Source organism: Squalius cephalus (assembly GCF_949319135.1).
Source record: "Squalius cephalus genome assembly, chromosome: 24".
Lineage (NCBI taxonomy): Eukaryota > Metazoa > Chordata > Actinopteri > Cypriniformes > Leuciscidae > Squalius > Squalius cephalus.
In genome coordinates this window covers 23,142,549-23,285,461 of record NC_137145.1, presented here as the reverse complement: position 1 = coordinate 23,285,461, position 142,913 = coordinate 23,142,549, and the positions used below count along the sequence as shown (strand labels likewise).

The following is a 142,913-nucleotide window of genomic DNA, read 5'->3' as shown; positions in this document are numbered from 1 at the left end:
GGAGGGTGGGGTCAAAACAGAGACAGGAACACAAACACCACATGTGCTACACAAGACAGGACAGGCATGTGACAGTTTCTCACACAGTATAAATAGGTTTTTAGGCTACATGAAAATAATGATGATTTTGTATTTTGCATCCCTCTCAAGAAGATCATTTAAAAAAAAAAAAGTAAAGTAGGAGAGAGGCCGCACTATGCATATATACTTTTATTTGCAAAAAAAAAAAAAAAGTCATGATGTCATGACAACATAATAATATACCATTAAAAAAACATTTTAAAAAATATATAATTTCAGTTTAAATGACTTGTACAGTCAATTTGATTTAACTGAAATAGGTAGATGTTTTTAAGAGTATATTATATATTGTAATTACTAATTAGGCTTTAAATTGTAATAAATGTCCTGAACTTCGTCGACGGAGACTTCCGGCCAAGATGGCGTACTAGATAGCAGCATAGTTTAATCACCAGCAAAGTCTCAAAGTTTTATTTCTTATTTTTAGATTTTTCCCAAACGGTTTAATAGAGGTTTATGTTTTCATCATCTAAAGATGACAAGTAGAGCACGTAACGCTGAAGTGAAGTCCGTGAGCAGTAACAGAAATGGTCATGATTATGTTGACGCTATGGAGGTTTCTGCTGAAACTAACAAGCGTATTTTGGAGGAATGTGCTGCTGAGAATCTACCTGTTACTCCCAGCAAAGTTCATATAATGAAGAAAGTGCGGCCTGATCAGGCGGAAGATATCTCTAATGCTGATATACTTGAGGCAATTCACTCCCTCGGTAGAAGATTTGACAAGCAGGAAAAAAGCTGGAGGAGCTGTCAAAAAAAATGGAAGAGAACTGTAACGCCATTTCTGAGGTTAAGGAAGAGATGAAAGCTCACAAGGAGAAGGAAGCTATATTGGAGCTGGAACTTTCTGATCTTAAAGGTCCCGTTCTTCGTGATCCCATGTTTCAAACTTTAGTTAGTGTGTAATGTTGCTGTTAGAGCATAAATAATATCTGTAAAATTATAAAGCTCAAAGTTCAATGCCAAGCGAGATATTTTATTTAACAGAAGTCGACTACAGTGAACGGCTCGTTTGGACTACATCCCTCTACTTCCTTCTTTAATGATGTCACTAGAACCGTTTTTTGACTAACCTCCGCCCACAGGAATGCTCCCTCAACTCTACTGGCTACTTGCGCACTTCTTATAACTTAGCCTACTGTGATTTTCTGAAGTAAAACTGACGCTTCATCTTTTGTGTGATGTACAATAAACTTTATTAAACTCATCAGTACATGTTTGATCATCATTCGGACCTGGTCCGAAACAGCAGACTTGTAGGCTATTAATAAATAATGGATACATACAAGCAGATGACAAATACGTTATAATAACCGTAATTAAACTACTAAACTATACCTGTTTCATCTCTATACAGCACTCTGACTCTGTAGGCATTATGTCCGACTCGAAATGAACACCGTTACTGAGAGTTTCTGATATTATCATCATTCCGTGAGATGAATTTGTCCTGAGAGACTGAGCGCGAGCTCGTGAAGCTCCGCCCCCTGGGTCGTCCAGCAGCAGCTCATTTGCATTTAAAGGGCACACACTAAAACAGCTCGTTTTTCTGAGCCCCAAAAAATGTCAATTTAAACATGCTGTAAAAAATGATCTGTTGGGTATTTTGAGCTGAAACTTCACATACACACTCTGGGGACATCAGAGATTTATTTTACATCTTGTGAAAAGGGGCATAATACGGGACCTTTAAAAAAGAAAATAAAGAGCTGAGGTCAAGGGTAGGAGAATTGGATCGCTATTAAAGACGTTGGAATTTACGCATCAAAGGCTCGTCAGAGAAACAGAACGAGAACACCCAACAGGAGGTGATAACCCTGCTGGCCAAGATTGCTCCTGGTGTGCCCTGGGAAATGGAAGAGACGGTTCATCGTAGAAGAGAAGGAAATCGCACGCGCCAGATCATCATACAGTTTTCAAAGCGAATCTATAGAGATCAAATATGGACACTATCAAAGGGATCAATCGTGTGCAAGGAGGCAGGCATTCATTTCGCTGAGGACTTAAAGAAGACCGAGAGGCTAGGGGAGTACTTTGGCCACGCATTAAACAAGCGCGAGCTGAAGGGAAAGTGGCATACTTTCATGGTCCCTTCGCTTTCATTGAAGGGAAGCAAATTTTTGCCTGATGATGAAGTCTCGGAAATTGGGAAATGTAGTTTTTTTGAGAGGCTTTTTTTTGTAAGTGTTGCACTTTATTTTTCTAATCTCATTGTCGATAGCTTGACACTCTCGATCCGTTCACTGTGAGTTCCAGTGGGTGTATGTTCTCGTTGAAATGTCGTATATCTTTTTGTTCGTTAACTGCAAGGGGACTAAATGACAATGTAAAACGCAAAGGTATATTTTTGTTTTGCAAGGGTCAGAAGTCACATTTTGTTTTTCTACAAGAGACCCACTCTACTGAAGAAGATGCTGCTTTTTGGAAGATGCAGTGGGGAGAGACAATTTTGTTTAGTCATGGCTCTAATCGTTCAGCAGGTGTCGCCATATGCCTTAACAATTGCCCTGGGAAGGTTGTGACTTTTCAGTCTGATGCTCTTGGTCATTGGCTGGCTGCTGTGGTTAAAGTGAAGGTACTTTTATTATTTTAGTTAATGTTTATGGTTATAATAGTAGTGGGCAAAACAAAATTTTATTTTCTAAAATTACAGACATTGTCACACAGCTTAAATCGAAATTTCAAACAAATTTTGTACTAATTGGAGGTGACTTTAATCTAGCACCAGATGATTGGCTGGACAGATCTCCTTCTAGTTATACAAGCACCATTTTAATAACATTATTCAGGAGTTTTGCCAGTCAAATTCCCTTAATGACATCTGGCGGTTAAAGCATCCTAATGAGTCTCAGTTTTCCTGGGTCAAACCGAATGGATCCTCTAAGTCACGGATAGATTTTTGGCTTATTACTGAGGAACATTCTGAGTTTGCCACTAACGTTTCCATTTCTGCCGCACCATTGACAGATCATTGCCTTATTTCATTCATTTTGACACCAACAACAAAACATACCTTTAGAAAAGACTACTGGAAGTATAATGCAGAACTTTTAAAGGATAAAGATTATTGTACTCAAATAAGAAATTTGATTATTGAGATTCAAGATGACCTCACCTTAACTTCTAATGGGATAAATGGGAGTATTTTAAATTCAAAACAAGGGAAGTTTCAATTAGATTTGGCAAACAAAAAAACAAAGAACAGATTTAATTCAAGAAATTAACACCTGTTGTAATACACAGGAAATTACTCTCTCTTCAAGCTAAATTAGATAATTTGTATTTAATGAAAGCACAAGGAGCTTTTGTACGGTCTCGTGCAAAATGGTTGGAGGAAGGAGAGAAGAATACAGCATATTTTTGTCAGTTAGAAAAGAGGAGACAGAAAAGCAATGCTGTGAATAGTTTGATTGTTAATGAGAAGGTAATCACAGACCCCAAATTAATATCTGAGGAAGTTTACTCATTTTATAGTGATATTTATTCTTCCTCATATTCTGTCAAAAATGGTCAAGAATTTCTAGAAAATATAAAAGATTTTATTCCGCAGATTGATAATGAATTTAAAGCTGTGATGTAGACCTGAGATTTAAGGAAATTGATTTTGCTATTAAAAAAATGCCTTTAGGTAAATCTCCTGGTCAGGATGGTCTGACTACAAATTTTTACAAATTTTTTTGGGAAGATTTAAAAGATTTGTTGTTTAAAGCTTTAAAGGAATGTTTTGATTCTAACTCCTTACTTCCAACTATGAAGCAGGGGTAGATCATTCTCATCCCAAAGTCAGGCAAAGACAAAAGAGTTATTGATAATCTGAGACCGATTACCCTACTACATGTTGATTATAAAATTCTTACATCTGCTATTGCAAACAGACTAAAATTGAGGTTGAGTCAAGTTATAAGTGAAACACAATCTGGCTTTATTAAAGGAAGGTTAATACACAACAATATTAGACTTATTTTGGATTTAATTGATTATGCACATTTGATTAAGGATGATGGGTTTATTTTGTTTCTTGATTTCTATAAGGCATTCGATACTGTAGAACATACATTCATTTCACATGCACTGAAGTTTTTTGGATTTGGTTACAAATTTGTTAAATTGATAGAGATGTTGTATAGACATTAATAGTTCAGTATCGCTTCCAGGTGGGACTTCTAAGCGTTTTAACATAAACAGAGGTATTAGACAAGGAGACCCGACAAGTCCGTATTTGTTTATTTTAATAGCTGAACTTTTGGCAATTTATGTGAAAAGTAGTAAAGATATTAAGCCGTTGAATGTTTTGGGGAGTCAGCTATTAATAAGTCAACTAGCAGACGATACTACTCTGTTTCTTAGGGATGCAGAGCAGATCCCTGCCATCAATTTAGTGTCACATTTTTCCAAAGCTTCTGGTTTGAAATTAAATTTGAAAAAGTGTGAGTTGATGGCAGTGCATAATCGGACTGAATCTCAATTATTTAATATTCCATTAAAAAATGAGGTAAAATATTTAGGTATTGTTATTACTAAAGACGCTAAAACTAGAGAAAAAATTAATTTGGCTGACAATATAACAAAAAGTCAAAATATGTTAAATGTGTGGTTACAAAGGGATATTTCCATTTTTGGCAGAATTTTATTACAGAAAACTGAGGTACTTTCTAGGCTGATTTATCCTGCATATTCTTAATCTCTGACAGGTGGATTAAGGATATTAATCAAATTCAGTATAAATTTCTTTGGAAAAACAAACACCATTACATAAGAAAATCAGATGTAGTGAAGCCAATCAGTGAAGGAGGCTGGAATATTATTGATTTCGATGTTATGAATGGCACTCTTAAATTGAGATGGCTCCAAGCCTTCCTTAGGAATAAACATTCTGTTTGGTCTAGTTTTTCTTCTAAAATCTTTGATTCTTTTGGGGGCATTGATTTTCTTTTGAGGTGTGATTTTTGAGCCATCAAGACTAAAGTGTAAATTGTCGTCTTTTCATAGTCAGGTATTATTGTATTGGAAACTGATATACAAACACAATTTTTCTCCACATTGTGGAATAATAAGTGTATCCTTATTAATAGGAAATCAGTGTTCTTTCAGGACTGGATGGATAAAGGTATCTGGTCCATTGTATGCATTATGGATGAAGGAAATTTCCTTAGTTATGACAATTTTTGTGAAAAATATAACATTATTTGCACTCAGAAATTATATGTGGCTTTATTAAAAGCTGTTCCTGGTGGTTTGGTTCAGATGGTTAAAGGTGCATTGTGTTATTCACCTGTGATTCCAAGATTGAAAAGTCTAAGCATTTCTGGCCTTAATTTTACAGAGGAGGGCTGTAAGATTAGAGTTTTAAGAACATTGGTAAATATGGAGACTTTCCCTTGTAAAGTTAAAAAGAGAACTCTTATATTTGATTTTCTGAAAGACAAAGTGGGGAAAATTAGAACAAGATTTCTCACTTTTCCACTTTTTCCAAAGGTAAAAGAGGTTCAGTTTAAAATTATTAATGATATTTATCCTTGTAATGATTTCCTCCGACACAGATTTAATATGGATTATAATGAGTGCACTTTTTGTGAAGCAGACATAGAGTCGTTGGAACATTTATTTTATTTATGCAAATTTTCAAAGAAATTCTGGGATGACCTTTATACTTGGTTAAGCTTGAAATATGTAATGCCTGACTTTAACTTTAAAACTATAAAATATTTGTCTTTTTCTTTGAATTGCGATCATGAATTTTTGGTGAACAATATTGTGCTGTTGGCCAATTACTTCAAACACAAATGCTGATTCTTTTAAGAACCCTCCCACTTTCTCACTTTTCCATAAAGATTTAATGATCTTCTTCAAGTCGTTAAGACTTGTATATAACAAAAAAGCCCTTAAATTATATAATCTTCTTAAGGTATTTTTTTATGATAACCCCCTTGTGTAATATGTTCTTTTTGTTCTTTACGTTTCTTTAGGTTTATGGTTTATTTATATTTTGTGCTGCTATTTGGAATTCTTTGTAATCTAATAATATTTGTATCTTGAGCTTTGTTTGGTATTTTGTATGTTTTTTTTTTTTTTGAGCAATTAAAAAAAAAAAAAAAACTTCGTCGACGGAAACAGCTGACGGACTGATCCATTGTCATAAAGGGGTGCCTTTGTGACAAGAATGATATTTGGTTTCAAACATACAAAAAACCTGATACATTTTTCATTATAATAGGAATAAGTGAACAAATTAGTTTTCCTATACATTTTTTATATAGTAACTTGAACTTGTTCAAAGGCAGTATGTCATGATCACATCGACGTGTCATCAGATGGTTCAGTCCGAGGATGGCCGCTGCTGTCGGTGTAAATAAACAGGCGTCGATGGAGCCGTGTGCACGACACGGCCGCGGAAACACTTCAAATGCGGTGAAGGTACGACATACATGACATAAATAACTACTACACTAGATGTTTAGCTTATAAAAATAATGAGAGGGATTTTTTTTTTTGGTCCCGGTGGAGTTCACTGAGATTCTGCAGGGCGTTAGCACGCTAATGATAGCATCATTCAATACTGTCACTGCGGTTTTTATATTAAACACACTGTTGCACACTCATGTTAAAGCTCGATTAAAAACAAGTAGTTATGAAATAGGGTGTTATATTGATAAATATACTGTTATGACAGCAGTAGTAGCTGGCTAGATAAATGACCAACCGGTCAGAACACTAGAAAGGGCATTGTTCCTCAAAATACTCAGATTATAGGGTATTTGATAAATGATGGAGATATAGTTATGGATGTTTACATGGATTGTACTCAATGTTTATTCTTATAAATACATACAATGTCTATGCATGGTAATATTTGACTTAATTGACATAATATAGTAATTACTGCTTCTAAAAATTAAATTAAACATTAAATTATACACACATATATTCAGTGTGTGTATATATATATATGTATATATGAATGTGTGTGTGTCTGTGTATAAATGCTAACATTTGTCAATCACAAATTTAAATCATGTGTATGCATGTGATTGTGAAGGTGTTGGAGTGTGGTGTGTGCGAGGATGTGTTTTCTCTACAGGGGGACAAGGTCCCGCGGCTGCTGCTGTGCGGACACACGGTGTGTCACGACTGCCTGACCCGTCTGCCTCTCCACGGCAGGGCAGTCCGCTGCCCCTTCGACAGACAGGTCACCGAGCTGGGTGAGCTTAACATTGCCGTTCTGTTCTTTATAATAACAGTATAATTATATATTTAGACTTTATGTAGTAGAAAGAAACATTTTCTCTCTGTGCTCTGCAGGAGACTCGGGTGTGTGGGGCCTGAAGAAGAACTTTGCCCTGCTAGAATTGCTTGAACGGCTACAGAATGGGGCATCCAATCAGTCAGGCATGTCAGAGGATTCACTTCGGGAGATGGGCGAGGTTCGAAATATGCGATTTCAGTTTTAAATCGTGTATTTATATTTATATTAAAAATAAATAATAATTTCTATAATAATCATTATGATTATTCTTTATTTTTATGATTATTACAGCTAAAATATATAATATTTTTGTCTTAAGAATATTTGTGTCATTTTATTGAACACTTTTACATTGTTGCTGACTCATTTTTATCAAAGCAATAAATTAGGCTGTGTGATACAGTGATTTTATCGTGAATTTTTGCCATGTCTCCATTAGTGCGTAATCCGCTGTGATGAGGATGAGACTCACACTGCTTCCATGTACTGCACGGTGTGTGCCACGCACCTGTGTGCCGAGTGCTCCCAGCTCACACACTCCACCCGGACGCTGGCCAAGCACCGGCGTGTGCCCCTGGCAGACAAGCCCCATGAGAAGATGCTCTGCCCGCAGCACCAGGTGCACGCCATCGAGTTCGTGTGCCTGGAAGACGGCTGCCAGCCTGGGCCGCTCATGTGCTGCGTGTGCAAGGAGTACGGAAAGCACCAAGGGCATAAGGTGCAGAAATACAATGCAACTCAGTTCAAAACCACTTGTTAATCTTTAGGCATAGAATTTGGCTTGGATTGATTCTCTTTCGATCCCATATCGATTCTTGTACATTTGTATGTTACAACAATGCTTGTTTTTTTTAGATGCAACTGAATTGAAATATTCAAGAAATATCTTAATATTTCACTTTAAAATAATTAATAATTTGTTTTGCTGTTGGTTCTGGTGCAATAAAAAGTCTGAAGCAGGGTTATTATCAATAACTAAAATAAACTAAAACCGTTAAAAACATGTTACTTAAAATAAAATAAACATGTACTAAAATTAAAATAAAATGTACAGAAAGTTATTTAATATACTTACCAAGGCAACATTTGAAGTACTAAAATAACTCAAATTGAAATAAAATAAAAAAAAACTGATAAAAATGGTATAGACAATTTTTTGTCTAACTCCCCAAAAAAATCACTAAATTTTACCTAAAATTAAAATGAAAGCTGAACATTTTTATATTTAAATTTGTATGTAGTTTTTTTTTTTTTTTACTTGCCTAAGATTCATTACGAGTTATGTAATCGATTTGCTGATCACTGTATTGAATCAAATTTAATTGTTCTCAGTTTACTTATCAAATACAAATATAATCAAATCAATTTGCTGTCAACCAAACAGTTCTTACCCTGTGGGAGTTTCTGTCATGAGGAAGTTCATTAGAAACTGCAGAATGGGAGATCTGCAACAAATAATGTATAGCAAAAATGTTAAATGCATCAATCAAACAAAGCATGTATTAAAAAGGTTATTGTGTATTGTAAGAATTGTTATTGGATTATTTAAATATTTCTGGGTAATTTAAATCTGATGTTTTGTTCCTGTTTTCAGTCACTTGTTCCCTGATCTCTTTTCATGAAAATGTTTTACCAGCATGCTGTACTAGAGGGTGAAGCCAACCAGATTCGAGGCTCCATCTTGGATATGGCACACTGCATCCGTACGTTCACAGAGGAAGTGTCGGAGTACTCCAGGAAACTAGTGGGCATTGTGCAGCAGATTGAAGGAGGAGAGCAGATCGTGGAGGACAGCATGGGCATGGCCCACACTGAACATGTATGAGCGTGTTTTTGGGTGATTGTAATCGCCTGAAGCCTTTGCATCTGTGTAAGATTATTGGTTTCTGCTCAGGTTCCAGGAACAGCGGAGAGCGCCCGGTCTTGTGTACGTGCCTACTTTGCCGACCTACACGAGACCCTGTGTCGTCAAGAGGAGATGGCCCTGAGCGTGGTGGACGCACACGTGCGAGAGAGGCTGATCTGGCTTCGACAGCAGCAGGAGGACATGACCATCCTGCTGTCACAGGTGTCCACTGCCTGTCTGCACTGCGAGAAGACACTGCAGCAGGTACACACTCCGTCACGTCACACACTCAGCTGGATCAGAAGCAGGTCAGGAATTATAGATGGTTTGTTGTCTTTTTAGGATGATTGCAGGGTGGTTTTGTCGAAACAGGAGATCAACCGACTACTGGAGACACTGCAGAAACAGCAGCAGCAGTTTACAGAGCTGGCCGACCACATTCAGCTGGATGCAGGCATCCCTGTGACTTTCACGAAGGTACTTTACATCGCCTTGTTTGCACAGTATGGACACAGCGACGGATGAGAGATGACTTTTATAAAAACATCAAATTAAAGGGTTAGTTCACCCCAAAATGAAATATATGTTATTAATTGCTCAACCTCATGTCGTTCCAAACCCGTAAGACCTTCGTTCATCTTCGGAAACACAAATTAAGATATTTTTGATGAAATCCGAGAGCTTTCTGACCCCTCCATAGGCCGCAATGCAACAACCATTTTCAAGGCCCTGAAAGGTAAAAAAGACATTGTTAAAATAGTCCATGTGACTATAGTCGTTCAACTATAATGTTATGAAGCGACAAGAATACTTTTGTGCACAAAACCCCCTAAAAATAGCGACTTTATTCAACAATCTCTTCTCTTCCACATCATTCTTCTACGCTGTTGACGTAGTGTAAACAGTGCAGCGCTTCTGGATCCACGTCACTATTGGCCAATGCTGTTCACGTGAGCACCACGACACGTGTGTGATGTTGACGCAGGAGCTAGCCAATAGTGAGGTGGTGTTCTGATGTAGAACCAGGACGCGCGACACGGTTTACACTACGTCAACAGCGTAGGAGAATGACGTGGAAGGTGAATGTCGACATGATGAATGTCGGTGAGTAATTAATGACAAAGTTTTTGGGTGAACTAACTCTTTAACATTTAACGAATAAACGCAAAGTTTGTGATCTTTGAGTTCATTTAAGTGGTTACACCGTGATGTATCGATCTTCTATTGGTCATGCATCTCCACTCCATATGGGAGTAAACATTCATTCTCAAATCAGAGTTCACCAAACTTGAACTTTGGTGCCCGGCAAACTTTCCATGAGTTTGCATATCCAGTCTCCTGCATTTGCATGCGTATGAATGGAAGTCAGTGTAGTGTAGTGTGACCGTCCCTTTCGTCAAACAAACAGATGCCTTCAGCTGTGTACTGCACATAGATCAAACATTGTAATGCAATGTTAGATGTTTATCTTTGGCTTATGGGGGCTTAAACGGCCGCTAATGCCCATTGTCTGCGTGCAAAATGATATGGCTAGAGTTTAAACTTCATAATTCCTTACGAATGTCAAGGATTTGTTGGAAGAATTCTGTGCCAAGGTCAGATCTCTTGTTGGGCCTAATGCATAATACCATGGTGTTTTACATGCACAAATAGTAACAACACGTCATCAGTATGCAAATAAACAGTTTCCATCATCTTAGAGGAATAGTTCACTTCAAAATGAAGCTTCTGTCATCATTTACTCACCCTCAAGTTGTTGCAAACCTGTATGAATTGCTTTCTTCTGCTGAACACAAAAGAAGATATTTGGAAGAATGTCAATAACAAAACAGTTGATGGACCCCATTGATTTTCATAGTATTTTCTTTCTTAGTATAGAAAATCAATGGGGTCCATCAACTGTTTGGTTATTGACATTCTTCCAAATATCTTCTTTTGTGTTCCAGAACTTTCATTCTGAAGTGAACTATTCAACAAACACAGAACTCAAGATAATCTGAATATAGTGCATTACATTTCTGTGTTAATTGATTGAGAATTTATATGCATTAACTTTATTTTCAAAATGTGCATCAAAAATAGTTGGATGGAAAACCCTGACTGATATATGATTTTATGACATTTTACAGCATGAGCTAACTTTGTCTTGTCTGGTTGTGTTATTAGCGTGCTAAGAAAGGAACTGCTGTACTTGAGCTGAGTTTTGTGTAGTGATGATGTGTTGATATCCGGATTAAACAGATGTGTCCATCTTTTTTTCCAGGACAACCGTGTGCACATTGGTCCAAAGATGGAGATCCGGGTTGTGACTTTGGGCTTAGATGGAGCTGGCAAAACTACTATTCTCTTCAAACTGAAGCAAGATGAGTTTATGCAACCCATACCGACCATAGGTATCCTTGAGCAACGGAAATACATGTACAGAAATGCAAACATGCAACGGTGTTTAGATAATAAAGGATTCTATTTCTGTTTTAGGTTTTAATGTCGAAACTGTTGAATACAAAAACCTGAAATTCACCATTTGGGATGTGGGTGGCAAGCATAAACTCCGCCCACTCTGGAAACACTACTATCTGAACACACAAGGTAACGCGCAGAGTTGCTGCTTCTGGAGTTAATAATTCACTTCACTGTGGCTTTGTTCATAATGAAATTCACACAATCACATTTCTTGCTCATTAATGAGTGTGTATGACTGAAGCTGGTCATTTGTTCTGTCTCCCAGCGGTGGTGTTTGTGATTGACAGCTGTCACCGAGACCGGCTGATGGAGTCTCACAGTGAACTGGCCAAACTGCTGACCGAGAAAGAGCTCAGAGATGCTCTGCTGCTCATCTTCGCCAACAAACAGGTGAGAGATGTGAACAAATGTTTGTTCTGGTTATTTTGTTTTGAACATGACATTATTTTAAAAAAATATTAAATTATTTTTGTAGTTACAAATAATAAATGCACTTTTGTATTGAGGGTTACACTTTATAGGCTTTAACCCTGCTAGAGTTTAAACCAATGCCAGTGTTTTTGATAATTTTCACAAAAATGTCACCGCCCCGGGAATATTTTATTGTATGAATCTGAACATTTAAAAACATTTTGAAGAAAAAGCTGAGAAAATCGCTTGTTTTTTCAATGACAACGTGCATAATCAATGCTTTTATCGCTTGTTTTATTGGAGATTCTCTAACTCTTGACCAAGACTCTTTGACATGTCTCTGCAGGACGTCCCCGGCGCGGTGTCCGTGGAGGAGATGACGGAGCTCCTGAGCTTACACAAACTGTGCTGCGGGCGCAGCTGGCACATCCAGGGCTGTGACGCCCGCAGTGGCATGGGGCTTCACGAGGGCCTGGACTGGCTCTCACGCCAGCTGGTGGCCGCAGGAGTTCTGGATGTGGCCTGAGGGACGCTTACCCACTCTCAATAGACTTGTGACTTACAACTCAAGCCTGTCCGTGTCATTTGCACAGTCACCCTGCTCATGTTTTACCCATGTCATACCATCATACATTAGTAGACTTGCTGCTGTGTGCGCTTGTGGTTCAATGGTGTTCATAAATGGAGCTCATATAGGACTCCAGGTTAAATACAAGGCAACATCCTGCTGGTTATCATCTAACATAATTTCAAGTGAGTTGAAATTGTGTTGTAAACAAAAATATATTTGCAGATGCTGTCCATAAAGTTGATTAACATGAACTATTCCTTTGAAAAGAATTTAACGAACATGACTAACTAAACTTACTGTCCCTTCTGTTAAAACAGAGAAATTAACATCTGGTTTATGATGCTTGTCTTTTCAAGGTCAGTTTGATCATTCGCCTAACAGTAACTAATGCCTGGAGATATTTCTAGATGTGCTTGAGCCAAATATACTGGTCATTTTTGTACAGACACCCTTATAAAATCCCTGTAGGATCATGTGTGCAAACAGCACAAGGTTTATATAGATCTATTAAATGTTTTAATCGTAGGTAAAGCCCCTTAGATAAGGATGAAACGAGGCTCCGTCACCAGATTCATGGTTACTGCAATGTGAAGTGCCTGTTGTGTCAGATTAACCATAGTTACTGAAATCATTGGACAGGTCATGTGATCAAATCCATTGCCATTGATCAAACGTTACATGAAAGTAATTGGGTGAATTTCACAAAACATGTCAACAACATGTATAGGTCATGCTTCCATTAATATATAACATTTATTTCACATTAATTTCTAAAATTAAACTTGTTCTAGGAACATTGAGTTTGCATTATAGCATTATTATTACAATCAAGCACATTCTACCCTTATATTCTCATTACTGTAATATAATGTAAAAATTGTTTTAGACAATTAAGTATTTAGACATGGTAGTATTGCCTTTATGGATATTTATTAAAATAAATATTAAAATCATCACTGGGATTTAAACATCTGTAAGGAGTATAATGTGCTTAATTGTTTTGAAAATGTCAATGTTAAAAATTCTGAATGGTAGAAATATGTTTTTTTCGTTATGCAAAATTAACATTTTGATTTTGGGGGTAAAATGTGACCCACACATGCTTTATTGTTGTTGTGAGATTCACCTAAAGGCATACCATTATTCTTAGCATCTCCAGCTTTTTTTAAATGGCTGTTGTGAGTTTTTTGGGGCTTTAAAAGAGCCTGTAAATATTTATTGAAATGTCCTTTGTGGTCTTATGACTGATGCATGGGTGTAGGTGTATTTTCACCATGTATGAAGAGATGGATGTGTTTGTGGCAAAAAAACAATGTTACTGATTATTTATATTTTAAAGGAGAATTGTAGTTGTCATGAAAAAAAAATTGACAAAAAAGTATAAACCTGCTTCCAGTTCCTCAGTCCACTGCTTATTAATATCTGGCATATCTTGATTTGATGGAGCAAGTATTTCTTAGCATCTTAAAAGCAAAAACATTACATTTCCATTCATTGATAGACTTCATGCATAACGCAACTGTGGCCGTATGTAAACGCTCCATTACTTGACATTATCTGCATTAGTTTGGTTTAGGAACCATCCTTTGTTTTGAAACATTGATCCTCATTGCCATGTAACGTTAAATAACTGTACTTAGATAAAAAGCATGTATGAAGACATTCCCTGTCCCCTATTGCAGGAGGATCTGAAGTTATTGTTAATGTGAGTTTTGAAGCCTCTCAAGAAGCACACTGCTCACCCACATTTGTTGTTGATTTGACCACAGCTTTTTGTATAACCATTCATAATGTTACGCTATTAAAAACAAAGCTGAATGACGCATCACTGATGGAAATTAGTATTATTAAAAAAAGGGTACTTTATTTTACAAAATCAGAGGAGTAGAGCTGAGAACGCACATCTATTTGACAGTGATGTTTATGATGCTGATGTCTTCATATGGCTTGTCGGTTTTAGGGTTGACTTTTAAGTTGGAGATCCGCTGGACCACCTCCATACCTTTAGTGGTCCTCCCAAAGACTGTGTGCTTGTTATCCAGCCACGGCTAATTGAAGAGAGATTGAGAAAACAATTCATTGAATTAATAACTAGCCAAACTGGCAGCTCAAAATGAATGACTTGAGATGATTTTCCCCTCATTGTAACTGACATGTCATTCAAGAAGTGACAGCAGTGTGACGTTTATGACTACATCAAATAATTAGGGTTGGGTAAATGCATTCAGAAATCTTAAGGTTTCATTTAAAAAAAGATAACCCAAAGAACCCAAAAATGGGTTATAATCAGAGCCGGACAGTAACGGAGTACATTTACTTGAGTACAGTACTTAAGTACAATTTTGAGGGATCTGTACTTTACTCGAGTATCATTTTTGGGGAGTACTCATGACTTTACTCAAGTACATTTGAGAGGCAAATATTGTACTCTTTACTCCACTACATTTCTATCCATAACCGTGAGTACCCGTTACTTCTTCTAAAAAAAAAAAAAAAGGAAAAAAGAAAATTCTCGGAAACCCTCAATTTGTTGTTTCCCTCTCAAACGTGATTGGATTGTGCAGGCGCCACTGATTGGGACAGCCTATCAGCAATCACCTTCAGCTTTCCGCCAAAGTCAACTCCATGGTCAGATTTAGATAAGAGACGAAACCATGGATGAAACAATGGATGAAGACGCAGCAGGTCCATCCCGGGTAGTGATATTTTTTTTCCCAGGATGGTAGGGGAAGACTCATGAATATTCATTAGGAACTCATCCCTGATTGGTCTTAATCCTAGTGACGGGTAGGTTTAGGGGCGGGGTTAGGGAGGTCATAAGACCCCCAGTGATGGGTGGGGTTAGGTCATCAGACCAATCAGGGATGACTTCCCTAATGAATATTCATGAGTCTTCCCCTACCATCCTGGGAAAAAAAAATATCGCTCCCGGGAATGTGCCAACCTGTGGCCCCACCTCTCCAGACTATTTCAATTTTCTGAACAATTTAATGATAGTTTTCGCTTCAAGTGTTTGCTGTGTTTACCAATGTAAGCACTGTGGCAGTAGTAATGCAATATTTAGAAAATGTACTCTTGTACTCTTGATACTCAAGTACTTTTACTTAAGTAGACATCTGACTGTAGTACTTTTACTTGTACTTGAGTAAAATTTAGCAAAGGGGTATCTGTACTTTTACTCACGTAATGAAGCTGTGTACTCTGTCCGCCTCTGGTTATAATGTATAATATATAAAAAAAACAAATCTGATGGTCTTACAGTTGGGACGACAGTGATGAAAAACTGCGACCCGTTGGTCCCCGGGCCTGCGTTGGCCATGCTGAGGGTGTAGGGTCTGTCGTGCCTCAGTGTGGCATGAAACTCGTCCTCAAACTCTCCACCCCAGATGCTTTCTCCACCCATCCCTGTGCCCGTCGGATCTCCGGTCTGGATCATGAAGCCCTGCACACACACGAGAAGCCACTTGTTCAACTCGCATCCACAAATCCTTAGGCACACATCTAAACACTCGACAGGTGCTCATACCTTGATGACACGATGGAATATGTGGCCGTTGTAATAACTGTTCCTGCTGTGGACGCAGAAGTTCTCCACTGTTTTGGGGCACCTAAGAAGCAAAAATAAATAATTAGCATACTGCCGTCTCAGACCAAACTGTTGTCAAATGACACAAACACGTACTCCACAGGAAAGAGTTTGATGTGAATGTCGCCCATTGTGGTGTGAATGATGGCGCTGTCTGACACTCTTTTCGGCCCTTCTGCCTGTGTGGCTGCCATCACTTCCTCTTTAGACGGCTTCTCGTTAAAGACATCACGGTCAGAATCGGCACTCTTGGTGTCCTCCGGCTCTCTCTTTGTAAACTGTTCAAAAACAAAATACAGTATTAAGAGACTAGTGTCAGATTCTTCTGGACTACAATGGAAAGTAACATAAGGGCTTTTCACACTGCGCTTAACCCCGGGTTATCATCGTTCTAAACCCCTAAATGTCAAATGGTGATGGAAAACACATCAATTGGAGTGAAGAATAGGCCGTTTAATTCTTAAAGGTGCAATATGTAGTTTTTCTACTAAAATTAATCCTTTTTTAATTGCCTGTGTGTGAAGGGGTTGTAATCTCACATTAAAATGATCCACTTTGCGGGTTTTGCTATTACCTCTGAAAGCAAGTCTTCCTATTTCTATGTGAAGGCTCCGGGTCGGATTCACCGCAAAATCCAGTGACGTGACTGAGACCTGCATGCGCGCTCCCGAGCCTCTCGCCTCGTCTACTGACTTTGCACTCAACAGCGATGACACTGCAACTTATGATATGGAGTCTGATAACACTAAGAAATGACCTGCTCCCAGCACAACACAGACTCCAACACAAACTCCACATAATGATAAAAAACAAAAAAAGGTTTTATCTCCTGAAGCTCGTCAGGCCAAACGTGAATCGGATCAACTTCGGACGAAAACACGGATCAACATCGGCAGGGTTTTGAATGATCTTTGTATTGGTTGCAATCTGAAACATCACCGCTAGAGGCCGCTGAAAACTACATACAGCTCCTTTAACCTTATAGTCTGAAAAGTCCATCCAGGATAAACTTGATAGTACAGTCATAATATATAATCCGAGGATGCCTTTACGTAAATACGCAAGTAGGTGCTGCGTTTGTCCAATCAATGACACCGACACAAATATGCAAATGAGGATGTTAACCCAGGGTTTAGTAACTAAAGAGGGCGGGTCTTTGCGAATGGTCAATTACAACATGGCGTGAACACAGCACAAGATAACCCAGGATTCGGTTTACCTGGGGTTTAGAAAGAACCAGAGTTAACTTAACAGAGGTAACTTAAGTGTGGAAAGCCCTATACAGAAATCACTACAGTAACCTAAAAATTAAATGATTATAGTAACATATACAGAAAGCAAAGCTTCAGGATAGCGCTGTAAATGCTATGGGTTTTTGCAATGGCACCATGTAGAAGCGGTTCTTCTTGAAGGCGGTGCAGAAGATGGTGGGGTCTGGGTTGGAGCTCTGCAGCGCTGGATTGTCGGAGGCCTTCATCTCAATGGTTGGTGCTGCATGCATGGCCTTGGCCACTCCCTGAAACAGACTCAACTGCGCCACACGAATGTTCTCCAGTTTGCCCAGGATCCGCACACACCTTGACAGAGAAAACGGTTCATAGACACAGGATAAAAAGACTTTCAGAATGGCTCATGTATTGATGTGATTTAGGCCAATGCTGTAATCTTAGCTTAAGTTTTCAAAAAAATAATTTCACATGAAATCTTAACCCATTATGCTTCTGTAATGTGACAAATTTCAGAATGAAGCAAGATATTTTGGTCAATGATAAATAGGACCATCCAAGACTATAATTTTTTTTATGTAGTTGAAAATAAGCAAGCCAAATTATTAATAACATTCTAAAAACTCAACAAAAAAAAAAAATAGTGTGTGATACTGAATCGAGTACTCTTTTGCTTCTTGCGCTCGTAAACACAGTTGGTTTATGTCTAAAATGAACGTAAACTGTTAAAATGTATGTGTAACAGTATATTGGATCTGTGCATTAGCTCTTAAAGTGACAGCAGCCTAATACTCCTGCTGCACTCTGTAATTAGCGGTGATCAAAGAACAAATGAAAGAGAATATCACTCATTGATCTTGACTGAAATTCTTTTTTTTGTAACTTTAAAAAGGATTAATCTACATTTTATTTATAAAAGAAAACTATGCAGTGTTATTTTAGATTTGATTTTAATTTCTGAGCTTTGTTCAGTTGTATTTGTGCTATTGCTAATTTGCTTACTTGTGCTTATTGTATTACTGACTGTATACTGGTCTTTAATAATGTTTGATATTTACATTAGTTAGGATGCTAATTACTCTTCACAGTATTCAGCTGCGACAGAATGATTTGCAAAAAGACTAAATACATATTTGATATCTAAATATTTGACTTCATTTTTTATTTATTTTTTACCATATTTGAATTGAAACATTGCCCAACCCTACTTATCCATGGAACCTTTCCATTGCTCATAAGGTTCTTTATATTATTTTAAATGTTCTTCACACTAAGAAAAAAAAGAAAGGTTCTTCTATTGCATTGCTGCAAAAAATGTGTTGAACAATCCTGATTTAATATTATATTTTTTTTAAAAAAGCTTTAAAATGTTTTTCAACATAAAAACACTTTACAAATATTAAATTATTTATTCATAAATATCATTCAGGTTTTGATGAGTTGCACAACATGACAATTCACAATTGCCATAAAATATCAGCTTGACTTATTTATAAGAGATAAAATAAATCCTCGCTACAATATCATTTCTATATGCTAAAATATTTTAAAACAGATGATAATCATACTAATGCCAAACTACTTAAGCTTTTCTTTTGAAGGACTTCTTCGTGATATCTGAAAAGTTGTGCCATTAAATTAATTTTGATTCAGAACTTGGCAAATATGCTCATCATAGAAGAAATGCATTTGATAGTGTGCGGTGTATTCTCTACCTGTTAGTCTCCACGTTTATGACTTTAATGCCCAGCATGGTGCCGTAGAGCACAAAGTGTCCGGTCTCATCGAAGATGACATTGGTCAGTCGGATGCCGTCCACCTTCTCCAGCTCTCGCTCCACTGCCATTCTGCGGCCAAACTCCATATCGGGCAACTGCTGCCTCATCTGCTGGAGCTCCGTGAACATCTGCCACCGCACAGACACCACACACTCTTACTCAGACTCTTCCAGTGTGCATCTGTTAACCCTTGAAATCTGTGATTATATAATTATTATAATTATTAAACAGTAACTTACAGTTAATGATTCGTCAAAGACTCTCATCAGCTTCCCAGTGAGGAAACGGAAAATCCTCACTTTGCGGTCGACGGCAATGGTGGCCATTTTCTTGCCGTCTTGAGAGAACATCAGGCTGGTGGGATACGTTCTGCATTTGGCAAACTCGTACAAGTCCGTGTCAGTCTTGAACTCCCACTCCACCTGCCGTGGGAATTTGAAATCGCTCGGAAGGCCCGTCCAGTATTCCAACATTCCCGCTTTATCAGCCGAAACTATGACGCGATATTTTGGATTGAGGCGGATCTGAGACAGTGGAGCGCTGTGCATCTTTTCAAACTTGTGCAGGGGTTGGTTACTTCCACGCCCGTCGTATACAAAAATCTTCCCGGTGGATTTCTCAGAGCAGGCTACGGTGGAGATGGCATCGCCCGGATTATAGATCCACTCACACTGGCCTGGATGGAAGCTGAAAAATAAATAAAACAAATCTCTTAACTCTCTGGTGGTCTTTGGTCAATTTAAACTGAAATACAAAAATTACATTTTGAATTTTTTACTTCATTGGAATGATATGATTTTTTTGTAGAACTTGCTATAAATACACAAAAAAATTGTGGTCATGATTCTAAAAGATTAATAGTCTTAAAAAATAGTCACTTGTGAGATTTGGAAATGAATGAGAACTACAAATAATACAGAGCAATTTTTAGGACACAATTTACAAATCAGTAACAAAGTATGTGTGTGTGTGTGTGTGTGTGTGTGTGTATATATATATATATGAAGAGTTCAGATGCAAAAGCCTCTAAGTGCCATCTGAAATTTTCTTCTAGAATGATCATTTTTATAAAGCTTGTATTTTTAAGTTCAGTAATTTCACTTAAATGGCAATTAATAGGTAATTTGCATTGCCATTTAAGTGAAATTACTAAACTTAAATAAACGAGCTTGATAAAAATGATCATTCTAGAAGAAAATTTCAGACGGCACTTAGAGGCTTTTGCATCTGATTGATTTACTTTATTTCTTCCACCAAATGACACCAATCCTCCTTTGATACATTGGATTTAAATACCTTAGCTATATTTTTTAAACTGTATTATTTGAAAATAATAAGGTTAATATGAAATATTTCTTCTAATAACTATATAAACATGGTACATCTGAGATTATGGTACATGGTACATCTGTAAATTATAATTTACATCTAAATTATGCGTCATTTATTTCTATATAAAATAATGCATAATTTAGATGAATAGTGAATATTGTCTAGTACTATGAAACTCCCTCAAAATACAACAAAGAATAAACATAAAATACATAAAAAAACTAAATATAGTAAATTAATTATTTATTTATTTTTAATCACCAATCTTCAGGGTTTTCCATCCCATCACATGATGTAGTTTGGGTTCCTTGCCACTGTCGCCACTAGCTTGCTTAGTTGAGGACTCTTAATATTCATCAATATCACTGATCTGACTGTACTGACGCGGTTGTATGAGATCTGAACTGAGCCGGATGATGACATCACGGTTTTCTACAGAGCTGCTTTATAGATGAAATGAACTAATTTAATAATTGATGATATTTACAACGTAACTGAATCAACACTGAAATATCTTCAGCTGAACAGTGACGCTATTTTCTTTTAGAGCTGCTGTTCAGCCGAAATGGACTGTTTGCATCATTGAATCGTTTTCCTGTTATCACTGTAAAGCTGCTTTGAAACAATCTGTATTGTATAAATTGCTATATAAATAAAGGTGACTTGACTAATGAGGAATACCAGAGTGTTAAACACACTCTCACACACACACACACACACACACACACACACACACACACACGAGTTTACCCGAGTTTGAGCATGTTGATCATGTCGAAGTTGACGACATCAAAAACTTTCATGGCCTGATCATCACCCACAGAGCAGAAAAGCGCACCCTCCGCACTGACGGAGATGCTCTCGATCACACCTACGCACAGAGACAAACACAGACAGATTATTTACAGTTTCTGAAGCAGAAACCCACTACCACAATGCCAGACGATAGGTGTGTGGTGACAGACACCTACCCAAGTGGCTGCGGAAGTGCTTGACAAACTCCACTCCCTCATCCTCCTTCTTCTTCCAGAATTTCACATGCCCATCTTGACTTGCTGTTATGATAAAATCTGTTCTAGAATGGTATAAAAATGATAATCAGTATATCTGGAGTCAAATACATGCACTTGAGTGTTGATCTACATGTAAGCTCCAGGACTCAGCAATAAAGATGCCAGCTTGACCAGTGCCAGTGTTTCTGAATGTATTATTGATGTACTAGAGGTGGCAAGTGGGAGAAAACTTACTTGGAGCAAACAATGTGTGTTATAACATCTCTATGCATGTAACTTCTTTCATACATGGCGGCGGAGGGTAAATTGTCCAGGTACAATCTTTCAAACTCAAGAACTGCAGAAGAAGACAAATGCTCCATTAATAAAACATCTCAAAACTGTCAAATGAAACCATTTGGCTGCTATGAAACCACAAGACATACAAGCTGTTATAGAAACGGCTGTCTAGCATAGTTTGTATCTCAAAACTTAATCTAGACATAATACAGGAGACTTTAATGGGCAGAAATGCTGTCTAGGACTCTGTGTGGGCAGTTCACTAGGGTTAGGGACGGTGATAGACGCTTCCGTGTTCTGTAAAAGAAGTTCATTTAACGTACCTTTTTTCTTTTTTGTCTGTGTTGCCTCGATGGGCAGAGGACCGACCCATTCGCCTTCATCTTCCTCTAGTTTGCGTTTATTTTCAGAACCATCACGGCTCACGTCCGACGCCATTTTCAAATTAAAGTTTATATTTCTTCCTCGATGGTGGTTTTAACGTAACAAACGTCTCTCCTCTCACACACTGCCGTCTACAGGAGCGGAGAGTCTCCAGCATCACGGCTGCCCTCAAAGGAGAGGGGGTTCAGCGAAAAATCGGCAGCTGGCAGCAGGAAGTAGCTGCCACTGGCAGCAGGAAGTAGCTGCCGTTGACAGCCGGAAGCCCTGCCATATTAGGAGGGACCTGCCATTTCGTGGCAGCCAATCAGTATCGTCCAACGTAGTAGCAACCAATCACATTTACCTGGAAGTCAAGCGACAGCAGCCAATGGTGGCGCCGGTGAATCTTCAGTAATGGCGGTGGTATTTGGCTCGGTAAGTTCGTATATTATCAGATTAATAAATAATTGTTGCTCTGTACGTTGGAGTTTAACTTTTATGTTAGAGACAGTGTATCTGTGACTACTTAAGTTGAATTGGTTAATTTAATCATTTGTAGAAACGCAGCTTGTGCACCGTGTGCTCCTGGTTTGTGAGGGGCTATCATTAATTTTAAATACTAACTTACGTTACCAATATCATTAAATATTAGCGTTTGTTAACATGTTAACTTAATCTATTGATTAGAATAAAGCTCATGCTGATTTATTGGAATTGACAAGCTCAGCCTTTATGATACACGTGCAACGCTAACAAAACATATCCCAAATGATCTAACTTATGTTTTAATACAAAACACCATTTTAATCAACATTACTTCACCATATTCTAAACTTCTGTTTTTTAGTTTCACCAAGTTCACCACAGCCTGTCACAGATTGCTGGGGATGGACAAACATATGTGCCATGAAGGAAACCCCAGATTTCCAGTTGCAAAACCAACCAAACGCACTGGTATGTTTTCACACATTTCACGTATTATATCCTGTCTTGATCAAAGCAGGCAAAAGGCATTCTGTTTTTTATCTTTTTATTTTTTTTATACAAATTCTAGATTGTATCGAAAATTTGACATTTCAGTGTCTGTTTATTTTCTTAGTTTGATCATGTTTTGGATGGGACCCAATCACCAGATGAGACCAGTGTATATATATATATATATATATATATATATATATATATATATATATATATATATATAAATATAAAATATAATAATTATTTTATATATATCTATTCAAAATATACTGGAACTGTTCACTTTTTCCATATAACTTTCACCCCCAGTTTCACAGACAAGGCTCAAACTAGTCCCAGACTAAAATGCATGTTTAACTGAAAGCAAATTACACTTGTGTATCTTAAAATATCAGTGCCATTGTTTCTTTTAAGATTCACAACAGTAATGTTTTTTCTAAGGCATATTTATAAAAGTCCTAATTGCACTAAGGCCTAATCCTGGCATAATCTAAACCCTATCTGTGAAACCGGGCTTCAAAGTTTTACATATTAGTCCAGTGGTTCAGTTCAACACTTTGTTCTCTGGCTTTAGATAGGCATAGACAGTGGCATTTAAAAAATAAATTACACCTGCTCCCTAGTTCAGGTATGCTACTGTCTACTGCTGCAACATGGCTAAGTGGTTCAACACGGAGTTCATCTCTCTCTTTCTCTCGTGTGTGTAAAATAACTAACTTTTTCCCCCTTCTTTTTAAGCTCAGTTGCAATAAAGATGGATCCGGAAGCTTGTTAAAAATAAGGTATTGATTTCATGTTACAACAATTTTGATTTCTTTGCTATCTTTAGTGTATAAATAAAATGTTAGTTTTTCCATTTCGATTTTTTTTTTCCAGGATGTTCCAGCTCAGTTGGGATCTGTGGACTGCAGTGAATTCATGCTAATGGTAAGTTATTACGGTGATTTTGTTTCCCCATAACACATCTATCTTATCTACTTATACCTAACTTATCTATCTTTTTCTAACATCTGTCTTTCTTACTAATCTTAAGGTTACAGGGGTTAAACACTATGTGATCTGATTCACAGAATTGTACTTTTATGTGTATTTCTTTAAAGTGAACATTATCTGTACTACTTTTGGAGGAACTGCGATTCCATTGTGTGTGTGTGTGTGTGTGTGTGTGTGTGTGTGTGTGTGTGTGTGTGTGTGTGTTGAATGTTCTGTGCAGGTCTTGTGATATGCAGCAGCTGACCCCAAGACGCCTTTCTACGACCTCCGAGGTCATCACCGGACCATCTTGGACTCGGATGACAATGTCGACTTACCCTCCTATCTATCCATAAGTGTAGAATTGTTTTAACTTTGTTCTTTTGCCAATGAGAAGTAGCCAACCTGTATTTACTGATGTCAATCATGCCCTTGGAAATGGTATAACTGGTGTGAGATTTTGTGTACAGTAGAGTCTCTGGCTTGCGACCCCGTGAGACTTTAACGCCTGGCTCTACCGATGAAACTATTCTTCATTAAATTTTTACTTATTTGATTGAACCTCACGACTCCTGGTCTTCTTTCATCATATCTGGTCCTGGGTCTTTAAGCTGTTATTCCCTAACACTAGAAACATTGTAAATCATGTTAAACCATGCTAGAACATTGTAAAACGTTTTCAAACTTTCTTTTTCAAGCCAACTTAGTTTATGAACTTTAACATCTAGTTCAGAATTGTTGTTCATTCCGATTTCAGAACAACAAATATCAAGCCTGTTTTCAAAGTTACAGCTGTTTTATAAAACAAAGACAAGAATGTATTGAAATACTACAAATGTAAAACTGAACTTAAATGATAGCAAAATATGATTTTTAAATAAAGGTCATTGAGAAAATGTTTTTTTTTTCTTCTTTTAGACATGACATTCATTATTTGTTTAATGAATGTTTATGTACGTTTAATAAATATACAATATTATTATATAGGCATTAATTTATGTATATATTTCATTTTTTGACAAACATGTACACAAATTATATTTATACACGTACAAATTCATAATTTCAAGTGTAGTTTAATGTTTGTTTTTTGTACTATGTCTATGATCTTCGTTACTTAATTTATATTTGATAAACCTTTTTAAACCAATTACAAAATAATTACAAATTTAAGTAATTTATTTAAATAAGTACTAAAATTATATATATACATTGATATAATAATTTATTTGCCTTGCTAAAAGCGGCATCCACCTCCGACTTCCGGTTATTAGCGGCAGCTGACGTCAGCTGCCAGTGGCAGCTACTTCCTGCTGCCAGCTGCCGATTTTTCGCTGAACCCCTACTGGCTCAAAGGCAGGTTTTACTGACTGTAAAATGTTACTACTTCTCCTAAACATATTGTTAAATAACTGTCTCTTTATTTGATTTTTACTAGTTTAATTTTGTGTATACATTTGCAAGGGCGTTTCTGGTTTAAAAACATCATTTTATTTTTTGACCTATTATCAAAATATAGTCCTACAAAGCTATTTTTATCAGAGCATGTGAGCAGATAGCAGGGAGAGGACCAGTGAACGAGAGGATAGCGCTATTTTACCAGCGTTACACACCATGTTACAGCACAGTAGTGCTATTGCAAACAGAAACAAGTCCAGATACATTTCTTGTCGGCACGTTTTGTTTAGCGGACTTTGCCTTTCCAGTGAGCCTGAGCTACTTTGTCACAATTGTTCCTTGCAAAATGTCACATTCACCGTAGTAAATGAACTCATCAGAATCCCTTATTGGTTGTTTTTAGAAGAGAGGTCCAACAGTACATCCAAAGCATTTCATCATCTGAGAATCTTAAAGCTCTTGAGACAATAAACTTGTTTCAACTTTTTAATTTATTTCATTAACGTTTTCTGTTGTTTTTCCCCCTCCGAGTATATGTGCAGGCTATAACCCATGTATATGTGCTGCTTTGCTTTCTTTGAAATAAAGTACGTTGTATGTAATTTGTACTTATGTAGCCTACTTATATTTTTGATACCTTGGCATTAATGGAAAAAAAAATCTCTTGAATAATAGAGTTACAATAATTTTAAGCTTCATCATTAAGCATAAAAACCACCACTGTACTATTTTAAAGACAATAATATGGCAATGCTATTAGACCATACCTGTGAATGACATAAATCTGTATATGAATAACAAATGCATTGATTTTTTTTATTCATAAACAGCACAGTTTTATGATTTCCTGAATAAATATTTATTCTGCTCCTAAAAGTGCAGCAAATAACCATAGTCTGTTAAAACAAATAGCAAATAACACGATGCTACGAGTTCAGCTCTACGCGGAAGCCCCGCCCACACGTGACAACACTGAAACGCGTCATAGAACATGACGTCACAGTCGAACACCTTGCTGCACATTCATAACTTTGCTGGAAGTTTTCTACTGGCATTTTTTTTTTTTTTTTTGCCGAGTAATTAGCATTTGAAAATGGGTTTACACAGTTCTTGTTTTAAATGTGTAGATGTTTCTGACAGTGTGTACAATTTACACAACTCTACACCATCACAATCAGTGGAAGATCATCTACATTCAGATGGAGGGAGGGATGTAGGTGCAAAAAAAGAGAAAGGGAGGAAAAAACAGAAAGGCAAAAGAAAGGAAAAAAATAAAACCAGCTCAAGTCAAGGTGAGAAAGGTGTACACAAGGTGTACCAACTGGAATGTTTTTATTTTTATTTTTCTAGGGGAAAACCATGAAAGTTCAGGTTTTATTTAAAGATAAATAAATGTATTAATAGATTATATTTTTCTACTATTCTATTAATAAATCATGCACAACCATGAATTTAACTTTTTTTTACTACAGAATTCAGAAACATAATATACTTGACATATATACACACTACACACCTTAAATGACAGTTGTGTAAATGCATTTATACAGACATTTAAATGTATTACCTCAAATTGAATGTATGTTTGAGACTGTCTTTGGTTCACTGCAGTTTTAAGGAGAAAATACTCTGCAATGGTGCTGACTTATGAATTTGCACATGGTTTGTCTTAAAGAATATTAAAAACACCACATAAACATTTAACAATTTTAAAACATTGATAAACTATTTTTAATGTGACACTTTAACCGAGAACAGAGCATTCCTGCATGTGCACTGACCAACAACTGAGAAAGCAAAATGCACAAAATCCTTTGTGAATGCCCCCAAAACTCGCTTCATAATTTACAGCAAGCTTAGATGCAGTAATATGAGTATTCAGTAATATATATAGTTATGCAATCATTTATTAAGAGTATTTCATTAATATCATCTTTTGGTTGATACCATTTCCCTCTTTAGATCAGACTTCTCCGCATGTCACCAGTGAGCCTGAAGTCCTCCCCGTTGCAGAGGAACCTGGTCATGCTGAAGTCAATGACGAGTGGAGTGATGACGTCCTCCAGGATTTAGTCGGAGATTTGTCCGAATGGAGTGCTGACGTCCTCAACATTTTGAGCAGTGTCATCTCCAACTTTAATGACAACACCCTCCAAACTCCAGTCTGTGTTGCGACTGACTTGAGTGTTGACATCCCCCAAGGCACAGTCTTTGCTACATCCGACTATCGAGTACCAGTCTGTGATGTGGCCGACAATAGAGACAATGTTCCTCAAGTTCTGGTCCATGATGTGGCCGACTATAGAGCCAATGATCCTCAAGTTCTGGCCCGTGATGTGGCCGACTATAGAGCCAATGATCCTCAAGTTCTGGCCCGTGATGTGGCCGACTATAGAGCCAATGTTCCTCAAGTTCTGGCCCGTGATGTGGCCGACTATAGAGCCAATGTTCCTCAAGTTCTGGCCCGTGATGTGGCCGACTATAGAGCCAATGTTCCTCAAGTTCTGGCCCGTGATGTGGCCGACTATAGAGCCAATGTTCCTCAAGTTCTGGCCCGTGATGTGGCCGACTATAGAGCCAATGTTCCTCAAGTTCTGGCCCCTGATGTGGCCGACTATAGAGCCAATGATCCTCAAGTTCTGGCCCGTGATGTGGCCGACTATAGAGCCAATGTTCCTCAAGTTCTGGCCCGTGATGTGGCCGACTATAGAGCCAATGATCCTCAAGTTCTGGCCCGTGATGTGGCCGACTATAGAGCCAATGTTCCTCAAGTTCTGGCCCCTGATGTGGCCGACTATAGAGCCAATGTTCCTCAAGTTCTGGCCCGTGATGTGGCCGACTATAGAGCCAATGTTCCTCAAGTTCTGGCCCGTGATGTGGCCGACTATAGAGCCAATGTTCCTCAAGTTCTGGCCCGTGATGTGGCCGACTATAGAGCCAATGTTCCTCAAGTTCTGGCCCGTGATGTGGCCGACTATAGAGCCAATGTTCCTCAAGTTCTGGCCCCTGATGTGGCCGACTATAGAGCCAATGTTCCTCAAGTTCTGGCCCGTGATGTGGCCGACTATAGAGCCAATGTTCCTCAAGTTCTGGCCCCTGATGTGGCCGACTATAGAGCCAATGTTCCTCAAGTTCTGGCCCCTGATGTGGCCGACTATAGAGCCAATGATCCTCAAGTTCTGGCCCCTGATGTGGCCGACTATAGAGCATATGATCCTCAAGTTCTGGCCCGTGATGTGGCCGACTATAGAGCCAATGTTCCTCGAGTTCTGGCCCGTGATGTGGCCGACTATAGAGCCTATGATCCTCAAGTTCTGGCCCGTGATGTGGCCGACTATAGAGCCTATAATCCTCAAGTTCTGGCCCGTGATGTGGCCGACTATAGAGCCAATGATCCTCAAGTTCTGGCCCGTGATGTGGCCGACTATAGAGCCAATGATCCTCAAGTTCTGGCCCGTGATGTGGCCGACTATAGAGCCAATGTTCCTCAAGTTCTGGCCCCTGATGTGGCCGACTATAGAGCCAATGATCCTCAAGTTCTGGCCCGTGATGTGGCCGACTATAGAGCCAATGTTCCTCGAGTTCTGGCCCGTGATGTGGCCGACTATAGAGCCAATGTTCCTCAAGTTCTGGTCCGTGATGTGGCCGACTATAGAGCCAATGTTCCTCGAGTTCTGGCCCGTGATGTGGCCGACTATAGAGCCAATGTTCCTCGAGTTCTGGCCCGTGATGTGGCCGACTATAGAACCAATGATCCTCAAGTTCTGGCCCGTGATGTGGCCGACTATAGAGCCAATGATCCTCAAGTTCTGGTCCGTGATGTGGCCGACTATAGAGCCAATGTTCCTCAAGTTCTGGCCCGTGATGTGGCCGACTATAGAGCCAATGTTCCTCGAGTTCTGGCCCGTGATGTGGCCGACTATAGAGCCAATGATCCTCAAGTTCTGGCCCGTGATCTGGCAGACTACAGTGTGGATGTCCCCCAAGTCCCAGTCCATGCCGTATCAGACTGTAAAGTTGATGTCTCTCAAGGTCCAGTCAGTGCCACATCATCTCCAGTCTTTGATGTGGTTGACTGGAATGGCAATGTCTCTCAAGTTTCAGTCTGTGCCTCGTCAGACTGTAGAGTCGACATCCGCCATGAATCAGTCAGACTGACAGAGGATACTGCATCACCTCAGCGTCAACTGGAGGATTATGAGATTATTGGTAAGTTGACTGTCATGACTCCAACATACCATAATACAAACTTTTTATATAATATTTGTCTTTACTCATGTCAACTCCTATTTTTCCTTTAACAGACATCAATTCATGCAGCTATGAAATCGTCAGGAAGCTCGGTGAGGGAGGCTTTGGAAATGTTTATGCGGGGATTCGCTTGACAGATGGCCTTAAGGTATCACTTATTTTACTTAAAATATCTTTTTACCAAATTGTTCTTGCTCTGTCTTACACTTTTCTCATTTTCTTTAGTGTATCTTATGTTCCCTATTTAGAGCACTTGACCTCTCAGACCTGTGTAAATTGTAAGACATGCATAGAATTTAAATTTGTGAAACATGTCTGTTCAAGGCTAATGGCTGAATTATATAAACTCTGCACACTTAATAATTGTAAATATTTCTAACACAAATTTATTTTTTGTTTTGTTGATCAGGTGGCGTTGAAATTTACTGACAACACGGGTATAAAATGGTTCGACATTGTAAGTACTCTGTTTCTCCTAATTGTTTTCAAAAGACAAACTGCTATTATCCATAGTTTAGGACTGGTCTACATCCTTTGTCATTGTCTTTCTTCTAGGAGGGGTGTGCTGAACCCGTTCCACGGGAGATTGGTCTGCTAATTCTTGCCAACAAAGGCCCCAGAGTTCCCCACATCATCCAGCTTCTGGACTGGGAAAAGGAGCCTGAACAATACATTATGGTTCTAGAGCGGCCTGCACCCAGTGAGGACTTGTTGAGATTTCTAGACCGCCACAGAGGCACCATTGAAGAGGATGTAGCATCGGTTATCATGCAGCAGGCAACACTCGCAGCTCAAACATGCTGCCAACGTGGAGTGCTGCACCGTGACATAAAGCTGGAAAACCTGCTGATTAACCTGAACACACTGGAAGTCAAACTGATTGACTTTGGGTGCGGCGAAATCCTTAACAACGAGGGATACACGTCCTTTAGTGGTATGTATTATCTCTCAAAGCTGTAAGGTGGGTCTCAAACTTTGGTGATGAGTTAGGGGCCATTAACAGGACAAAATGTCTTTCTTCCAGGCACAGCAGAGTACTGCCCCCCAGAGTACCATATAAATGGCGAGTATCACGGGGAACCAGCAACAGTTTGGTCACTCGGGATACTCTTGTTCACACTACTGTGCGGGACATTTCCGGAGTCAGAAGACTTGGAGAAGCTCAATGATAACATCTGGACCAAAGATGGCTTGTCACAAGGTGAGATCTTCATTCAGTAAAGGACACTTGTAATTCTAAATCAAACAAAAGAGAACAAAAAATTAAAAGCAAGTTAAAGTAATTATCAGACATCTCTCCCATCTTTCTGCACAGAATGCTGCGAACTACTTTGCTCTTGCCTGCAAACTGACCCAGAGCAGCGGATTGAATTGAAAAATGTCAGTCTCCACAACTGGTTTATATATTTTAATGATTAATTTACCTAAGCAAACATCAGCACCCAAGGACCAGACGGGCCTCCCCAGCATCAGAACTCCGTCACCACACACCAATGCTCAACCTGCATTGATGTACGGGTACTATCCAGACAGTCACAACCTACAGATGCCCAAGAAGAACCTGTGGACCAAAATATGGCTTGTCACAAGGTGAAATCTTCATTTCCACAAAGATTACCTGTAATTAAGTATCATACAAAAGAGAACAAAGTAACAAAAGACAGTCATGTGAATAATAGGGCTGGGCAAAATTTTTTTTTTTTCGATTAATCGTTTTTTTTTTAAATGTGGTCGATTCAAAATCGATTCTCAAATGCCACGAATCGTTTTTTTTCCCATATTTCCCTCTATGGTAATCATCTATTACCCAAAAGCCAGTATTAGTTTTCCTCCACTGTTCATAGGCTTGTAAACTCCATTTTATAGCTAATGCTGTGAGATTTTATGTTTGTTTTATCTTAATCATAAAATAACCTCAACTAGTGCTGCACGATTAGCCTAATCATATCGCAACCGCAATGTCAAGCCTACGCAATTATATGACGCAAAATGCTGCGATTTTATATGAAATAAACAAATTTGGGCTGTTAACGCAATTAATGCAGCATCTGTTAATTTTTGTCATCCTTTGGCTAGTGTTACATGATCCCGCTCTTATTCATGCAAATGTTTTTAAACCATTCATGTGCGACAAGACAAAAAAGAGCTCGCTGCCTGTGAATGTCCTGAGCGGACGCACAGAAAGACTCGCGCTGATATCATGCATGCACACAAGACAGCCCAGAAAACAGTTCTCTTTCGTGCTTGAACGAACAATAACACACACAATTATGCCAAAATGTGTTTTTGTTGAGTATCTTCATAACATAAGAGCAGTCTTATGATGAACGTGAAGAGCTGTGACTCGTGAGAGAATGAGGCGCGTGTGAGATCCGCGTCTCTGACAGCAGCGGCTGGTCTTAAAGGGACAGTACACAGTAGCCACTAATTATCTCTGTCGTTAAAGTTAATCAAAGAACAAAGGGAACAGAGAAAAACACTCACTGCTCGTGACTAAAGAACTTTTGTAACTTTAATAAGGATTAGTCTATATATAATTTATAATTAACTAGTGCAAAAAATGCCCGTGCAAAATCAGTTTTTGTGTGTGTTTTTAGTAATTGTTGGTTTGGTGTGTGCTCATTGTTACAATTACACAGCAAAAGTTCAGTGACATTTTTATTTGTGCATGGTAAAAAGCACACAGTGAACTCCGAGAAAACGCTATGCTTGAGCAAACAGTTTGTGAATAGGCAACTACAAATGATGCCCGTGAAAGAGACTGTGAACGCATTGAATAGGATATGTTTAGTTGGTGAATAGCATAGGCTACTATTACACAGTAGCGACAACGTTAAGCGCACCAGAATGAAATATAATATTCAGAAGTAAACACTAACAGCATAGCTGACTTACAGATTCAGTTTACATCCACAAATGAATAAGCACCTCGATTCAGGGAGCAGTGCAAAGTGCCCGTGCAAAATCAGTTTTTGTGAGCTGATCGCCGTCAAAAAAGTTCAGGAGATATTTCTTGCGATGGCAATATGATCAAAAATAACTTTATATTGATTCAATGGATTAATTGCATTTTGAAAAAAAAAAAAAAAGTCATGAATTTATTGCATTTTTGGGAAAAAATAATCCGTTTTTATAATAAATCTTAAAAAATTCAAATCCAGATTTTGATTTTCAATGTTGTTATAACCTAAAGATGCTATGTGAAAGTTTGAAACAGAAAATAGTGGTTTTCACACATTTAGTGGTTATCTCACATTCGAGAGATATGCGAATAACACACAGACAGACAGACGGACGTTTCTGTAATTTATAGATAGATGGATTTATCACGTTCGGGAACCAAACTATAATATTCAGAAGTAAATAGTGTAGCTGACTGAGTGTTTATGTCAGAATGTTTATTTTTAAACCACAACCTTCTTGGGGCTTCTTTGACCGATACAACTCTCTAATGTCAGAATGTTTATTTTTAAACCACAACCTTCTAAAAATGATATATTTAACGATATCTTTTGCATTTCTCATCCAAACAATGTCAAACTTGGCACTGCACTTACTCGTGCCCGTGGCAAGACACCTGTCGAGTTTGAAATCAATCGGACTAACGGTTCGAGAGATATGCGAGGAACAGACACACACACAGACAGACAGACAGACAGACAGACAGACGTTCCTGTAATTTATAGATAGACTAGTGCAAAAAATGCCCGTGCAAAATCAGTTTTTGTGTGTGTTTTTAGTAATTGTTGGTTTGGTGTGTTTGAGTGCTCATTGTTACAATTACACAGCAAAAGTTCAGTGACATTTTTATTTGTGCATGGTAGAAAGCACACAGTGAACTCCGAGAAAACGCTATGCTTGAGCAAACAGTTTGTGAATAGGCAACTACAAATGATGCCCGTGAAAGAGACTGTGAACGCATTGAATAGGATATGTTTAGTTGGTGAATAGCATAGGCTACTATTACACAGTAGCGATAGCGTTAAGCGCACCAGAATGAAATATAATATTCAGAAGTAAACAGCATAGCTGACTTACAGATTCAGTTTACATCCACAAATGAATAAGCGCCTCAATTCAGGGAGCAGTGCAAAGTGCCCGTGCAAAATCAGTTTTTGTGAGCTGATCGCCGTCAAAAAAGTTCAGGAGATATTTCTTGCGATGGCAATATGATCAAAAATAACTTTATATTGATTCAATGGATTTATTGCATTTTGGGAAAAAAAAGTCATCAATTTATTGCATTTTTGGGAAAAAATTATCCGTTTTTATAATAAATCTTTGAAAATCAAAATCTGGATTTGAATTTTTTATGTTATTATAACCTAAAGAAGATGCTATGTGAAAGTTTGAAACAGAAAATAGTGGTTTTCACACATTTAGTGGTTTTCTCACATTCGAGAGATATGCGAGTAACACACAGACAGACAGACGGACGTTTCTGTAATTTATAGATAGATGGATTTATCACGTTCTGGAACCAAACTATAATATTCAGAAGTAAACAGTGTAGCTGACTGAGTGTTTATGTCAGAATGTTTATTTTTAAACCACAAACTTCTTGGGGCTTCTTTGACCGATACAACCCTCTAATGTCAGAATGTTTATTTTTAAACCACAACCTTTTAAAAATGACATATTTAACGATATATTTTGCATTTCTCATCCAAACAACGTCAAACTTGGCACTGCACTTACTCGTGCCCGTGGCGAGACACCTGTCGAGTTTGAAATCAATCGGACTAACGGTTCGAGAGATATGCGAGGAACAGACACACACACAGACAGACAGACAGACAGACAGACAGACAGACGTTTCTGTAATTTATAGATAGATGCAGTGCAGACTGTTTGATAACTTTATTCAATTTCTGTATGTCCTACCTGTTAGACAGGAAGGGCACAGGTAAATATGATATGCAAGGGTTTTTTCATGGGTTTATGTGAGGATTGTTAACCTGTTTGATCAAGGCATGCGACTGTTCTGACTTGTCCAATTTTCAACATCAATTTTTCATCTTGCATCAAAATCCTGTCTATTCATTGTATGCATTTGAAAAATAGAGTTGGGTTCTGTTTTAATGTACCCAAGTGTACCTAAAATAAAAAGAGTTTAATATATAGGTTTGTAGCTCTTAATTTATTTTTATTAAATTAACCACTTGTAAACTTATGTTCATTTTTCTTTTTTTATATAAATATAGGATTTGTATTAAACATATATTCATTGAGTCGAATCGAAATCGAATTTAGAATTGAAATCGAAAATGGAATCGAGAATCGAAATCGAATCGAATTGAGAGCTTGCGAATCGAAATCGAATCGTAACATCTGAATCGATACCCAGCCCTAGTGAATAATGCATTCAAAGAGAGCAGGTAGTAAGTTTAAGGTAATAATCAGATGTCTCTCCCATCTTTCATCACAAAATGCTGTCATTTCATTGGCTTTTGTCCCCACACATCAATGCACACCCCGCGTTGATGTATGGATACTATCCAGACAGACAAAACCTGTTCATGCCCAAGAAGAACCTCTGAAACAAAGATGGCTTGTCACAAGGTGAAATTTATTATGACAACAATGGGGCCTAATTTTAATTCACAACCATTCAGAACAGAACAAAGTAACAAAAGGCATGCAGTAATGCATGGTTAATGCAGTAAATATTTTCCTTGATCAAAAAGAGCAGGTGTGAAGTTTAAGGTAATAATCAGATGTCTCTCTCATCTTTTTGCACAGAATGCTGCCATTTCATGGGCTTCTGTCCCCATACACCAATCTGCACCCTGCATTGATGTACAGGTACAATCAAGGCAGACATAATTTTATGTAAATATGTGCTACATGCTTTCCTCTAAATAACAAAAACACAACAAAAAAGAAAGTGGTGTGAACAGCAGGTAACAGGGCTTGAAATGAACTTTTTTACTTGGTAGCACTGGTGCTTCCGACTTCAAAAAGTTCGGAGCACCACCAAAAATTTAGGAGCACCCACCAAAAATTAAGGAGCACCACAACTACAAATTATATAATAACAGATTTATTTTATTTAAAAACAACTCCAATCAATCAACACCAACAATCACTGGGACTTCACACATCTTGTGGCCAGGATTTGAAATTTGGTCTTCTGGCTCTATATCATCTCACATGATATTGGCACATGATTTGTCATTTGCATACATCATGTTAATCGCAACTCCGTTCTTTTTCATGAGCTGCAAAATAGGTTTAAATTTAGTGAAGGCAAGCTCTTCTTTGGCGTTGGTGTATGTGGTGTTAAATTTGACGTTTAGCCCTGCCAGTAGAGCGGAACGACCGGCAGCATCCTGGCGATTAAAGGCCTAAATAATCAAACCTGATGAACCTGATTTGTTTGCCACACACTTGTCCCTGCACTTTCTTTGTGCTTGTCACTCTCTCCGTGTTTAACCAAGCTTTTGCGCTTAAAATGTATTGATTCAGTTGCGAACGCTGTGTTACCTGCAAACTCTGTCCCACAGGCTTTACAGTGAACGCAATGCACTGAATATCTAGCATTACGTGTGGAACTCTCTCGAAAACTTTTACTATTACAGCTATTATACGTTTTTACTATTACAGCTATCAGGATTAACGAATCATGACAAGTTTTTTAAGTATTTAGATCTATTCCCATCACATAAAATGTTGCAGTGATGAGCATTGAGCAGATGACAGTCTGTTGATCGCGTGAATGAAGATCTTATCATTGCAACGCAGTTTCTGCACTCTCACTAATGATTTCACCAATGCAAACATGAGGTAAGTACAGTAAGAGCTTCGTTGTGCAGCGTAACAGCGTCATTGATTTCATAACGAGTTTTGCCAAGTGTCCAGATAAACTCGCGCTGTGTGATAGACAGCTTGGGCGATTGGAAAGGGATTGTTCTTTGATCGCTTTCTGTATATTAATCACAGTTTAAGTACGATTATTTTCATCCTACTAAGAGAAACGACTTTAAGTTAATCGTTTAGTCACTGGCTTGATTTACTGATGCATAAACAGCATTGAACGACTTTGAGAGAAAGATTATCTGTCTGAACTTGAACAATTACACATCAGAAATTCACATAACCCACTGGTTCTTCAGAGGCTCGGATGAAGGAACTAAAAAAATACTTTTGCGTTCATTTGTACATCCAAACACTGAGCAACTGCCATGCTTCGCTCATTTGCAAGCCATAATGTCTCTTGAGGAAAAAACAGTATCGTGCTCGCGCAGCTCATTTTCTCCTGGGCGGGTCCAATTTTCTTTGCGGGCAAAGAAGAGAAAGGGGAAGTAACCTTTCCCCTTATGACGACATAAGGGGAAGATTTCTAGATTCGCCCGTCTGAGCTTTCATTTTCTCAAAAATACCCAGGGCTTGGTTTACACCCATCAAAACGTCTAGTCACTGGGGGACCATAGGCAGGCTAGGGAAACTCATATTAAGGTTAAAAAAACTCAAAGTGAAATTTTCATGCAATGGGACCTTTAAATTAAGCAGCTTTACAGTGTTAAACTCAAAAAAGAGTGTCAGTGTCACTTTTAATCAGAAGTGCAACTTCAATTTCTTCATCTCTCCAGTGTGTTCATTTTTTACTAGTATCTGACCTATTTTTTTACCATAACTCCGAAACCCTAAGGGATGGTGCTGGAAAAATCTTTGGAATCGTTGAAACATTGTGAAGAAATAAGCTAATTAAATGCAGGGTTGCTGCACATTTTTTTAAAGTCAAATTTAAGGCATTTTAAGGCATTTTTAAGACCTGAAGAAACAATAATAAAAAATACTGTACACTAGGGGTGGGCTATATTGACACATGATTTTTTGATATTTTCTTGGATTTTGTCAATAACAATAATTAGAAAATATTTAGCTGAGTGTGTTTTTGAGCTGGTACCTTGTCTGGTTTTAGGCCTGTTGTGGGCAGCAGACTGTTTAATGCAGCTTAGAGGTGGCATAATTTACTGTAATAACAGTTGGATCAAAAAGCTATGAGAATTAATGCTTTAAAATAATATTTTGAATATAGAAATGGGCTCACGTTATTACATGTACTCACTATAGTTATAACAGTAAATTATGCATAATTATTACACGGCTCTTTGGAATACTTGACTGTGATTGATTAATCGCACCATCCAGCGGTATGTTATTCCTCGATAACAACCGCTGAAAACAGATAACACAGGCTCATCCGGATTACTGAAGTCGTGCTACACGTTTGCTAGGAACGTTTTTATCTTGTGGAAATAAAAAGAAATATTAAAACTCAGTCAAATCAATATTTTGTGTACAGTTATTTAACATGTCATCCGGTATCGTGGCCTCGCTCTCTCGTTTCATACAAACGCAGCTGCTGCTATTTTGAGTCTATTGTTTTGCACACAGCAATGGATTATAACAAACACGAACGATTTTAAATCAGTTTCATCTCAGATCAATATCCCCATTATTATTTATGTGGTGAAATACCGTGTAATAAGTGGTATGACTGTACCGTATCTCTTAAATGTCCGTCTAGTTTGAACTTGCCGCGCTGCAACTGCTTTCTCCGTGGAAGCTTTGCGTTTAAAGAGCTATTAAAATATTTTGACTCAGATCAATATTTAAAGGGACAATATGTATCTTTTTAGGTATTTTATTATCTAAAATCAATATTTTTATTCATAAATATGTCCTCAATGGTGTACAAATACCTCGGCCAATTTTCTGACTTATCCTTATAAATGAAGAATTTATTATCTTTATATACATGGGACGAGTAGGTCCACGGAGGCTTCCATGTAGTTCCGCCATCTTGCAAAACTATAATAGCAGAGAGGGACAAAAAGTAGGCTACTAAGCCAACGCGTTTCCACAACGCGTTTTCGTTCAGAGCCAGCCAGTCACGTGACGTGACTGAAACCAGCAGAAACGCAGGTGCAGAGCAGTGAGAGGCGCTTGAAACTGCACCGGCAAGTTTAAAAGTCTGGATTGCATTGTTATTATGGACCATACGCCGCGCCACAGGAGAAGAAAACATCGTCGCCAAATAAGTCAAAAATAGAACGTAAAAGGAAACGTGACCGTAGATTACAGAAAACAAGAGTTAATGTCGGGGTAGCTTTTTCCAGGTGGAAAGAGCTAATGCTGGAGAAAGATTTCAAAAGAGATGCTGAAGTGGCCTGTTTTCTTCTCGACAGGTAAGTCAGTGTTACAATCTTAATTACAATATTTTTTCTTTGCTTGGTTGTTATTATATAGATAGACGCAGGGACGGACTGACAATCTGTGCGTTCTGGAAAAATCCAGAACGGCCGTCCAACCGAGGGCCGTCGGCACAAAAAAAAAAAAAAAAGTCTAATAAAGCAATATGAACAGCCAACAGCAGGGGCAATAATATGATCACTTAGGCCTATATGCTACGTGTAAAAAACAACAACTGAGGAAGAAGAGTCGGCCTATAGCCACTGACAGAAAGTTAGTTTTATAAGGCTGCACTTTTAAATTTGCTTACATTATATTTGAATAGCAGTGGTCTCCAACGTGGTGCCTGTGAGTTGCCCGCTAAACACATTCTATAAATAGCCACAACTTGCCGTCGGGGTTCCAGACTTCGAATAAATGGTATAATTTTGCGACCTTTTCAACTAAACGTTTCAATTTGAACTTTTGCCTCTACAAAATTACCCAACTCTCTTCGATTTTACGGTGTCATTCGCGTTGCGTTTGAGAAACATCAAATGCAAACATTTTGGGCAAACGCTCAAAAAGTGGAACAAAACTTGTTTGATCTGAGCAGCGCATTGTCTGCTCGGCCCAAAAAACAGCGATCGCGGACAAAGCAGCTGCATGTGCGGGCTGATCTCGATCACGCGAACATTAGGCTATTACACAGAGCTGCGCGATCCACTGAGAAGCATTTAAATTCAGCGCAGAATTCTCTATCTCTATTATAAACCCACAAATGACTATGTGATTTAAGCTTGTAAAAATCCAGATGAAACAGCGCTGATATTCTCAACATATTGACGCAAAAAAACAGGCGAAACATTGTTCCGAGAACAAACCAGCTAGAAGACATTTCACACCAAAACTTATGAATTAACTTTAGTAAAACAAACTTTTTTGGCAGAAATGTGCCTGTATTCATATTAAAAATGCTGTTATATTAATATAGTCATGTATTAAATGTAGCCAAATGCAGTAATGTTTTGTTTAGAAGTTATGGCAGTTTATTTGTTTCATTTTTTTTTTTTTTTTCATTTATATTTATACTAAATGTTTGGGCTACTGTTTTTGATAACACATACAATAGGTTTATAGAAAATCAACAAAAAAATCAATAAATATTTTCATAATTTTTCAGGAATTGTTTTTTTTTTAAACGCTTGTAAATCTGAACCAGAATATCAAGATATTTTATTATTTCCCATATGATGGTGAAAAGTAAAAAAGCTTCACCGTGTTATGTATAATAAATATTGGAGTATAACAAATACAAATTCCTTCTAGATTATTTTATCCCTTGAGGTAGCCCTCGCACACAAAAAGGTTGGACCCTGGTATATAGTAACTATATGTTTTATAATTACAAGTTTGTGTAATTTGGGGTTTCTGTAGCCAGTGACATCTCATTATTTGTATTTTATGGCATTGTACATTTTTTGTTTTTATTTGAAGGCTGAGGCTTCATTAATAAACACAACCCCAATAATCATCATTGGTTTTGAGATGTTATTGCTGTGAACACCTTGTCTGATGCTACAGTATTGTGGCATAGTATCAGGACATCCTGGCTAGTGTCTGTCACACACGGCTAGAGGCGAATGGCCGGATGATGGGCCTATTTGGGAGAAAGTCCAGGGCTGTTTTTTAGCCCCAGTCCGTCCCTGGATAGACGAACATTTATAGTTAAAAGTTAAACAGGCTATTTGATGAATAGCAGCTATTGAGTAAAGTAGCGAAGGTGCTAAAAACAAGGTTTGTAAGTTTTACTTTTTGTAACCTAGAAATTCTATAGAAATATTTTAATAGAGCATATGATTTTTCTTGCATTGTTTGCACACCTAAGGCTACCAAGTTAATGTTATCTGACATTTTCTGTTATTTATCACTTATACTGTGTCCTCGCATTGAATAATACAGATGCATACAGTAATTCAGTATGTATGTATCTTACGCGTATATAGTGTTATTTGTGAACATGTTGAAGAGGGTCAACAACTGCTGGAGTCAATTTTCTTTTTTTGTAAGATTAATTGGTCAATAAACCTTGATCTGATTTTCCCATCTGATTTGTCCAGTTATGAGAGTACCCTTTGGATTAGGAACACATCAACCCCCCTCAAGGCAAAACGTTCTCAAGTGGCAAATGCTCAAAGCGTTTTGGTACATATCGCCTACCGTAGATGCAACGCGCATTTGAAAAAGCGAGGCGCTGGAGAGCAAAATTAGTTTGAATGCAAAATACAAATTCACCACTAGATGGGAGTAATTCCTACATATTGTCCCTTTAATGTTTAAATATTTACTTATGTGGCAATAGCCATATAATATGCAGGATAATGTATAATGTACATCCAGCTGGTTGTTATCGCAGAATAAACCCCCTTCAGACTGATGCAAGATCACCCTGTCGGGGTTTATTCTGCGATAACAACTGGCTGGGTGTACATTATCCCTTACTTACAAGTAACTAACCCTTAAACCAAACCCTAACTATGACTCTATAGTAGTTACATGTAGTTAATTAATATTACTCAGTAGTTAGCAGGGGTTTAAAATATAAACTTTTCTAAGGGAAAGAGAAGAAGAGACCTAGAAGTGAGATAGAGAGAGAGAAAACTTTTGAAATTGCAAAAAAATTATATAAATTTAGAAAACAAGTATTACACACTCTCTTTCCTTTTATTTATGTCTATTGCGTTTATCGTTTATTGCAATCTCAAAATTCCGGCCAGTTGATAATACCTAGAATATCAAAATCAACCGCTTTCCTATTTAGCACCTAAACTTTGGAATAGTCTTCCTAGCATTGTTCGAGAAGCAGACACACTCTGTCAGTTTAAATCTTGACTAAAAATATTCTCTTTAACCTGGCATACACATAGAACATTAGAAATTTCTATTAATCAAATCAGTTAAATGATAGTTAGGCTGCATAAACTTGGTCAGCCGGAACCGGGGACACTTCCTATAACACCTGATGTACTCGTAACATCATAAGAAGAATGGCATCTACGCTAATGTTAGTCTTTCTGTTTATTCCGAGGTTTACTGTAGTCTGTAGTTAACCGTATCCATATCAGATGGAGGACCTGCGCCTAGACACGTCCACAACGCATCCCTGAAGTGGCAGCAGAGATTGTCAACTAGACTCTCCCCCGTGAAGGCCTCATCGACTCGACAGCCATCGGCACTGATCCTCAACAAACCAGTGATGACTCCGATCTTCAACCAGATGGAACTGGATAAATATTCTGAATATTCCGATCCAATCTGACTTCTGACCTGTAATGATCGTAATCATACACTGTTCGTTCGTTGACCAGATGAGAACTGGTCCCCCGAACTGAAGATTTTTTTTTTTTCTTCTCCATTTTTTCACCTGATGGAGTTTTGGTTCCTTGCCATTGTCGCCTTTGGCTTTTGGCTTGCTTAGTTGGGGACATTTAATATTCAACAATATTGTCGATCTGCCTGCATTGACAACATTATGTGAGAACTGAACTGGACGATGACATCGCTGTTTTCTCCAGAGTGGCTATATATATATAAATTAACTAAATGAATAAATTTTTTACAACAAAAATGAAATCACTGAACTTACTTAAGATGGACTATGATGCTATTCTAGATCTACTGTACTGCAGAAACAAACTTTGTTGCATTATTTTCCTGTTATCACTGTAAAGCTGCTTTGAATCTATATTGTAAAAAGCGCTTTATAAATAAAGGTGACTTAACTATGTTATAAAGTTAATTGTGTCATGCTGTTCTAGCAAGTTTTATTACAAAACACAATTCCCAGGGATTAGCTAGATCAGTGGTTCCAGTGCCGGCCCGAGCCTTTTGGGGGCCCTAAGCAGAATTTGATTTGGGGGCCCCCTCCCACCACGCGGAGTCACCTGTGCTTGACGATTATTGACACAATGTCACTCTATAATGTTACATTATAAATTAATACAATGAGGTTATGTATTAATACAAAATTAAATATTTAATAAAAAATAGATACTTAAAAATGTTTTAACTTTTTCTTTACTCTTTTACTAACTCTTTGAAACTTCTGAGAACAAATTGTCACAAAACATATTAAAAAGCTTATTTGCAAAATATCCTCAAACGTTTTGCAACACTGCAGTTTGAATGATGTCTTTTATGAACATGACGGAGTATGTTTTTATGTTTCCACTGTTCGATCGCGCCCGTGCCACACACACACACACACAACATATTCAAGCATTGCAATCTTGACATCGCAGCCTGTTCGTTATAGCCGTAATAAAAATATAATAATAAAATAGTCAACCTAATATATAAAAATTACACTGCTCTGTTTAAATAAGCCTACAATTCTTATTCAGCACTGCGTAGCCTTAGCAACGCTCTACTGTGATGTTTCCAAGCACATTTTTGCGCATGTGAAGAGAGTGATTTTTTCCCCTCGATATTGGATTTCAAGCACATTTATGCGCATGTGAAGAGAATGACTTTTTTCCCTCGATATTGGAACGTGGGTGAAGTACAAAGATGCATATAATAAAGAATAGTTTACTATCCAAATCCATTGCGAATGTTGAAACATTTTGATTCTAATGAGAGAGATACGTGAGCCCAACGCCGCTTTCACTTTCGCTTTAAATTATTTCGTTTTGGCTTGTTTTTAGTTATTTTTTTATTCTTGTTCTGTTCTGAATATCATTAAATTTAAAGGATAAATCATTGATCAAATTAAATTTTTGTGACATGGCTTAACATTACCGTGACTTTGCGCACGAATTGTCTATGCACGCGAGGTTATGCGCATGACTCAAACACTGGCAGACACAGCAGCAGTTATAGGCAGGTATATTGATCATGAAATCAGAAATTTCTTGTCTTGAATTATTAATCCATTCATTCATTTATGTCACTTGTTTAATTTAATTAATATGTAAAAAAAAACTTAGTTCGCTTATGCCTCGGGCCGGCCCTGAGTGGTTCTCAACCTCTCCTGCAGGGACCCCCTGACAGGCCATGTTTCTGTTTTAACCCTGAAATGGCACACCTGATTCAATTAATTAAAGGCTTAATGAGCAGTTGACTAATTGATTAATTGACTAATTCCTACTCTAATAACTACTTATTAATTTAATCAGGTGTGCCATTTCAGGGTTAAAACAGAAACATGGCCTGTCAGGGGGTCCCTGCAGGAGAGGTTGAGAACCACTGAGCTAGATTGACAGTTGCAAAGTGCTTAATATGTGGCATTGAGTAACTATTAGTATTTTTAAAGCGTTTTGGGTGCACTCTTATTTTGCAGCACATTTGTAGCACTGGTTTTTGAAACAAGCAAAATGCAGGAATATCTGAATGTTGTCTGAGTACGAGTACCACACTAGAGAAATACCCTCACACCAACAGATACCTTAAAAATGTATTTGCCTTATATTAGTATATTATTTAACTTCTAAATTGATACAGAATACAAAGCTTCACACAAATTACTTTGGCATAAAGTAGTGTAATTTTAATTGAGCTTAAAGCACTACCAAAAGAAAATGTATTAAAAAAATGTATTATAGTGTCATCTTAAGGGAAAAAAAATTAACTTCAGCAGCTTCAGTAAGGTAACTTTCACAGGTTTCAAATAGATCCAAAGGGACTTTGATACTAGCACTCTCATTTGTAGGGCATCACTTTAAAATAATAGCAACATTTATTTCTTCCAAAGCATGTATGGATTTCCAGTAGGGGTGGGCGGTGTGACTAAAATTCTGTTTCACGGTATGAGTAATTTTATTTAATGGTAACGATATATTTCACGATATAGTTATTTATATATGTAGTTATTCTCAAGAAAAAAAAAAAAATTTGAATACCCAAATACTTTAGAAATGAAAAGTACTTCACCTTGTTTGATTTTTCTTTTTCTTTTATTTGGTAAATGATTGCTTTGGTAAACTATTTTGATAGCTAAATATAGTAAACAAAACACACTCATCAACTTTTAGATGAACTTCCCCCAACTGATTGACATTAAATACAACTCATAGGTGCAATTAAACTTTAAATAAAGTGTTGCTGAATAATTTCTCAATCTCATGTTATTGTTTTACTTCATCAATCAGTTTATATTATCTGAATATTTTATATTGAACTATTCTATTCATAATAAATTAGTTAGGATATTATATATTTTGTAGGATATTAGTAATACTAGTTATGTTTAAATGTGTTCCCCGGTACATTTTTGCCATGTCTGCTTATTATACTGCGTTTTTAAGGGGATTGTTTTGCTCTTTTTGTGATATCTGGCAACCCGTCACCAGGAGCTTTAATCAAGAGAAGTTCAGAAGTGTCAAGTTCATCCAGTTCAGAAGTGACTAGAAGGAGAGCAGCAGTATGAAAACCGAACAGCAGCAACAGTTAGTGTTGACTAGGTAGTTTAAATTATACACACCTTGTAACTGCGTCATTATTTTACCATAGCCTGGTGAACACTGACACACCGCGCTCCCTCTTAGTGCGTGTGTACGAGCGTGTCTTTTGCATCAGTAAAATGCGATCGGTTAATTTGAAAGTCAAGCTGTAAGTTGCACGCACGCTGCACATGAGTTAACCACGCCCACTTATTTACATGTCGCGGTATACACAGAATAAAAAAATCTGTTATGGTTGAAATTTTCTACCACGGTGACAATACATACCGTCATACCGCCCAGCCCTAATATCCAGTCTATTTTCCTACCCAAATTTAAAGTTAGTAATTTGGAAAATTAAGCTCAAATAAATATAATTAATAAAAATATAACCCACAAGTGACACTTGATGTGATATCTAGCTAAAATTTCAAAGACCTGTGATATGAATGCAATCACAGACAGCCTAAGGCTGTCTAACAGTAGTTGGTGGATGTCTCCTCTAGGGACCACAGCATCTCCCAGATCCCGTCAATTAGCCTAGGGCTGCAATATCCCCAGTTACCTTGTGCATTTGCGAGGAGGCACGGCAGGAGTCTTCGTGATGGAGAGGCTTTGTGCTGGCAGGGGATTCAAGTTCAAAAAAGTTGCTTCCTTTTTCACCGCAGGGGCTAGCCAGCAACAGTAAGCTGTAAGCAAGAGGGATGAACACAGATCCTAGACATGCACCCCTTTAACTACTACTACTGTACTTTACACACACACACACACCTAACTATTTACATAACTAACATAAACAAGCTTGAACAATGTCAGTCTGAGAACAATAACTGGTTTATAGAGTCTTTACCTGTTGAGCAGGCACACAGTTGTCTGGTGTGGACACAGCTGCAGCCAGATTGTCCCGCACATCCTCTCCTGCACTGGCTTCTGTGTTCCCGGGTTCAGGTCAATGTCATGATCCTCCGCAACTTCTGCATCAACAATGTCCCCATTGGGAAGATTGGTTGTGGAGCACTGTGCAGCATACAACAACCTCTGGCACAAAGGCAGGGCTGACTCCCTGGCCTTAAAGAAAATAAAAACGCCAGCTAGTTTTCAGCATCCTGAAGGCCTGTGCACAGGAATGCATACTGTTGAAGCGAACCTGTACAGGATTCTGTATGGGGTCATGAGGCAGATGGGCGCACTCAAGAATACCCACCATCTCTGAGCATGCACTTTCCTGCAGGTGGATACAGGCGACCAGTGTAAACAGGGCTGTTCTTCAGTACCCTGGCATCGTCCACAGGCCCGGGATACCCAACAAAAATGTTGAAGAACTTCCCCTGGTGGTTTATTGATGGCTTGCAGCTGGACAGAACGAAGCAGCTTACTGTTAAAGTGATACTTCAGCATTTAGCATTAAGCTTTGTATCAGTAGAAAACCAGTAGAAAACCTGTAGTATTTTCGAATTACCATGCTTCCCTTGTGTCCAGTGTTGACTAATTCATAAATAATATACATGCACATATACATATATATATATATATATATATACATACATATACATATATATTTACATATATTTAGATATATAGTTATTAATGCATTTGTATATTTATTTAAATGTGTATTTATCTATGTGTGTGTGTGTGTGTGTGTGTGTGTGTGTGATTATCTGTTGTTTAATTCATGTTTATTCATTTATTCATTCATGGTAATATCACAAGCAAATAAATTACTTTATTTTCTTACCAAAGATCAACATCTGTCATTGTTCACCGGTCTGTTTTTTTAGGCAAAATTTACTGGCTAAATAAGTGACGATTAGGGCTGTCAACTTTAGTCGTTTAGTCGACTAATCGGTCGATGCCGTCTTGGTCGACTGACATTCTCATTGGTCAACCAGTCGCATAATTTATTTATTTTTTTATCATTTCGAACAGCGTAAAAACGCAGACGAAAGAGGTAAATTGGAATGGCTCTTTAAATTTGTGCGCTGTTGTGACGACGTATATCATGTGACAATACCAACAGGCCAGATGTAGTACATCCGGACTCAATTCATACTACCCATATTCATACTATATAGGAAGTACTTTTTTTAACGGTTGCGAAGTACGTTCAAATTCAAATGTAGTACCTACTCAGACAGTATCTGATTTCTGCTTTTAATTAACCCCTTAAACCCTAAGCGTCCCGCCGGCGCGACGGCACCCCATGAAAAAAATTCATAATCAAATTACTAAGCAACCACTGAATGATATGATACAAAATAGGTATCATTTTAAAGCTTAGAATCTCAGCTTTTCAATGCACCTATACATTTTATTCAACTCCTAAAAGGTGCTGAGTTATTCCTTTAGAACGGATTATACCGCCGGAGGGCGCCCCCTAGCTATGGAAAAAATTAATTGTCATATTTTTCAAAACTACTGCATTGATCAACACAAAATAGGCATCATTTGAAAGCTTAGAGTCTAAACTTTACAATGAATGTAGCCATTATGATTATCTCCAAAGTAGTGCTGAGTTATTTGCTGATAAAATGATTTTTTTTTAATACATAATTTATGAGGAAGAGGAAATTATTATGTACTGCAATGTGTCAAAAACATCATACTGCTCAGATAGTCATGTGTCATATGTCATTTGAAAGGTCTCAATGAGTAGAATACAACAAGCATAATTGTTTCAGGCTTTTACTAAACTTGAGCAAGGTTTTTGTAAAATAAGCCCCTCAAGAGACCCATGGGTAAACCATATATGGATGCTGAATTTTAGACACATTTCCGCTTGTAACTTCATGAAACATGCTCCGATTGTGGAAAATGACACATCATTATTTACAGCAGATGCTTACAATTAAAATGAGTCCAAACTCAACGTAATCCATCACTCAGAACTAAAGATATTCCTCATGGAGTTCTAATTCACAAAAAATACACAAACGCACGTAGCCAAGCGAGGTAGCTTAGACTTGGCCTTTTTACTCGTATCTTCATGAAACATACATCGATCATGAAAAATGACACATCGTTATTTACAGCAGGAGCTCATGATTAAGACGAGCCCAAACTCATCAGTCAGATCTAAAGATATTCTTCATGGCGCTCTAACACAGAAAATACCAAAGACGCACCTAGCCAAATATATACTCATGAAGCACTTGCGTTTGGTCTTTACTTATAACTTCACGAAGCATGCACATATCGTAGAAAAATGCACATCATTATTTTCAGCAGACTCTCACGATTAAAAAGAGCCCAAACTCAGCATAATCCATCACTCATATCGAAAGTTATGCCTCGTGGAGTTGTAACACAAATGCGCACATAGATCTTTATTATAGATGTAGCACTTATGTCGCGTTCTAACTCATAACTCAATGAAGCATGCATCAATTGTGGAAAATGGCACATCATTATTTACAGCAGAATGTTACGATTAAAAAGAGCCCAAACACACCATAATCCATCACTCAGGTCTAAAGATATTCCTTATAGCGTTCTGACACAAAAAAATACCAGAGGCGCACCTATGAAGTAGCAATAGCAGTGATGCTATGTTGTTTTGATGTGACGTTTCAGCTCATAACTCAATGAAACATGCATAGATTGTGAAAAATCGAACATCTTTATTGACAACAGATTCTCACGATTACAAAGAGCCCACACACAACAGAATCCATTGCTTTGATCACGAGATGTTCCTCGCGAAGTAATGCATACTTGGCTAAAAAACAAGTCTCTCATCCTTCTGGGGAGCAAAGTGTTTTCCAATTTTCCCGGAACCGTCCGCGCTCGTTTTCAAACGTGGAATAACACAAAATATGTATCATTTTAAAGATTAGAATCTCAGCTTTTTAAAGAATCTAACCACTTCGATCAACTCTGAACGAGTGCTGACTAGTCTCTCTAAACCGGAGTGTACCGCCCGTGTGCGCCACCCATGGCGCCCCCTAGCTGCGAAAATATTCATTATCATATTTTTCAAAAATATTGCCTTGATTCAAACAAAATTGGTGTCATTTGAAACCTTAGAGTCTGAACTTTACAGTGAATGTAGCCTATTTGAAAAACTCCAAAGTATTGCTGAGTTATTTGCTGATAAAGATATATAAAAAAAATTCATAATCTATAAAATACTTTTTTGTACTATGTACTGCAATGTGTCAAAAACATCATACATCTCAAAACATTCAAAAATCGTTGAAAATGGCACTTCATTTTTTACAGCATATTCATACAATTAAAATGAGCCCAAAATTAACTTTATCTATTGCTTTTATGACAAGATATTCTTCATGGTGAAACACTATAAAAAATGCCCATGAGGGGGCGTCAAGGTCTCAACAAAAATGCTATCTTGGTTCCAAAGGCTGTAACGTTTGATTACTTTATCCAATCACCACAAAATTTTATCCAGATGCAGCTCATATGTAGAGGGACTTCCCCAAAAAAGAATTTTCCTCCTACCTTATTTCCTTCCTGAGTTATTCCATGTCAAATAAGAAAGATATGCATTATCATTATAAAAATTATATTTATTTTTTGTCTTTTATCAGCAGTTTCTCGGCAGAAGAATGTCCAAATGTAATTTAATTTATATTTTCAAAAAATGTGAAAAGTGTTCTTTCAAACGATACCTACCTTTTGACTCTCCTTGCTATAGTTTTGAAGTTATGAGTCTTTAGTTTTGTGTATGTCACTCAGAAAACTCTTTTTTTTATTGCTTTCCAAATGTGTGAGGACTAAACAAAAAGGCTACCTTTGTTCCAAATGCTGTAACTTTTGAGTACTTTATGCGATCACCACAAAATTTGATTCAGATGCAGCTCACATTTAGGGGTACTTCCCCAAAAAAGAAAATTTGTGCTACCATATTTCCTCCCCGAGTTATTGCATGTCAAACAAGAGAGATATGCAAAATCATAAAAAAATTATGTTTTTTTTTTTGTATTTATCAGCAGTTTCTCGGCAGGAGAATATCCAAATGTAATGTAATTTATATTTTCAAAAAATTTGAAAAGAGTTCTATCAAACGATACCTACCTTTTGACTCTCCTTGTTATAGTTTTGAAGTTATGAGTCTTTACTTTTTTGTGTGTCACTCAGACAAAAAAACTCCAAAAATGGCTCAGGGTTTAAGGGGTTAAAAGGCGGGACTTATTCCGCCATATTGCGTGAAACCGTGCTGCACAAGTCCTGAAAAGTGAAGCCAAAGCATCTCAATCGCCCCCAGGTGGTTGGTCCCAGTATAGGTCATAAACTCCACCCTCTCCATGTAATGTAATGGACATGAGGCAAACTAAACAATCAAATTATACTTCAAATACATTTTTTCCAAAGGTGTTTTCTGTCATTTTAGGTAGTTTTTATCACGCTGATGTAAGTTTAAGTGTTCGTTTTTTTTTTTTAAATAAGTCTGGTCTTAGTTATTTGATGCTATAAAAACGGGAGTCATGATTGACAGCTTCTCTGAGTGAAGAAGTCAATGAGGCACCAACAGACTCTTTGGAGGATTTTTGGGAGGAGATTGGAGCTTCAACTTTAATTTCTATATCTCCATAACTGTTTATTTGACACCTACATAATGAGTTGTTCTGCAATAAACTGTACTAACAGTTTCTACGAGAGTGTGGGCGGGGCCTTGATCTTGATGCGCAGCCTCGGGTCCCGCGTTCACTACTGCGCAGAATCAGGGTAGGGTTGCACCATTACGGGTTGTAAGTTCTTTCTTAAATTGGAACGTAAAGTCCACACTAGAAGCTTAGTAATTACAAGCTAGTTTGGAACTAGTAATGCGTAGTCGCATAATATGACGTTTAGCCTTGATGATCCAATAGCAGCCTTCAAATACGTGAATATAAGTTGTTTAAATGCAGTGAATTTCAGTTTATCCTTCATTCTAACTTCTTTTGCCTCACTTAACTAACAGTAAAAATACGTTTCCATTAAATGATACTTAATCATGAATAACAAGTGTTTTTATATGTAACTAACAATCAGAAACTGTATTTGAAACGAATTAATGAGGATAAATAAGTAAGTAATAATACAAAAAAACATAGATTACTTTGTTAGCGACTCACAACAAGAACCCGTCCTACAGCGTGCCGCTGTGCATCTGTCCCATCGGCCCGTGTTGTGCGTGTCACATAAAATGGCTATATAACATAAATGTTATTTCTTATGTTTTTTTTGTATCATTACTTATTTATTTATCCTTATTAATTCGTTTCAAATACAGTTTCTGAATGATGGTTACTGTAGAACATAGTGCTCTGTAGCTTTATATCCTTTAAGTTGTTAAAGCTTGCTTCTACGCATGCGTGAGTACGTGTTACGGTGATGAAGTTATATGCTTGCATGTTAAACTCTTGCATCTCCTCTAGTAAAGATCTATGTTGTTAAAGGGTACATAACATGCACAGTTTCACCTAATCTATAGAGTAGTAGTGCATCCTTAATATCTCCAAAAAGTGTTTAGTTTTATTATATTTATAAAAGAAAAATACAGCTTTCCGATTCTCTCCGGAAAAAGCCGAGGTCCTGGAGGCGGAGCTATAGAGTCAAGCGGTAGCGCTGATTTCCAGCAAAAGACAGAAATCTGATCCAGTTGTACTTACATGAATGGGGTCTTTTATCACTGGGACCACTCCACGTTTTAATAGCAAACGATTTGCAAATCCAGCGTCGACCTGGGCCTTGTTAATAAAACATTCGTCACTGAAATGACCAGAACACACAACCGCACTTGCTACACTCCGTTGCTGCCCCGGAAAAACAAACTGCATCCACTGTCCCTGTAACACTGGGTTCTTTGGAAAACTGAACACGGTAAGATTTCCCTCACATCCAAAAAACACACTTTTTTGGCGACATTCTTGAACAAATCCTAGTTCAAGCTGGCTGCCGATGATTTCCTGTTGAAGCGCGTTGATGTGCGCGGTCTCGCTCTCCTCTGGTCGACGTGTGCGCGGCCGCGCTTTTCCGAGAGAAATGCTCATATAAGGAGTTCCACTCTGGTCTACGTCATTAGATCCACGGTCGAAAAAAACCCAGCCGAAACTTGTACCAACCCGGAAGTAAGATTTTCGGCACAGAAATTCTCCGTTATTCGTCCAAAATATTTTTTTTAAACTTTGCCCATGTTTAGCATGAGAATCCATCTCTTTAACACTGTAAACAACTCTGAATACATGAAACACCATTGTACCCCCCCTTTAAACAAATCTTTGCCTTGCCGCTCGTCATTCAACAGTTACAAATAAAAACACTTGTTATTCATGATTAAGTGTTGTATTTAATGGAAACATATTTTTACTGTTAGTTAAGTGATGCAAAAGAAGTTAGAATGAAGGATAAACTAAAATTCACAGCATTTAAACAACTTCTGCTCGCGTATTTGAAGGCTGCTATTGGATCATCGAGGCTAAACGTCATATTATGTGACTACGCTTTACTTTACAGAGAGCTTACGACCTACTAGCTACGTTCTGCCTTAAAGGAACACTCTACTTTTTTTGGAAATAGGCTCATTTTCCAACTCAAGGAAAAATATCGAAACTCTTTGGTCATTTTTTTGACAGAGATGCTAACAGTCTAATCAGATTCAATGATCTATGCTAAGCTATGCTAAAAGTGCTACGCCAGACCCGGAGATCGGCTGAATGGAATTGAAAACGGTAAAAGTTTAACTCTAGGGGAGTTGGAAAATAAGCCTATTTCCAAAAAAAAAAGTGGAGTGTTCCTTTAAGAACAAATTGTGCAACGGAATAAAGTACAGGGTTAGTTACAAACTAGCTAGTAGTTACTAAGGCCCGTCCACACTACTGCGTTTTCGTTTAAAAACGGAGACCTTTTGCTACGTTTGCACCTCCCGTCCACACTAAAACGGCAAAAACGGAGACCCAAAACGGAGAAGTTTATAAACGCTGCCGACCCGTTTTTCGTTTTGAATCTCCGGAGGGCGTTTTAGTCTGGACGGGTCAAAACGGAGGACTTTGATTGGGTGTCATCAGTCATGGAGTATACACAGGTAATATTCAGTAGTACCAGTAAACTTCACCCGCTGGAACAGTTTCTTACAGTAAGAAACTGCCACGTCTCAGGCGCGGCTCGCGCGGTTAAAGCGTGCATGCTAGAAATAGAACCGACGCCTATTTTTCATGCGACACGCAAGTGTGTTGGAAGCGTTTCCAGGCAAAATAGAATAGGAAAAGATGTTTATATGTCATTTTGACACAAATACATATTAATAAATGACATTTTGATGTTTGAAAGCATTTTTTACAGTCTATGTTTGAAAGTCTCTAGGTTTACACCGGCACGAGCATGCCCAGTGTTGGTGAATGGTCACGTGATCCGCGTTTTCAGTCGTTTTAATGTGGACGGAGATCAATTCTAATACGCAGCTAAAACGCTGGTGTGGACGGAGATCGTATTCGTTTTAATTCTCCGTTTCTAAACTAAAACGCAGTAGTGTGGATGGGGCCTAAGTCTTTAGTGTGGACTTTACGTTCCAATTTAAGAAATAACTTACTAACGGCTGGTGCAACCCTAACGTTACCCAGGTCCCGAATCAGCGCCATGTTGGACTTTGGCGGCTTCACTTTTCACCAATGGAAGACAGTCAAGGGACGTCGTCCATCTTTTTTTTTTACAGTTTATGATACATAGTAATATGAGTGCACCGTCTTTGTATATTTAGGTTTTAGAACAGTCCTTAACGGTTTAGAAGTACTAAATCATTTAAAAGTAATTAAAGTGTAACGTTAATTAACAGGTCTCTGTTACCTGGCTTGTCCACCGTAACTGTGCTGGTTCTCTTTCGGCGGGGGAACTGCTAACTTCGGCCGCTGCCCTTCGTTTCACAACCTGCCCATAAACAAACAGTGCACATTTCTGACAACATATTTTAACATCCAAGGTAATTATATTCAGTGTCTATAGCAGGGTTCACCAATCTCGGTCCTGGAGGGACGCTGTCCTGCAGAGTTTAGCTCCAACCAGCTCCAACACACCTGTTTGAAAGTTTCTAGTATGCCTAGTGAGACCTTGATTAACGTTAACTTAGCTGGTTCAGGTGTGTTTAATTGGGATTGGAGCAAAACTCTGCAGGACATCGGCCCTCCAGGACCGAGATTGGTGAACCCTGGTCTATAGGAAAAGAAGTTATTTGTTTTATGCAATGGATTAGGCGTTTCCATCACGCGAAAAGGCCGACGCGACAGTCGTTTAACTTAGGTGACTGACGTTCCTATGTTGCTTCGCATAAAATAAAATGATTAACAACACACTACCGATTTTATAGATTTAATAAAACATATACACACATCAGTGTTTTACTGCAGGAATGGATAAATTCGGCGGATATGAGAACTGCTCTCTGAGGAGGAGGATGAAAAAAGCCCCCACGCAGACACTGCGACCGTTGAGTTACGTCAGAGGATCGTGGGGAGGGGCGCGTTTGTATAATCGGAAATTTCCTACTTCCCACTTCTGAAGTCGTGATTACGAGTTCGTCGCATTCCAGTGCTTTGTTGTCGGAAAGAACAGGATTATGGAGGACACCAGGTTTATTCTTGCCTATTTATTGAGAAAATCTTTTTAAAGCCTAAATTATATTTAGCGTCTCATTCATTGAAAACCATTTATTCACTACGATCACTGACTATAGTCCGATTGCTAACGATTATTGAATTTCAGTCAAATACCCAAGGCTATTTTTTGCTGTGTATAATACATACAATATTATTATATATTTATCCTTGCAGTACTTTAAGGACAAGAAAAGGTGATGTAGCTGCTGTGGAAGAAAAATAAAAATAGTAAAGAACAGCAGTCACAGCAGCAGTCGTTCTCCCCAATGATGTTTGCCCATCTCGGGAACATGGGTTGGGTATATCAAAATTATCCCCGAACTCCCCAGGGGTAAATACGACTTGAGAGGGCGTTCATGGCCAATTTTTAACTAGGAAACTCGTATTATTTATTATTGTGCTATTTATAAAGCCACTACATTTTTGGTTTTGTTGTTTAGAGTAGAGCTCGCACCGCTGAGTGTCAATTCTTAAATTCTATCCACAATTGGTGATGTGAAATTCAATGCTTTATTTCGCATATGCATAGTAGCCTACTAATTTCATATGATTAATAAACTATCATTGAATAAGTACCGTAAAAAAAAATATAGGCCTATGGGGTGGAAAGAGCACATAATGCAGAATCATTCCTAATGAACCTTTCCCTTATTTATGATATAAAAACATGACAAATAAGTAAGAAAGAAACTTCAGTTTAGTTTAAAAATAAATTAGCCTATTAAAAACATTCTAAAAAGGATATGTTTAAGGAAATTCAGATAGTTCTTCAGGTAAATGCAAGATTAATCTGTGAACTCCAAATAGTAACAACCATAAATGTATGCTATTTTTTTCTGAGACTATAAATTCGTATTATTTGATATAATAGTTGTGTATTATTAGCCATAGACCGCCCAGTGAATCATTGCACCGTCACATGGTCACCACGCGGCGTCGCTGCAAACTAAGCAACAATTCCCTATCAGCGTTCAAATATCCAACGGTGCTAGTAAATGCACACGAAACACCAGTCCTTTTCTTCCGAACACTAGACTTTATTTATTATATTATATTTTTATATTATAGATATAAATAATGATAATAATATGCATGTATTTATTTTTGATGTAATGTCTCCGTGTGCCACTGGAAAAAGAAGACACCTGCACTTCAGTTAATCATGATTTTGCTTTTATTGTCATTCATTGCGAATTAAACATCACGATATAGCATCATAAAAACAACCTCGACGATCAAAAATGAACCAGGCTTGACTTTACAAACCTAACCCACATCTAACTATTAGAATAGGCTATAGTGTCAGTAACATTTGTGTGTGAAAATAATGTCGTAATGCAAAATAAATAAATAAATGAATAATATGACTCCGATTTGGAATTTGACTTAAATTTGTTATATTCCTCCGACGTGTTCTTGATAGGTTTGAATGTTAACCATATAGATGTTTGTTAATCATTAACTGATTAGAAAAGTTCTCGTGCACTATATTCACCTGACTATCCGAATGAGCGCGCGCGCACCGGGCAGGCACATCTGCAGTGACGTCATGTACGAACCTCCCAGTCTCCGTCCTCGCGCTGCCAGTGTGTGAGTTTGAGTTTGAGTTTGAGTGCTGGCTCAGATCCGCGCACAGTATTAAAGACTGCAAGTCTCCTGCATGCGCACCGGTCCAATGTGCATTACTGTTATTATTCATCTCTGGTGAATCAAAGATCACGAGACCAAACAATAAGCCATCACACACGCTGGAAACTTGAACAGTTAAACATTTGCTGAGTTACACAAACTTATTCAACAACTTTTTCATATTTTGGAGATGAGTGCATGGAGTTTTTTTCATTGCATTGCTGATGCAGTGAGTTCATGAAGAGATTTTTTTTGGTGCTGTACAAGGACACAACTACATTTGTTGGCATGAGAGGTAGAGAATGGCTTGAAGCGAAACGAGAGATTTGCTGAAGAATGCACTGAAGTGGATTCAAGTGAAGATTTCTACTGTCTGCATGTGTTCAACAACAAACAAAAAAAAGATGAAGACGGTAACTATCATTTCTTACGGTCTTTCAGACAGGAAGGATAGTCTGGGCATTCCCAGTGGAGTTTGCATAGAAAATGTCAATATAACGGAGTCTGTTTTTAATAGTAACCCTTTGTAACTGCTTTATCTCAAGCGACGACATTAATGACTACTTTATCAAGCAATAAAAAAGAAACCAAATAGAGTCCCTTGGTGCACATTTGTAGTCCTCTGACTGGGCTTGTGTGTTTTTATTTCAGCGGTCAGTGTAATAGTGTTGGGCAGTTGCCAGCTGTCTGGGTCAGACACGTTTTAGACTCGAGCTGCTGTCTGAAGGAAGCCGCTTTATTAAACTCATGAATGTTCGTCTGCACAGTAACTGCCGCTTCTGCTGCGATAGTAAGAAATACACGCAAAAGGAGGTGATATACAGGATATATCCGTTGGAACTGGACGACTCTTCTGCTGGATGTTCGAGAGAAAAGCCGGCATTTGATGTTCACCCGGTGAGTTACTTCTTGAGCTGCTTTACTATTATCACATAGAGCTATAAAACACTGAGTCTAGCAATGGTAGCCTACTGTACTACAGTCATGCTTGTGCTTATTATGATAGATTGACAGACAGACAGACAGATAGATAGATAGATAGATAGATAGATAGATAGATAGATAGATAGATAGATAGACTCATGTCATTCCAAAACTGAATGACTTTCTTCTGTGGAACATAAAAAATGTTTTGGAAATGTCTCATTCTTTGTTCTGTTGGTAAACTGTTTGGTTAACATTCTTCAAAATATCTTCTAAAAAATGCATACAGGTTTGGAATGACATGAGCGTTAGTAAATGTTGACAGAATATATTTTTTTTGGGTGAACTATCCCTTTAAGTCACACTTTGAAAAAGTGTAATTTTGTGTCAGAAATAACAATTTAAGAAATAAAATAAATAATAAATTAGAAATACGCTGTTCAAAATGAAAATATTTTGGCACTTTCTGGATGTCAGTAGTTAGCGGATCATGTTCCGCACCTGTGGTTTCTCTGATAGGACGCCTGTGTGAACTTGAGAACTGGCTTCATACATCCACTAAATCAGCTTGAGACCAGACGATAGCACTGCAACACTGCAAAAAAAAAAAAAAAAAAAAGCCCACTAACAGCTCTAACAGCATTCGGGTGCAGATGACACTTTATTTCATACTTTGTACATTAAATAAATACTTGTGGGTCCCATTTACACATCAACAAATGTTGCACAGTTCAAACCGGCTGGTGAAACTTCAGTCTGATCATCCAGTCATGTTATTTGTAACAGGTTTTCATGCCTTAAATCGGAAACAGGCAGGGTAGCTAATAGTCAAGTGCAGGTGTGAAAATGATAACCTGAAGTTACGGCATCCCACTCAACACCTATGAGCTCACCATTATGTGTGTGTGTGTGTGTGTGTGTGTGTGTGATCAAACCTGTTCAAGTCCAGATGTTACAGCTGCGGAATTGCAATCTGCTCTTGATGTTTGATGAGACACAGTTGAAACTTTTCTTCATTTTGTAAGATTAGAAACTGGCAATTTTCCACTGACAAGGTTTTTTCCACTCTCATTCATTTCCAGGCAAACAAATGGATCGTTCGGGACAAGCTCCTAATATAGATCTGCTGCTCTGGAATAACATGAAGAGAGTTCTTATGGACTCTTGCCCTGCTCATGGCTGACAAAAGTGCAGGCACAAGTCCTTCCTAGAGACTTCACCTTTAGGAAGACTTTTAAACCTGGGATTAAGTGTGAACTGAGATTCGAATGTGTCGAGGATGCTTGTCACGGATATGTTATGGTGCGAAGCTGGATTGATCATATCGCTTTAATCCACTTGTAGCCTGCTCTGACCCCCCTACCCCCACACCCATGTCAGATCTTCCCTAAATTATGGAACTTTTTTGGAAGACGCTGACTTGGATATTTAGCCTGGTCTTGGCCGCTGCTGAAGCTCAGATCCTTTCATACAACTCTCAAGGTAAGTTTAACAGAAAGTGATGACTGTAGCTGTAACAGCTGATATCATACCAGCTCTGAAAATTCACCAGACAAGCCATAACTCATTTCTGCTTACAATGATGTCATTAGGACACTTTAAACTCTACCCAGAGGAAACTTTTATTGCTCACTTATGTTTCATGGAAAGTATCAAGCTTGTCTCAGGTGATTCTCCTAAACTTCCTGAAGAGAAATGAGACAATCATTGACATACAGCAAACGTGTGGGTAGAATAACTCAGATGATTTGATCTTTGAAGAAGTTCATGAGCAATATTTGAGTTCATTTTGAGACATTTTTGAGATCTCCCCAAAAACTCTGCAGGAGAAAAATCAGAGAAGCCGAGATGCCTAGTAGAAACACATAAGACATTAAAAAGATCTCATTTGTTTCTTTATTAAATGAACAGATTAGTAAAATATCTCTTTAATATGTCATTTGTTTCTCTTAGACACCAGTGAGACAAAATAGAAAGCAAATGGAGTAATCCATTTGGAGTAAACCCCTCAGTAATCTCACTATTCTTCTTGAGTATCAAAAGATATCTCAACAATGTCTCAAACTGTGCTCAGATTTGCCAGTCCAGAGGGAAATTGTATTGCTGTTGCATGATGTAACTAGCACCTTAACACCTTTATCTCAGGTGTTGCTCCTGAAAAACATTTACTCCCGGTTTCACGGACAAGGTTTAAGCCTAGTTTGAGACTAAAATGCATGTTTGAGCTGTTTTAACTGAAAGCAACTTGCACTGATATATCTTAAAATATGTCAATGCCATTGTTTTGTCTTAAGATGCACACCAGTAATGTTTTTAATGTTTATAAAAGCTACTTAAATGTCCTCTTTTTTTTTTTAATGTCCTAATTAAACTAAGGCTTAATCCTGGCTTAATCTAAGCCCCATCTATGAAACCAGGTTTTAGAGAAATGTCATGAAAAACGAGTTGAGACATCTGACTTTCAGCTAATCAAATCTTACCCTAGTTTGAGACAATGTTGTTCTACTCTGAAATGACAAGAGGCGACATGTGAAATGAGACACATGTGAGATTACTGGGAGAGAAATCTAAACACAAAAGTCTCCATTTGGTCTCTTTGAATATCACTGCTGTGAAGGTGAAACAACTGAGACATTAAAGAGATGTCTGCAATCAAATTTCAGAGTTTCAGATATTTCTCATCAAAATCTTCAAAGACCAAATGACTTTAGCTATAATATCCACATTCATTTATGTCTATTTTTATTTCTCTAAAGCAGTGGTTCTCAACTGGTTTGGCCTTGGGATCCCCATTTTCCCATGGCCATTATGGCACGACCCAAATTTTTAGCACATACCTGGATACAAATCCTTCCCAGCCTACAAACGATGTACCACTTACGTAATTAATTGGTACTTTTTGGTAATTTTGGTAGTTGACAATGTATGCTCTTAATTTTGACCGCAAAAACTCATTCTGTGTGAATTGGCCCTGACAAGTTACAAAAATAACATTATAATACAGACACTGACATATAGCCTGACATATTTCAAATAGTAAAACAGGACAATGCAAGAAGCCGGTCAGTGGAACGGAAAAGAACCTTCAAGGTCTAGAGACTTTTTTAAAAGGCCCCCTGAAATCAAAATGTAAGTTTTTTAGCTTTTAATATGAATATGTTAGCCTTAAGGTTATGAATAAGCTGGTGTGTTCTAAAACAATGACAGAATTTGCATTTAGGAGATATAAGCATTCAAAACTTACAGTCTCTCACTTCCGCTAAAATGGATCACAGATTTTTATGACATCATTGCGGACTTCAGCTTCTCGTCACATCTTCTGTCCAATCAAATGCTCTCTAGAATCTAAAGCTCCGCCCCCTATGCTATAAATACCACCTGGCCAAAGCGACCGTTGACACGTCACGGAGCAATATGGGCTGGAGATGTGTGTTCAGTTGCTCAAACGTTCAAGTTTTTTTATTCACACCTCTACTATTGAATCCAACGTATCATCAGTGCTCGGATTCACTTCCATGGTGCTGTCAAGTACGACTTGCAGTCTGTGAGGTAAACTAAACGCTATTGGCTATTTGAAAAGGGGGAGGAGCCATTCAATATGTCCCGCCTTAGCTTCCTGTTTCAGTGGAAATTGCGTCAACGCATCATGCAAAGCTGCGCGTTCCAAGGCACTTCAGTGGGCCTTTAAGGTTTAACTTTTTTCTTAACTTAAGCACCTTGTTTTGAGTACATCGTGTCATGCACGAGACACTGCAAAAGACACGAGCACAACGGTCAAACGCCCCCGTCTAGTGCGGAACAATGGAACAGTCGCACAGTCAAATGGAAAACCGTGTTCCGTCTGACAGAAAATCAAAGCCTTTGCAGAAGAGTCAACAGCATTCACGCACACCTTTCAAAATAAAAGTATGGTTTGTTGTTGTTTCTTTGACTACACACTCGACGACCCACCCAAAACGGTCTTGCGACCCACTTAGCAGTTGAGAAACACTGCTCTAGAGGATTTTTAGGAGAAACATCAGAAACAAAGTTATTACACTTAGAAACTCACAGAAGCTGTGATAGATCAACCTCTGAGCAATTAAACCTTCCTCTGAACACACCTGCCACTTACAGTGCTGAAATTGCTTGTTGATTTTTGGTTTCCCATGATTACCCTCCTTTGTTTTGCTCACTGTTATCTGCTTCACTTTATTACCCAAAACCAAAAGCGGAATTCCTGTCGACGCTGGAGCACTATCAGCTGACAGTCCCAGTGCGGGTGGATGAGAGGGGCCAGTTCATGAGTTACACTGTGAAGCATTACAGGCCCGGTCGGCGGAGACGTGGACTGGACCAGGCTGAGCTGGACCACACTGAGACCAGGCTTTTTTACAAACTCTCCGCCTACGGCAAGCACTTTCACCTGAATCTGACTCTCAACCCCAATCTGGTTTCTAAACATTTCACAGTAGAGTACTGGGGCAAAGACGGACTAGACTGGCAGCATTCAGTGGTCGATAACTGCCACTATGTTGGATATCTACTGGATCAATATAGCACTACAAAAGTGGCATTGAGCAACTGCAAAGGCTTGGTGAGTACAGCAGATTTTGAAAATCTTCATGCTTTTGGCTGTATGAGAAGGTAAGTATGCTGTTTTTCTCGAAAATACCTCAGGAAAGGCACACTGTTTTCTGCATAAAAGAACAGATTGGAAATTGTACATTCACACAGGGATATGAAAGCATGCTGGCCAATGACATGTGGAATATGCATTGCATTTTATTGCCCACATATCTAAAGATCTTCAGCTGAAGTGTTTACTTCCTCAAAGGGCCCCATATTTGCTGACTTAGCCTTTTTTTGATGTGACTGATATGCTGTCCTTACTGTGAATGGTTATTTTTAAACCCACGAGAATATGTGCTATTACTTTTAGTGATCGAACTTATGAGCTTCATCTGACAAAAATGCTTTATTTTGCACTCAGAACACCTAGAAAAAGTAACCGCATTTCAAAGACTCAGAATACCTTAATAACTGTGTAGCAAAAATATAGTTATAGCCGAAGTGTGTAATTTCTGCAAAAGTAAAGGTTGTTGTCAACCAGGTTTCCTGAACACTCTGTTGTTTGTTGGACAAATCGATAATCCCGCCCAACCCTCACGGCATTGGTTCAGTTGCTATACAGGGAAGCTGATTCCCTTTCTTGGGAATCAACCTACAAATGGCTTCTTTGTTGTCTATTAAGCCTATTAAGCTCAGATAGGAGACAGGATTTTAACATTGAAAAATGTAGTTCATTGTCCCTGTCAATGTCTTGCTCAGCAGTTTAACTCCAGAGCTTCAGGCCAGCGTCCAAAGTGAGTCAGCGTGTCTATATCACATTAATAAAGCTTAGGCAGCTTCAAGAAACTCATGCCTCATGTTTGACTAACACAAGAGAGAGAGAGAGCTTAAAGCACGTTGTCTGTGTTGCTGCCAGATTTCTTATCTATGTCCCTGTCTCTGTGTACACGGCTGCTTCTGCTCACTGTTAAAGTGACTGCTGAGTGACAGCAAAATATTAGCTTAGCTGTCTCTCTGCATTGGGCTTGAATCCCTCTTGCACCTGCAAGCCCGTTGCCAGCTGATTCCTATCTCACGCTGAGCATTTCATCTGGAGGGGACTTTGACGTCGCTTGACTAAACCACACTACACGGTTGCTGTGAAACGTGGCTTCCTGTGATGCGATGTGATTATTAAAATGTTAGATCATGGCTCTGACTAATATAAACTAGTGTGACATTTCAAATTGCCCCAACAACTAACTTCTGTAGGAAACTAAAATACATTTAATGCTACACAGCTTAACAGCTTAGCATGTTATAATAATAAAAATAATAAAAAGACAGGCAATAAAAAGAGGCACAAATTTTTGGGGGGGATTTTGAATGGTCACTTCGAAAAGAAAATGATTAATTCATTGTGTCATTTACTGAGTCTACATGAGTCTACAGTGAAATTAGCTGACTCTCATTTTCTCGAAGTAGAAATATTTCAACATTTTGAAAAAATATTGAACCCCATTGACCTCTATTGTATGGACAAATAAAAAAACATTCAGACATTTTTCAAAATATCATCTTTTTCCAAAGAAAGTCATATAGGTTTGGAACAACATGAGTAAAATGTGACCTTTAGCTTTAACACGGCTACCTTAACGCAGTTACCTTTATCTACTTTTCCAAAATGGTAGCTTGACTGTAGTTTAAATACTTTAAAACTGAAGCCTGCCAAGATACAAGCTACTCATAATTTAAAGTAGCTTCCCCAACATCATTGGAACTTAGATATTTGTGCATGTTGTGTCTTAAACTTGACAAGAGACTGAGGGGAAAATTCCCAAGTGAGCCGGCCCTGTGCAATTACCTTAAACTGGTGTGTTCATGTGGGAGGACAGGCCTCGATATTGGATTCCACCCTGGTATCAGCAGCACCCTCGCATAAATCTATGAGAATTTAGAGTGGCTCTGCTGGTCCTGAGGCATTTCCTGCAGTCACTGTGTCTGCGTGCAAACACAAAACCTTCTCCCTAAACCACTCTGCAGACCTATAGTTTCAGGAGATCAGTACTTAGCCAAGCCTGTAGAGAGTTTTACCTGAACCCCTGAGTTGGATATCACAAGAGATAAAAAAATAATGATATAAACAAGTTTCAATTCACCTCAGGATCTCGGCAGCATTTGTGACGTTGGGTTGAGTACCACAGCAAATAATTTTCTGTTCCTTAGTTTGCTAAAAACATCTCAATGGCAGTGGTTTGGCTGCCACACGACCCCCGGGAAGCATCTGACCTGTTTGCTGCTCATGGGCATTCGGTTTTGGTCCAATTTTGTGGGCAAATCACTTATAGCTTTTGACTACTAAAGAACAAGCAGAGGCTTTCAGGAGTTACTAATCTGACCTAGAAATTGAAAAATAAAAGTCGGTTTTACGCTTTAAAGGTAGGGTAGGCTATTTTTTATAAAGACTTTTCATTATACTGGTTGAAACTCTTCACATCCTAAATATAAAAGAAATTACATACGTATTCTGTGCAAGTCTCAGGACCAAAAAATGTTGGTTCAATGTATTTCCATTCACACGTCATCAGCGCGTTCAGTAAGGCTGTGCAGAGTTGTAGACAAACGTCAGTCACAGAGCGCCCCAAACGAACAGCAGCCGTGTTTATAGTTCCTCCTGAACCAAAACGATGAGCTTATGCTGGGTTCACGCCATGTCATAACCGTAATTACAAGATGGCAACCCTTGACGTTCTACCCGGAGCTGTTCATGTCCTCAGACTCAGATTTATGCGTTTCTATGTCAACACTATCAATGCCGAAATGAATCTGCAGCAGTCAGATGGTACACATCAGAGATCTAAGATGTTTACATTCATTATTGTAATGTTATGTGCTTTGAGACGTGAGGTAATTTAACACTGTCTCTCGTCTCGTGAGGCTTTGCAGACGCTGCTATGTTCGTTCATGTGTTTTGAAGGAGGCGTGGCTTTGGAGACGCTCTGAAGGGAGGGTGTGGTCTCATACATCTCATGCATCTTAAAGCTAGCTGGCTATTGCTAGCCTTTCCTACATTGCCTACCCTACCTTTAAGAGACCAAAAAATGGGTACTGTTTAAACGTCTGCTAAATTGACTTGCAAAAGCAAAGCACATTTTGTCAAAAAGGAGTTATTGACCAAAATCGGGCCTCTTAGATTATGATCTGTCCTGTGATGGACTGTTTTGGCTCATTTACACTTAGTTTGCGAGGAATCAAAAATATAAAAAAGCTATTTTTCTCACAATCAGCGTTGGTGTAGTTACTGCTTTTAGGCTCTATAGAATTTGCAAACAGAATGATGTAGTTACAGCATCTACCAACATTGGCTGTCTGCTGACGCAAACAGGCTAACTAGTAAAAACAAGCAAAAAGTGTTCACAGTAATGCACTTACTATGAAAGCCTATGAGAAAAGACATTGCCGAGAGATGTGCTGTTAAATCTTCCTTTCTTTTTCCTTTTTTCCTTTTTTATTGGTGGTCTGTTGGCTGAGTTCCCTGTGTTTGTAAAGGTTAAAACGTCTGCACTAGTCTTATGCTAACACTTTTGTTTTGTCTGTAGACAAACTTTCAAAATCGTGTATATTTTAACATTTATTCTGGTCTATTGTCTTGCCCCATAGACTTCCGTTGTAAGTCACTTGTAAACATGATGTTCATTCACATCTGCTGTCAATAGAGTTTAGAGATTGTTTTAAGACATACCAGCCATCCATCTTTCCATTTCACGTTTTTGGCCACATAAAAGAGTCCTATATGACTACAACCAGTTAATTAATCTAATATCATGCATCACAACTGATCTCATGCAAGTTTGATCTTTCCCAATGGCTGGGATCAAAACTCATTCTGAAAGTAAAAGCAAACTTAATGTTCCACTTCATTAAATCATCCACAAAAGTTTTAGCTTGTAGTCCTTGAGAAATTCCAATCATCTGTGCTTTATCAGGTTCGTGATATTAGCTTTTTCCCCATAATTCCCCTTTAGTTAGAATGGAGAACGAGACAGTTGCAATGATGCTAAGATGTTAAATTATTATTGTTGCAGCCAAAAGTACTGGCTCACTTGACTTAATAAATCGAGATCCCTGCATTGCCTCAGTCATTTTATTGAAACCAAAAATGGAAAAACAATCCTTTGAATGCCTCAGCAGTTTTCGCCGTGCATCACACAGCATACGGCTTATATCAACTGTGCTTTTGTTTTGCGTGTGCAGCGTTTGCTATTTCTTTGTAAAGATTTAATTGGTCTCATTGTGGAGTTTTACAGACTTGGAGAACATGCCAGAGCTTTTTTTCTTCTTCTTTTTCTATAAACACATTTCTGAGGCACTTTTTGAATTTATGTTAAATTGGGGGTGATCAAGGGCGCAGATCTGTGTGCTTTGGTTCGAGTCCAGGTAATTACGGTGTTGTTCTTTATGTAATTGGTGGTTTTGAGTGATTTATCTCGTTGATTTGTATTGTGGCATGTTTTTGCATTTGCTTGCAATGCTGAATGATATGAAATCACTTGAAATAATACGAGTTATAATTATCTACGTTCTGGTATAATCTAAAGAGTCTATTTGTATAGATGATAAGCATGTGATGCAGCCATTAAAATACTTTTTTTTTTTTTTACAACCTTGTCCGTGACATTGCAGATGGAATATTTCAAATCTTGTCAATGAACAGATTTCCCTGTGTGCTTTTGGTGTAACCTATCATTTTCTCTTTTCTTATCAAGCATGGTGTCATAACCACAGAGGACGAGCAATATTTAATAGAGCCATTAAAAAATATATCCAGAAATTTCAGTGATGTCAACCACGAAGGACAACCACATGTTATTTATAAAAAGACTTCCATTCCCTCTCCACAAGAGCCAAGCGAGGAGTTCAGCTGTGGTGTTTCAGGTTGGTAAACCTCCATTTGGCCACATTGTGACATAAACAGCTATTGATAGCAGTTTAGGAAATGATGGTCAGTGGTTCAGGTTTTGGCTGGAAGTCTCTGCAAACAGCCTCGTTGAGTGAAGATCTACTCTAAAGTTCAGCTGAACCTCATTTTTACTAACAACTGAACTGCTAATGAATCATTTTTTGATGAAAATGTGAGTCATATTTGTTTTCTCCAGACCTCACAATAAGCAGGACACCCTGCTACGATACCAACCCTGAAGAGAACCCACCGTACCCAGTCCCGGGCAGCGACAGCTCGACGGGTGGCCATCGCCAGCGCCGGTCCGTCAGTTCTGAACGCTTTGTGGAGACCCTAGTGGTGGCGGACAAAATGATGGTTGGCTACCACGGTCGCAAAGACATCGAGCACTACATCCTGTCCGTAATGAATATTGTAAGTTTGGTCCTGCTTTTCTCATGCGTCTTTGTCTCAAATGCGTGTTCAAACGCCTTTTTAAGGGAACATTGGAAGAACTCGAACAGCATTTGGCTGACTTTGTGTCTTTTCTTCTTTTCTGGAGGTCAGGTTGCCAAACTTTACCGTGATGCCAGTCTTGGAAACGTTGTGAACATTATTGTAACCCGACTGATTGTTCTGACAGAAGATCAGGTCAGTGTTTTTAATGTGATGGAGAAGTTTTAATGCTAATGTGATTCAGAAGTCTTAAAGGGATAGTTCACCCAAAATGTCAAATCTGTCAGTGTTTACTCAACCTCATTTTGTTCCAAACCTGTATGACTTAGTTTCTTTTTTGGAATACAAAATATGATATTTGGAAGAACATTCATCTGTCTGAAAATCAATGGGGTCTAATGTTGTTTTGGACCCCATTGACTTTCATTGTATGGACAAAAAACGACAATACAAGTTTCATTTTTGTGTATTTTATTTTCAGAAAAACGAAAGTCATACAGGTGTGGAATAACATGAGGATGACCAAATTAAAATTTTTGGGGTGAAATATCCCTTTAACTTTTTTTGCATTGTTCTGCAAAAACAGACCATTTAAACAGTTTACAGCTGCATTTTGGTTTTGCAAAAGGTCATTGTTTTTCAGCAGCACTTCCCAAGACTAGTCTAGGTGACATTTTCTCCCCTAGTCTCACGCACATGCATTACTATTCCTCGTTCTTGTCTTTTGTCTGCATTAGCATTAAATGAGTGTGAGCTCAGAGTATTTTTAGAAGCTTAGAAACACACCTCACAGTAGTCTGCTGTTTTATTGGCCTGAACAAGACAGATGGAATCATGAATCGTCAGACCACTTTTAAACATAAAAGTTATTCGAACAGAGATGCCTAGACATTGTCCCACAGGGAAACTTTGTAAAAGATTTTGCATTAATATCTTTAATGAAAGAGCCAGGGCGTTTGACTATGTTTTTTTGTTTTGTTTTTTTTGTTCTCGGAAGAGTCAAATAACTCTTCTCAGACTGGGAAACCAACCAAAAGATCCAACTACCACAAAGATGATGTCATTAGAGCTACAATTCACATTGTACCAGCCAAATAATATATATATAATATATTATATAAAATAACAACTCAGCAAACTGAAGCATCCTTTGTTATATTGTGACTTAATTTCAAAATGCAGTGGGTCAGATTGTGTCGTCTTAAACAAAGTTTGATATGTTACATTGGTGTTCTATGTTGCAGCTCAACTTGGAGATAAACCACCATGCAGACAAATCTCTAGACAGCTTCTGTAAATGGCAGAAATCCATTCTTTCTCATCAGGGGGATGGAAACAGTATCCCAGAGAACGGGATCGCCCATCACGACAATGCTGTTCTCATTACAAGGTCGGTTACTATTCGGGGTAGTTAATGATTGGGGTTGGGAATATGGTTAGGCCTATGTTTGTTTGAAAGGAATGTTCTTCCAGGGCCCAGATGGAAGACACCAACACTTCATCTGTTTAAAATCATGTTTGATGACAAACGTTCATTTAGCCAATATTTGATAGATTAGGTTTGTATATCTAAAGAATTTTACAACGTTATTTGTCTAATGAAAGTGCAAATACTTCACTTTCATACTTCACATGGTAAAATGATTACATTTGATATTCAGCCTGATTTTAGTATTTTGCTGAAGCAGAACTAGTTGATGAAGACCTATTATGCTTTTTTACATTTTCAATGTCCGTCGAATGTGTGTAATGTTGTTGTTTGAGCATGAAAATCTCTGCAAAGTTATAAAGCACAAAGTCTCTCCAAAGCCAGTTATTTTCTATATCAATGTCACTGTTTCTGAACTCCCTGAAACGCCTCATTGTAGTCTTGAGTTTTCTTCCAGAACACGTCACAATATTAACTCATTTAAATAATTCCCACCCACAGCATATGAAAAATTAAAGGGAGGGGGCCTGGTTGAGTTAGTAGTGTGTTGAAACTTGTGATTATGGTAAGGGGTGTGGATTTTCCCGAACATACTTGTAGCAGATGACCAATCACAACACACTGATCCAACCGACCAATCAGAGCACATTGTGCTTTTCAGAGGGGAGGGGCTTCATAGAAACAGGAACTAAACTGAGCCTTACTGACAGACTGGGAAGGGAGGTGCTGCAACAATGGAGAATATGTGAAAAATAAAGGTTTTTTGAACAGTCAAGCATGAAAATCTATTCTAGTAGAGCCCAAAAACAAAGACTTTGTAAAAGGGCATAATTGTAGGTCCCATTTAAGAACTAAATTGTCATTACAGTTGTTTCCACAAACCTCAGCCAACAAAACATGTTAACGTCTCATTGAAAATTGTTTTTACTGACTTTGTTGACTGGAGGTTGTCTTTTTTACTTCCTCTACGGATTTTCCTTTGAGTCAGTCTATGTTGTTAAATTCATTATGTTTATCCAGAAGCCAAAAACGCCTTACAGTAGTTTGTTTCAGTGATTAGTTTGTGGGCGATGAATCTGTTAAATGGCAGACAGCTCTGCGATTTGAATTTTTTTTACTAACTTCCTCAATTTAGCTCAAATTAGAGAAGAAAGGTTTGTTTTAGGGCTAGCTGACATTTTGGCATTGAAGTTTGACAGTTTGTACTGGAAACATATATTGGGTGGGTCATTTACAACTGAGACTAAACTGGTTATTAATGTCATTGTTAATTGCTGTTCACTGGTGCATGACTGTGTGGTTTGGACAGGTGTGAGCCTTGACGCTGTCAGCTGATACTGTAGACGTCACTCCTTGAGCAGAGGTTATTGGATATTTCTATTTATACATATAATTTGTTTAACTTCGTAGTGTTTTGCTAAACACGTAGAGGCCAAACACCTTTTTGAATTGACTGAAACAGGCGGTGTGTCTGACGCTAGTCTACAGAAAGTTTCATTTTAGGTTTATTCTTCTGAACAGACAGAAATCTGCCAAAGTAAGCCGGGCGGTAAACAACTAGCCGTTGTCCTGATAATTTCTGGCAGACTGGTTTTGAGTCTGGCAAACAAATGCTACTGGTTCGCGCGCTATAAATGGATTTCGTTCTGAATTAAGTGCAGCTTTAAACTTTAGTCAGATGTTTCTTTTAGAAAAAAAGGCTTGTGTTGTCTTATACTACATGTGGTGGAGGAATTGACATTTCATACTTCAGTTAAATATAAATGACTCCAAAGTTCATATTGTATTCTTTGGATCTACAGCTATTGTTTTATGAGATCTGTTCTGATTATTTGAGGCTTTACTCAAGAAAATGAACAATAGTTGAAGTGAAACAGTGAATAGCTATTAAATCCAAAGCCGAGAATGTTCATTAGCCCATACAGACATGCAGATTTTTTGTTGTCTCCAACTCCAATCTATTTAGTTTTTTCAAGTCTGAACAGAAAAACCACTTGTTTACAAACTCGATCCAGACCACATTGATATGTGGTTTGCAATCTGTCTGTCTGAATGTTCAAATTGGAGTTCTTTAAAGAAATACATTTATTTATTTAAAATAAAGTATGTTTTCATCACTCTACATTCTTTCTGTTGTGGATTATGTGAGATTAACTTGTAGTTACATAGTGAATGAGTGACTGAGTCAGTGATTTTTGGACCCAGCTGCATACCGTTATATGCATATGCATATGAGCGAAGTGTCATGATAGACAGTCAGTGTCAGCTACTGTTTGCACCGGACATCAACTACACTGTATGAATGAACAGATCAGATTTCATCAGCTGTAAAAGGACAGTGTAGTCAGTCCTAGAATGGATTTGAAAAACAAATCTGATTTATGAGCCTTATTTACGCAAAGGCTAATGTGCTGATTCACTTGTGTGGTCAGTGTATTATTGAGAACCCCTGTAGCGATGTGATTTTATGACTATAGCAGAGCTTCATTTGGAGACATTTATATGGGGTGAATTCATATATGACTAATAATAGCCTGGAGGAGAGCTTAACAATCAGAGTGATGTTCCCTCGAAAGCCTGTTAAAGTAAACACAGGATACCATACAACGTAATGACTCTACTCATTAGCTCTCTAGCCAGTTTTGATTATTTGTTTATGTTTGGTGAAAGTCAGCATCACAACTTGTGTTCTTGGAACACTAGCTTACTATAGTTCTAACTAGTCATGCAACAATAGTTTATGAATTTTACTAAAATGATTATAGTTGCAACTTACTGTACAATGTTCACTACAATTTCAAAATGTTACATGTTCTGTTTGTGTTTGGACTTCCTGTGTTCATTTGTTCTTTTCCCGCCACTCCTTAGTTGCCATGGTTTGCCATGACTTAATCAGTCATTGTCTCGTTAGTCTTGTCAGCTGTGTCTGGTTTCTTTGATTAGGTCCCCGTGTATTTAAGCCCTGTGTTTTGTATTTTGTATTGGCCTGGTTGTTCTGTCCTGTGTGAGAGATTTCCTAGTATCTCGAGTATTTCTGTAAGTTTGAGTTTATGATAAATAAAGACTGCTGCATATAGATCCTGTTTCCTCATTGCTGCAACCAGACCCGTAAGAGAAAAGTTGCAATAGTTTATAAAGTTTACTAAAATTGTGGTAGTTTATGCTGCTGTAGTTTATGATTGTGATTGTTACAATAGTTTATGAAATTTACTATATTTAACTAAAATATCACTGTATGTAAGCAACCACAATATCATATTTCAAGTAAACTTTGTAAACTGCTGCAACTATCGCAATTTTTTGTAACTTTGTAAGTTGTTAAAGTCCCGCTGTAGTCAATTTTATCCCTTAAACTCATCAAAATTACATTATGTTTTTCCTTAAAAATAATGTCTTCATGCCTTAAAATAGCTTGAATGTTCAATGCAAACATTAGACGGGTATCTCTGGAATATTCTTTTGGCTGCAGCTAAAAAAGCTATTACAAAAAAGTGGGGAATACAGAAAGAACCAAATGTCCAAGATTGGGCTCACATAGTAATGGGCATTCACAAAATGGAAAAGATAACTTTCATAGTGAACCTAAAGATAGATCTATTTGTTAATCACTGGGAAAAATGGGAAAAATATGCTAAACAGTACATGCCTGAGATTACATAAATCATTATCTGCTCTTAGTTGACGAGAATGCTACAGGTCGATATGGATGCCTTTGCACTTATTTCATTTTATTTTCTAATATATAACTACTTGAATTAATCCAAACTCTGATAACGATTTGCTACTTTTGTTAACTCTCTGGGTGTTCAGTGGTTATATTTTGTTTCTGTTCATTTTATTTCTTTTCCTTAAAAAAAAAGGGATGGAGACAAAACAAGTAATGTCCTTGAAAATATTTGCCATATTTGTCTTTTTTTTTCTCTTTCTTTTTCTAACAAACATGATTGTAGACTCACAACCCGACAAATGGGCTTTGTACCGTCTCATATCCTTTTAATAAAAACATAAATAAAAAAATAAAAAATTATAAAAAAATATGTTACTCTACTACACCCTTGCCTCATTTAGTATACGTGGTTCTATGAATATGCAAATGAGCCCCGCCTCCACTCACTCGCACCAGCTCAGAGATCCACTCGTTGACGATCACATGTTGACCAGGGGTGCGTTTCCCAAAAGCATCGTTGGCCAACTATGTTTGCAAGTTCCATTGTTATCAGCACAGTTCAACGAGTCTGTGTTTCCCGAAACCATCGTTCCAACGAACGTTCGCAAACAGCATCACAAAATTGTGTGGTTGGAACGACAGCTCTCGACCTGTGGTTAGAAGCATAGTTTCTAGTTTGCATGACATGTGGACTTAATAAATCCTTATCTTGAGCCAAATAAGCAAGATGACATTCAGTACAACCTGTGTCTTTAATTTAGAATACATAAAAATGTCATTTACGTCTTTTAGTTTGTCAAGAGATTTAAAGCACCGTTTTTGAAGACTGCGCATGTGCGAACGTGCTCTAGTGCGTTAGAACAAGCTTATGATTGAATCTGGAAATAAAGCAAAATAACTGAGAAAAATGAGAAATAGTCCTCAAATGCCATGTCTGTAATTTATATCAAACCATCTAGCGTTAATTTGAACTCATTACACAAACAGTTTCATTAAAATAAGTTATTACTTCACCACGTGCGTGACATCATTAACCAACGTGGTTGAACGACCAATTTGCGACACTATGGTTTCGGGAAACAGTCGTGAATAGCTAGTTGATTTCTTCAACGATGCATCGCACTACGGTAGTTAAGCAGCGAGTTACGTCATTGTTCGGGAAACGCACCCCTGATTGGTTGCAAGGTAGTTTGTGACATCAGAAACACCAGCGATTTCAAACCGTGTTTTTGAGACTGTCTTTGGTTCACTGCAGTTTTAAGGAGAAAATACTCAGCAATGGTGTTGACTTATGGATTTGTACATAGTTTGTCTTAAAGCATATTAAAAACACCACATAGACATATAAACAACATTAAAAGCTTGATTTTCACCACAGGAGGACTTTAAAATTATCTTAATTTTAGTATTACCGTAACTATCACACTTTTAAAACGTTTGTTAATAAACGCAAGAATCCTATTTGTAGTAAATCTCTAAACTATTACAATTTTAATAAATGTCGCAAACTGTCACAATTTCAAACGTTGTAAACTTTGACTTTTGCAACAATTTTTGTTGCAACTTTCACAATTGCAGCAACATACAACATTCCTCATATAGCGCACTTTGTGATATTCACTATGTAGTTTGGTCATTTATGAAGTTTGTAGCTTGTATGAAGTTTACAAGAGAATTATAGTTTTATAGTTAATTACTAAACGTGTTCATTTCCATAGTTTACAAAGTTTCCTAAAGTTCCAGTAGTTTGTGATTTGCCACATTTGCTGCAGCACCACTGCGGGTGCATGAGGAAGAAATATTAGCCGGATAAAGACCACATCATCCTGACGGACGGTCCATTCTGACCTCTCCGGCGATGTTTTTCCAGTCCTAGACTTTTGGCCGGAGCATGACGGCGAGATGCAATATTGCTTGTTTGGAACACGATCCACTGCGAGAGCTGAGGGAAATTAAAGTAACTAAATCAAAATAAATCGATGTCCAAATGAGGCCAGCTTCATGAGACAGTACCTAATGCTGGTGAGTTTGCTCTGCTCGGGGAGTCGTGGGATGAGGAGGGAGCCACTAAAATTGAATTTGCATTGTCCTCGGATTTCTAATACATTAAAAGCCTGTCTTCAAGGCAGAGACCTTGTTCATCATTCCTTGTGGATGCTGTGTATGACATTGCTTTTTTATCATTATTGAATTATCAGTACAGTATATACATCAATTAGACATCAAGCGAAACAGTGGGTCAGTCACACACACACATTTAGTCTTCCGTCTAATTTACTCTGATGTTTAGTATGCTGTTTTGTTTGAACTTACAGATAAGAGTTTAATAATTTAATAATGTATTGGTTATACATACAGCTTTAGCAATTTGATGTCATGCTAATGTTATGTAGTTTATTATCAGGCATGTACCACCATTACAACACTGTTATAGCGGGTTGAGTACAGGACTGAATATTCTGGGTTCAGTACAAGTTCAATCGACCATATTTGTGGCATAATGTTAGATTACCATAGAAATTTTGACTCATCTTTCATTTTCTTAAAAAAAAAAAAAAAGAGAATTCAGTTTACAGTCATGCACTTACAATGGAAGTGAAAGGGGCCATTTTATGGAGGGTTTAAATGCAGAAATGTGAAGCTTATGATTGTATGAAGTCACTTACATTTAATTATTCTGTTAAAACTTGTGCATTTAAGCTTGCCAATTTAAACGGTCATTTTATGGGTTTAGATGTTAGATTGTAAGTTGTAAGATTGAATATAACTTTACACAGAAGAGGTTAATAAGAGATTTAATAAGAGATGCACATTATTTTATTGTGGCTCTACTATTGAAACACTAACAAATTGGCTCCACTCACTTCCATTGTAGTTTCCTCAAGAGGGACAAGTTGAAATTACACAGCATTATGACATAAATGATACTTAAAATCACAGAGCTTGTTGAGGAACTTACAATGATAAATGAAAAAGAAAAAAAAAACTATACATTTACACTGAAGAAAGGTTCTTAGCAATATCTAGCAGCCAGACTTATAGAGACTTATGGGTGGACTCTTTTGACTTGGCTAAGTAAGTTACCACCTAGCAACTGCACAGCATGGCAACTGCCACTCACAACACCTTAGTAATTGCATAGCAACGCCCTGCCAACCACTCACAACACCTTAGTATTGTGCAAGAATGTTTTGCATGGGCAAGTACCACTCACATTTTCTTAAGAAATTGTAATCAAGTTTACATGAGCATGATCTCACAGTAAGTTACTTTTTTTTTTTTCACAATTTATAATTTGTTTAAGAAGCGTATTACTTGCTTATAAACTGTGCAAAGGAGCACAAAGAAACCCTTGTTTTGATTATTTATTTTTTTGGCTGCAATATTCCAGTATGATTTTCCAGATTCAAAGATCTTTTGGCTCCTCTGACCCTTTTCAGCTGCCACAGTAAACAGAGCACATGGATATCTTCAGATCGACACCAAAATAGAAGGCCGATAGGAACTTTCCAACTACCAGTCTGACTGAATACGTGCATAACGTCTGCGCCCCCAACCCAAGCCCCTGACGCAAAACACAAAGCTTCTAAGATAGTTTAATATGATTCAGATCAGGCACTGCGTCTTTCCTCTGCGCTGAGGACAATGTCAAACAAAGCCTGGCTGCCTGCCTTTGGCAAGACTCAGCAGCCCAAACTGCTTGTGATATTTTTCAGGAGGTGTTAAATGCCCCATTTGGGGAATAAGAAAATATTTGGCATTCTTTCATATAGGCCTGCCGTCGAAATCGTCAGCCGACTGATGACAAGTCCCATTGGGGAAAAGAAAGGGTTTGGGTTACAAAATAAACAACAACAACAACACACACACAAAAAAGAAAACTAAGGCAAGAATCACAAACAGATGTTAAGTTATAATGGATGCTGTCCGTAAAATGTGGGAAATAGATTTTGAATATTTGGCATTAAGGTGCGGTCACATTAGCGAAATTTTAACAAACTTTTGCAGGCAAAAAATGTCCATTGTCTGTTGTCATTAGTGTAGTGATATATAAAGCACAGCACACACAGAAGACACTTTCAGATCGAGCTGCTTTCTGTTGACCAGTGTGGCATTGTGTGACCAACTTGAAATTGAGCGAAATCCTCAGGAGGACATTTTTTCAGCCACCTGAGGAAAACAAACATGGCAGCGTGCATCGGATGACTGTGTTTCATTGATATATTAACATTATTGTGCTTATATGCCCTATAAACTTTTATCGTGGTACTTCTGTGATATTTTGTGTGTCTGTGATATAAAATAAAACAAATACTACAGAAATTAAAGTAATCAAATGTAAAATAAGACTGGATAGTCTTCATTGTAAAAATTAAATACAGATTAATGCTTAAAAGGGGAATGCTCAGCTGACGTTAGGATTGCCTGTGCCGATGGCAACAAAACGGACCGGCTCAAAATCGGTAAGACGTGAGACTGTCCGACCGGTTATCGGTCTGGGCCGATCATGTGGAAAATTTACCGTTTCTGGTCCCTGGCCGTTCGATCAGTGCATCTCTAGTTACGGACATGAACCATAATCGCATAATGGGCAAAGTGCTAATACTTGCGAAAAAATGTGTGGACTTCCTGGCATAGGAGTGTCCCGGGCCATATCTACGGGAACAGAATATCATAGAAGTCAAATCATATCACCCAGAACACCTTAGCAACCCCATTCGAACTCTCTGGCCAGCGAGTTTTGCACGGGCAAACACCATTCATGTTTTCTTCAAAAGTTACCGCATGGAGAACCAATGAATTTCTGTCATCTAAAGACCTCACTTTTGATTTCTTTTCTCTCTTAGGTATGACATCTGCACCTATAAGAACAAACCCTGCGGTACTCTCGGTAAGTACCCGAAATGAATCCTAAAACCAAATATTCTTCGATTTAAACATACGCCACTAAACGCCAAATGCTACATGCTTTGTTTTAATGGTGTAACAAATAATTCTGCGTGAGTTTTGAGAAAGACTTCACTGCCCTGTCTTTATTGAGCTGCTTGGCTCACGTTGAGCTCAAACATGGCTCAATGCCTGCCTGCCTCTACAGACACCGCTGTCTCTTGTTTCATTTCCTAACATTCCCACTTCTGTCTGCTACGGGACGGAGGTGTTTACCCCTCCCCTGTGCAAGCCAAAAAAGAAAAGGAGTGAAGAAAATTAGACTATACAATATATAACAGAGAACAACATGATAAAAGAAGAATTAACATGTTTAAAGAAGTTGGGATAACTGAGGAAAAAGCAAACACCCTAAATGGCCTGTCAAAGCCTTGTCTTATCTGAACCAGCCTCCTCCAGGGCTGAACCGTATATCTTAGAAGTAATATTGTGACTCCAGGGGTGGTTTGACAGATTGACCGCATTCGTCACATTCCCCGGGTCCCTTTAATTGCCCTGGCATCTGCTCTGCTTCCTTGCTGCCCCCCCTCCTCTTTCTCCACCTCCATCTCCACTTCAACACCCCCCACTCACCCAGAGGCATCGCCATGATCTCGGGTCAACGTGTTGCCCTCTGGGGGTCATCGCAGAGTAGGGATAATACCAACGCGACCCTCGGCTTAGGAAAATAAGCCCCACCAGTGAGCTTTCGAGTCAGCCTGGGCCCACTAACCCTCTATATCCTGTATCGCTTTCCTTTTTTACCCTTCTTGCCTCCAGTCGGTGTCTTATTAGCCTTTGATTTGCATGTCCGCTCTTGTTTGGGCCTCTGGATAAGGAAGATAAAGAGGCCAGAAGTGCTTTGTTGGAGCGATGGCTCCCAAACAGTCACAAGCCTCCCTTGGTATCCCATATTAGGATTCAATATCTTTAATAATATTTTGCCCACCGGGAGGTCAGGTTTAGACCTTTTCAATACTCTTTTGTTATATTGTCAACTTTAAAGGAGTAGTTCAGCCTCATGCCATTCCAAATCTCTATTACTTTCTTTTGTTCACCTTTTCTCTGTGCCTTTCTTTCTTTCTTTCTTTCTTTCTTTCTTTCTTTCTTTCTTTCTTTCTTTAATACATCTTTAATATAGCATGATTTTAATTTCTGAATTAAAATTATTTTTGATATTTATCGAGAAGCATAAAGTGAAACAAAACCTGCTTATTGATATTTAAACAGCCCACTTGGTGCGAACAATAATGTCATGTGGTGCACCCAACTTGCAGGAAACACTGTTATAAAAAAAAAAATACGGTAACACTTTATTTACCTTGTCTTTGTTACATGTTACATGTACTTACCATACTAATAACAGTAAATTATGCATAATTACATGCAACTAACCCTCAACCAAATCCTAATCCTACCCTGACCCTATATGAAGTACATGTATTTAATTAACATTACTCTGTACTTAAATGTATTATAACACTGTAACACTGACACCTTAAAATAAAGTGTAACCAAAAATAACCTTGAAGACTGTTAAATTATTACATAATTTGACCTTTTTTATGAACACTATACAAAAAAGTTGCTGTTTTAAATAAAGTACAATCAACTTGGATGTTTAAGCGATTTCATCTTAAATTACATTAAACTGACTTAAAAAATTAGTTGAATCTGAAATTGTTGAATATTTTGAAATTGCAACTTATTTTGATGAGTTAAAGCAATGTAAAAACATATGTTGTTATAACGTATTGATCATATCTTTTTTACAGTGAATTATTATTTAAGGCACGGTTAGTTCAGTTTGTAAAATGTCATGTGGTTCGACTCCACAAAACCTAATGATGTTTATGAATTCATTATACTTGTAAAACATACTTTTTTGAATATCATGATTAAAATGTGTACACTTACATGTAAGTGTAAAGAATATGTTATTACTGTTTACTCATTAAACTGAAGAAAATGGTAGAAACGTTTTTTTTTTTTTTTTTTTAAACCATATGAAATCAACAGGATTACAAAGAATGCATGTCGAAGAACATGGCATACATGTTTTAAACTTTTCCGTATACAATGAAAACATATTGTGTCAAGCCATAACGCAAAAAGGAGCACAAAAGTATCATAAGATGAGTCTATACAACTTGTGGTAAATATCCATAGTCATTTATGAGGGACAGACCGGAATTTAAGTTATTCACAGATCATTTTCCAACATAGCGCTCAAATTTGAAATGAACCTGTGCATTTTCAAACTTCAAGACCTGTCAAGATGTGTTAAGACCCTGACACAAAAATTTAAATTGACATACTTCTTGTTCTTTTAGTTCTTGCGCAGAACCTATTTAATATTATTAGCCCCCAAAAGTAGGCACTTTTACCTTTAAAGGATCAAGGTCTCCTTGTTGATTTCAGTTTGCAAAGATAAACTACTCACCACATGTTTGATCCAATCAGAGGCCAGAGCAGGCTACATGGATCTCGGATGGTCCTCCATACATCTACCTTTAGGGTTTTGTGTTTTTTTTCTCACCAATCACCAACAGATGTAATCTGGTGAGAATTGTTCTTCTCTCCCAGGCTGGGCAGAGGGGGAAAAAAGAACTAAGAGACACCTGGATTTTGCAAAAGCCCATTTCCCCACTTCATAGCTTCAAGGGAACCCCCTCCCCTTAACAGAAGCAGCTGGCTTTGAGACTTGAAGACTCAATCTTTGCTCCATCTTCTTCTATGTCAGGAAGAAACATCTGATGTGTTTTATAAGACATGATGTTAAATTTAGACTTCTTTAGGACAATTAAAAGAATAATTAGTTAATTCTTATTGCTTAAAAAATATGGAATATAGTGCACAAGTCGTATGGCCTTCTGTTATGATTTTTGTGGTTGGATTATTTTTGATGCTTGAAAGCCCCAATAATTGCAGTTGCGTGGAAAAGAGCTACCAATATTTCTCAGAATTTCTACATTATTCAATTGTGAGTGAACTAAAAGTATTTTTATTTTAAGTATTTGTAGTATTTTCATCACAATTAAACTGCCAGATTTTTGTGGTGAAGCCAATCCCAGAACAAACACAGTGTAAAAAAAATATAGGAGAAAAAAATAACTTTTTAGCAAATTCATTCTTTAATATTAAATATCTAAAATTTATACAGATTAAAAATTGCTTAATCTAATTAAAATTGACTATGTTACCCAAAATTAGTTTTTGTGTGTGCATGTGTGTGTGCGTGTGTTTGTGCGTGTGTGTGTGCATGTGTGTGTGTGTGTGTGTTTCTATGTTTACTAGAGTAATATGTTGTTTAGGTTATCAACATCTTAACCAAAACCTCTATTTAAATGAATTGTGAGTCGAGTCTCCAGTGTACTTTGCATAATGTTGTTTGAATGACTTACGGGTTGCTGTCTATGGAGAGTGTTTTAAATCAGTCCAAAAATTGTCAACTAAATCTCATTTGGAACAAAGCAAACTTAACAGGATTAAGAAAACAATGATTTCTTTGTCTCTTGAAACCTTGAATAATAAAAACATCTATATTTTTTGGGGGGCGCAAAGTGAAATGTTTTCTTGAATTCTGAGCTCTGGCTTGCATTACTAGGTGGTCCCTTGTTACCAGATGTAGAATTTATAAATCTAACCCCCTTGTCTAGACATTTTCCAGCTACAACATCAGTTGTTTTTTTATTTAATCGTCTAGCCGTCAGTGTTGACCCACCCCCTAGTGATTTAAAAAAACTTTCGCATAAACTTTTCACCAGCTTCAGGTTCAGTGGTTTCGTGGTTAATGTGAAGAATCTCATTTTATGGTGGTGACTCAGTGTAGCACTTCTACACCTTGACCTGACCTCATCTTTCTCTGTGTGTGTGTGTGTGTGTGGCCAGGTTTGGCGTCCGTAGCCGGAATGTGTGAGCCAGAGAGGAGCTGTAGTATTAATGAAGATATAGGCCTTGGCTCTGCCTTCACTATTGCACATGAGATCGGACACAAGTAAGTTTATTTTCTCTTTCTATTTGTCTCTGTGTTCTGGCTGACCATTTGTGACAGTAATATCAGCCAGACATATATTGTAATGTTAATTGTTGTTAATTAGTAGTGTTTGCTAAGGCAAACATCTGTTTCTATTGTTCACAAAGTAATTGAACCTTAAATCGTCTTGTTTACAGTGAGTTTATACATTTGTGGTCTTTTTTTGTTGTTGTTGCCGTTTTCATCCATAGAATCAAAAACCTTGGAGAGGAAATAATTGGGAGTTATATACAAGAATGTTGCAAGCCAGATTGAAACTCATTTTTCCTGCATAAGCACCACGACTCAGTGTTTTAATTCAAATAATGACATTTTCTAAAAGAAAATCTAAAAAGTGTTTTGATGTAATCTTCTGTTTTTATTCTTGGTAAAGAAAAGTATTCATTTAACAAAACTTTTATTTGCCAAATGAAGGTCATATGATGCAAACATACAGATACATGGAGACCCTCATGACTGTGTCAAAGCCAACAAATCTCTTAAAATGTCAGATAATTTTACTTTCTATGCCAAGGCACAGTTTATTCAGGCTGTAAAGGGTCATGTGGTGTGAAAAACTTTTCTTGATATTTATAAATGAATAAATGTAATGATATTTGTAAAAATAAATATACTTTTTATACTTAAAAAAAAAATATGTAAACACTTTTTTTGAAAATAATGATTAAGATGCGTTCAGGGTGTAAAGTCTTTCAAAACCATGTTTTTTTAAAGATTGTTTTTCTTTTCTTTGTCTTATTTTGACACTTATTTCAGAGCAGTATCGGGTTGAACTGGATTGCAGGTTGCAAGTGAATAAGCTGAGATACAGCTGTAATTGTTTAGTGAATTCAACCCTGAATGTATAAAGAGATGATCAGGACTCTATTAGAGTCCTTGTGGTTGAAAAATTACTCAATATTTTAAAAATGACGCTTTCAGTTCTCATAGGATATTTGTGTTTGGATTGGTTTTATTGTGGTCATTATTATGTATATTCCTCAAGCCAAAATGCAAAGCGTGTACTGCCTGCACACACATATTTATGCAAATGACAGTCTGAACAAATGAACCCTATCCTGAAAGCTTAGAAAAATAACCATGATCTATTGGTCTACGTAGCTTTTCGGCTAAGTTCAGCGAGATTGCAATTTCCTCTATTATGTCTTGCGTCTGCTTCTGTTGTGGATCAGTTGTAAAAATAGCCGCTACTTCTTGTGGGGAAGGTTTCTCCTGCGCTGATTTATATTGAGAGTAGAGTGAAATGTCATAAATGTGCGCCTTAAAAAAACACAGAGGAATTGTGTTAGAGGGGTTGTTATATGCATTAGAGACTGATTTTGGATTTTGGATAGACCCCGGCCGGCAACGAAGGCTTCGAGGTCTTGCTGTAAGGTGATCTAACTTTTTCATACAATATCCAGACAGATATGTAAGGGAACAAAATTTGCACGGCTCAAATGATGTATTTGTGGAGTTGCCGGCAAGGAATGTGGCTGAATGCTTCAGCAGTCTTGTACACCGATGGCCCGTGAGCAGATGAAAGCAGCTTGGAGGAAGGGAAAAAGCAGGCCAGGTTCATTAAGAGATGACTGTCCAATTGAGGTCTGCTCAAACGTGTAATTATTGATTGACAGCCTGGGATCAGGGTGGTGATTACAACTTTCGCCCTCCTCCAGAGCTCCAGACAGCCCCTGGCCTTTGACCCATCTGTCCTCTTCTCACAGCTGTTACCGAGTCAGAAAAGGCCTCTCTTTACAGCTTAGCTGAAGGAGATGTCCTCCGCTCCTGATCTTTCAGAGCTGCCCAAGCTTGTTGCTTGTTTGCGGGGTGGGCCTTGTGATTGACATGATCCATCAAAGCTCATGATACGCTTGTCTCGCAGTTTCGGCATGAACCACGATGGGATCGGGAACTCCTGCGGGACCAAAGGTCACGAGACAGCCAAGCTGATGGCGGCCCATATCACAGCCAACACCAACCCCTTCTCCTGGTCAACCTGCAGCAAGGACTATATCACCAGCTTTTTGGAGTAAGTGAAAAGAGGATTTGAAGAATGCTTCTTTTGTCGGTAATGCTCAAGATTTTATAATCTAAATTTTAGCGGTCTTCAAGGGTCCAATTTGATCGGAAATCCTGAGAACTGAGCGGGTTTGAAAACTTTGATAATAGGGAAGAAAAGACTATTGCAACTTCCGTTTCATGCCAACTTTAAATAAATGTGCTTTTACCGAATTGACCCGAGAAGACCCAAATTCCTTTGAAATATTCCAACTTTCCATTATTTTTTTCGTGCATTCAACAATGTTTTATTATTTCAAATAAATACATATTAAAAAGTTCTATGACAATGTTATTATCCCTCTTCTTTGTTGCCTCTCAGTTTGTGCTTCTATATGTAAATTACCAAACCCTCCTGGATACTGGTGTATGCAGCAGCATTTCATTCAAACTGCAAATCTGCAATACCTGATGCATTTAAAAGAATGCATGCTGGGATTTGCTTAATATTAACATCAAAGGGGACCTATTATGCCCCTTTTTACAAGATGCAATATAAGTCTCAGGTGTCCCCAGAATCTGTCTGTGAAGTTTCAGCTCAAAATACCCCACAGACTAATTATTACGTCTCCTGTAAATTCCAATTTTTGAGTGGAAGGAAAAATATTCTTGTTTTCGTGCATGTATCTTTAAATGCAAATTAACTGCTGGTCCCCGCCCCACTTTCCAGAAGAGGACGGAGCCTTTACAGCTCGTGCCTCGGACACTCTGCCAAAAACAAAACATCTGTTTAGTTTCGATTATCATCTCTATCGCTGTCATGGTCACGTGACATTGTATCATCTTCATGAAAGTTTATTATCTGCATGCATTTTAAAACCTATCAGTCTAAACTTCTGATATATGGTTTTCTGAGCGCACACATGCGAAGCTCGCGCACAGAAAACTGGATGTCAGACGGCACGTCCTATGAGTATTAAACTAATTTGTCTTTCGCGTCTTATTGCACTTAAACTGTCAAATACACACAAGGTTATGTCAAAAACACACAAAGTTCACATGAACACAGTTGTTGATGTAACAGATAAACATGGCGGACTGTGTACATATCACTCAGGGGAGGAGCTAAGGTAATAGGGCAGATTCCGTCAGTTAATAACCTTGATTATCTTTTCATAATCGTTGGAAGCCAAAATCAAAATCGAAAATCAATTATGACTAATCGCACATCCCTAGTTTAGAGTATGCAGATAGATTATTTTTATGCTTTTACTCTTTATTTTCCCACTAATGTATTATGCCACTTTACAATTGGGAAAATTGTGAATTTATTTTTTATAACCACATAAATGTGCTTGATTTGAAAGAGAGTCCATTCAAGGCTAGACGAGAGCGTGGTTGATCTGTAGTAGGCAGTCATAGGCAGGACTCTGAATTGTTAGCCTAACGTAAGACGAAAGGAAAGAATAGTGGTTGCCATGGCTGTCAAAAAGTTTTCCTGGTGAATGACCTCATGGAAGAAGATTAACATCACAGCCATCACTGGCATCAGAAGCTTTATCATCGTGTGCCAACTTCCCACACAAACACAAAGAAACGCTGCTCTGTTGGTTTGGGATGAACTCCCTGTTGTATAATCACACCGTGTCATCTGTGACCATTTCGGATTGAGGTTGAATACTTACCTTCCTTTTTTGGATTTGCTTAGCACCGAGCAATTCTATCTATAATGGGCCTTCTCTAAGATCTCAGGTTGATGTAATCTTTGGCAGTAAAACAGCTTTGCTATGATAATGCTAGTCTATTTCCGCAACATCCCCATCTAGCAGATTGGGTCTTTTCTCGCCAGAAACCGGTGTGCTTGGCTGTAGATTCCGACTTGTTCCAGTGTACTTGTTTGTACATGTACAGTAGGAACTTTCAATAAAGAAAGAGGCTTTTGAAAAATGCCTACTCTTTTTACAGTAGTCATTATTACTGTTAGACTGATCTATCAAACATATATGCTCATTTTTAGATCGACATTGGCCAATAAACATGCTTTTTGGCCAATTGAAAATGAATCATGTCAGTTCCAAAGTATACAATAAACATAAACTTTCATTTCTCAAATATTTAAAATAATTGTAATGAAAAATGTTGAGTAAAAAATGTGTCAAATAAGCATTTAATTAGATTTCTGTACTTTCTCAACCATCGGCCACCATGTTCTTGGACAAGTTAATATCACTTAACTTAAATTAGAGGCCCTGTTTACACCTGGTATTAATGCGTTTTGGTCGATCGGATCACAAGTAGACGAGGGAGACACATTCCCATTTACACCTGGTGTTTTAATCTGTCTCTTTTGTCCACTTTCAACCAATTCTGTCCTGGTTTCTTCTAGGGGAAGGTCTATGGGCATGTAAATGTATGGGCTTTTTCAGATCTTTCGATCTAATGGACGAAATAAGCTTGCACAGTTTACTAATGAACACACCCGGAGATGACAGGAAAACATACAGAGAGCAGCAGAGTGAGTGTGTGTTAGAAATCAGAAATGGTGAGAGAACATTGTGCTTGGTGTGTTTTTCATCTTCAAACCAAACTTGGGTCTCCAGTCGACAAAGTTTAAATCCCGTCTGGCTAGCGCACTTCCCGTAATGTTTGCATTAGGTCAGCAGGCGGAGAGTAGGCGCCTTTTGTGGCTGTTCGAACACATTCGACCACATGAGCTTCTACACTATGAAAGCAATCCAGTCAAATACGTTCTCAACTACCTCTGGAAGTGGACAAGCTCAAAACGTTTTAGACCCGTTTACATCTGTATTTAGTGTCGTCCACTTGTGATCCGATCGACCCAAACGCATCTTAATACCAGGTGTAAACAGGGCCTTAGACACAACATGGCCAGTTATTTTGTCTATTTTTGCTTTGCCAAAGAAAATGATTCCAAATTAAGATAAGGCAGGATCAACCATTGCGTGTCATCGAACAAGAAAAACATACACAAACACAGTCAAACTGAGCGATACAAACGGTAAAGTGTTTTAAGCTAGATATCAGTGCTCTTGGAATGCTGCTTGTCCAATTAGATTAGAGGACCAGAACTAACTATTATCTATCTTATCACTAGCTTAACATTTTTCGATATCGATCAAACACTAGGTAAAACGATTGCCATTTTTTTTGTCATTTCCTATTCAACTATTTGTTTTTGTGCTGAAATATTGTAAATAGTTAGTCATTAAGTTTTCTTTCATTGCTGGCATATCTGCTCGCTGTAATGAGTTTACCCAAGGAAGTTTTGTTGACGTCAAATAAACATGTCCATTTTTAAAGTGACCATTTTTGTCTTTCTCTAAAAAAAAATAAACAGTCTTTGTTTGTGTATTCCAATACAAGAGGACATATTCAGACTTGTCTTTCTCCCCAGCGAGGGGATTATTCTTCCAAAACACATGGGAAAAAATAGAAAACTAAGGGAATGAAACCAAATACAACATTGGTTACCCCCAGGCTAGAGCTCATGTGTTTCTTTCCTTTCCAATGTATTTGGTTTAGTTTTTAATTAGATTAGACTTCCAGTATTGTGGTGGGAAGCCAGATATCCCTGTTTCACCTAATGCTTCCTCTAAAAATGCACTTCAGAAACCAGATTTTTAGACATCTAGATTGACTGCCTTTTTGTCAATGTAATGTATGATTTTATTGACATTATTTAACTATTTTATTATATTAAGCTTACACTAAAGTAGGGGAAATCAGGGCTTCCATTAACCGATGTTATGCGACTAAATCATAATTTATTTTCTCGCGCGATAAGTCATTCCAAAAATCATGGCAATGGATGTTAGAAGGTTTACGTATATCTCAGCTACCGCACTAGCCATAAAGATGTAGGCGTGTTATCCAAGCATTAATGCCAAGGAAAGCCCCTTATACTTAGGAGCGGCACATATGAGGTGTTTCTCCCTCCTATCTGCTTCAAGGTCTTGATAAATTGTGGCATTTCTTTGTTGTTTAAAATCCAGTTTTACCGTAATACTTTTATCTTTTATGAGTTTAACGAAGAACTCTCTCATCTTCTGTCCAAACACACAGCACCATCTACGCCAGGTTACCTGTAAATGCGCAAAAACCACCTCATGCGAGCATAGTTTTTGCGAAATTGACGTGGTTTCATTGGGCGTATTTTCAATTTGGTAATGGAAACGCGGCCTATGAAACCTGCCATTACACAACCATTAATTAAAAAAATAGTTCACGAAAAAGTAAAAGTGTATAAGGTAACAAAAATATCAAACTATTTTACCATCAAATGTATAAAAATGACCAATACAGCATGTAAAACATGTAAATATATTTATGGTATAAATGATTAAAAAATATTTATGTTGTTGCAATTTTAGTTTAGAGAAAGCTAAATTCATAAATTATTCTGATTTAAGAACTAGGCGATTTTAATGAGCTTAAGCCCCAGTGCACACTAGCTCCGGCCCTCTATACATGAAAACAAATAGTTATAATTTAAGTTTTAAAGCCACTCCTTTCCATTTTTTCCATTTTTTCCATCTTCAGACCAATAAAAGTGCGAGTTAGACACGTATTCCATGTAGAAAGTGTCTGAAAATGTAATGGCATACCGTCAGAGAGCGAGTGTGTCTTGGCTGATGCAATGTAAACTCGCTCTCCTTAGAGGCAATGTTGCTTTTAGCAGCGCACGGTGGGGTGGTTGGTTAACATGCTTTAGGTTGCGCGTTCAGTTGCAGCAATCATGCGAATGCCAGACAGGACCTAGAATAGAGCCGCCTGCTCTCCAGCATATGAAATGTTAGCGTTTATGTTGTTAGCGAGCCCACTGTTCCCTCAGAGAGAAGGAGAGCGTATTCCGCGGCATGCTGCTGGCAAAGCGAGCGGGATAATAATTGGCTGTTTTATTCCGGCGGACAGCAGCAGCGTGGGGCGGACACGTCTCTCAGCCGCTTGCACACGCCAGGGAGGGGGGAAAAGCGTCCGTAACAGGGACGCCGAGAATAAAACAAGATCCACTTCTGAACCCAGAATAAACACAGTCCAGCAAAACATGCACTGTCTGGCCTCTTCTTGGGCTTTATTTTTTTACTTTGTTCGCTGCAGACGGAGCAGTGGCCCTCTTTTTTTGAGGGTTTCTTGGGAGCGTTCATATTTCTAGCTGACTAAACAGACTAAACACAACTCTTGACTTGGACGCGTGACCTCCGGTACCTTCTGCGTTTTTTTTGCTCCTTCAGTCTCTTTCGTCATTTTATTGGCTCTTCAAAGGATTCCATAGGCGCACCGCAGTACCATATAAGTCCAAATCTCAGCCTTTTATGGCCACTGTTTGTCATTCATGTCCTCTACTCATTTTGCTTTCTGCAGTTTCCAGGTTTCTCACTCGCTAATTCCCATTAACAATACACCTTCCCATTTCGTTTCATCTGAGCTTTTGGCATGAGACACTTTTTTTTCCTCTTGTTGGTCACAAATGAAACCTCTGTAGAGGAGCCAATCCTATTGAAGGTTTGTTTTTTTGACAGCTCAGGTCGGGGAACGTGTCTGGACAATGAGCCTCTGAAACGAGACTTCCTGTACCCCACTGTGGCTCCAGGGCAGGTGTACGATGCAGATGAGCAGTGTCGTTTCCAGTACGGTGCCTCCTCCCGTCAGTGCAAATATGGGGTAAGAAGGCTGCAACACACTATCATGCTCTGGGAATGTCGTTCTTACATGGTGACATTTGTTGGCTCAGAGACAGAATTTTGGGCATTTTGGGGTCAGAAAATGAGACAGTTTGTATTAAACCAGGATTATTTTTTTTTAAATAACAATATGGTTTTAATCATAAAGTATTCATTAAAAGAGAAAAAAACGAATGTAGGTGTGAAATATTTTTGCCACTAGTGTCACCATTGGAATTGCAAAAATAATACCTGTTTTCAGACAGGTTTCCGAAACTCATGCCATTGGTTGAGCCAATGTTGCTGTGTCGGACTGGTCTTTATACAGACGGAGCAACAAATACATTTTTTACAGACTTTTTTTTCTAAACATCCGCGCACATATCAACAACCAAAAATGAACTATCATCGCAGCAAGCACAATTGTTCTGTAGTTGCTTAACCCTCAAAATCATAAATGTTTCACCAATCATTATTACATATTCGGGTCTTTCACGAACCGATCTGTATAAAACTATCCTAATATTAGAGTAACAATTACAGAACAGTAAAATAAAGCATAATTTGTTACCTTTTGAGCTCGGAAGGGTTCAGTTTGAGCAGATCCTTACCATCATCACTGTCCTCGTCAGAGCTCATTTCCCAGTACATTCAGCATCTGGCTAATATTCGCAATCTCAAACATATTCTCAAAACTATCATTTCCAACATCTTAAACATCAAAATGAATACATCACTGACAGCTTCTTCACCAGATCCACCATAAAGTGTCAGTGACACTAATATTGTTGAGCCATTTAAAGTTTTGCTGATGATCCTTCCTATTCTTTTGTTTTCTGCCTGCGGTAACTGTGAGTGAAACGACACTTCATCATTGTGTATCAGACATTGCCAGCTTGTGGAGTAAAGATGAATTCCACTTATTTAGTCATCAAAGACTCAATTATTGTTGTGCAGAAAAAATATACTTAAACTGTTACACACCTCGGGTCGTTAGCGACCCTATACAGTTTTGTACAAAAAATGAATGGGAAAACAGGCATTCTTTTATAATTGTATTATTTTTTCCTGTTATATTGTTTAGAATTCATTTATTGAGGAATACTAAGAAGGTTAATGTCTAACTTTAAAAAATGAATGAGGAGGAGGGTAGTGAATGAATAATAAAAATTTTAGAATTACTAAAAGCTGCATTCCATAACTTTTTTGGGTTAAAAATTATCCAAAATAAATTTTTGAGCAAGTACATAACCAGCCAGTGTTCAAAACTATATGCTTGCCTTAGCTCGATTCAAAACGGTAAGCTTGTAATAATGTTTTTAATTCCAGTGGTACTGGTGGATTTCCACGGGAAATTCGAGTATGTCTTTGCGTCATTACGTCACATCTGTACCCATAAAGAAGGTGTCCCGGCTAGTAGGCTATATTGTGTGAGGATGTTGGAGGTGGAGATTTATAGCCTTTTCTCACAGCACTTGATATAAACGTATCAATTTGATGGCGGATCCAGAAAGGTTCAAATGACAATCGCCAGTGACAACTGGAGATTCACCCGTTGTAAAATGCAAAAGACTTCAGACTTCAGAGTGGCTACAGAAAAAAAAAGAGACTGCAACCGGGCCCATGCGAAAACAAGGATAAATATCTGAAGGGCATTAAATGTAGTCACGCAATGCTGATGTTGTTAACATTAATAATTTAAGAACAAAGTATAATTTGAACGGTTTGACGTAGATTTAATCAGCGCTATTTAATGCAGTTTTAATGCAGTCCTTAGTTGATCAGAACAAAAGTGGATGTTACTTACTTGCTCAAATAACATTTTCCGGGGAAAAATTATTATGTTGGTCATACTTCCAAAAAGTAGAATCTGTGATTCTGAATGACAGTATCCACACCACTGCGGTGACTGACAGCCGCACATTCTCCTCAAAACACAATCCACGTAAAGTTGATAATTCCGCGAATAACTGCAATTGCAGATTTCGAACAGAGATGGCAACAAAGAGGAAAAACTACAGACTGCAGATTTAAGTTAAATATTTGGTTGTTGTGGTAAATATCCCAAATCGATGCCAACAATGGGTGAAGTCTGTTTGTAAGCAGCTTCACGAGTTCACACTTACATACAATTTGAGGGGGTAAAGTTTAATGCGTATTTGGCGTGCTGTCCGGAGGGAGGGCTCCGAGCTCGGAGTTCGGGCTCCGAGCTCGGAGTTCGGCCCGAACCCAGAGTACTACCCCCATATGTAAATGTTTTAGGACTAGAAGTGTGGAGAAGGGGTGGTAGGGGGATACTGCAAAACTGTCAATGGATTGAGGTGAGACTGCTGAGTGTATATATACCTCTTACCATTGATTGCTGAGTGCTCTCCACTTGTGTTAATTATCTGAACGTGCTCCTCCCGAACTTTGTTAATAAAACCTCATTTATGGACTTGATGAATTTTGGTATTTTTATTGTCTTTGAAATGCTTCATTCAAATGTACAGATTGCATTATTTTAAAAGCTGGTTTTGTTTTCATCGTTAAAACACATTATATTGACATTTTGAGCTATTTAAAGAAACTTACCAAGTAGGTGTTTTCAAAACATACCAAAAGCATTTTGTTTGGATTACTTTTTTAGGTGCTGTTTCAAGAACGTTTAAAATATGTTACTGAGACATCGCCTAACTGCAACCAATGCAATAAAGCGAAAAGCGCTAAATATTCAATGTAAATACGAATTTTTGTCCTAACCAAGTGTTCTTTGCTAGAAAATGCCAGGACACAGCAATATAATGTGAACACATCAGATATTTGCTACATTCTTGATGCTTTACCTGTGAGGTCAGAACCTGCTGCATATGTATTAAATCCAAGAGCTGATTTTAATAACACTGGACGATTCAGAAGGCGGTTTGGACATAGAGAGCAAGACAGCTACTTAAAGAGCTCTGAGGAGACATGAAGCCGGAGGTCAAGCAGTTATTTTTACCACTGACCCAGAGGAGACTAGCCAAAGGACATGATTTGTTCAGCAGGCAACATTACAAGAAGAGCTCTCTGATGTACAGAGCAGTGAGGGGGAAAACGTGCTGTGAGTGAGTGCTGTGGTGTCTCATTTGGACTTGTAAAAAATATATCGAGTTTAAGTTTTTGTAACACTTGCCCTGATTGTGGAGAACCTTTGGAAGCTTTAAGAAACACAGGTGATAGCAATCAGCTGAGATTATTTTCACTTCCTTTGAGGGCTAGAAGGGAGGCTGCCAAGTTGATACTTTCTTGTAGTATGTCACATGATGCCATTCATGTTGTCGAAATTAAAGATTGTTGTTTTATCAGCACCTGAAACGAGCTTTGCCGAGGACCGTTTGAAGTCGGGCCACATATCTTTCAGAGAAAGTCCATACTTGAGGTTTGTTTCTTTTCCTGCCGAATCCCCAGACTTTTGGAAATGATAATGATTTTACCCAAAGAATAACAAACTTAAGCAAATAAACTGACACAGGGGGGAAAAAAGAGCTTGAAGCAAGCCAGGAAAATTAATGATCAATAAGAGATGGCGCTCTGCTTAGTACAAATATGCGGCTTTGCTTTCTACACCAGAAAAGAATTAAATTACCAGAGATTACAGAGTTCTTTTGTTTCATTGAGAGATATATCCGACAGTGGATGAACGCATGCCAAAAAGAGAACCCTGTAATTTCTCTCTTAAGCTCATAACTGTGGTATAGATCAGCATGGAAGACGGTCATGTAAAGAAAAAAAGTCTTGCATTCCCTTGGCTCAAGTTTAATACAGCGTGTAGTGTTAGTGGATTCTGACAATCTTTTTTTTTCTGCCAACCATCTGTTTTATACATGCCTTTGGAGAATTATAACCACACCAGCGAACCAGAGGTTTGAATTTGTTTTGGAAAAACTGTTACGGAGAGATAAACACACACCCAGGGGGGTGGACGAAAAATTTGAAACCTAAAAATATATTAATATCAAAGACCTAATAAGGTGCACAACCACCTTTTGCCTTCAATCCTTCTTGGAATGCTGTCATACACATCCTGAATGGTGTGGGAAAAAAACATTGAACCTATTGTGTCTTTAGGACAAAGGCAGTGGAAATCTATTTCTTAATCAGATCAGTGGTGTTTGGATCTTGTGACTAGGGAGGATGTGGGAGGCAATAGACTTTATCCTTCTGTTTATTTAACCATCAATTAATTAGAATTGCATATGGGGAGATTATCACCATGGAATATGGGAACATCATAAAAAAATATTTAGTGGCAGTGGAGAGCACCTAGTATGGTAAAGTGGGTTCGGCAATTTCAATGTTACTGGGTCATATTGACGCTGGAGGCTGGATATGGACAAGTAAACTTGTGACAACTTTTATGCTGATGTCACCCATGTTTTGCATATGATGTCATAACATTTCCTCACTTCAAGACATTAAATAATTGTATAGTTTTTGTGGCATGTTCACCTTCAGCTGGTTATTTGACTATTTGACCTCTTTGCATGGGTGGTTAATGAACTCAAACATCATACACCTATGTGATTAATCAGATATATGCACAGCATATGCATAATATTACATTATATCTTGCACCTGACTCTGTCATATAAATTGATGTTAGTCAATTTTACTCGTTTAGTAGTTTTACTAGAATGCCATCTGTCAAATTCATACCAGAAGTGGCTCTGAAAATTCTAAAAAAAGTTTGATAGTAATTACTTTGGTCTTAGTGAAGTAGGCCAATTTTTATGCTACCCTGCACTCCCAGTATAAGCCCGTCAGTGCCTGAGTCTTGCTGGTCAAGCCTACCCCTCTGACCCTCTCAGCATGAGCATCTTGAATGAGCCAGCAGGAAACCTTATTAAAACCAGCTGCAGAGGTGGAGCTTTTGCAACCTGAGAGTGGCAGTTTGCTGCTTTATTTAATCTGGATGGGCTGGCCAGCTGAGTCTTATTTACTGACCCGGGGTCAGTGGCGGTGCTCCCTATCATAAGTCTTTTTCATGGGGGCACTTCTCTGTCCTGTAAATCCTGTGAAGTTCAAGCTTTAAAGGGACTTTGTGCACTTTATTGGGAAATACAATGCAGGGTTCTACAAAGCTACGCTATCTTCCTATGTTCAAACTTCAGGCCCCAGCATAGTTCCTTCAGAGCACATGGAAGTTAGCCCTTTGGTCAGCTACTTATAAGGCAGTTCTCGCAATTCATCCTCACTATGCCAATACTTTTTTAACCCATTTCCAGCTGTGATGTGCGTTATGTAAATTTTAGGGAGTTCTACTGATTTTGAAACTTAACTTGATGAGCAACAAAAAAGCTTAGATACTTACATTAGCAAAACTTTGGCTAAATTTTGCATGCAAAAGAAGGTCCAATGTCCATGAAGCACCGCTTACTGATCATTTCCGAACCAAGCAGCTTTACATTGGTAAATGCTGTGAATTTGAGTCATATACAGTGAATTATGGGTAGGGTTGTCAACGTTAATGCATTAACGCATTCAATTTACTCAAAATTCTTAACGTGTTAAAAAAATGTATGCAAATAACGCATTTAACGTCAAAACATCCCACCGCTATATGGCCAGATGATGTGCAAACTACATTTCCCGGCTTGATAAAGCAAACCAGCGTCTTGCTAGTAAAGTTTTGATGGATGAGAATTGCAATCAAGGTAAAAAACGATTGCGGTGACATACAGGAGTCGTGCAGTAAGCATCCATGAGTCCATTATATGAATGCACGCTCTCGATGCACTGATGGCACATTGTATTTACTCACAGACACATTTCACTACATTCAGGTTGTTTCCACGCACATTCAGGTTAATGTTTTGATTTGCCATGTGTATGTTGCTGTGTTAAGTAATTCTGAATGGATCTGTGTAATGTAGTTGGTATTGCAGTCAGGTTATTGGATTCATTATTTAATCTCCATGTGGTCCTGTTCTGTATTTCAACTAAAGGGTACGATTAATCATAATTAAAATGTTTACTCTATTGACAGCTCTATTTATGGGTAAAAGCAAGTCTGTCAAGTGGTAATATTCCCTTGGCCATTATCCAAGCTTCTCTGCTCTGGGACAAGGAAAGTCCTGGCCTTTACAACCTTCCTCCCTTCCTTGCGGGCCAGGAATTAGCCACATGAGGTCTAAGAGCAGAGCACTAAGGTTAAGCTAGGTAAATTTCTTTTTATTTGACACAGCCTATAGGGAATACTTGCCTAGGGAGAACGCTTTAAACTGCGACCTTGGCTTGGCCCACCACTACCTCCAGAGGGAGCATATACGTGAACTGCTAGAAATATTGTTTCTCACTATCCTTGACCCTAAATACTCAACCCCTAGGGAACCACAGGGGAGCTTCAGCTACACTATCCCAAAGCAATTGGGGAAAGTGCTCTCACCCTGCCTGGACTCGTCCAGGATCCAAAGACTCCCATCACTCGATAAGGTGCCCAGTAAAAAGAAGGGATGCTATATGGCACATGTTGGGGTGGAGCGGTTCACAAAATCCTCGGAACGGTTTGTATCACGGCTCTGTGGTCACGGTTTTCGGTTAGATTCGGTATACATTGTTAATGTTTTTTTTCTTGTTACCACTTTAGAAATACCATACATCAGCATAAAATATATAGCCTTATAATCTACCATTTACAGTATTTAAAAAATAAGTTATTCTCAAGGTCATGTAATAAAAAAACTGAAAGAATGAGGCAGCTTGATTTTAGGAATAGACACATTATTGTGACACTGACAATCATAAATTAAATCTGTGAGATTCTGATACAGCAAGGCTTTTCATTTATTTGTAAAAAAGTTTACAACTGTTGGCCTTAAACTAATTGTAGCTGGGAACAAAAACCCTTATTGTCAAATTTAAAGAATAGGCTTTCTTGTCACTGTCAGTGCCTACATTTATTACAGTGTTGTTTAAATGCTTTGGGTAGTAGAAGTTGTTGTCACATGCCTGTCCTGTCTTGTCATGCACTTGGGTGTTTTATTGTTTTGAGCCATGTGCTCGTGTCTGTCGTTTAGCCCCTCCCATCTTGTTATCCAGTTATTGGTTAATTCGCCCCACCTGTTGTGTTCGTTACCCTCCTTTGTTTGTTCCCCTATTTAGCCTCCTTGTGTTTGTAGTCTTGTGCTGGTTCGTTGTCTTGTAATGTTCTCCTGTTCTCCCGTGACCCGTTTGGTATGTTCCTTTTTGAAGTTGTTGTTTTGTATTTAGTTATGTTTTCCCCTTTGTGGGTTTTGTTTTGTGTTTTGTTTTCTCTTTTGTAAATAAACATTTATTTCCTTTTGCAATTGAGTCCTCCCTGAGTTTCTTTAGTCTCTACGTGACAGAACGAACCAGCCATTTCGAGGACTCAGCAAAAGGAAGTATGTTTAGATCCAGCAGTACAGGTTTCCGAATCTGTTCCCCTACCACCAATGAAGAGAGGAGGGGACGACTCAGTAATCTAACATCATTACGCCAACAGGGACAGTCGGTGGGTGGACTAGCTCAATTTTTTTGGACTCTATCAAGAGGTATGGGATACAATGAGGCAGCATTAAAAGAAATTTTTAATTCCTGTCTTGATGACCCATTGCCGGGGTGGGAAATGAAGGGTCTGGAAATCCTGGACTTTTGGGGTTTTTCCAGATACCTTGAGCATCGGAGTCAGTGGGATACAGCAGTCACGTCTGGGTCTCCTGAGAAGATTACCAACACACCTGAGCTGGTGAGTGGAACTTCCCCTAAGGCGGTGGGCTCGGTGCTACCGCCTTGCCGTCGTAGGCGGAGAAGGAGGAAGGTCAAGTCTGTCCAGCCAGAGCCTGTTCAGGTCACGTCTGCCCAGCCAGAGACTGTTCACGTCACGTCTGCCCAGCCAGAGACTGTTCACGTCACGTCTGCCCAGCCAGAGACTGTTCACGTCACGTCTGCCCAGCCAGAGACTGTTCACGTCACGTCTGCCCAGCCAGAGACTGTTCACGTCACGTCTGCCCAGCCAGAGACTGTTCACGTCACGTCTGCCCAGCCAGAGACTGTTCCTGAGCCTATGTCTTCGGACAAGATGGTCGTCACTGCCGCCGAGCCTGTGTCTTCGGACAAGATGGCCGCCGCCGAGCCTGTTCACGTCACGCCTGCCGAGCCTGTGTCTTCGGACAAGATGGCCGCCGCCGAGCCTGTTCACGTCACGCCTGCCGAGCCTGTGTCTTCGGACAAGATGGCCGCCGCCGAGCCTGTTCACGTCACGCCTGCCGAGCCTGTGTCTTCGGACAAGATGGCCGCCGCCGAGCCTGTTCACGTCACGCCTGCCGAGCCTGTGTCTTCGGACAAGATGGCCGCCGCCGAGCCTGTTCACGTCACGCCTGCTGAGCCTGTGTCCCCTGACAAGATGGCCACCGTCGAGCCTGTGTCTGAGCCGGTGGTGTCTGTTCCTGAGCCTGAGCCCTCAGTGACCGCGACACTGGCCATTATGGCCACAGCCATGTGGTGTGTGTGGGCTACGCACACACTTGAGCCGGTGGTGTCTGTTCCTGAGCCGGTGGTGTCTGTTCCTGAGCCGGTGGTGTCTGTTCCTGAGCCGGTGGTGTCTGTTCCTGAGCCGGTGGTGTCTGTTCCTGAGCCGGTGGTGTCTGTTCCTGAGCCGGTGGTGTCTGTTCCTGAGCCGGGGCCAGTGTCTGTTCCTGAGCCGGGGCCAGTGTCTGTTCCTGAGCCGGGGCCAGTGTCTGTTCCTGAGCCGGGGCCAGTGTCTGTTCCTGAGCCGGGGCCAGTGTCTGTTCCTGAGCCGGGGCCAGTGTCTGTTCCTGAGCCGGGGCCAGTGTCTGTTCCTGAGCCGGGGCCAGTGTCTGTTCCTGAGCCGGGGCCAGTGTCTGTTCCTGAGCCGGGGCCAGTGTCTGTTCCTGAGCCGGGGCCAGTGTCTGTTCCTGAGCCGGGGCCAGTGTCTGTTCCTGAGCCGGGGCCAGTGTCTGTTCCTGAGCCGGGGCCAGTGTCTGTTCCTGAGCCGGGGCCAGTGTCTGTTCCTGAGCCGGGGCCAGTGTCTGTTCCTGAGCCGGAGCCAGTGTCTGTTCCTGAGCCTGTGTCTGTGTCTGTTCCAGTTCCTGAGCCGGAGCCAGTGTCTGTGTCTGTTCCTGAACCTGAGCCGGTGGGGCCAGTTCCAGTGCCCGAGCCGGTGGGGCCAGTTCCAGTGCCCGAGCCGGTGGTGCCAGTTCCAGTGCCCGAGCCGGTGGTGCCAGTTCCAGTGCCCGAGCCGGTGGTGCCAGTTCCAGTGCCCGAGCCGTTGGTGCCAGTTCCAGTGCCCGAGCCGTTGGTGCCAGTTCCAGTGCCCGAGCCGGTGGTGCCAGTTCCAGTGCCCGAGCCGGTGGTGCCAGTTCCAGTGCCCGTGCCCGTTCCAGTGCCCGAGCCGGTGGTGCCAGTTCCAGTGCCCGAGCCGGTGGTGCCAGTTCCAGTGCCCGAGCCGGTGGTGCCAGTTCCAGTGCCCGAGCCGATGGTGCCAGTTCCAGTGCCCGTGCCAGTTCCAGTGCCCGAGCCGGTGGTTCCAGTGCCCGAGCCGGTGGTGCCAGTTCCAGTGCCCGAGCCGGTGGTGCCAGTTCCAGTGCCCGTTCCAGTGCCCGAGCCGGTGGTGCCAGTTCTAGTGCCAGTTCCAGTGCCTGAGCCAGTGGTGTCTGTTCCAGTGCCCAAGCCGGTGGTTCCAGTTCCTGAACCCTGGCTGCCCGAAGGGTCGTCTCCGCCCTGGCCGCCCGAGGGAAAGTCTCCGCCCTGGCCGCCCGAGGGAAAGTCTCCGCCCTGGCCGCCCGAGGGAAAGTCTCCGCCCTGGCCGCCCGAGGGAAAGTCTCCGCCCTGGCCGCCCGAGGGAAAGTCTCCGCCCTGGCCGCCCGATGGACGGTCTGTTCCTCCCGTCCCGCCCTGGTCTCTCCCTCCCGTCCCGCCCTGGTCCGTCCCGCCCTGGTCCGTCCCTCTCGTCCCGCCCTGGTCCGTCCCTCCCGTCCCGCCCTGGTCCGTCCCTCCCGTCCCGCCCTGGTCCGTCCCTCCTGTCCTAGTGGAGCGTCTGGTAGCCGCTCCTTAAGGAGGGGGTTATGTCACATGCCTGTCCTGTCTTGTCATGCACTTGGGTGTTTTATTGTTTTGAGCCATGTGCTCGTGTCTGTCGTTTAGCCCCTCCCATCTTGTTATCCAGTTATTGGTTAATTCGCCCCACCTGTTGTGTTCGTTACCCTCCTTTGTTTGTTCCCCTATTTAGCCTCCTTGTGTTTGTAGTCTTGTGCTGGTTCGTTGTCTTGTAATGTTCTCCTGTTCTCCCGTGACCCGTTTGGTATGTTCCTTTTTGAAGTTGTTGTTTTGTATTTAGTTATGTTTTCCCCTTTGTGGGTTTTGTTTTGTGTTTTGTTTTCTCTTTTGTAAATAAACATTTATTTCCTTTTGCAATTGAGTCCTCCCTGAGTTTCTTTAGTCTCTACGTGACAGTTGTTCTTTCCTACCCGACTTTCTCTTTCTTTCGCTGTCAGTTGACACACTGGGGTGATGTCTCCACAGATGAGCTAACATATTGGCAGTGTTTCCATTAGCATAAGCAACACGTGCAAACGATACTGTCGGTGCCTTGGTGAAGTTGACCTGCTGAACTGCAGCACTCGACACTCCTAACATTGATAAAAAACAAGTTACGCTGCGCGTGGCCGGACCCAAACAATACACACGTGTCTCAAATCGTGAATTGAACAGTTCAGATTTTTTTCATGAACCGTTCCACCCGTAGCACATGCTTCAGACGCCATCACCAATCACGCTATGGCGTTCCCCATAGTGTCAATCCAAGATTCAGTGTTGAGTTGCTCTATGAAAGGGAACTGTTTTTGCTTACTGTATAACGCATAATTTGTCATGTCAAATCAGATTTTGTCCAATCAAATTCTTTTTAGAATAAGTATGTCTCCTCCACGAAAACCACCTGCCACTGACTAGAACGTAGCATGTTCATGTAGCAGTGACGTAACTACAGCCTATTGGCTATTAAAAGGGGGAGTATCCTTTCAGTATGCCCCACCCAAACATCTTGTTTCAATAGGTATGTCAACGCAAGAAAGAAGCGATTTCATTGGGTCTCTAAAAAGCCTGCTGTGGAAGCCAGCCCACTGCACAATGCTAATCTTGTTTCCATTTTTTTCTGGTCTCTCTTGGAAATTTATATATTCTGACCAACTTGCTTTTGCCTTCTTTCCTAGGAAGTGTGTAGAGAGCTCTGGTGCCTTAGCAAAAGTAATCGCTGTGTCACCAACAGTATCCCCGCCGCAGAAGGAACCCTGTGCCAGACCAGCACCATTGAAAAGGGGGTAAGTCAGTGTGCCATAAGGGGGAAAATTTTATGCAATGGGAATGGTTATGAAATGGCAGGTAATGGGAAACGGACTCCTCATGGCTCCGGGTATGGCGTCTGGCCATGCTCTCATTGTACCAGATATGGGAATAAGAAAGCCTATTCCCAGTGTTCACTCATGCAAGCAGCGTTTGGGTCATCAGTTTTCTGCCGGGCCAGGTTAGAGAGACAGTTTTAACAAAGATTAGGGTGGCCATTGTCCTCGCTCGTAGGATGGCTCAAGAGGAAGAATGGAAGAGGACCACGAGCTGTCGATCTTTGTTACCATTCGCTCAATGGATCTATTTACTGCCAAGCTCTTGTGCGTTGTCTTGGACAAGCAGCGAGCCCCAGGTTGAGCCGCTGTTTTTTTTTAGCGGGTGGCGTACTTATGTCTGCCCCTGGCTGGGTCAGCATCAAAGGAATACGAATGTCAGCCATTTCTCACCCAGCGTGTAATGGAGTGGAGGCCCTGCCAGCTCCAGAAAGACGAGAAATGGAAAGGCAGAGAAAAAGGAGTGACCACACATGCTACTGAATGTGCTTTCCACCATCAGCACTGATAATGAATTTGTCACATCGTAAAGAATGGCTGTCGAACACTGCAGGAAGCACAATGCCAAAAAGCCGCCCATTATAAGGCAGAATTCATTCTTGATCTGCTACTTAGGACTCTCTTCCCCTTTTTTGTCATGTGATGTGACAACATGAAATAAAAATGTACTCTACTTGCTTTCTTAATAAATGCCCTCATTTATCAGTGCATATTATTATTATTTTTATAAAATAAAAAAAAATTCACAATCTTTTAGTAATAAATAATATATGTAATAGTGATATATAATATACTTTTAGTGAGATATACCAATTAGTCTCACGTAGCCAGACCTTCAGACTGACGACAGAAGGTCTGGACTCTATCGCAGCTTTCATTGGCCAAGATAATAAACCGGCGTGCATTTAATTAATTATTAATTCAGGAACATTGTGCAAGTTTACTGCAACACTGGAGCCGCAAACTTCACATACTTTTGAAAATCCTGCATTTAGTTGATCATAGTAAGCGCTCATTCTCACAGTTGTAAACACTATAGTGTTCTTCTTCCATGAGGGGGTTTGGCATCACGGCATTAGTTTCCAGGCGGACCATTAAAGAACGTCACACACGTCTCACAGACATTCATCCAACTAGATGACGAAAATCGAAAAGTGTTTACAGTTAAATGTGCTATAGGCATCAGATGTTCAGCCAACTGTCTGAAGTTGTCTCTGAGTTGAGTCTAATGGAAGTTGAGTCTGAGGCTGAGACTACAAGCCAATAAACCAACCAATAACCATTCATTTTGATTTTATCTGCATCAGCCAACAATCATGTCCAAAGGGGAGATTATTAAAAAATGTGTGACTCTTGTATCAATTCCATAATCTGCTGACTGGTATGTCAAATTATAATAAACAATTTCTGTATTCAAAATGTACCCCTTACTGCACACCCCCCATTTTGGAAAGTGTGGCATAAATGACATACCCAAAATAAAAAGGTTGCTGCTCACAAGTCATTCTGAATAGACACATAATCAACATATATTTAGAAAGTCAACACTTGAGAGAGTTTACAGTTCAAGACTCAGAATTACTCATACTGTTATTACTATGGAGATATATAAGCTCAAACATTAAAAATAAAAATATTAAGAATATAATTTTTAAATCTATAAAAATATGTTGAACAACAATAATCTGGGGCCGTCGACGATCTTTACATGTGAAGGGGTTACATTTAAATGAATACAATTTAAAATATGAATCAAAATTAATTATTTTATTTTGTACATTTTAAACATTCAATAGTCTGATGAAAGTCTTGTCAAATTATAACAATTTATATATTCAAAGTAAATATTTTTAACTTCAAAATACTTTACTTTCAAAGCATGCATATGATACAGTACCTTAAAATGATGCTGACGGAGGCAGCTCACTAGGCTTCAGAGCGTCTGTTAGATAAGACATTCTTTAAGAGGTTATTTTGGACCTGCCTGCTAGTGTCTTAGCACACTACCCTGATTTCAGACACTGGTAGCTGAGGACACAGCCTTTCCCTTGCCAAGTTCTTCCTGTCTGTGAACGAAAGAAATAAATAGAGTCTGAGAACAAGAACAACCATCCAGACAGAGGGAGAGAGTGAGAAAGAGACAGAACTTAACCTACTGACACAGTTGCACTGTGACGACAGTTTCCAGCGTCTCCAATCCTTGTCCTCATGTCCCCTGGGTTGGATGGATTATGAGGTAGAGTGTTGAGAAGATTTCACGTGGTCCTGACGCATTACAATGCCTTGAGTCTGTTTTTATTCTGGAGTAGATTCAGATTAGGGACAGTAGGTGAATGCGCTGTTTACACGATACAAGATTTGGTCAAGAGATTTCTCTCAAATGACAGCTGCAGTTAACTTATTGGACATACTAATTACAATCATAACTGTAATAATGAGCAAGGGAATGCTCATGGATTAATAATGTCCAATAATGGACCAAAATTTTTTTTTTAAGTTTTAAAGAATATTTCACTCAAACATGTTGTCATTATTTACTACTTGTATTTCAAGATGCATTTCACCAGATGAACAATGGCAAATGGCATTGGAGTTAATAACATAAGAGTGTCCACAATAAATAAATAAGTTTAAAATCTATCTTAAAACACATATGCCATGTGTTTTTTTTGTGTGTGTGTGTTTTTAAATCTACTCTTGGTATTCATGTTGGTATCTGATTTTTAACATTTTTATTCTATTTTCAAAAAAAGTTAATGATGTTTTATTACATTTTAAAATGTCATGTTGTGTAACCATCAAGTAAAAAGAACGTTTTCCATATATCTTTAAATAAATACAAAAATTACATTACAATTTTGAAAAAAAAAAATCATGTCATTTGACCCATACGTCGTATCAATCATGAAATACCAGTTTGCAGAAATGCCATTTCAGTAGATTTTGTATTGACATTTGTAGAATTTGTAGAATTTTTTTGTTGAAATGCAGTGTCAATTCATAGACACCGATCCCAAAATGGCCAACCACCCGTGTAAAATAATGAGATATACTCCATATTCTCATTGTAACCAATTATAAAATTGACTGACATTCGGGAACGCTTGTCCTTTCAGTTTTGTGAATGATAAATTGCATTTTAAGTCATTGGCCCGAACCCAGAGTACTTCCCCGTATCCCTGGCTAGTCAAGTCAAGTCACCTTCATTTATACACTATTATACACTTCATTTATACACAGTTATACTTTTAACAATATGGACTGTTTAAAAGCAGTTTTACAGTGATAATAGGAAATTAAAGTAACATAGATTGTTTTGGCTTTACAGCAGCTCTAGAATAAAGTTATTGTCCTGCTAAAGTTAGTTTTGATCCGTTGCAACAGAAAACCCTTATCGCGCTCCGGCCCGCTCATTCGCACAACAGTGCCTGGTGGCTTGAGAACGCAAAACTTGAAATAAGTTCCAATGTGCAAGCCTTGGAAAAAAAAAAGAAATAAAGAAAGAAAGAAATTATATATATATATATATATATATATATATATATATATATTTTTTTTTTTTTTTTTTTTTTTTTTTTATTATTCTTTTTTTTTTCTCTGTGCAAGCTTTAAAAACGCAAACCTGTGAAAACGCTGACAGCGTGCACATGCGTATTACGTGTTTAGTCTATAGGTATGCGCGTTTGAATATATATGTGCGCTGGCGAGTAGTCTTTCTTTACAAATTGACCTAAACAAATTACTTGTCTGGCCTTAAAAATTTAGAATACAGAATTATCGCTTCCAAGTAGCCCCGTGAACCGGAACTATTTTGACAACGCTTTATCTGTACAGAGGTAAAGAGAAGGGAAGGAGGCCTTCACAGGGGAGAGACTAGTTGACACTTCAGGACTGTGTTGTCGTCGTGTCCAGGCGCAGGTCCTTCATCAGATCTGGATCCGGCGGACTGCGGTAAACCTCGGGATAAACAGAGAGACTAATATTAGCGTAGACGCCATCCTTCATAAGATGTAACAAGTACATCAGGATTTATGAGGAGTGTTCCCGGTTCCGGCTGACCTAAACTATGCAGCCTAACAATGAATTATAGAAGTTTATAATGTGTTGTGTATGCTAGGTCAAAGAGATGTGTTTTTAGTCTGTGCTGCTTGGAAACGTCTGTGGTTGAAGCTTTATTTTTCATTAATTTAGCCACTGTTTCAAGTAAATACCTAGGGTTTTGTTTATTTTCTTTTAATAGGGTTGAAAAATAAGCAGATCTAGCAGTTTTAAGGCCTCTCTGTATGCAATCGTGCTCTCTTTCCATGAAATGTGAAAAAACTCTAGTTTTTTTTTCTTCCAGTTGCGCTCCATTTTTCTGGCTGCTCTCCCGAGTGTGCTCGTTGTACCATGGCGTTGGACTATTTTCTTTTATCTTCTTTAAGCGCAAAGGAACAACTGTGTCTAAAGTGCTGGAAAAGAGAGTCAAAAGTTTCTGTCGCAACAAGCTAGGATAGGAACCAGCTGAGACTGAAGAATGAATAAAGATGTGTTTATTTTTGGTGTATGTGCACTTGCAAGTTTCCAATAAAAAAAGAAAGAAAGATGGGGGTTGTGGGTGGTATGGGGTGTGGTCACTCACTGGCAGAAACATAAGTCGGCACCTATGATTTCAATAGATTTGAGAGCTATGACAGAGGGGAAAAATTTAGAAGAACTAATTTCTCCATATCTGTGTGTTAGTGGTGTTATCAGGGTGAATGTGTGGCGTTTGGGACATGGCCGCAGAGCGTGGACGGAAGCTGGGGACCTTGGACAACCTGGGGCGAGTGCAGTCGTACCTGCGGTGGTGGCGTCTCCTCGTCCATGCGACATTGTGACAGCCCAGCGTAAGTAGGCAAAGTAAGCCAGAACAAAGCTGAACAGGTCCCTATTTGGTCCATCTCACTACTGCTCACACTAGTCTCATTACTGTCTCACCTTTCTGCACAAAGATGTGCACCATTCAATTCAATTCAAGCGAAATCCAGTCATTTTAATAGGAATCCACACAATTTTGACTTCAGGGCGAAAGACTTCGATTTGCAAAGTTGGTTGTGTAAATTCGCTGTGTTGGCCAACAGAAAGCTGCTTGATTTGAAAGTGATGTCTGTGTGACTTGTGCTTCATATATCACTACACTATCTATTACCATTTCAGTCATATCCGACTCTTGGTGATTCTATGGCCATCTCTTGCCATACACGAGAGACTGTCCATGCATTTTATTGGCAATGATTTTTCCCAACCCTCCCCATTACACGGCTTGGGACTCACACAAACACGCGTTCACACCTACGGGCAATTTAGCGTTTTCAATTCACCTATACTGCATGTTTTTGGATTGTGGGGGAAACTATTGACTATTGACAATAAACAATGGACCTTTTTTGCCTGAAAACTTTTGCTAATATGACCGCACCTTTAGCGTTTACACTACCAGTCAAGTTTCGAATAATGAATTACTCAATGTTAATTAATTTCTTAATGTAAATAGTTCAAAGTACTGTAAAATTAGTAATATTTTGAAATATTACAATTTAAAAGAACTGTTTTCTATTTTAATATATTTAAAATGCAATTTATAAGAACCAGCATATTAGAATGATTTCTGAAGGATCATGTGACACTGAAGACTGGAGTAATGATGTTGAAAATTCAGCTTTGATCACAAAAATAAATTACATTTTAAAATGTATTCAAATAGAAAACAGTTATTTTAAATTGTAATAATATTTCACAATATTACTCTATTTTTACTCTATTACTCTATTCTAGTATTTTTGATCAAATAAATGCAGAGCATAAGCGACTTCTTTCAAAAACAATAAAACCTTTTTAATTATAACTGGTAGTGTACTTAAACTGAAGAATATGTGTAGCAATCCCAGGCACTGTATTAAAAATGGTTTTAATATTTTACTAAAATATTAAATGTTGCAATGTTGAGAAAACCCTTACTCAATTTGTCAAGCAAATGTAATGATGATTGTTGGTCCAAAATGATTTTTTAGTTTCGAATTTTGCCGGGTTTTTTGTCCAGTTTCTCCAAACTTTTCATAGGTAGCCACAGGAGCTCAAAATAGGTTTGTATGTAGATGGAGTTTAGGTTTCATTCCCGGCGGTTGCGGAAATGTCTATCCTCACACTCTCGCTGCAGACAGTGGCGGGAGTGTGGCCGGTGTAATATGTAACACCTGTGTAAGATGATCGGCCCTTAAAACCTGGCTACCCGAGAGAAAGGAAACCCAAGCACTTCAAGCCAAGCTGCCCAGGAAAGCATTCATTAAGAGTGGCCCTGAGAAAACAGCACAACCAGCCGCTCTTGGTGCCAGACGGCACGTAGGGAAGCAGAGGAAGATGGCCAGAATCACCTAAGGCTTGGCAAACCTCATTACGCTGCCCTCAAGGGTTAAAATAACCTGCTGAGAAATGGCCAAACAGCTTAGCTGTTCACTGAGAGAGACCTGGATACATATATCAAGTATTTATAAGGCAATGAGGAAAAAGTGCATACTGCCCTGCTGGTCATAACAACCTGAACAGACACTGGAGATAGTACAAATGTCTTGAGCTCTCTGTCAAACAAACACAAATGGAAACTGCTTTTCATATTTGCTTGCGGGTTGAAGAGTTTTCTGAATTTCCATTTATGGAACTGAAGTCAACCTTGATAGAATACGTGGATACTCGAGGGGCTTATTAGGGGCCCGGTTATTAATTATGGGGATTATTGTTTATAGAATTGGAAATCACTGGCCTGAGGGGCATCTTGCTCTTGAACAATGGAACTCCATGTAAGGCTGAAATTGTCACAGTTCTGCAAGAGAGAGAGAGGACCCAGACGCAGAATGAGCAGCGGTGATGTTTTATTGACAAGACTGTAGACAGGGCACAGCAAGGAGAGTGAGGCAGCACCAGGTGGGATGATGGTGACGAGGAACCAGAGACTTGATGATCTCTTCGATGTAGCACCAGTCTTGCTGCCAGGCAGAGGCTCACAGAGCCAGAGGCTTGACACTTGAGAAACAGACTGCTACCCCGGTCTAGAGAACACAAGACTCACAATGAACAAGACAAGACACAACAAGATAAAGCAAGACAAGAGAGAAGATAATAAATGAAACAAGGGGCAAACTAAAACCTGATGTAAATAACTATGGCTAGATAAAGAAAAGAAAAGAAAAGAAAAGAAAAGAAAAGAAAAGAAAAGAAAAGAAAAGAAAAGAAAAGAAATTCTACTTTGTAACATGTAAGATCCAGTTAAACGATAGAGTCTGGATTGGATATATTTCAAGGTGAGGTGCATAACTATTGTGCTACATAACTATATAAAACATTTGTGGCAATATAGACCTAGTTTGGTGCAAATCACAATAAATCATGAATCCTATTTGAAAATTCATAGCCTGTGATAAAAAAATAAATAAAAAAAAAATCCACATTAAATCCAAAATGGCTAACATCCTGTTGGGCAGAGCTAATGATTTTAATTTTGAAAGTTCCCCAGCTTGATGAAAACAACATGTATAGAGTTTGGTAACTGTAGGTAAAATTGACCACACAACAACAGTCAAAAGGGGGCGCTACAGATGTTTATTACAATATACAGGTCGATTAGTGATTATGGGTGACATCACAAAAATGTATTTTGTTGTAGGGGTCAAATAGTTTGGCAAATGAAAATTATTTTGGTCAAATTTTGTCAGATGGGTCTCTATATGATGTTTCACACCAAATTTCATATGCATTGATCAGACAGCCTCAGGGGAGTTTAAAAAGGCATGATTGAAAAATTCGAAATGACGGTGCTGTTTCTAATTAAAAAAAATGTAAATGATTGTTTTCAAACAGGTTTATCTGCTATTTCTACTGCCCTAGCAGTGTTTTCACCCTATGAGAAGTCAACCTATGAATGACTTACTTAAATGTGTCTTCGCACGTTGAATTTGGATAGAAGGAAGTATTTTAATGTTAAAAAAAAATGACACACATTATCTTTAAACTGATCTGATCAGCACAAAAGAGCAAAGTCAACCCAGATCTGAAATATGGCTTTGTGTGTGATCTGATGACCCAATCTGATCTTTAGGACACTAAACTTCAATCTGGAAAAATATGCTTGTGTGTGAGTGCTGCATGTAGAGATTGTGGTTACTGGACCATTTGCCTTCCTCTGTAAAAGCAAATGCAGTACAGATGCTGTCCGGTGTTGATTGGAATGGTGTGTGGATGCATTTTTTACATTGATTCCTTGTCTCTCATGATGGTACCTCATGAGTCTTTTTTTTATTCAAACTCTTTCAGGCCGACAGGCGGAGGGAAGTACTGTCTCGGAGAAAGGAAGCGCTACAGATCGTGCAACACTGACGTGAGTTTTTGTAACACTGACGTGAGGCTGTAATCTGAATGATTTTGAATTATACTTAGGATTTTTTAGTTTTAGTTTTTGGAATATTTAGAATTTCCCAGTATTAGCTGCACAATCCATATATTTTCATGTAAATTTTTTAAAAAAAAAGTACTTTAAAAATGGATTATGATGAGAAAAAGTTTAAAATTCAAATCTTCCCCCCACCCCCTTAATCTATTTCAAGGTGGTGTTTTTCTTAAATAAAAATTTTCTTTTATTCATATATTTTTTTTATATATAGCTTTAGTGCTCATGTGTTTTAACTTTGAGGTTTTCTAGATTCTAGTCTAAATCTAAAAATGCCATTCCATTCACAGATATGTGACTTTTCTCTTCTGGTGACTAATGTTGGACTTTTCATTTTCATTTCAAATGCTCTCTAGAATGAGCAGTTAATCATGGTTTTAGGACTGACTATTTTACAAAAATGGAAAAAAGGGGCAAGCCTTTCAATATGTCCCGTCCAGACTTCCTGATTCAAAGGAAACGTCATTATAGGACTTTATGGGGTTTTTAAGGTGAAAATTGAGCTTGTTAGGCATCCTTTCTACCACAAATCTTAAAAATAACAGTTAAGCACAAGCAACGAATGTGTACTTTGGAAAACAAACAGCACCCCCTTGCACTGAAAATGAAAGTGTCTTGTCCAACACAAACGTGTTGTGGATATGGACTATTGGTGACATTTGGTCATATTTGGGGAGCTTAAGACAGCAGCCCGGCGCTGATTCAGCGCTTATAAAACAACAACCCCATCACAGATGTATTGTAATTGGTTCTTTGACCTCCTGGAATCAAATGAATCTTTTTGAAGGAGACAACCAAGGGTTGAACACCACTCTCTGGCTGTTTATGTGGGGCATTCCAACGTCTGGATTTATTATGGCTGTGGCTTTGAAATTATTAAGTCATTGAGGATACGGCCCCCCTATGGCTCTGGTTCCAGCCACGGCCATTGTTCAGTACCAAGCAAAGGTCTGCTATCATTTGTTCTACTTTTCAAAACAATGAGCTAATCCGCATCCCTTCACTCACTGCTGACTCCATGATCCGCCAGTTTACATGGAGACTAGGGTTAATAACAATGCTGTGGTGGAAAGAGGCCAAGTCGAGTAGCATATTAAAATTGGCTTTAGGGCAATAATGTTTAAATAACAATGTGAGTTCATTACACAATGCACATACATTATTTGTTTGTTTTTTAGAAAGAGGATTTTTTTTGTAATTACAAGAGGCAAAGAGACATATGAGTTGGATTAAAAAAAACAGTAAATCAGTAATATTTTACATAGTGAAATATTAAAACACATTTAAAGTAACTGTTTTCTATTTTAATATATTTTAAAATGTAATTTATTTCTGTGATCAAAGCTGAATATTCCGCATCATTACTCCAGTCTTCAGTGTCACATGATCTTTCAGAAATCATTCCAATTTGATGAATTGATGCTCAAGAAACATTTGTTATTGTTGTCTATGTTGAAAACAGTTGTGTAGCTTCACATTTTTGTGTAACCCGTGATACATTATTTTTACTCAATATACTTTGATGAATAGAAAGTTCAAAAGAACAGTATTTATTTGAAATAGAAATCTTTTGCACCCATGTAAAAGTCTTTACTGTCACTTTTGATCTATTTAATGCATCCTTACTTATTAATTTCTTTTAAAACAAATCTTACTGACCCCTACGGTTTAAATGGTAGTATGTGCTATATTCCTGTGACTACTGTCTCGGTTACTATTGTAACCTCAGTTCTCTGATGGAGGGAACAAGACGTGGTGTTGAATGCTGACACTATGGGTCACACTTGGGAGCCCTGTTACTTCAGAAAAGGCCAATAAGAATTGGCGAGAGGAATTTGCATGTGCCACTCCCCCGTACATACGGGTACAAAAGGAGCTGGCGTGCATTCACTTATTCAAGTTTGTGCTTAGGAGCCGAGAGTGTGTCCCGGCCATTCAGAGGGTAGTTCAGCATTGTGGCAAGAGGGACACCACGTCTCGTTCCCTCAATCAGGGAACGGAAGTTACAATAGTAACCAAGATGTTATAGAAAACGACACAACTGCTGATCTGAGTTACATGGTGGTCGGAAAACCCCCGTGTGCTGGGTAACTAGTGCACTCGCGACATCATAACCTACCCTGCGCCCCACGTAAGCCGTGTAGTACTTGCAATGAGAATAGGTCGCTTCAGCCGGACTTCCTTGACCTTTTCTGGGAAGCACACCAGTTAGCTAATAGACTCCACTTCAGAGAATAGGCCTGCCTCGTAGAGGGGGCTCTAGCCTGAGTGATGGTGTCTATCACTGTTGGTGATAGCCCTCTCAAGTTTTCCACTTCCCATCCAGGGGCCAGATGTGGAGGTTCCAGAGGTCTGGGTGCAGGTGCCAAATTGTGCCCGTCCTTCCTCAGGGGAATTTGCCAGGGAGGGGCTGTCATCAGGAGCCTGAGCTCCAAGAACCAAGTCCGGGTAGGCCAGTACGGCGCAACCAACAGGACCTGTTCTTTGTCCTCCCTGACGTCTGTGCAAGCAGGCTCACTTGGGGAAATGCATATTTGCACAGACCCTGGGGCCAGCTGTGTGCCAGTGTGTCTGTTCCAAGGGAGGCCTCAGTCAAGGAATACCTCAGAGGGCAATTGGAGCATTCCTGGGAAGCGAACAGATCTACCTGTGCTTCGCTGAATCAACTCTAGATCAGCTGTACCACCTGGGGCTCCACTCTCCTTGGAGCATCAAAAATGTCTGCTGCATGATTGAGCTCACCTGGTGGTTTTGTATGAAACCGTTGGCGTGTTGTCTGTCCAGACCAACACGTGCTCGTCTTGGATCAATGGCTGAAACCTCCGCAGGGCCAGCAATACCACCAGCAACTTGAGGCAATTGATATGCCAGCATTGAAAAGGTCCTGTCCAGGAACTTGAGGGTGCCCACCTGTTGCATTCAGCTGCTCAGCCCATCTTGGACGCATCTGTTTCCATCCCGAGAAAAGAGATGCTCTGCACTGACTAGAGCTTACTCTTTTCTCAGTTGACCTGAAGTCCCAATCAACTGAGGTGTTTGAGCACCAGGTCCCTGTCTGTGCACAATAGATCTCAAGAGTGAACTAGAATCAGCCAGTCGTCGAGATAATTGAGAATGCCCACTTCGCTTAACGAGGCAAGGGCGGCCTCTGGGACTTTTGGGAAGACGCGAGGAGACAGGGACAGCCCAAAAGGTAGGACCTTGTACTGATATGCCTGATCCAAGAAGGCGAACTGAAGAAACGGTCTGTGCCAAGGAAAGGTCGAGACATGAGAGTATGCGTCCTTCAGGTCTATCGCCACAAACCAATCATGTTGGTGAACGCATGTCAGAATGCATTTCTGAGTCAATATCTTTAACCGGAGTCTGTGCAAGGCCCGATTCAAAACTCACAGGTCTAGGAATGGTCGTAACCCACCGCCTTTCTTCAGTACGATGAAGTAAGGGCTGTAGAAACCCTTCTCCATCTCAGCTGGAGGGACGATCTCTTTTGCGTCCTTCACCAATAGGACTGCAATTTCCGCATGCAGGAAAAGGGTGTCTTTTCCTGCCACTGAGGTAAAGAGGACGCCATTGAACCGGGGCAGGCATCTGGCAAACTGAATCGCATAGTCGAGTATGATTGTCCTGATAAGCCAGCGTGACAGGTTGGGAAAGTTTAGACAGGCTCCCAAACTCCGCACGAGTGGCACCAGAGGAGCAATCGTGTTTGACATATGGTGGGGCGGCGCAGAAGAGCATTGGCCTCCAAGCTGTGTGTCCCAATTCTGTGGCTGTAGGTATACTGGAACACCTACCTTGCTCTGCAAACCCCAACTGGAACTGGCGGGTGAAGAAGCTTTGCGTCCTCTGAACACGCCACAGTGACCTGTGTGGGGTTTTGTGTGTGCTGCGACCAAACATTAGGAGGTGAGGGGCTCACCTCCATCACGTCCAGTCTGCAGGCTTTGTGACCCAGGAAGTGCGGAGTCTGTTTTTTCTCTGAAAAGGTGGCAAAACAAAGGCAAAGGAGCGTGGAGACCTCCTTAATCCAGGACCTAATCCAGGTCTTCAACCGGATTCAAAAGTTTTTGGATGCCTCAGTAAGCACAGTTGGTTGTGTTATAAGTTCAAACTGCATTAAAACACTCTGAAACTACTTAAGAAATATTGTCAATTAAAACTCAGAAGAATGAGACATGTGAGAAAAAAGTCACACAGAGACTGAGTAGTTTGAAGGGGGTGAATAGTTGAGAATGGAGTAAAGGCACACTGGTCAACCATATCAAGAGCTCTGCACATCGGCCTGTGTGGGACATAAATAGCCATTACTCCAAATTAACCATGAACCTTTTTGTGCAACCATGTCTGGAGTTTACCAGAAAGGGTTAATATCAAAATTAAAGATAATATGGCTGGCTCTATTTCCCACATAACTCTGGCCACCTCAAAAAAATCATATACCTATGGTGATATAGTGGTGGTAGCACCATGCTATAAGTCTTTTCATCACCAGTGACTGCTAGGAATCTCTGACACTATTTAATATTGTTCAGTGTATGTTTTGTAATTGAATAAAATGAAAGTATTATAAATACTTTATAAGATAATATAATATACATGAGAGTAAATGAGAGTACCATCTGAATGCTTTTACAAGGCCTCAACGGATCATTCATTTGCAGGCTTGTCCAGCAGGATCACGTGACTTTAGGGAGAAGCAGTGTGCCGATTTTGACAACATGCCTTTCCGTGGGAAGTACTACAACTGGAAGCCATACACTGGAGGTAAGTTCCCAGCCCGCAACACAGAACGACGGGCTACAGAGGGAGCCGCTCTCTCCCACAGCCTTCCCAAAGTCTGGGCTCCAGTGACCGTATACATACTGGCTTGCTGTGTGTACCCTGCTAACACCAACACTGTGAAAGTCTCTTTGATGGTCTGAAAATTCTTTAGATTCCAGATAGAACACCATGTATCGCTAGTCTCTCTCTCTCTCTCTCTCTCTCTCTCTCTCTCTCTCTCTCTCTCTCTCTCTCTCTCTCTCTCTCTCTCTCTCTCTCTCTCTCTCTCTCTCTCTCTCTCTCTCTCTCTCTCTCTGTGTGTGATTGTGTGTGTGTGTGTGTGTGTGTGTGTGTGTGTGTTTTTACGTGTGGGTGTGTTTTGGTATACTTGTAAGGACCAAATGTCCCCACAAGGATAGTTAAACCTGAGATTACCTACATTATGTTGACCGCTGGCTGGAAATTGATTAATCTACATAATAAATTGTGTGTTTTTTTTTAAATGCAGAAAGTTTTGTGTGACGGGTACGTTTAGGGGTAGGGTTAGTGTAAGGGGATAGAATATACAGTTTGTACAGTATAAAAACCATTACATCTATGGAGGTCCTCACAAGTATAGCAAAACAAACGTGTGTGTGTGTGTGTGTGTGTGTGTGTGTGTGTGTGTGTGTGTGTTTCTTGACTGTGTACGTACACAAGTCTCTCAGAGAGGTCAAATCTACAAAAGAATGAGTGACGATTAGGCCTATCAATTTAATTAGTTCACTCAAAAGGATGATTCTGTCATGTCATACCAAACCTTTATGACTTTCTTCTGTGGAACAATAAAGAAGATAGTAAATGTTTTGTTTTTTTATCCATACAATTAAAATCAATGGGGTCTAATGTTGTTTTGGACCCCATTGACTTTTATTGTATGGGCAAATATTTGGTGTTCCATAGGTAAATGTATTTTTATTTTATATATTTTATTTAAATATATTTTTTCAATATTTTTTTTATTTTTGGGTGATCTATCAGATACATTAATTGCAAAAATTATATGAATAATATGAATTTAAATATATATGATCACAGAATCAGGAGTGCTATATATATATATATATATATATATATATGTTTTTGTCTGCCCTATGTAATGTTTCTGAATGCTCTTCAGTTGGGAGCTTTTTTCACAAAATAATTGTGATTTATTTGTTTAATTCACCAGCATGTAATACAATTACATTTTATAACAGTGAATATCAAACCTCAACCGACATCGCCCCAATCTTTTTTGTTTCATTGGATTTTTCTCTGACACATTTTCTGACAGCTTTGAAAAAGTGCAGCCGGAAACCCAGTGGGAAGGGTGTATTTCTTGTTTACAACAAAATGGCCCGAACCCAATAAACAAAGAAAAACTGCGAGAGATCAAGAGGCATTTCCAAAACATTCTAACAGGAAGTTCACAGTCGACTCAATCATCTCCTTATCTCACTGCCCTGTAATAAGCATTATCATTACCAATTGTTTGGCTCTTAAAACTCATTTTGGAGGTGAACTTCACTTGTAAAGTCTGCGATAACCTTTGTCGATGTCTCCATGATTTTTGTTGGCAGCTGTGTTAATCTCTCCCCGTGTCTGTGCAGTAATGATGTCAGGCAGAACATTCAGATTCCACTATGAGTAATGCCTCTCGTGTGCTTGAGTGCTTTGACTGGATTGTTAATATCAACAAAGGCATAAAAGAAAACTGTGGGCCCCGTCTGAGAGCCCTGGCTCGAGACAGTTGCAAGAAAAGCAGTCTGCGAATTACTTATCAATGCATTGGTGAGGCGAGAGGCTCTGTTATTCCGTATAGATTTTTGGTTTATCGTATGACATAAATCGTGGCCACCTCTTAGACACTTCTGGGGGTGTAAAGGAGTTCTCAAGGACCTTGGGAACAATCAATAACCTGATAAAAAGTCCCATTGGTGTTCGAGAGCTGTTTGACAATAAACTCTGCGTTGTTTTTCAGGTGGAGTGAAACCGTGTGCTTTGAACTGTCTGGCTGAGGGCTACAACTTCTACACTGAACGTTCCCCTGCTGTCATCGACGGCACGCGCTGCCAGGCCGACTCGCTGGACATATGCATCAATGGAGAGTGCAAGGTGAGACTACAGCCCAAATCTCACTCTCAGTTTTTTTTTATGGTCTGAGAACTTAGTGTATGAGAAGTACCATATCATTTTATAGTGAATACTAGTGAATACTTCTACTCACTTTAAGCATGAGTGAGAAACAGCAGTTTTGAGATGTAAATTGCATCTTGATACTTTACACAACCTTGTCATGATGGCAGAAGATCTGTTCTCTATAGCAGCATTCCTTGGCCAAGGACTGTCTGACTGATATGTAAAACAACTAATCACAGTTAATTTTGTTTTGCGCCATGCTCAGAGATGTGAAAGTGTAAAGTCAATGTCCATACAATAACTTAATCATTTACTGCATCAATGGTGCATCAGATTTCAAAAAGACCTGTTTGAAGTTACTGTAGGTGGACACATGTAGACTTTACTCTGAGAATTTCAGGCTTGGAAAATAATACACTTCTCATATCCCGTCGGCAAACAAGTTAAAATACCTCTTTTTGTTTCCACAAGTCAGCAACATAGTGTCGGCCCAGATCCGGCCCACATCTGGTGACACTATGTTGCTGTCTGGCCTCAAGCAAAAGACTTGGATGTCTTTTTAAAAAGTCTAAGCGGAATCTGGAATCTGGATCCGGAATCTGGAATGCAAGAATGCATACTTCTACAAAACCACTACAAACATTATATCATCCAGGCCTTTGGCATAATATTTTCAACACCCTATGGTTGTGTTCAGAATGGAGTACTAGCATACTTCATACTGAGCAGTACACACTAAATACTACTATTTAAGGAAATAATTACTATTTACAGGCAAAACCAATGTTCTTTCAGGCACTGGTCAATTTTGAGATTATACAAATTAACTATTCTATTAGAATAGTGGACAAAAAACATCCAAAATACACATTTAAGTGTTTATTTTATCACACTTTGTTTTTGCATCTGTAGACTTCAACTATGAGTTAACAATTAGTTAACAGTAAGTTAATGGTGAATAACTGTAATGGATCTTATCTTACATTTAATGTAATTTTACAGTAAAATACTGTTAAATTTAGTTTTTGGAAGTGCAAAAGAACAACGGTGCGTCTGAGTAGGTACTACATTTGAATTTGAACTTACTTCATGACCTTTAAAAAAGTATGTTCTATATAGTATGAGTGTGTGAGTATGAGTAATCCGGACGTACTACATCCGCCATGTTGTCATTATCATGTGACCTACCAGCGTCAGTTGCGTCGCTTCCAAGGGAGTAATCCAGCATCCGGAAAGTGTACCTTCTATGGGGGCATCCATTGGCTAATTAGCCATCACCTGCTGTTAGCATTCCATTGACTCCCATTCATTTTGGCGTCACTTTGACAGCGAATAACTTTACAACTGAGGTGTTTAAAGACTCTATTTGTCCATTGTTTATTTCTAAAGAAACACGACAATGTATAAAAGGCTCCATTACCTTGTATCTTACGTTACGACCCCGTAGAAGCCGTTTTTGTAAAAATAGGCTAATGATTGCATCATAACCACGCGACTCTCACGCAAGCTCATGGTCAGTCGGGGGGACGTGGAGTCATAAAGTCCGATAAAGTCAAGGGAGAAGCCCATAGATAGTCATAAAGTTTCTCCTGCTCCTAGCTCATGGACAGCTCCTACTCAAGCTCTCCGTCTCTGCAAGATTCGGTCGGGAACGATTCAGATTTCTCTTGGCATAGCTATTTGAAGTCTTACAACTGTCAGACAGGTTGCTCACGTCACATCTACGTCGAAAAGCTCAGTTTGAGTCTGCGCAGTACGCTCAGCCATCAGGAAGAGAGTGCTTCTAATTGACTTCCGTCGAAGTCTATGGGGTCACTATGATGGGGTCGCTGTGTCCATTTCTTTTACTGTCTATGGTCGCTTCACTGCCATTCACAAATCCTGTCCCGTGCCCTCATGGGATAGTAAAGTGTCCATCAAATGCGCACTTCAGAATCCCGCCAGAAGAAGTAGGTCTTTTCCCCTATTGTTTTTTTAATGCTATGTATTCGGACATTCTTGTCTTTTGGCGTACTGTTTTTCACATACTGTACAGTAGGGAAGTATTTGATTTCAGATGCAGCACAAGTCAATATATAATTTACAGTGAAAAATGTAAATTGAGATTCCCAGTATTCCTCAATCTTCAGAAACGTGCCGAGTGGCTTTTTCCTAGTATACAGTGTTTCATAGATTTCTATTTTCATGCAGCTCTTGTGGCCTAAAATGTTGCATTATCTTTGTTTATCAGATACTAGCGGTCTCAGACGAAAAGTCTACAGAACATAGCCAATCGCTAACACAGAACAATGAAGCCTAAATAAAGGCTGCTGTTGAAAGGGCTGGCCCTCTTATCAGGACAGTACAGTTTTGAATCTAATTGTGTTTTTAAAAAGGCGGGTAAACCGCTCAAGAATTATATTTAATTCGCTTACAATATCATTTGTATAACAAACCAAATTGACGTAATAGTGCGACGCTTTGTTTATTTTAGGGTTAAAATTTTGAACTCTGTGCAGAAAAGGTTTTGTCTGCAGTTTGGTATTTGCTAGTCTCACACATTGTTGTCCACATCCTTGATTTATGTGGTTTAAGATACTATTTTAATTGATCCCCAAGGTTTCCTCTTTGATCTGATCTGGAGCGAAGAAATCCACACAATGTTCTTTTAAACTCTAAGGAATCAATCTGTGCTGCACCCAACAACCTCTCATTGCCTTTTGGACCATAATAATAATGCAAGTAAAGGCCTGCACATGGGCTTTACAGGGAATGTCCAAAACAAAATAAAACAGCAATCAATCTTATGTCTAGTCCAGTGATTCGCAACTGCTGGGTTACAACATAAAGAAATTGGTCACATGTTAGTTCTTAGCAGGGAAAAACATGTTAAATTTAAATAGTGAACTGCAACACACCATGTGCTTTCATTGAAAGACATTTGGTATAGAATTTACTTTAAAACAATTTTAACTGAAATTGTTAGTAAATTTCACAAATAATAAAGAAATGGCAAATAACACATTGATTAAACATGACATTTTAAAGTAGAAAGACTTAAATAGTATTTCAGTAATCTTTGTTATATTGACAACATTTACTTAAAGTGAGCATTAGATGAAGGTAAAGGTAATCAAAATGAGAATCTAATATCTATAAAATTGGCTGATGACCGATATAGTACCAATGCATTTCATATTTCTATTTAAAGCTTGCGTGTCCAGTCAGACTATGGTATTTTGGCACAAATTCACCTGTCATTTTGTAGAAGCCAGTCAAGTTAGATAAATGCCAACATGGACAGGTTGCGTGACATGCCCTCATGAACAAAATGTAAGATGAAAGAAAATTTGACGCAACATGGATAAACATGGTTTGTGCCGACCACAGTGTGCTTTGTGTGGTGAATTATTGGCTGCTGAGAGCAGAAAACCAACAAAATCCAATTGACATTTAGACATTTAGAAACAAAACACTAGAACTATAAATACTGTAACTCATGCTTCTGCTATTGTTTATGCACTTACAAAATTGTCAATTTTCATAATCAGCCTGTCATATCAACGAATTTCACTGTTTGATTTAAAGGACATTTTTATTTAATTTCGTACAATGCTGTAAATCATTTTGGTACTGTATTGATGTCCAGTGTGAAATCATGGTCCCGAAGCAAAACCAGAACCATTCGTCTTTTCATGTCATATTCTGACTCGATACAGCTGTGCGAATGACATGTTATTCTTCGAATCAGACAGTCACGGTCTGAGAACGTGTCGACTGTGTTCCCCTGCACTGAAACCTGTGTGTCTTTCCAGCATGTTGGCTGTGATAACATCCTGGGCTCGGATGCCAAGGAGGACAGATGCCGTGTGTGCGGCGGGGACGGCAGCACGTGCGAGGTCACCGAAGGATTGTTCAACGATTCTCTACCCAGAGGAGGTCAGGAGGTCACTGATTATACACTCACAAATATCACATATTCAGTATGCATTGTCATGATAATGTGTTACTAGGTACTTACTAGGTCTATCGAGTTGGTAAGTAGGTCGGTGGTTGGTGTAACACAAATATTGGATGGTTTGACCCCAGGCAGCATCTAACCATGAACCCTTGCGTAGGTGTTTGCTTGAAGCTCCCCCAGAGATTTTAGTAGAATCTAATAGAAGTTAATGTTTCAATAATTTAATGACACATTTGCAATGTTCACAGTTCTCTGATGTCAGTTTACTCTTTTTCCCGCCATTGACAGAATCTTTCGAGATTCCGTGTTTTCACTGTTATACGGTAGGGGGCGCTATTACGCATTTTCTTAAATAGTACAGAATCTCCTTATCAAAACACAGCCGAAATAGAAGCAGAAACAAGTGATAGTGTAAAATAATGCGATCATCAACATTAAACATCATATAAATCAAAACTGCAGAATGTTATTTTCGACCCAGGATGAGCTACAGGACTTTGACGCTTTGGGGGTGTTGATGGACTTGATCTACTCCATCTGTGTTTTGATCATCGTTCTGAATCCGATCTGGATTTAGTCTTTGACAAAAAAAAAAAAAAAAAAAAATCTCAGATTTTTGTTGAAACTTACCCACATTTAAGTGTTGATAAAAAAAGAATGCTTGAATCTAGAATAAAATATGTTTTTGGTTTGAAAGCAGAGGCTTTGTTCCTTCTTTTGATATATTGTATGTTCTGATATTCATACAACAAAACATTCAGGGGGCCACGAAAGTTTTGTGAAATTGATAAAAAATGCTGCCTGGCAACTTTTTCCATAAACTCTGACGTCGAAATAGTTAATGGTCACATGACATGTAAAGACAAGTAAATAAATAAAACAAAAAAATAAAAATTAGGTACGCATTTATTTAGACTTTGTAGCTTGACTTTAAGTGGACTCAAAAGTGTTTTAGGAACTCAATTAAAATAAAATAATTATTATTATTAGTATTATTATGTTTTACCTCTAATTACAAAAATGAAGACAGAAAAATGACTGTTGTACTGTAAAATACAAATGAATATTTGATAATAAATAATTATTTTATTTTTCACTTTAAGTTACAAAACTAATATTTATGTCTTAAATACTTCACTTGCAAAACTGTAAACTTCTGCCCACAAAAATACTGGAAATTTTGCAAATGTGTAAATAAAGTAAACCTAGCGCAGGTTGAGTTCCCAAATGCATGCAGCGATGGAGTTCGATGCATTTACTGTCGCTCTAAAATGCTGAAAGCATTGGATCACAAGCTGCTCGTGCACATGAACACAGTGCTGCGCTTAACTTTAAAATATGTGCCGCATCAGCATTTAAAGTTATTTAATTAAATCGCAGCCTTTGATTTCATAATCATACAAAGCTATGTCAGGATCATCATGCAGCTCCATTTAGTTATTTAAAATTTACATGGGATATTATTCATTATTAGCTTTTCATCAATTCATGAACTTGCCTGTAGTTCTCTCACAAACCGCTGTTTGGGAAACCCTGATCTAGGGGAACTGTCCCTGCCGTCAGTGTCCATGTTGCTTTGGATATTTGAAGTTTATAAAGCCTTTCAAACGCATAAAACAGTGTGGCGAAATCCACTGGAAATCACCACTGGAGCACGACGCAGACCGATCTCTCCCCTCAGAATCCCGTTCCACAGAGCGCGCCGCACGCCTGCCAAACGCGACAAGTTTTTAATCGCTTTCCACTAGAGAAATCCCACTTGAAGAAAGCACAGCACAAGCGAGTGGAGGAACGCATTGTCTTTTTGGCAGTGGCTCCTGTCAGGGGGCCAACGGGGTGCTTTGGCCAAGATCGACATTTTTCATGGAAATGCAGTGGGGTTTTTTCATCAGACAACCATGATAAAGCTTTTGTTTTTGGGTCAAGAAACAAGTTGTCAAAATAGAAGCGGTAACACAATATACGAGTATTAATTGCATCATCCAGTGAGAGAATCAATAAAACTTCTAATATTGCACGCATCGTCGGGCCGCATCCAAAAGTATTCTCTGTAGTAAGGGACTGTTTTCTCCTTTTAAGGTATAGCTGGTAAATCATCTAAAACTTTAAGGGGGAGTGAAGGGTACGGTGTAGATTCTTCTCTTGTAATGAATTTGCTGTTGCTAAGTTAGTTAGGTTTTCTTTGAGCATGCTGGGATTCTGTTCAAATACAACTGTGTGCTCCGGGTCTGTTTAGTTTACACGAAACACTAGATACAACTAAGAATTTGCCATAAAGCTTTAAACAAGGACAAAATGAAGTAGTTCTTGAAAGTGAAAATGCAGGAAAAAAAGTGACTTTTCAACAATAACAAAATGTATTCCTTAATTACGGTTAAGGAATCTGCAAAACTACACAGCTTTCAAAAAATGTCTTCAAAACTCTTGACACTTAAAAGAACAACAAGAGAGGCAAAGACATCCACTGTAGCTGTGGATAAATTCAAAGAAAAAACTTCAGAGAGAGTTTTACAGTATGTCAATGCTAATTAAAGCACAGCATGCTAATTTAAGAACCGTTGCTATAAGTATGAACACAAAATACATACAGTATGCTGGGCAGACAAGTCGATTAGGCGACCGCCATGGCCTAAATATAATGTCATTGTGGTTTGTGGCAACCATGATGCCAAAAAATGCTGCTAAAACAAGATGTACATGTATGTACATTCGCCATTCTATGAGTAAAATTCAGGTTTTGCTTTATTTTGTCATTTTTTAAAATTAAGATTTACATTTTGCAGGTTACATGGAGGTCGTCCAGATACCTAAAGGATCGGTTCATATTGAAATCAGGGAAGTGGCCGTGTCAAAGAACTACATTGGTGAGTGTGTGTATTTATCTTTTTGAAGCGTTAAAAGATCTCGATCTTGATTCAAACACCCACGCGATCTCATTCCTAATTGACAATGATTCGTCTCTGTCTATTAAACCTTTGACAAAAGCACACCGGCACATTAAAATCTGTGTTTGCGCTGCTGCTGATCCAGAAAGAGCAGTTGTCATGTGTAGGTATGAAACAGCTTCACAAACAATCTTTTGAACATGACAGTATGGTTGTGTGTTACAAATATTCAAATTATCACAGAAGTACTGGGATAAAAGTTCAGATATAAACACTGATGTCTACGTTAGTGATCAAAATAGAGTAAATCACCTTTTGAAATTAACTTGATGCTACAAATAAAGACTGTATTAATTACATTGTTACACCAGTAGGTGGCGACAAGTGATTGTTAAAAAAATGATTTATCATTGAATCATTCATTCAAGATATTCATTCAAAAAAATGCTGATTCATCCAGTAAATGAAACAAGTGAAGTCAAGTCAAGTGAGTCATTGAATCATTCATTCAAGTGATTTAAAAAAAAATTATTCATTCGAATTAATCAAACATTTTTACTTTATACTTCATCAGTTAACATTTTGCCAGATTCTCTATTAAATGCTGTGTTATTTTGTTTCGTTTGTTTGTTCAGAATTGTGATCTCTGTTTGAAACAATTCTCAATTTATCAATAATCGTGCAGCTCTACTGAGTACAAAAGTGGTGAAGTGGTTTGTTTTAAGCTTTGTTGTGCGTGTAAATCTGGTTTAATCTGACAGCCGTCTTCCCTCTCATGTTCATTCTCTAAAGATGGGTCTTTTGTCTTTTCTCAACCACAAGCTGAGTAAAACCATCATGGTTCCCAGTAACTAATTAAAACAATCAAACAAGAGGGTCCAATTAAGTTGTTTTGAGTGCAAACATAAATATAGCTAGTGTGTATGACAGCTTGTTGAGTTTTGTTGTCCATCATGTTGACGTGGAGGATTTTCTCGCCGTTTGAGAGGAATATAAGTTGTCTGATGTTCTGACACAGAAGTGGCTGACGTTAGCAACACATTTAAGGAAATTGTGAAACACATTTTGTCACATGGCATGTTTGTGGAATACAAACACATAGCCCTTTTTAAAATGAGGATCTCAAATGTCTCACAAATATTTGGCTAATAATGAAAGCATGCTACAGAATTGGTTCATTGATGTTTAAAATCAGTCATTTCATTTCAATTGTACCTGAAACAACTGTCTTCTTGTCTCTCTGGTTGGTTTTAGCCAACGTATCATATAACTGGCAGTTTGAGAGCATAACACTTTGTCATCATTTGCTCGCCCTTGTGTCTTTCCAAACCCATATGACTTTTATTCTTCCATGGAATACAAAAGGAAATGTTCTCAAGAATTTGTACACAACTCTTTCCTATATAATGAATGCATATGCATTTATATGAAAACTTGCCATGTCACTTTCAGTTATGAGACCTGCAAGAACCAATTAGCATTTGGCATCATCGATCGATGTGTAACCTGTCACAACACATCTTGACACACTAAGTTTAAAAATGTAAATTCTTGAATTTTTAGGTAATAATAATTTGGATTTTAGTGTGTTTTCACACAAATCTATCATATTGCTTCTGAAGACTTGTGTACAAATCATATGTACTACGCATATATATTATGCTTTTTGGAGAAAGTCTATACTTTCATTTATGGAAAAGGGCAGTTCAAACATTCTGCTAAATTTCTCTTTTTTTCTTCCATGGTGGAAAAAAATAGAAAGTCAAATTTTCAGTTTTGTTTCAATTAATTCACAATTGATGGTGTGCTATTTTTGGCTATTTTAACCAAATATTACTACCACCAAGATAATATTTGGCAAAATTTTTGTACACCATGATGGAGTGACTTGCCCATCATGTCATTCTTATGTAGAATAAAACAGTCTTCATCTTCAATGTGAGTGTTATCCGTTTAAAGATTTATCAAAAGTACTGTTCATTTCTTTGTTTAAATCTTCAACAAAAAACATTGTGTACCTTTAGGAAAAATAAATGGTGCAAAAGTCCTTTTGAGCTGGAGTGAGTAAAAAACTCCTTGTTTTTCTACAATTTGGCCCAATCTCAATCAAGACGTTTTTCTACAATTATGCTATGAGATGAGATCTTTGTTTTGACAACTGAGCAGTTATGGCATTTGTGAGGAAAGCAGACTTTCACCTGAACTTGGTAAGTTAGATCTACAAGCTGCACTGCGTCTGAAAGTGCGAGTGAAAATTGGCCATGACATCAGGAAGCCTGAGCCACTCTGTAAGACGATGCTCGTCATGTTGACGAATGACAGCGATGACATCACCCTCTCAGCTTGGCAGTATCTCGCTCGTGTCGGGTTATTAACTGGTGCTCTCACTTGTCACAGCTTTGAAATCGGAGGGGGATGACTATTACATCAACGGAGCCTGGACCATCGACTGGCCCCGCAAATTTGACATCGCAGGAACAGCCTTCCACTACAAGAGGCCGACCGATGAACCCGAGTCGCTAGAAGCTCTAGGGGCCACCACTGAAATTCTGGTGGTTATGGTGAGTAGATCTAGATCCTTATATATTCTCTATAAGGAACACAGTAGTCTCAGTAGTTCTAGTGTTTTAGAAGTATATGCCAGAGATGTGGCCTGGCAGGTCGTTCAGATGCTCAGAGACGCACTGAAGCACTTATGTGATTTCAATCTCGCTTGTGTCATGTCCCTTTCCTCTCTGTTGGGCCTGTAGTTTCCTGTTATCTCTCCACTTTACTTCAGTAAAAGTGACAAAAATCTTTTTAAAATATGGCTATTTTACAACAATTCAAGCCTTTCCTCTGAGTTATTTTCAGTCAATTAAAGCTCATGTAGTAAGGTCACAGTAGTGATACTTTAGAGCAGGCTTGTGTTTTGAATGCGCAGTTTGAAATTGTTTGGCTCCTTCTAAATAAAGTCCACATCTGTGTACAAACCTCACATGAACTCTAGCTAGCGGTTTCAGAGTTAACTGTTATATATGTTTGCACTAAAAACCTCTGTCTGGCCAAATGCGAGTGCTCATGTGCTCATGTTTTAGCACGCGTGTGTGTGTTCATTCTGAAAAGCCCCGTCTCGGCAACCACAATCGCTTTCGCCTGGACAAAAAGTGCTGGAAATACCAGGATCTGGTCGCAGCACCGCTGGAAAACATACAAGTGGCCAATGCACCACAAGCCATTCCATTGTGGCCCACACTGGTTAACAGGGCTTTCCAATTTATAACACACACACACACACACACACACATGCATTTATAGCTCTCTGACTAAGTAATTCAGGAATAAAGCTGATGTGATATGCTAAATATGTGCTCGTTCAAGTTGAACTGAGGTTGGGCTCATCCAAAAAATCTCCTCCTCCTAATGATTTGATTGCTCTATTCGATAAATTTTTAAGACCTCAGTATTTGTCTTTTTGTCACTAATCCAAGACCAACTTCCTTTGCCAAAATCCTTGGTTAAGATCGTGGAGGTCTATAATACCTGGAGAATTCCCATTCATCTCAATGACAGTTGCTCGGCTGGCATTTCCAACCTTGGAAGGATGCATACAGGTGAATTTTTTCTAGTCTGAGCCAGTCAGGAATGACGTCACGACAACACTGAGTGGCTGAATGTGAACAGTCCCACCATAAAATACTCTAACATCCCATCTACTATAAATAATTGCAATCCGGGAACAAAACTAACCAGGTTGACCCTGACTTCTTTGTTATGCCTGTATATTAGCAACAGAAAAGAAACCCCTATTCCATTTGAAATGTTACAGGTGCTGCTACAGGAACAGAACCTGGGCATCCACTACAAGTTCAATGTGCCCATCCAGCGTACAGGAAGTGGGGACAATGAAGTGGGCTTCTCCTGGCACCATCTGCCCTGGTCTGAGTGCTCAGCAACATGTGCAGGAGGTACGACAATCAATTCCGCACATCCTCACTGAGAAAGTTTGTTGTACCTGCTGATCTGTAATGAGAAAATGTGAAAAATAAATGGACATACTGGACGAAAACATGTTCTTGATAGTGTCCCCAGTAGGCTTCATAAGAAGTTTAAAGGATTTTCCTGATGACTCGGACACGAAAGAATACATTTTGAATAATCTATTAGTTGTCCGTTCAGTTACAGTGAACAAGAACTGAGCTTTCAAGCTTAAAAAATGAGAGTTCATGAGAGAAGTAGCAAAGCCTGATTCTTGAACAACAGATCTTTTGAAGGAATCAGTTCATCCAGTTCACAAAATTGGTTGGAATGATTCAATTGTGAACTGGACTGCTTTTCTTCATAATTATCAGCAAATAGGAACTTAAATTTTGGTATTTTGGTACTAAAAATTTGGTATTTATGGCCCTGTTTACACCTGGTATTAAGATGCGTTTTGGTCTATCATATCACAAGTAGACGAGGGAGACACATTCCCGTTTACACCTGGTGTTTTAATCTGTCTCTTTTGTCCACTTTTGACCAATTCTGTCCTGGTTTCTTCAAGGAGAGAGTCTATGGGCAGGTAAATGTGTGGGCTTTTTCAGATCTTTCAATCTAATGGACGAAATAAGCTTGTGCAATTTACATACAGTGTGAACACAAAACTTAGGTCCCGTCTGGCTAATACGCTTCCCATAATGTTTGCGCATTAGGTCAGTAGGCGGAGAGAAGAGCCGCATCCTTTTGTGACTGTTTGAACACATTCGACCTCATGAGCGTTTACACTACAAAAGCAATCCGGTCGAATGCGTTTTCAACTACCTCTGGAAGTGGTCAAGCTCAAAACGTTTTAGACCCGTTTACACCTGTATTTTGTCGTCCAATTGTGATCAGATTGACGAAAACGATACTAGGTGTAAACAGGGCTTTTGATACATTTATGGCACTTTTATGTCTTTTTTGAAGCTTGAAAGCTCTATTTTGCTTTGCTACATTTTTTATTATGAACAGCATTGGATTTGAAATGCATGCTGGTGTTTTCAGAGTCATCATTTCTTTATTAAAAAAAAAATAATCCCACAGAATGATAAAAATTTGTATTTTTATCTGACATATGACTATGGTTCACCAATTTGTGCCGCCAACAGACAAGTTGTGCAGGGAGCAGAAAGGCTGCCTCTTATTTCAACATCTGAATGTCGTAACCACATGTAAATGTGAGCCCTCACCTCAAATATGACCAGACTGTTCAGGCTCCTCCGAAATAAATGGCTTTCTTACAACAATAAATAGCTTTCCTCTCTCCTTTTTTCAGTTATGGCCATTGAAAACATTCAAAGCACTTGTTATATTTCACCAAAAAATGCAAACATCGCAGGCTAGTCCACTGAGGGTTTTCACAGAGCGCCGCGAACTCAACCTCATTCGTTGCTCAATTCATTTGAACACATTTTAGTTTATATGGAAATACCCCAGGGCAACACTTATGTCATTTGTGAAATTTTAGGTTATTAATACAACTCCCGGCTGTTCTGCTGGCAAGCCACACAGGGAGCATTTGAACACCAAGCGAACTGCCATAAAATTCAGCAATATTCTTTTAGAAATGATTTGTGATTCAGACACTTGGACTTGATTCCTGCTTTTTTTTTTTTTTACAAACTCCCATTAAATTTCAATGTTGCCGTTTTATTGTTTTGATCGTTATATGCAACAAAGATAACGGTCTTACATCATGATGTTGTGAGATATTACATTTACCCCCTGGTCTGGTTTCAGTGAATCAAATCGGTACTTGTGAAATCTCTTATCTTGAAAGGGTTCATCGAGCTCCCACCGGAGTAGTTTGTTATTTCGGTTACCCAGTCAAGAATGCCGTACTGGCAGCCATTAGATCCACCTCACAAGGTGGCCTTGCGCGCTAGCCAAGCTTGGCATAAACCGGCTTAACTGGAGGCTAATGTCTTTCCTTATGGGCCCCAAAGAGTCCAATGGCCTCTAGCGCTAAGCATAGCGCACTACTCTGCCATTACTGTGGTAATGCTCACTTTTCACAACCAAGAGCCAAAGAAAAGATTGGCTTCTCTGTAAAAATCATTCACTAAGACACTCACTTCAACCGAGGCATTTACACACCTAGATATAATACAGAGGGAAAATTGATATCACCTCCGTGCCTCTATCCACACAGAGTGCTCTGTCAGCAAGCGGACCCCTAGAGAAGAGACACAGAGCTAGTTTAACCTCAGGGACCGATGCCGACCACACAACGCTTTGCGCACGAGCTGCTGAAGTGCCGAAAACGATCGTGCAGCTGAAAGCGTGAGGCAGATGAATGAAGTGATGTTTTATTGTCTTTTTGCAGGTTCGCAGAAGCAGGAGGTGGTGTGTAAAAGACTGGATGACAACTCCGTGGTCCAAAACAGTTACTGTGACTCGGACAGCAAACCGCCAGGGAACCAGCGGCCCTGTAACACCGAGCCTTGCCCTCCCGAGTGAGTATAGCAACTTTGAGGCGTATTGATTGGGGAAACAAAACAAAAGAGATATCTAAGTATTAGGGCTGTCGATTTAACGTGTTCATTTAAATAAAAAAAAAAAAAAATGTAATGCCCCTACTTTTTATAATGTCTATTTGATGCTTTTCTCATTTAACACAATAATGACTTTAAATTATCTTTTTGGGGTAATTTCTCAGCCCAAACAGATGTGCGATTACTTTGTGATTAAATAGATTAATTAATCGCCACATCGTGTAATTAATTAAATAAACAATTGTAATGGCTTGACAGCCTAATTATTATAATTGCATAATTAAAGGATAGCCTATTTATAACCGTTACATCATGTACAACTGGAAAACTATTATTATTATCATTATTATTTTTTTAATTTTTTTTGCAGTGGGACATTTTTTATGACAATTTGCACAATTGCCTTAAATAAATACATTTTAAAAAAATTCTCAATATTGTAATGATGAAAAATCATTCTGCCACTTTGTATTTTTATACAAAAAAATATTATAACAGTATCAACTAAATTCAGTACAGTGAATACTATTATCGTATTACAAATGTACTTTACAATGCAGATAATATATCATTAATTATTGGAATGACAATGAGAGCAAACTTCAAAGTTTGATTCCATTCATATGGAGGATATCAAACATATTTTGAGCTGATTTTAGAACACATAAGGTCTTCATTTGTCACGTTTCTGTGTGAGTTTGTTGTGTTCGTAATGATTTGAAAGTCTAGTAGTGTGTGATCCTCAGTCATTTAGTGTATATGATGCCCAGTTTTTACTTTGTAACTATTTACAAAGTCGGCAAGTGTATGATGCCTTGTGTTTTAAAATGGGTTCAGATTTTAAAAGTCATGTAGTGTATTCCAGCCTTAACCCGAACCCAAACCCCGGACCCTAACTGGTCCCACTTTATATTAAGTGGCGTTAAGTACTATGTACTTACATCAAAAAATAAGTACAATGTACTTATTGTGTTCATGTTGTATTGTAAAACACTTTTGCTGCTATTGAGGTGTGATATGGGTAAGGTTAGGGACAGGTGTGGTGGATTGGGTAGGTTTAAGGGTGAGTTAAGGTGTAAGGGAAGGGTCAACTGTGTAATTACAAATGTAATTACATAAATTAATTACAGCTGTAATTACATGCAGGAATTTTTAAAATGTAAGTACAATGTAAAAACATGTAGTTACACAAGTACATTGTATCAAATTATTAATTTCAATGTAAGTACATTGTACTTAAAGCCACTTAATATAAAGTGGGACCCCCTAACTTAACAGTCTACTAATACAATGAGAGCTAGTTGACATGTAGTTGCAAAGTTACTTGTTTCCCCGATTTCACAGACAAGGCTTAAGCTAGTCCCAGATTAAAATGCATGTTTTAACTGAAAGAAACTAGCAATGGCATATCTTAAAATAGATCTGTACCATTGTTTTGTGTCAACATGCAACCAGTAATGTTTTTTTTTTTTTTTTTCTCTAAGGCACGTTTATAAAAGCTACTTAAACGTCCTAATTGAACTAAGGCCTAATCCTGACTTAATCTAAACCCTGTCTGTGAAACCGGGCCATAGTTAGTAGAATGTCTAAAGTGGACCATTGAAATAAAGTGTAACTAAAAATCTTAATTGTTATAAAAACAGGCTTCATTTATTTACATCATGCAAAAATCTAGTTTTTAAAAAAAATAATTTTCCTTATATATAAATATATATCATTTTCCAAAAATGCGGCTTAGACTCAAGGTTTTGCTCTCTTTGTCAGCCTAGGATGAAAAAAATATTTAAAAAAACAGAAATTGTATTCTGTTTTGATGAGTCTTATCATAATAGTACATAGCTGCTTAGCAATAAAAGTGCAAAGGCCCACAACCCGTAATGTTTCATTTGTCTTCATAGCACCCCCGACCATAAAGAGCTTCTTTGAAGACAGCTTAAAAACTAAGCAACATGATTTATTTCTTCATATGTTGCCTATTTTCATTTGGATTTTGGTGCCAAAATCCTAAAGGCATTCAAAAAAGTATGAGTGATCACCTGCGTTTAATTGTATTGGCTAGCAGAATCTATGAACCCTCAAGGGACAATATCCATAAACGTGTGTGGAGTATGCGTGTGTGCGGCGGCCAGACGCACTTAACACTCATTTTCAATGGGGCGAGCAGCTGAGCAAAGTTCACTTGTGTCTGCAAATTTTAAATTGGAAGGAGGAAATAAATGGTTTTGGCCTCTGCACTCTTGCATCTTGCCAGTGGAGGGTTTAGTGAACCTGAACCCCAAGATGGGCATCGCTAATAACATCATCTAAAATCTATTTCCATCTCCACCTGATGTCAGAGGAATGCATTCTCTGGCCCAGAAAGGGTCGTAATGGTCATTTGAGAACACCCTGTTGTTTTTGGGGAGGTCATTTCTCTCTAATGATCTTGCAGATTATGACAGGTTTTATTTCATTATTAATTTATGTTCAGCTTTAATTTTATTTTACTTGTAGCGTTTCATAAGACACATAGTCCGTGGCTTTATCAGAGCATCGCCAAGAGAATGCAAACAAACCACACAGAACTTAATTCAGCCGTAACAAATGATAAAAAGACACGGTTATATAAAATGTCTGTATTCCACAGCCCAGCTAAAGTGTAGGAGTAGTTTTGCCAAAAACTAAGACAAATTGAATGCAAATTTGGAATTGTTGTTGCCATTATGTGGAGTTCACAGGCGTTGAACCTTAACAAAGTGCATTTGCAGAGTCCAAAAACCAATTGAGAGTACTAATATGGTTTTGAGTAGTAAATACAATGGCGTTTCAGCCCATTTATGCCAAATGTTTCTTTTCTTGCTAATTTTAGGTCACTATGTGGCAAGGCATTATTTGCATTACGCCCCTGAAACTAATATATCAAAATCAAGATCTTGATGCATTTTTCAATGTTGCGTTTCACTGAGAGATTGTAAACGGAGCTGTGAGGTGACAGTCACTGCAAAGACATATCTATTGATTTTATTGTGAAAAGAAGTTTGGGGTTGGTAAGAAAACAGTAAAGCTGTGAAGTATTATTACAGTTTAAAATAAATGTTTTTGGTAGCACTTTATTTTACAGTGTCCTTGTTACACGTTACATGTAGTTACTGTAATAACTATAAATTATGCATAATTACATGCAACTAAACCTAAACCACACCCCAATCCTAACCCTATAGTAATTACATGTAGTTATATGTATTAAATGTATTACACTGTAACAAAGACAGATTTTTCTATTTGAAAAAAATAAAAGTTTAAAAAAAAACAGCATTTATTTGAAATAGAAATCTTTTGTAACATAACAATTGTCTTTACTGTCACTTCTGATCATGTTTTGGCATCCTTGCTTAAAAAAAGTATTACTTTCTTTCAACAACAATTTTTTTTTTTTGAGGGGTAGCATAAATGCAATACATACTAAATATGTATTTTGAGGAAATCACGCAAAATGCAGTTAGTAATAAATATTTATGGATGGAGAATTCCCATTTTGTGTGTTTTCAGGTGGTTTATTGGTGACTGGTCAGAATGTGGGAAAACCTGTGACGGAGGCATCCGAACACGCACTGTTTTGTGTATACGTAAAATCGACCCCACCGAGGAGGAGACCCTGCAGGACAGCCACTGTCTGACCCATCGACCAATAGAGCAAGAGTCCTGCAACAATCAGTCCTGCCCACCCCAGTGGGTGACGCTGGATTGGTCTGAGGTGACCTGATGTGTTCTTCATCTATAAAGTCTTCAGATAATCTTCTTGCAAAGTTGTTTTCATATTGTTGTGTTGTGTTTTTGTCTATAGTGTACCCCAAAGTGTGGCCCTGGCTTCAAGCATCGTATTGTTCTGTGTAAAAGTAGCGACCTGACCAAAACCTTCCCACCAGCCCTCTGTTCAGACCATAACAAACCTCCGGTCCGGATTCGCTGCAGCCTTGGTCGCTGTCCGCCGCCACGCTGGATCCCTGGAGAATGGGGACAGGTATGAGGATTTATTTCAGGATTCTTCGATGAATAGAAAGTTCAAAAGAACAGCATTTATTTTTAACGGTCACTTCTGATCAACTTGTTGATGCATCCTTGTTGAATAAAAGATACAAATCTTACTGAGCCCAAACTTTTGAACGGTAGTGTATATGCTATACATCTGAATCTGAAAAATAAGCACTCTTATTTTTCAACTCCTCCCCTCCAATCATCTAGCCTCATTCTGGTATGTAATGCCCAGTTTTTTCGATTCAATCAAGTACCATCCTACTTGGAATATTGTTTCACTCCAATATACATCTCATATTATGGAATCAATGCGGTTTCATGTTGACTGTAAACTACATGCAAATGCAGCCTTGTGTAAGTATTTCACGTGTCGTTAAGATTTAGAACAACTAAAGAAAGAGTATTGCTGTGCAATACATGCGTAAAGTGTTTTAATACAGCATGAAAAAGACCATGTGTTTAGTTGACGTCAACAGAAGTTACACTCGCATGATAAACTAGAGCCTCTGGAAAGCCAGTGACGTGTGTTTCCGTGAGTGACAGCGAGTATAACAGCCCAAGAGTGTGTAAGTGGAGGTAATATCATCCAGATTGTTTGAAGTTTATCTCTGCGGTTGACAAGGTTTTCTGTCAGTGCCAAGAATATGTTTTTAAAAAGACAAAACATATCACTCTCAGACGGCCCTGTGGTTTCTCTCTTGAAAATAAGGATACGATCAAGATAACTGTGGTGTCTTGTCGTAAATCTTTTTAAAAATGCTGTATAAATAAAATAATAATAAAAATAATATCTTCCTCTTTACAGGTAGTACTCCAAAAGGGGAGAAAAAAATGTAGGGCAGTTGAAAAGGAGAGATTGAAAAATAGAAGTTCGCATCACCCTGGTTCCCTCAGCAAAAGCCCAATAGGATTTTGGATTATTGCAGAACATAAGCTCTGTGACCAACAAAACTTTATGATTGTTTCACATTTTGGTCATTGTTTTAATCTTCACAAATGAACAAAACTTTTGAAGCCTAAATACAATCACCAGAAATAAAAAGCTAGAGTGGGCTTGGGTTGCTCCTGGAGGCCCTCTCCCTCCAGGACTTCCATGTAGGTGTAGGTGATAAACAAACTACACCACAGTCACATGACTTCAACATCACCATCAAGGTTGGAAAGTTTAAGTAAGAATAATTTGCAAGGGCGTGATTATAAACGAGGTTGTGAAAGTGGACAAGTGAGTAGATGAGTTTACCTCTTCCAGTCCCAGACAACCTCTGTAGTCCCATTTAGCCACTTTTTAGCAACCGGCTTTTAAAAGACAAGTAAATTATAGTTACATTATTTTCTAATAATTCAATGGACTGGAGTTAATTATTCTGCTTATACTACGGTAACCACATCTCAAGACATTGTTCTGATGTTGTATTTCAAGACATTTGTCAGGTTTTTGTCCTTAAAATGCTCTTATGTGTAGGACTAATTTCTTACGCATCTAATCCCACATCTCCGTTGCGAATTCCAAAACGTAACTTTAGAGCTAGTAACGGAGGCTTGAGCCATTAGCCGCATTTCCACTGTCGGGCCAGGGCCAGTTGCGTTTCCACTGTCACTTCCGGGGCTTGATCGGGGCTTACTCGGGGCCAACGGCCAGGATTTCTGGCCCATCGAATACCTTGGGCCAGCTCGGGCTAGAGGCGTGGTCAAGGTAAAAGGCGGAGTTTATCTGTGTTAGGGAAAGTTATGGTCTGCGGCAAGATGCACATTTCATTTTTTTATATCAGGAAAAATAAACGCTGCTCGAAATGGAGAATCGCCTGTACTGGTCTGTCGAAGATACCAAAGCTCTTCTGAGCATTTGGGCAGAAGAAAGGGTACAACGTCAATTTGACGGCGTGTGCAGAAACGAGGACGTTATAAAATACATCGTTGCTGAACTTGCTAAGCTAAGCATTCAGCGAACAACGCTTCAAGTTTGGGAAAAATTAAAAAAGTTGCGGGCGCAGTACAAGGCGATTAAAACGCACAATGGACAAAGCGGTGCCCAGAGTAGGAACTTTCCATGGTTCGACTTGATGGATGGTGTGCTGGGTCACCGTCCCTCTGTTAGTGGAGAGACAAGTGACGTTTGATCCAGGAAGGCGTGTTAAGGGCGGGGTTTAGGGCAGCGCTGCAGGGCTAATGGCCCGGCAGTGGAAACGCAAGCCCGGTGCTTGAGGCCCGAGGCCACTGGCCCGGCTCGGCTCGCTGTTAGCCCTGGCCCAACAGTGGAAACGCGGCTATTGATAGCAGTATAATGCAGTTAAAGAGAGAGAGAGAGAGAGACAGAGCGAGAGCCCAGACAGCAAGATAGTGTCGGCCCAGATCCGGCCATGTGGAATCCACGTGTACTAGATGCGGGCCGGATCTGGGCCGACACTATCTTGCTGCCTGGGAGAGAAAGAGAGAGAGAGATGAAGCTTGTGTGAATTACCTGAGTCTGTGCGTCTCGGAACTTAATTAATAGAGGAACTGTAAGTTTATCTGCTTCAAGAACAACGGCGTTATTACCTCGCCAGTGAGAAATGTCATGTAGCTTTTATGTTACTAAACTATTTTACTGCTAAAATCGTCAGAGCAGCGCTGACAACACCTTTCTGTGCAAGTGTGTGTCCGTACTGTGTGTGAGCATTTTGAGCTGGAGAAAGAGAGTATGTGCTTTCCATACATAATAAAACGTAATTTTGTGGCAAAAAAAAACATGGAAATAATTTGTCGTTTTTACCCTATTGTTTACTATATTTATTTTCTTGGTTAGTGTCGTTGTGGGTTTTGGTTCTTCTGCTGCTGTAATCTGTAAAGACCTTTCAAATAACTGAAATCATTTGGCGAAGTGATATGGAACTGTAATGCGGTCAAAACCTGCCTGGAACTACTTTAGCCGTTCGTTTCCCTGAAAATAATTGCACACCTTAGATAGAAGCAGATTCAAACATCCAACAGCCCTATAATATAATATAATATAATATAATATAATATAATATAATATAATATAATATAATATAATAGAGAAATTTTTTCTCACATCACCTACAGTATAAGCAACATTTAAGGTTACAAGAACAACAATAATTTAATGATCTGAAAAATATAACAAAAGTCTAGCTTTAACCATCTTCCCGTATGAAGTGACAACTACTGTAGTACGGGTTTCCCGCCATCCCATGATTCCTGCAATGAACTGAGACTCTCATAATGGAGTGGCTGTTGAAGGGAGCCATGGGCCAAAAGGTCACTGGTTCAAATCCCACTTAAGGCCTTCACTGACATATCCCGTCTGTCAGGGACTCGTGCTCTAATAAAGTCTGTTTAATACAGAGGGGATGAAATGGGAAGGCTGCTGGAAACTCATCTGAGATGTCTGCACTCAAGTCCCGTGAGGTGTCCTTCACTGTTGGTCTTACACGTGTTTATGACTAAATCCACATCAGATCCTTGTCTTGGCATGCGTCATCAGCGTTTCTGTGGCATTCGCACTAGGCGCTGCAGCACAGTGACTAATGAGCTAAATTTTTGTATTGGATTGGATTGCTAGGCAACTCTTTAGTTTTTCCATTGAATCACTGTGCTACATCATGGTAGGAGACTACTGGAATACATCTCAGTTTCACTTCAGACAGTCGCAATTTACTCCCTCCAGCAACGTGGAGAGCTCTAATGTAGAACAGCTGACAGTAGTCAGAGATTCAATTAAACTATTACAATGACATTCCACAAGTAGCTCTCGGTCCTTCGTTTTGGAGCACTGAGTTTGGGCCCGAATTCACAAGCGTGCCACGGACCGCCTGACAGACACCACACACAAAAATTCTTTAAAATCACTCACACCAGTCTAATTGGTTGGCTTCTTCTATATGCACACCAAAAACTCAGCACTACAGAAGCTTCTGGTATAGTATTCTCCAATAGCAAACTGCCGATTACACCTAACTATATTAAAATATAGAATATTATATATATATATATTAGTAACTATAGATAACTATAGTATTAGATAACTATAGTAATCATAATATTTTAGTATATTACAATGTAACATGTTAGTAATGATTTCCAGAAGCTTTAAATATCTTTAGCGTAAAGGTGGATCGTATCAATATTGCTTTGTCCTGTTGTGGGACACTTCCTCAAGATTCTTTTTTTTTTTTTTCATTTGTGTATTTTTCTCACAATTTTCATACACTTCACTGCACCGGAAGTTGTGTTGGCCATTGAGGCTAAATGCGGAAGTGATTGTGCATATAGTTCATTTACAGAAGTCAGTGGGTTTTTATGATTTCAAGGATATAGTAGATACATTTCTTGAGAGTTTGAGGGAAATCAGCGCCCTTGAGCACTTCAGAATTACATCTGATTTCAGATTTGCTACCGAAACGCTACGTAGCCTAAATAAAAAACCAACCAACGTTGGTTGTGTTAAACATCATTCATGTATCCCTTTTCCTGTTTAACTCAATGGTTCTTGGCTGGAAAGTGTCTTGAAAATCCTGTTCTGTTTACAATTTTGGGCCAGTTCCTGAAGTCTAACTTAACTGACTCGTTGTGGCAAAGTGGCTTAAATGATATTAATCTTAATTTTGCTTGTTATTTATACATCACACCTTATATTTCATCTCAAATATACTCTTCACTGTTGCTGCTGTCTTTAAAGTAACCAAGTACACTAACTTTTAGTTTTTTACAGTTGTGGTGAAGTGTATATCAATTACATTATAATGTAATCAAATATAATAAAATTCAGTTGTACTGTACCATTTAAAACATTAGATTACATTTTTTTAATTATTTTAGACAAAATACAGAATTTTTATATAATCCATTTATCTGTTATCAGCCATAACATGAAAATAAATGATCAGTGTATGGTTCTGAGATATGGATTACAGGCTGAATTTACGGCTCATTGCGTGTGTTCTTTTACAGTGCTCTGCTCAGTGTGGACTAGGGCAGCATACGCGGACGGTTCAGTGTCTGTCGTATACGGGACAGCCCTCCAACGAATGTCCAGACTCACTACGGCCCAACACCATGCAGCAGTGTGAAAGCAAGTGTGACGCTACACCCATCTCCAGTGGCGACGGTAAGTCAGTCACCCTTCTGCTAATCCCATGAAAGAGTGGCGATGACGACTTTCGTATCAGCTGCATCTGGCTTTGATCATAGTGTTGACATTTACAAAGTTTGTGGCCTCTGTTTTCAATTTTGAATTAACAAAGGATTATATTGTTCTATTCTTGCCCGTTATTAACTACCTCTGTTTGGAATCGAGGCAGGACACTATTTAGACAATCCTGGATTCAATAAAAACTCCATGACCCTTGCGAGATGGATCCCTATTCAGATTCCTTCACTGGGGAAGCAGCGTTAGATTATCTCTCCTAATGGACTCTAATGGGATTAGTTGTATCCTAATCAACAGCAGTGACGGAATGTCTACTTTCATTGTCATCAGCCATGGCAGTTTAAAGACTCTAATAAGAGTCACAATAATTGCGAAAGGGCCAGTTAGTGCTCTGCCACACTAATGCAGATGGCCGTCTGCCTGCGCTGTGAATCAGGTCGCTCTCTTTTACGCTGTAATTACTTTAAGAGGCTTGTGTCCAGGCCCTGAGTCATGGCCTCTTTTAAGGGAGAGTTTTAGTCTTAATGCAAAGGAAGTCTATTAGTTTTCCCGTGCTAGAGGGTCATGCAAGATCCTGCCCTCCAGAGATGGTCTTATTATTGGGAGATACCAACCTCCACTGCTCTTCCAGAAGGAAAAATCATAACGGTCAACTTGGATCATGTATGCCTTGATGACCAATTACATTACAACCTTGACATCATTGAATTTCCGTCAGAGTTGTGCGACATTCAATCACTGTTTGAGGATTCCATAGAAATGAATGAGAAGTGCCTAAACTAAATCCTACCTGTTGCAAAATTGACAGTTACTAAAAACAGCAATTTTTTCAGGTATAAGCTCTAAAAATTGGTCAATCCAAAATGAATGTTTAATGGGAAACATGTTGAAGATTACACAGAAGCTGTTTTCCAACTAAAGCAGTTTATTCAGCACAGTGAAGCCTCTCCTCCATTGAGATCCATTAAAAATACGGCCACTTATTCTTATTTTTATTTTATTTTATTGCTAAACTTGGAGCCTTAACCCCGCCTCCCGCAGAATAACCGGCTGTCCTTCATATTCACACAAATAATGTTCTCAAGCATGTTTATTTTATGTTACAGACACAACCTCAGGTACTATGATAAAATGCACACACACTTATATGTTGAATAACATATCAGTAATTCAATGTGCTTAACCATGTCCTTTTATAATAAGTTATGTGCTATAAAAACTTGCACTGGTTAATATTCAGGGTAAGTAAAATGTATATAATCAAAACTCTAAACTAATTAAGCATTTGTCTGTTTTTTTTCTGTCAGTCTACAAGCTAACCAATTAGCCAACTAGCTGTGCATAGGCCGAAGCAATTAGCCCTAAATGATTAGCCTGCTAGCTTATAAACTGCTATTCGGCCCTGTTTACACCTGGTATTAAGATGCGTTTTGTTCGATCGGATCACAATTGGACTACTAAATACAGGTGTAAATGGGGTCTAAAACGTTTTGAGTTTGTCCACTTTCGGCCACTTCCAGAGGTAGTCGAAAACGCATTCGATCGGATTGCTTTTGTAGTGTAAACACTCATGTGGTCGAATGTGTTTGAACAGCCACAAAAGACCATCTTCTCTCCGTCTGCTGACCTAATGCATAAACAATATGGGAAGCCCACTAGCCAGACAGGATTTAAACTTTGTCGGCTGGAGACAAAAGTTTGGTTTGAAGATGAAAAACGTATCAAGCACAATGTTCTCTCATCATTCCTGATTTCTATCACACACTTACAGCGTTCGGCTGGTCTTGCGTCTGTCAGAGCAGAAACTAAAGCTGCTGCTCTCTGTGTGTTTTCCGGCGTCTCAGGGCGCATTCATATGTAAATTGCACACGCTTATTTTGTCCATTTGATCGAAAAATCTGAAAAAGCTCTTACATTTACCTGCACATAGACCTTCCCCTAGAAGAAATCAGGACAGAAGGGGAAGTGGATAAGAGAGACAGATTAAAACACCAGGTGTAAACAGGAATGTGTCTCCCTCGTCTACTTGTGATCCAATCAACCAAAACACATCTTAATACCAGGTGTAAACAGGGCCAGAGTCTGCTAGCTTAGTTTGCTGTTAACAGATTAGCCTGCAACCTTAGCATACCATTAACTCATTATCATTCTATCTTAGGCCCTGTTTACACGAGAACGCTCGCGGGTGAAAACGTAAAAATATTTTATCAGATGTGCCTTTCGTTTAGACGGCGACGGCGTTTTTGGGGCTTAAAAACGCAAAAAAGTGAAACCACCCTCCAGAGTGGAAATCTTAAAAACGCTCCACCGTCGCGTTTCCGTCTAAACGGTAAAGACGGTAAAAACGCAAAAGTCTGCTAGACAGTGAAGGCACCGATCAGTGCTTCACATTGCCACCTAGCCGCCTGGAGTGCATACTACATTGAATTTCACACACTTTTGCGTCACCGTATGCACGCAGATTTCCCCCCCATAACGCTCGTCTAAACGCAGAATAAAAGGTGTTCACTTTTGCGTTTTCTCTTCAGATCGTTTCCGTGTAAACGTAGCCTTAGTAATATGGAATTTGCTACACTATCACTACTTATTTGTACTATTTACTATTCTTAGCTACCTCTGCTACAAAATGATATCTGGAAAGGCTAATTGGATTAGATCGTTATAACTTGATATATTTTGAGACTACTTATTGGGGTACTAGAGGCATATAATCTTGCACAACAAAAATGACTTACTGGAAATTGATCATGCTGCATCTGATTAGGACTCAATGTAACAAGAGGTTGGAATAGACAGGAAATGAACATTAGCACAGGCCAAGTTGTAAAACATCCCTCTGACACTGTACCATCGTCCGGTGACGGGACGGTGAGATTTATATAGACCGCTAAATATCATCCCTGTGATGAAGACGACAAATTCTGAGTCTTTCCATTTGCACTCCCTTTCACAAGTGTATTAAAACCCTGGACCGATTACCACCTGGATTCACACAGACATCTAAAATATGACTCGCATTCTAAGAACCCAAAAGGTTGTCCTCAGAGGAAATGCAAACATGCTTTTCATTAAATGATAGGCAGGTCCATATTCCTTGGCGTTTTGAAAGCGATAGGTAATCCAAAATGAATAGTCTGTCATTATTAACTTGCCTCCATGTCGTTCAAAACCCATTTGTCTTTTTTCTTCCGTGGAACTCAAATGGTGAATGCTTGAAGTATATCCTGGCTACTTTGAAAAGATTTGAAGTGAATAGCAACTTCAATTGTAGTGTGCTTCCCACACAAATCCATTATATCATGGCTTTGTAAGTCTTGGGATACAGCACTGGAATACAGCGCACAAAAATATGTCCTCGTATGGAGTACTTTTAAGATACCTTTATTCTGATTTTGGAGCTTGACAGTCCCAAATCAATTTAATCTTTTATGTTCCACTAAGTTTGGAACGACATTTTGGAACGAGTAAATAATGACAGACTTTTAATTTTGGGGTGAATCATCCCTTTAACACAAGCCTAAAAGTTTCCCCTTTGTGGTTCCCCAGCATCGACCACTTTACTCACTCCTTCTCGTATCCTTTCTTATTCCACCTTTTTCTCTTCCCCTAGAGTGCAAAGACGTAAATAAGGTGGCATATTGCCCATTGGTGCTGAAGTTCAAGTTCTGCAGTCGTGCGTACTTCAGGCAGATGTGCTGCAAGACGTGCCAAGGACACTGACCCTGCGGAGAGAAGCAGAGACAGATGCTGCAACAAGGAAAGAGAGAGAAAACTGGCAGTGAGAAAAGCAGACCAGTGTTGGACGAGTCAACACTGGGCATGGAGAAGGAAGCCTCTCTCTCTTGCTCATCAACACACACATAACTGCTTTTAGCCCTGTGGAACCCAAACCACTGCTCAGCACTGCGCTGACACCTGTTTTATTTTCACTTCTGTGAAGTGGGAATGTATAAAATGATCATTATTGTTGTTATTTTTATAATAATAATAATAATAATTGCTAAAGGTTATTATTATTATCAATGTCTTTCTGTTGTTATAATCCAAAGTGCTGGACACAACGCTCACAGAAGTAGCACGGCAGAGGTTTACTTCAAGGCGCCCATCAACAGGAGTTTGGGATGTTGGTATATCCCCTTGTCTCACATAAACACTCCTCCCACGGTTCTCTTGGCAACTCTGCATTCAGAGGCATTTGAAACTATGACGATTGCTCAGGCTGGCAGCATCAGAGCAATTGGAAGTCATTTGTTTTAAATAAGAGTTGGTGATTTGAAGCAACATGAGCATCAGAGACTGATCACAACCAACAATGGGAGTGCGAACACTGCCACTCACGTGATCTGCCACATGATAGGAACGTTTCCAAACAATGGACAGGACAGCGACTTGGTGACATGAACGCACCCCTCTTTAGGGTATAAATATGTTCACATTTTCCACTCAAATGATACTTTCCAC

The 142,913-nt window shown here is 38.8% G+C and overlaps 3 protein-coding genes and 1 long non-coding RNA gene across 6 annotated transcripts; 3 read left to right on the top strand and 1 right to left on the bottom strand.

Moving 5' to 3' along the window:
* The first annotated feature begins 6,395 nt into the window (after nt 1-6,395).
* On the top strand, nt 6,396-14,439 carry trim23 (tripartite motif containing 23). Of its 2 annotated transcripts, XM_079861687.1 has the most exons (11): nt 6,396-6,495; nt 7,118-7,280; nt 7,381-7,502; nt 7,764-8,042; nt 8,961-9,143; nt 9,219-9,434; nt 9,513-9,647; nt 11,434-11,563; nt 11,649-11,759; nt 11,899-12,023; nt 12,391-14,439. In XM_079861687.1, the coding sequence occupies exons 1-11, from the start codon at nt 6,409-6,411 to the stop codon at nt 12,568-12,570; spliced, it is 1,731 nt and encodes a 576-aa protein (XP_079717813.1). In that variant the 5' UTR covers nt 6,396-6,408; the 3' UTR covers nt 12,571-14,439. The 2 variants fall into 2 exon arrangements, with proteins under 2 accessions (XP_079717813.1, XP_079717814.1); XM_079861688.1 differs by lacking the exon at nt 7,381-7,502 and having other exon boundaries at nt 7,118-7,267; nt 7,854-8,042; nt 12,391-13,974.
* Nucleotides 14,440-14,519: 80 nt separating this feature from the next.
* On the bottom strand, nt 14,520-22,446 carry ppwd1 (peptidylprolyl isomerase domain and WD repeat containing 1; the record flags this gene model as incomplete). Its single annotated transcript, XM_079861686.1, has 11 exons — nt 22,153-22,446; nt 21,785-21,887; nt 21,509-21,612; nt 21,288-21,408; nt 19,445-19,892; nt 19,143-19,333; nt 17,589-17,778; nt 16,298-16,479; nt 16,142-16,223; nt 15,875-16,057; nt 14,520-14,663 (listed from the first exon to the last, which is right to left on the bottom strand). The coding sequence occupies exons 1-11, from the start codon at nt 22,265-22,267 to the stop codon at nt 14,520-14,522; spliced, it is 1,863 nt and encodes a 620-aa protein (XP_079717812.1). The 5' UTR covers nt 22,268-22,446.
* A 129-nt stretch (nt 22,447-22,575) lies between these two features.
* Nucleotides 22,576-25,035, top strand: LOC307152768. The gene is made up of 5 exons (XR_013820044.1): nt 22,576-22,627; nt 23,040-23,146; nt 23,909-23,952; nt 24,047-24,097; nt 24,384-25,035. It is a non-coding gene; the product is annotated as an uncharacterized lncRNA (long non-coding RNA).
* Nucleotides 25,036-56,664: 31,629 nt separating this feature from the next.
* Nucleotides 56,665-142,190, top strand: adamts6 (ADAM metallopeptidase with thrombospondin type 1 motif, 6). 2 transcript variants are annotated; one of them, XM_079861868.1, is made up of 26 exons: nt 56,665-57,040; nt 57,279-57,524; nt 58,634-59,033; nt 61,763-62,127; nt 66,848-67,016; nt 67,238-67,455; nt 67,588-67,671; nt 68,721-68,866; nt 77,420-77,463; nt 81,390-81,495; nt 83,399-83,545; nt 89,055-89,196; nt 100,406-100,513; nt 105,314-105,459; nt 108,917-108,980; nt 113,714-113,816; nt 115,816-115,949; nt 119,768-119,891; nt 122,697-122,777; nt 125,196-125,359; nt 126,607-126,745; nt 129,124-129,253; nt 132,821-133,025; nt 133,116-133,292; nt 138,254-138,410; nt 142,063-142,190. In XM_079861868.1, the coding sequence occupies exons 3-26, from the start codon at nt 58,946-58,948 to the stop codon at nt 142,170-142,172; spliced, it is 3,351 nt and encodes a 1,116-aa protein (XP_079717994.1). In that variant the 5' UTR covers nt 56,665-57,040; nt 57,279-57,524; nt 58,634-58,945; the 3' UTR covers nt 142,173-142,190. The 2 variants fall into 2 exon arrangements, with proteins under 2 accessions (XP_079717994.1, XP_079717995.1); XM_079861869.1 differs by lacking the exons at nt 56,665-57,040; nt 57,279-57,524; nt 58,634-59,033; nt 61,763-62,127; nt 66,848-67,016 and having other exon boundaries at nt 67,363-67,455; nt 67,583-67,671.
* The last annotated feature ends 723 nt before the right edge of the window (nt 142,191-142,913 follow it).

What these genes read in the sequence shown, in the direction of transcription:
- trim23 (XM_079861687.1), top strand. Translation starts at nt 6,409, where the DNA reads ATGGCCGCTGCTGTCGGTGTAAATAAACAGGCGTCGATGGAGCCGTGT. An exon ending in CAGACAGGTCACCGAGCTGG is followed by an intron (nt 7,281 to 7,380) that starts GTGAGCTTAACA and finishes TGTGCTCTGCAG; the next exon opens with GAGACTCGGGTGTGTGGGGC. An exon ending in TCATCTTCGCCAACAAACAG is followed by an intron (nt 12,024 to 12,390) that starts GTGAGAGATGTG and finishes ATGTCTCTGCAG; the next exon opens with GACGTCCCCGGCGCGGTGTC.
- adamts6 (XM_079861868.1), top strand. Translation starts at nt 58,946, where the DNA reads ATGGAACTTTTTTGGAAGACGCTGACTTGGATATTTAGCCTGGTCTTG. An exon ending in CCCGTCAGTGCAAATATGGG is followed by an intron (nt 89,197 to 100,405) that starts GTAAGAAGGCTG and finishes CTTCTTTCCTAG; the next exon opens with GAAGTGTGTAGAGAGCTCTG. An exon ending in CGACATTGTGACAGCCCAGC is followed by an intron (nt 105,460 to 108,916) that starts GTAAGTAGGCAA and finishes AAACTCTTTCAG; the next exon opens with GCCGACAGGCGGAGGGAAGT.